This window comes from Mesoplodon bidens (assembly GCF_964165515.1).
Source record: "Mesoplodon bidens genome assembly, chromosome: 2".
NCBI classification, from domain to species: domain Eukaryota; kingdom Metazoa; phylum Chordata; class Mammalia; order Artiodactyla; family Ziphiidae; genus Mesoplodon; species Mesoplodon bidens.
This window is the reverse complement of record NC_138177.1, coordinates 156,158,718-156,277,155: the sequence shown is the minus strand read 5'-3', so window position 1 is coordinate 156,277,155 and position 118,438 is coordinate 156,158,718. Positions and strand designations below refer to the sequence as shown.

At 50.2% G+C, this 118,438-nt stretch overlaps 5 protein-coding genes across 7 annotated transcripts; 1 reads left to right on the top strand and 4 right to left on the bottom strand.

Annotated features, from left to right (window-relative positions):
- Positions 1-1,119: 1,119 nt before the first annotated feature.
- LOC308606431 (uncharacterized protein) lies at positions 1,120-5,560 on the bottom strand. Its single transcript, XM_081217283.1, has 6 exons — positions 5,537-5,560; positions 3,797-3,864; positions 3,373-3,479; positions 2,981-3,149; positions 2,128-2,192; positions 1,120-1,746 (listed from the first exon to the last, which is right to left on the bottom strand). The coding sequence occupies exons 4-6, from the start codon at positions 3,120-3,122 to the stop codon at positions 1,408-1,410; spliced, it is 546 nt and encodes a 181-aa protein (XP_081073409.1). The 5' UTR covers positions 3,123-3,149; positions 3,373-3,479; positions 3,797-3,864; positions 5,537-5,560; the 3' UTR covers positions 1,120-1,407.
- Positions 5,561-8,943: 3,383 nt separating this feature from the next.
- SF3A3 (splicing factor 3a subunit 3) lies at positions 8,944-37,482 on the bottom strand. Its single transcript, XM_081217233.1, has 17 exons — positions 37,276-37,482; positions 36,947-36,994; positions 35,591-35,643; positions 35,379-35,484; positions 31,765-31,837; positions 31,297-31,388; positions 30,141-30,223; positions 28,883-29,021; positions 27,537-27,605; positions 26,819-26,886; positions 26,554-26,661; positions 25,105-25,174; positions 22,941-23,105; positions 22,736-22,846; positions 21,507-21,597; positions 10,185-10,240; positions 8,944-9,253 (listed from the first exon to the last, which is right to left on the bottom strand). The coding sequence occupies exons 1-17, from the start codon at positions 37,369-37,371 to the stop codon at positions 9,176-9,178; spliced, it is 1,506 nt and encodes a 501-aa protein (XP_081073359.1). The 5' UTR covers positions 37,372-37,482; the 3' UTR covers positions 8,944-9,175.
- A 3,993-nt stretch (positions 37,483-41,475) lies between these two features.
- Positions 41,476-49,025, bottom strand: FHL3 (four and a half LIM domains 3). Of its 3 annotated transcripts, XM_081226643.1 has the most exons (6): positions 48,932-49,025; positions 43,994-44,167; positions 43,731-43,905; positions 42,702-42,871; positions 42,394-42,580; positions 41,478-42,267 (listed from the first exon to the last, which is right to left on the bottom strand). In XM_081226643.1, the coding sequence occupies exons 2-6, from the start codon at positions 44,147-44,149 to the stop codon at positions 42,113-42,115; spliced, it is 843 nt and encodes a 280-aa protein (XP_081082769.1). In that variant the 5' UTR covers positions 44,150-44,167; positions 48,932-49,025; the 3' UTR covers positions 41,478-42,112. The 3 variants fall into 3 exon arrangements, with proteins under 3 accessions (XP_081082767.1, XP_081082768.1, XP_081082769.1); XM_081226641.1 differs by having other exon boundaries at positions 41,476-42,580; XM_081226642.1 differs by having other exon boundaries at positions 41,476-42,580; positions 48,832-48,938.
- Positions 49,026-54,459: 5,434 nt separating this feature from the next.
- Positions 54,460-65,736, top strand: UTP11 (UTP11 small subunit processome component). The gene is made up of 8 exons (XM_081225826.1): positions 54,460-54,619; positions 59,121-59,182; positions 60,400-60,502; positions 61,010-61,123; positions 61,626-61,719; positions 61,816-61,946; positions 63,887-63,997; positions 64,723-65,736. Exons 1-8 carry the CDS (start codon positions 54,557-54,559, stop codon positions 64,804-64,806), a joined length of 762 nt encoding a protein of 253 aa, XP_081081952.1. The 5' UTR covers positions 54,460-54,556; the 3' UTR covers positions 64,807-65,736.
- A 19,043-nt stretch (positions 65,737-84,779) lies between these two features.
- Positions 84,780-86,123, bottom strand: POU3F1 (POU class 3 homeobox 1; the record flags this gene model as incomplete). Its single annotated transcript, XM_081224843.1, has 1 exon — positions 84,780-86,123. One exon carries the CDS (start codon positions 86,121-86,123, stop codon positions 84,780-84,782), a length of 1,344 nt encoding a protein of 447 aa, XP_081080969.1.
- Between the last annotated feature and the right edge of the window lie 32,315 nt (positions 86,124-118,438).

Below are 118,438 nucleotides of genomic sequence, written 5' to 3'. Positions count from 1 at the left end.
GCCTGCCTCATGGGGCTGTTTGGGGATAAAGGATGAGAATGCACATTGTAAAGGGTGTGATCCTGTTCACATGCAGTACTGTGCTGAGGCTCTATCCTCTCTCCTTCTCAGGGAGGAAAGAGTTCAGGGGAGGGGGCCACTCAGCTCTCAGGACAGCCTGAGGCTGTACTTTGTTGTTCTCCGGCCCCTTCCCCCGATTCACTGGCCACAGGCACCTGGGCAAGGTCTTCCTCCTCTGGGGCCTCGATTTCCCACCTAAGATAAGCAGGCTGCTCCAGATGGACAAAAAGGGCCAGCTCAGATCAGGGAGTCCAGGACCGGTCTCTCCCAGCCTATTGGCCATTTCACTAAGCTGTAAGCTCCCTGAGGACTGGCTGTATCTTTTCCTCATCACCCCAGGGTAGTTTCTGGCACACAGTTGACCCTCAGAACATGTTTATTGAATTAGTGAATTATCTTAATGAATACTCTTTCTCTCAAGCTTTGACACAAACTGAAGGGTAAATGCAGGGGAAGGAGTGAGCATGTGACTTCTAACCCATCCTCACTCCTTTTTCCCTAAGCTGAGAGTTGCTGCCTTAGTGACCAGTTCAAGTTTGTATACGCAAACCTCTTCCAGAAACAGACATCACCTTCTTCCCAATCTTCTTCTTTTCCTGGAAATATCCGCAGCATAAATGGAGCTCAAGTTTATTTGAATTTGGTTTCAAAGCTGTGTGGGGGATGACAAGAAAGGGGATTGATTTAGACCCTTAAAGATAAAGGGGGTGGTGGTCATTTCAGGAAAGCAGGGGAACCCCAATTCCAGCCCCCCTCTTTGTGTTAAAGTCTGGGGAGGATCTGGGAAAAGTAGATGGAACCGGGCATTTTTACAGATGAAGAAACTGTCCCTGCAGGACTTTGGGGTCCTCCTACTTGATGGGGGTCAGACAGGAGACTGTTCTGTTTTTCCAGACAAATCCCAGCCTCTCCTTGGGAATGGGGCTAAGGCCCTGCCCCCTTGGAGAGCATCATGTTCAGGCCTAGGCCCTGGGAGCCTCTAGCACAGAGTTGTGGACTTGATAAATCCCTTTTACTAAAGATACAGCTACAAAGGACTTCCCTGGTGGCACAATGGTTAAGAATCCGCCTGCCAATGCAGGGGACATGGGTTAGAGCCCTGGTCCGGGAAGATCCCACATGCCGCGGAGCAACTAAGCCCGTGCACCACAACTACTGAGCCTGCGAGCCACAACTACTGAAGCCCGCGTGCCTAGAGCCCGTGCTCCACAACAAGAGAAGCCACTGCAATGAGAAGCCCGCACACCGCAACGAAGAGTAGCCCCTGCTCGCCGCAACTAGAGAAAGCCCGTGCGCAGCAATGAAGACCCAATGCAGCCAAAAATAAATAAATTAAAATCACTAAATTTATTTTTTAAAAAAAGATACAGCTACAGGAATCAGAGCTGGGGGTGGGCCTGGGGACTTGCAGGGCCTATGGGACCTTCCTGCCTGCCGCTCCCTGACTGCTGAGCGAAGGAACAGCAGCAGAGCGCCAGCCAGGGTCCAGGGCAGGCGGCTCCTGGTGGCCCCTGGTGCGGCCCCGTTGAAGTGGAGGTTCTCATCCAGCTGGAGGCAGCTGCCTGAGGCCAAGGCTCGGCAGCACTCGTGGTAGCAGGGCTGAGCCACAGCCCTGTGACACCTGGGTGTCCCTGTCATGCAGGCCTGGCTGCGCCCTGCAGCGTAGCCTGAGCTGGACCGTTTCAGCTGCAAGAAGAGATGAGACCGTTCATCCTCCCCTTGGCTTCGTCCCCCATTCACAGAGAAAAAAAATGTTAAGTTGGGTTGTGGGCTGGGCTGAACTTCCTTGGACCCCTCTCTCCACCCCCATGAGGCCAGCCAGCCAGTCCCCAGAGAACACACAGGGTGATCAGAAACAAGGGGGCATGTCACAGAGACTTGGAAGATTCCAGCCGCTGCCCTGGATTTCAGCCTAATGTGGAGCTAAGAGGGTCGAGCAGCCTGGCCCCCAGCAGGTCAAGCTCCAGCCCGATTCGGCTGCTGACCCTTTAGTCGAGCAGGGGAGAAGAGAGGCCTGCAGTTCTGAGGGAGGGCAGCACCCAACCTTGGAGCACAGCAGGGGCCCACCTCACAGAAGTCCAAGCCCTCGGGGCACTCGGCCACAGATGTCTGCCTTGGCAGGAGATTTTCCCCTTGAAGAGAAAGCGAAGGGAAGGGTAAGGGGTGCCGAGCCCTGTGAGCTCCAGACAGAGGCGGGGCTGGAGCCCCATCCTGCCTGTCCCACTGGCCCCAGCCACCCCTCGCTGTCCATTCCTGCTTCCACTTCCCAGAGCAGGCAGATGTGGACAGACACTCATGTTTCTCTTGGGAGCTGGCAGGGTGGTGGTCACCAGTGGTGGAGTGGGAAGTGTCTTGTCCTCTGGGACGGTCAGGTGGCCTAGGCCTGGGAGCAGAGCAGGGCTGTCTGGGGAAGGGCTGTGACACATCTGCTGGGGGACAATTCCGCCGCAAAGCCCCAGGCCGCCCCCCAGGGGAGGGCATCTTGTGTGTGGACTTCACACCTGAAACTCGCCCATCTCTGCCACCTGGAGACGCACAGGAACTTGCTCCGGCTTCCTTGGAGCTTGTGGGGAGGGGAGCACTGGCCCAGCTGGGCGGGAAAGGTGGGGAGTCGGAAGGGGAAATCCAGAAGGGGTGGGGCACCGAGGAGGAGGGTAGACCTCAAAGCTAAGGGCCAGCCTGACAAGGTTTAGAGGTTGGGGTGTTGATAGAGGCTGGGGAGGTTAGGGAAAACAGCTCAGGTGTTGGGGGCCTGTCAGAGGGTGGGCAAGGCTCAGGGCTGGGGACAGGTGGGGCGGGGCTCAGAACTTATGGGGCCAGTGGGAGGAAGAGTCAGTGTGGAGGGCAACGGAGGAGGGGCTTGGAGTTGGAGGACGACGGAGGAGGGGTTCAGAGCTGCAGGCTAGGGGGACTGTCTCACCCGAGGCCGACTGGTTGAGCTCCAGGCAGAGTGCGCCGCCACTGCAGTGCTGCAGAGAGCAGGGTCCGGGGCTAGAGGCCTGCAGGTAAGGGCTGGGGCTGGTTTCATTTCTCCCCTCACAACTGAGGCTGCACCAGGCCATGTAGTGGGAAGTGTTGAGTTGGATCGGCTGGGTAAAGAGAGTGCCTGTGAGTCCAGGGCGATGGGGGGTGGCCAGCCAGTCCTGGGCCGTATCTCAACTCTCAGGGCAACCCAAACACCGACTCCTCTCTCTCCCACTTCGGCACCTCCCTCCCAGCACCTTACTGGAGGTACCTGAATGTCACACCCCTTCCCACCCTGCAGCAGCCCCTCCTGGCAGCACCCTGCCTGGTCCCCCACAGCAGCCCTACCCCTGCACTCGCAGTAGTTCTCCCCTGCGCTGCACTCTGCTGTTTGGTTGAAAGGCTCTGCTTCCCGGTTTCCACGCCTCTCCGTAGCAGTGGAAGCTGTGGCACATCTGTGGGAGGTTTTGTTTGTTTGTTTGTTTGTTTGCAGTATGCAGGCCTCTCACTGTTGTGGCCTCTCCCGTTGCGGAGCACAGGCTCCGGACGCGCAGGCTCAGCAGCCATGGCTCACGGGCCCAGCCGCTCCGCGGCATGTGGGATCTTCCCAGACTGGGGCACGAACTGGTGCCCTCTGCATCGGCAGGCGGACTCTCAACCACTGCGCCACCAGGGAAGCCCTGTGGGAGGGTTTGAACGCTGTGGCCCTCCTCCCCCGGGTGAAGGCATCCAGGAGGCTCTCTCCTCCTTCACAGACTGCTTTGCCGCTTACCTGGACAGGAGCGGGGGTCAACTGGCTTCTCACCAGGTTCTGGGCTACCAGTAGGACCTGCAGGAGGACTGGTGGGAGGAAAAGGAGAGAGGAGACCCTACTGCAGGAAGCAACCAGCTCAAGAGTCAAGGTTAAGGAAAGGTCATGCAGTGGTTAAGTAGAAGGGGCCATGACACAGGTGAAAAGAAGGGATAGCCTCAGGGCCCAGGAGTAGTCACAGGTTAGGGTTGGTCACAGGGACCAGGAAAGGCTGAGGTCCCTGGGCTTAGGACAGCTACTTCTGAGCAAAGCAGCCTGATGGCTACTATTGGTCACAGACATCTTCTGAGAGGTAGGCCAGGAGCCCGAGAGGGTGAGGGACTGGTCCTGGGCAGCCCAGGGGAGGGCTGCAAACAGAGATTCCCATTATTACACTATGCGAAGGAGTAAACTAAGGCTGGGAGCAGGGGGGTCAACTTGTATGGAATAAGGGGTCCCAGGGGCTGGGCTTTTGCTTCCTGCAAGTCATACTTTCAGAGTGACATTGAGGCCAGCACAAAGGGTCCTGCAGCCTGGTAATGGCCCCTCTGAGAGTAAATGTTGTTGTTGGCATGGCAACAGCAGCATCCCAGGCCCGAGGGGAGACAAAGCTGGAGCAGGTGCAGTGACAGGAAATAGACAGGAAATCCGGTGCCTCTGATGTGGCCTCATTTGCCTCTGACATCAGAAGGTGCTGGGGGTGGGGAGTGGCTGGTGATGGGCTTCCTCAGAACCCAGGGCAGGGAAATGCTGGGTCACAGAGGGGGTCAGAAGTCAGGGCTCCCCTTGTCCAGATCCTTCAGGGTTCAGACCCAACCCTGTTTCTAAATCAGAGCTGAGCTAAGGGCAGGAGGTACCTCTCAGACCCTGGATAGCTGGATGCCAGCTCTGGTTCCCCCAGGACAAAGGGATCAGATCTGTAAGGGTCTGCTAAGCCCAGGTTCAAGTTTTTCCATGTGAGGCAGAAAACTGCTGGAGATGGGAGAGGGGGCCCTTATTCCCATCTTCCCGCCCAACCCTGGGAGGCTGAGCACAACCCAGCCCCCAGATTTCCCAGGGCTAACAGGGCATGTTTCCTTGTTGTCAAGGGTTGGCCCTCCATCAGCACTTGGATCTCACAGGTGATGGCTGCCAGGGTGATGTGATACAGAGGAGAGCCTGGACCCTGTCTGGGCTGGGCCCCTTCTGGCCATGGTCTTTAATGCATGAGTGGGGCTGTGCTCAGAATCCTGGGTGCAGAGGTGAGGTAGGGTAGGACCCCTTGGCAATAGAGGCCACTTCTCTCTCCACCCTCACCCCTCCTTACCACCAGAAGCCTCAGCCCCTCCACTGCTCCCTCCCCTCCAACACTACACCCAAGAAGTGTTCTCATCCAGTTAACACCTCTCAAGGGGACTTCAGTCTCCAAAGGCAAATAGGTCAAGAGGGGGGCCCAAAGGTTCTCCCCAGCCCCTGTGCCCTTGTGAAAGGAAGGACCCAAGCCTCCCACACAGCCCTTTTCCCACTTCCTGGTTGGGACAGCTGAGGCTGGAGGGACAGCTCAGGAGTGTGAGGGAAGCAGACAATCAGCCAGATCAGAAAGCCGGGCGAAGCTTAGATGGTTACTTGGTAGTCTGTGTTAGTTCTGGCTCCTTGCCCATCTACTTTAGTCTGTGCATGTCTCCATAAATAGAACATTCCCAGTATTCCCTGAGCCCCACCCCATCCCAGCTGCAGACCTACCTGCGCACCTGAAGGTGTGGAGGGCAACCAGGTGTGTGCCTGAGTCAGGGAGGCTGCAAGCGCAGCCCCTGGAAGCTGGCGGCTGCCCCTCCTCCCCTCCAGTCATCTGTTAGCTCTGGCAGTTCCCTCTGCCGCTGCTGCCACCGGGGACACAGGCAAGAGAAGGAAGCACAGCTGATGTCCAGACTGAAGCCAAAGGGAGAAAGTAAAGTCAACTGGCAGATAGAAGGACCCCACTGGAACGTGTCTTATCTGTGTAGATGAGAAACCCGGCAGGTGGAGCAGGCTCTCAGAAGAGATGAGAGGGATGGGAGGCCAGGGTCCTCCCAGGGCCCACCTGCAACGGGAGAACTCTGTCTGTCTGATAGTGGAAAGGGGAGTGGGTGGGGAGAGGTCACAGGCCCATTCCTACCAAGAGAACTTAGAGACGAGGCTGCCAGCAGGCAGGATGGAAGGATGAAGGGAGAGGTAGTTATCATCCCAAGGACAAAAAAATGTAAAAACAATGCAGAGGGAGGACAAAAACCTCACCTTTGTCTGACCCTCACTTCCCAACACATGGGTTACTTTTAGGGTGCTCCCTTTGTAGAGCCTTCCAGCACAAGCTGACCCAGCGAGGGGAACAGAAGGGAAGTGGAGGAAAGGGATGACAGTTGAGGCTGGACACAGATTTATTGGCTTTCCTCTCAGAGGTAGGGAGTGAGGAGACTCTCGCTTCTGGAAGGTTCATCCCGAGATCAGCCTCTGGGTTCAGCAGGGCCAATCTGGGGGTCAAGCCCAGATTCCTGCCTGGGCTGGGAGGGGCAGGCAGAGTCCTGCAGTTGCTCTGATTGAGCAGCTTTCCTCCTTGAAAAGTGAGCTGAATCATGTTCCTGGCAGGCAGTGCCCTGGCAGAGGTTCAGACTCCAGGTCTAAAGGAGAGATTCTCATAAGACTCAGGAACCAAGGATGCACTTCTGGGGATTCATGAGCTCCTGAAATTGTGTGCAAGAATGTACACGCAGGGACTTCCCTGGCAGTCCAGTGGTTAACACTCCCCGCTTCCACTGCAGTGGTCGCAAGTTTGATACCTGGTGGGGAAACCAAGATTCCGCATGCCATGCAGCACTGCCAAAAAAAAAAAAAAAAAAGTATATGCATGCATACTTTTCTATGGAGAAAGTCCACAGTTATCTTTGTATTTCCAAAGTAAAAAAGATTTATAGGGCTTCCCTGGTGGCGCAGTGGTTGAGAGTCCGCCTGCCGATGCAGGGGACACAGGTTCGTGCCCCGGTCCGGGAAGATCCCACATGCCGCGGAGCAGCTAGGCCCGTGAGCCATGGCCGCTGAGCCTGCGTGTCCGGAGCCTGTGCTCCGCAACGGGAGAGGCCACAACAGTGAGAGGCCCGCGTACCACAAAAAAAAAAAAAAAAAAAAAAGAAAAAAAAAAGATTTATAACTACTGATCTAAACCCAGGAAAGAGCACTACTCCGCTCTCCGTAGCCTAGTCAGGGGGCTCAGCTCTAATCCTGTTCTTCTTATAGCAGACCCCTGAAGGCGAGACTTCAGGGAGTCACCTCTGGGGAGAACCACTGCTTATTTATTTATTTATTTATTTATTTATTTATTTATTTATTTAAATTATTTTGGCTGTGCCAGGTCTTAGTTGCGGCATGCGGACTTCTTAGTTGCGGCATGTGGGATCTAGTTCCCCGACCAGGGATCAAACCCGGGCCCCCTGCATTGGGAGCAGGGAGTCTTACCCACTGGACCACCAGGGAAGTCCCGAGACCCACTTCTGACTGACGCCAAGTTTGCTGGCACCTCCCGAGTAACTCTGTGCCCCTCAGGGCTCGGTGGAGCTGGCCACACGACTCTTCCAGCTGGCCCAGGTGTTACTGCACCTCCTTACCTCTGGGTCTGCTCCCACCATCTCACATCCACTTAATTCTCAAGATTTGCAAACCTAGCTGTGCCTGGCACATGGAAGGCACTAAAAAATATTTGGATGATTGTAACAAATGAACAAAAGGAGTCTCTGCCCCCCGCCCAGGGGCTTGTTTCCTCCCAGGCACCTCTGGCTCAGTTCACAGGATGACTAGTTACCTGGGCAAGGATGACGGCAGGACTCCACAGAACCTGCTCCCACCGCCCCTCCACACTGTAAAGAAAAAAAACGGGCTCTTGGAATGCTCCATTGATTGACCTTGCCGTCCCAGGTACCCGCTCCTCAAGAGGGGGCTCAGAGGAATGTGACGGTGGGAAAGCATCCGGTGTGTCCCTGGGGAGGCCTGATGCTGCTACTGCCCCAGCTGGAAGGCTGGAGAGACATCCCCTCCCATGTTTACCATTTCCCAGGCTTTAACTCTCTTCTCAAATGGCAATGTCTCCTTGCACTTTGGGCCTATTTTCAGTTATCAACGTTTTCAGTTGGCTCAATTAGGTTTTATTATCCACTCGCTCTGCTTTAGAAACTCAGGCTCTGGAGAGGTTGTCCAACTGGGGTTTTAAGCAACTGGAGAAGCCAAAAGTACAAACGAACATGTGACGACTTGCCCAAGGGATGGGCTGAACCAGTAAGGAAAATCCCAACCTGGTGGTGAAACCCTACTCATGGAGATAACCAGGGCAATAGACGAGTGTGAGGGAGAGGCCAGCTCTGGAGCTGGGATCTTTCCAAGCAGACATATAAGTAGATATATTACAAACAAACTGAAGGTCTGGGTGCTGAGGGGCAAAGGGGGCCTCTGGGGAATCCTGTTCTGGACCCGGCCCTGGCCTTCAGATGACTGTGCTGAGGGCAGATCAGGGCCCCCCGGCTCCCCTAGTCCTTTCCCTTTGGGATACCAGATTCAGATCCTGAGGCAGTTGCTCAACTCCGCCCAAATCTTGGCTATCTGGGCTTGGAGAACACAAGAATATTAGCCACTTCTTAGTCAAGTGAGGATCCCATAGAAGACAAACGTAGACCAAGGACTCTTGTTCTGAAGTAGCAAGCAGGTGAAGTCACTGCTGGCCTTAGTTTCACTGTGTGCCAGGCTGCTGAGGCTTAGAGAAGGGGCAGGCCCATTCCAAAATAGCCCAGGTCCTTCCTTTATGCAAATAAAAAGGCAACCTTGGTGCCACAACTTTGTCCTTAGCAGAGGTCCTGGCTCACCCTCCCCATCTTTCCCGAGTACAGTATGTGCACGAATGGCTGACTCAGCTAAGGGCAGGGCTTATCCTGGGGTGATGCTCATTTGGGGAAGTGGCAGCAGATGGGGGTGGGGAATGAGGCTAAGTCAGAATTACCCAGCATAATATATGTAACATAACAGGCGCTCATTAGACTTCAGTTGCTACTGAAGTTCGTGAGAAAGAGGTAGGGAGGTGTTAAGAACTAGAGGACTGAATTAGTACATAATCCTGGGCTTCAGAACAAGACACGTTCAGAACAAGGGCTGGTTTTATTTTCCAACAGGATCTTTTTTAATATAAAACAAAGATAAAACACACCTCAACCCTGCAATATGCCAGCATGCCTTGCTTCTACAAGATGCATGCTAGTCCGTAAGACTAAGTAGCAAAGAGTCTTTAGGAGCACTTGGCTGGGAGAAATAGAAAAAGCAGATCTTAGGGAAGACTGGGCTAGCCCCACAGCTGAGATACATCCCTGAACACTAGAGCAGTCCTTGTCTTTTCAGATCCTCGTATGTCTTCTTATTCACAACATTCCCACTGGAGTCTTCATACTCTTCCTAAAAGGGAAGAGGAACACCATTAGCTACACCTCCTGGGAGAAATGTTTGGAGCCAACCTCTGGATACCTGAGCTCACCCTGGCCTGATTCCATGCCATTCGTCTAAGACAGCCTTTCTCAACTGGGGTTCTGCTCTATTGCTCACAGCATCTATTAGACATCTAGGATGGTACCAATTATGACCGATCCTTGTGGATGTCTGAGAAAATAGTTCATTCAAATCACTGTGTTTAAGACAAGGAACCCTGGTTGAGAAAGGCTCACTTAAGACATGGTTTTCAAATGGTTCCCAAGAATCCTGGGTTTCCGCCTAAGAGACCACTACGGGGGATGAAAGGCCAAGAAGGCTGAGCTTCTCCACATCCAGAGCAGTTCTGCTTTTTTCTATTTTATTTATTGGAGTCCTACATTACTGTCTGAAAAAGGCTTTGCTGCTAAAAAAAGGAACACTGAAAACCACTGACCGAAAAGAGAAGCAGCAGCTACCATACCTCACGTACACATCATTCCTCATCTCTGAAATCTGCTGCTCAGGATGACTATCTCAAGACCAACAAGGATACCTCCCTGCCACATGAGAAGATCACCTCTCATCAGATGCTCTCCTCAAAGGATATCTAATGTATGACATGGAGTCTCAACTTCTTAGCTTATGAATCCTCACGGCAGGACAAGACACAGGGCACCCCTGCTTGCCACTTCAAAATTTCAGTGGGAGGATATAACCTGTCTTAAGACACAGATTTAAAGTCTGACACATTTAATTTAATATCACAAATGAATTAGGCTTACAAGTCAAGAGCCAATTATAGACATTGTCACATTACACTTGCTGCTGCAGTGAACCAGGGACCATCTCCTACCTCCCTTCTACATGGTGGGGGAGCTCTGTCTCTTGATGCTGCCCCCGGTGCCATGTGAGCACTCACCTCGGTGTCAGGCTGCCATCGTTCCGATGCCTTCTGCAGTTTCAGCTTGGCCCACACTGCAGGACGAGAAAGGATCAGCAATCAGACTCCACTGGGTACAAGGTGTTACAACACATCCCTCATTAGGATCCCCCTGAGTGCCTGCCCTTGAGACTTCTACCTGCCCCAAACTGGAATTTTGGGTCTGGATCGCCTGTGGACAAACCCCTTTCATTGCAAAATTTTACCGTAAGGTTTCTTGGCTGCAAAATAAAAGTTGGATCAAATCTAACCAAAGACCTCTTAGAATTGAGAACTGATAATCTCAAAGGAAAAAGCTAATGTGGTACAACATATAGGAATTATTGGAAAAAGTGACCTTATTGTATTAAAGTTCATAATAGAAGAGATTGAGAACACTAGACATTGTCAAATATGTCTATTTAAAGTCTGGTGCATATACTTCAAAAACTTTAGAGGAAAAAAAAAGTGAAATATCATGGCCAAAGAGTCTGAAAGATAAGATGGCTCAACAAGCACTGAAGACATTAAAACGAGAATTCTGACAGCTCAATAACTAATTATTCCAATGATCACGAAAAGGGGAAGACATCTACAGACACCACCATAGCTTCAGAGGGAGGGGATCAAACACGTACAAAGACAGGACAGATAACAAAACTAGGGAAAGAACAACTTAAACCTGTAAGAATGGTGTCAGGAAGGTGCACCCTTAGAACAAAGAGCTATGTGGAGCAGATGGGACAGGTCTGCTGCTACAGAGATAAGATGATAAAATATTAACAGATTACAGTGAAAAGGAACAATTACTTGATTCTTATATGCTTTCACATTTCCCATCAAGTAGAACAATCTCTAAACTTGACAAGATTACCACACATTTTTTTTTTTTTTTTAATTTTTTTTGCGGTACACGGGCCTCTCACTGTTGTGGCCTCTCCCGTTGCGGAGCACAGGCTCCGGACGCGCAGGCTCAGCGGCCATGGCTCACGGGCCCAGCCACTCCACGGCATGTGGGATCTTCCTGGACCGGGGCACGAACCCGTGTCCCCTGCATCGGCAGGCGGACTCTCAACCACTGCGCCACCAAGGAAGCCCAAGATTACCACACTTTAAAAAAAAATTTTTGGCCATACCGCACGGCATGCGGGATCTTAGTTCCCGGGATCGAACCCATACCCTCTGCATTGGAAGGCAGAGTCTTAACCACTGGACCACTAGGGAATTAATAAACTTGACTTGATTAGAAGGTATATCCTATAGAGGAAGTTGAAGTCTAAAATGGGTAAAGAAATAGTAAATGAGACAACATATAAGTGCTTAGCTCTGTGCCTGGTGTACAGGCACTCAACTAATCATCTTTTCCTTCCTTGCTAATTGCCTTAAATTAGCTGAAGTCTTCAGGCCCAGATAACATGCACATTACAAAGGAATGGAGAATTTACCACGTGCCAGGGCAGGGCGTTACCATATTCTTTGTCCAGGCCATTCAGGAATCCAACCCAGAGTGGTTCTAAAATACCAGATATCAGAAAGGCTGTCATGATTTTCTTTTTTTTTAGGACACAGTGTGGGCCATCTCAGAAGGTGAGAGGCCTCAAATTTTGGGGTGGTTAGTTTCATTTTTTAATAAATTTATTTATTTTATTTATTTATTTTTGGCTGTGTTGGGCCTTCGTTGCTGCGCGCAGGCTTTTTCTAGTTGTGGCAAGCGGGGGCTACTCTCCGTTGCAGTGCACAGGCTTCTCATTGCAGTGGCTTCTCTCGTTGTGGAACACGGGCTCTAGGCACGCAGGCTCAGTAGTTGTGGCTCATGGGCTCTAGAGCGCAGGCTCAGTAGTTGTGGTGCACAGGCTTAGTTGCTCCGCAGCATGTGGGATCTTCCCGGACCAGAGATCGAACCTGTGTCCTCTGCATTGGCAGGCGGATTCTCAACCACGTGCCACCAGGGAAGCCCCTGTCATGATTTTCTTAAAGAAAGAAGTGGATGTAGGAAACTGGAGCAGTGAGGGAGATGTTACTCTTCAGAGGAATCTGAAAACAATTAGAAAAAAATGGAACCACCTCTGGGCGCCAGCGTGGGTTCACTAAGAGTAAGTGAGGCAAATTAATTTGAATTTCCTATTTTTGATGGGATAGTGCCGACCCGATAAAAGGTACAGACACAGGATATCATGATTTTAGCAAAGCGATTGCTCTCATAGGCAATGTCCCTAGAGTTCATGAAAACATTGTAACTCTCATGATACTGCCATAAACAAGATGGTGTATTTGAACCTGATGCTATTAGTTTATTAGTTTAGTGGACTTATACCTAGCGAATATTGGTCATTTGTGACCAACCACCTAAATGGGGAGTCTCTGGTGGCAATTCCATAGGGCTCTTTCTTAGCTGTCTTTCGTTCACCTTTAAAAAAATCGTAAGTCTGGAACAATGGAATGATTAAAATAATAAATTTATAAGTGAAATCCTTCATTTAAGTAAAAAAAAAAAAACAATAAAAACCTACTGTAACTTAAATGACAGTACTGAATCTCTCCCTCCTGGCTAAAAGCACCAAAAGGAAAACTTCAACAGAATGATCTAAAACAAAGACAAGTACATCCAGTGTGACAGCTGTGTCAAGGGTTACTTCCTTGCCCACTCCCATCAGGGAACACATCTTCCCAAGGTGTTCTGGAAGGAGCAGTCCTGGTCTAACAAGTAGCTATTTTTGCTGCCGGCTACTGAAAAGACAGCTGACTGGACTACAGATGTCACCTGACCCAGCTGCGCCTACCTATTGTCCTTCCCAGATATTAGAAATTGGGACACTGAGAGACTGAGCTGGATGATGGCAGGCTCTGAAAACTGAAAAAGGTCATACAGGGCAAGGGCTAGAGTTGTCTTCATTGTGAGTTAAGGCTTAAAGAGAAGACACAAGGACGTGGAGAAGGCATACATATAGAGAGAAGCACAGCTGGATAAGCATATACTTGCTAACAGGATGGAGGGCATGGAGTTAGGTTTTAATGGGTTCTCTTCCTCATAAGCAAAAATCCTTAAGATGTCTAGTTTTGATGCTTTCAAAAAACCCCAAACCCAAAAACCACACACAAATTCCAGGTTTAATAAAAAATAATTATTCTACCGATAGGAAAAGAAGAAAAATTGCAGAAACTCTACAGAATAGAATTAACTTTGATTTCATAATTAATTGGCACCTACTACTAGTGAGACACCTGAGATAAAGTCTGTCATGATCTTGTGGGAGTCAAGATATATACAACCTTCTATCTGTTACTGAAAGTCCAAAAGGAAGACAGAGAGTTAATCTAAGATACTTAAAGGGAGGAATAATCCCTGGGAAAAAAAAAGGGAGGGGGAAGGTGATGATAAATTTGTAATAAACCTATAAATGATCTATTGCAGGGGGATGAAAAGAGAAAGTGATATTGAGATAGAAGTGAAACTACAAATGCTATGTAGAGAACCTACAAATATTAGAACCTACAAATATTCAAGGGAAGTCATGATGGGTGGAAATGATACAATAAATCAAAGAAGTGGTAATAATAATAATATGCATATAAGAGAAATTGATAAACCTAGACACCTGAATAAGGAAATAAATATTGAAAACAATATGGATAATGGAAAAATCATGAACCTGCCAATAATATTCTGGAAAAAAATTTAAGTTTTCTAAAAATCTTTGTATGGCTAAAGAGAAAATGCATGAAGTTTTTTTTGGAATACCCCTTAATGATCAACTCAAAAACATCTACTTGATAAGGGTGATTTTAAGAAGGCAGGATAGCACTGTGGAAAGAGAAGAGACCGCTGTAGAACAGACATGGGTTTGCTCCATGGCTTTCTTCCACTTACACGCTATGTGACTTTGAAAAACTTACCTCATTTTCCTCTTCTGGAAAATGTGAGAGACCTCCTACCTCACTGGTTGTTCTGAAGGTTAAATGAGTGTAAAAATCTCCTATTTACCTGGCATACACCAGGCACCTGGTAAATGGTAGCTAGTAATAGTAAGATTAAACTCCAAATGAAAAGATAAAGGTGACTTTGGATCTCACGCCTCAGACTCTGCAGAGGAGCCCACAAGTGAAGCTGATAATGATGGCAGCTTATGCTTCTTCACTGAATACATTCTACACTGTGGTCAGACAGGTGTAGCACTTGACCTGCATTATCTCATTTAAACTTTGAGACAACTCTCTGAAGTAGATATATCAATATTATTACCACCTACATTTGATGGATAAGGAACTAAAAGACCTAACTTGTCCTGTGTCCCATAGCCAGTAAGTAAGCGGTGGAGCCATGATTTGGACCCTAACCAGTGGCCTCTCCAGAGTCTGCACACTTAACCACCACATGAAACTATATTAGGAATGTGGTTTTGAACCAACTTTACCCTTGAAGCAGAACATATGAAAACATATAAAACTTGACAGAATCCATCAACCAAGTCCTAGGGAAAAAGATCATGACAAGACATAATGGAAGTAAAACCTACTATGCATAAAATAAATAAGCTACAAGGATATAGCACAGGGAATAGAGCCCATATTTTATAATAACTATAAATGCAGTGTGATGTTTAAAAATACTGTATCACTATACTGTACACGTGAAACATAATGTTGTAAATCAACTATACTTCAATTAAAAAAAGTGAAATAATAGAGATAATGGGAATCTGAAAGCAGAAAAAACACTTTTTATAAACAAGGTGATAAGGATATTGATAGATATGAGATTAAAGACATAATGTCTCCAGAATCATTATGAGAGTAAGAAGTATAGAATTTACACTGCTTCAGGCCATCCAGATATAATCACCTCCTATAAATAACTCAACTAATAATACACATTAATAATAATAGAAATTTGTAGTAGAAAGAAACTATTAGACGAAACATTAAAAGACTTCCCTGGTGGCACAGTGGTTAAGAATTCACCTGCCAATGCAGAGGACACAGGTTCAATCCCTGGTCTGGGAAGATCCCACATGCCGTGGAGCAACTAAGCCCATGCGCCACAACTACTGAGCCTGCACACCACAACTACTGAAGCCCGCGCACCCTAGAGCCTGTGCACCACAACTACTGAAGCCTGCACACTCTAGGGGCTGCGTGCTGCAAGTACTGAGGCCCGCACGCCTAGAGCCCATGCTCCGCAACAAGAGAAGCCACCGCACCGCAGCGAAGAGTAGCCCCTCCTCGCTGCAACTAGAGAAAGCCCGCATGCAGCAATGAAGACCCAACACAGCCCCCCAAAAAAAACATTAAAGTTAGAAATGTTAGAAAACTACCTGTCTCAAAGAAATAGATTCAAGTCTACTATATAATCTATGTAAGTGAGAAATCTAACAAGATAACCTTTCCAGCAAAGGAGTTAAATATAAATAGATCAATTAATACACTGAGTGTAAAGCACTTAATATCCCTATACAAGGATGAGCATTGATGACTGGGGTAAAAAAGAGCCCACATTCGCTGCCAAAATCTTGATAACTGGGGAAATGGTCTAAGTCTATTACAATAGAACAAACAAACTATCAGGTAATGGGAATTTCAAAAAGAATATGGGAGTGATCAATAAGGTTACAGTGCAATATTGAGTTTATATGGCTCAAATAACACAAATTAAAATATACACAAAACTGGCAGAAATGCAAGAGACAAAGCTTAATTACAACTGGAAATGTAAACATGTCTTTATCAGAATTCAAAACAAATAGATATAAGTATGAAATTGAAAACCTGAAAACTGCAGGAAAATTAAACAGCCTACAGGTGGAGAGACATACTTCCTTTCAGGTATACATAAATCTTTAACAAATCACTGACTATATACTTGGACACAAAGATAAAATACATTCTAAAGGCAGAAATTCTGTAACTTACTGCATGGACCAAGAAAAATAGAAATAAATGAAACAGAATGAAAAAAACAGTGCTTTTAAAAATAATTACTGAATTATTCTTTAAAACTCAGAAACAACCTCTTTAATAAACAAAGCTCTAAATGTAACATATCAATAATGGATATTTCCAATGGATTCCTAACAGAATGATGTCTAGTTCTAAATGCCTGTATTAGAAAGAATAAAGAACAAAAACAAGAAAGTTCTTGACTAACCAAAGCAATCTTGAGAAATAAAAATAGTGCTAGAGGTATCACACTCCCTGACTTCCAACTATACTACAAAGCTACAGTAATCAAAACAGTATGGTAGTGGCACAAAAACAGAACCCTAGATCAATGGAACAGAATAGAGAGCCCAAAACAAACCCACACACTTATGGTCAATTAACCTATGACAAAAGAGGCAAGGATACACAGTGGGGAAAAGATAGTCCCTTCAATAAGTGGTGCTGGGGGACTTCCCTGGTGGTCCACTGGCTAAGACTCCACACTCCCAATGCAGGGGGCCCGGGTTCGATACTTGGTCAGGGAACTAGATCCCACATGCTGCAATTAAGAGTTCGAATTCTGCAACTAAAGATCCCACATGCCTCAATGAAGACCTGGTGCAGCCAAATAAATAAATAAATATATTTTTTAAAAAAGTGGTGCTAGGAAAACTGGACAGCTACATGTAAAAGAATGAAATGAGAACATTTTCTCACATCACATACAAAAATAAACTCAAAATGGATTAAAGACCTAAATGTAAGACCAGAAACCATAAAACTCATAAAAGAAAACATACACAGAATACTCTATGATATAAGTTGTAGCAATATTTTTTTTGATCTGTCTCCTAAGGCAAAGGAAATAAAAGCAAAATAAATTAAACTTAAAAGCTTTTGCACAGCAAAGGAAACCATTAAAAAAATGAAAAGACAACCTACTGAATGGGAGAAAATATTTGCAAATGATATGACTGATAAGGGATTAATATTCAAAATATGTAAACAGCTCATACAACTCAACAGCAAAAAAACAAACAATCTGGTTAAAAAATGGGCAGAAGATCTGAATAGACATTTTTCCAAAGAAGACATACAGATGGCTAACAGGCACATGAAAAGATACTTAACATCACTGATCATCAGAGAAATGCAAATCAAAACCACAATGAAACATCACACCTGTCAGGATAGCTGTGATCAAAAAGACTACAGATAACAAATGTTCACAAGGATATGGAAAAAGGGAACCCTTATACTGTTAGTGGGAATGTAAATTGGTGCAGCCACTATGGAAGACAGTATGGAGGTTCCTCAAAAAAATAAAAACAGAAGTACCGCATGATCCAGCAATTCCACTCCTAGGTATATATCAGAAGAAAACAAAAATACTAATTCAAAAAGATACATGCACTCCCAACATTCATAGCAGCATTATTTACAATAGACAAGATATGGAAGCAACCTAAGTGTCCATCAACAAATGAATGAATAAAGAAGACGTGGTGTATATATACAATGGAATACTACTCAGCCATAGAAAAGAATGAAATTTTGCCATGTGCAACAACATGGATGGACCTGGAGGGCATTATGCTTAGTGAAATAAGTCAGACAGAGAAAGACAAGTACTGTATGTTATCACTTACATGTGGAATCTAAAAAATAAAACAAACAAATGAAGATACTAAAACAAACAGATTCACAGATATTGAGAACTAGTGGTTACCAGTGGGGAGAGGCAAGGGTGGGGGAGGCAAGATAAGGATAGGGAATTTGAGGTACAAACTACAATGTATAAAATAAATAAGCTACAAGGACATATTGTACAACACAGAGAATATAGCCAATATTTTATAACTTTTTTTTTTTTCACAGCTTGTGGGATCTTAGTTCCCCGAACATGGACCAAAGCCGGGCCCTCGGCAGTGAAAGCATGGAGCCCTAACCAGTGCACCACCAGGGAATTCCCCAATATTTTATAACTTTAAATGGAGGATAATCTATAAAAATTTTGAGTGACTATGTTATTCATCTGAAACTAATATCAACTATACCTCGAAAAAAAAGTAAGTTCTTGATTATAGACTTAAAAAAAAGCACAGGGGCTTCCCTGGTGGCGCAGTGGTGGAGAGTCCACCTGCCAATGCAGGGGACACGGGTTCGTGTCCCGGTCCGAGAGGATCCCACATGCTGTGGAGCAGCTGGGCCCGTGAGCCATGGCCACTGAGGCTGCGCATCCGGAGCCTGTGCTCCGCAACGGGAGGGGCCACAACAGTGAGAGGCCCGCGTACAGCAAAAAAAAAAAAAAAAAAAAAAAAAAAAGCACAAAGAAACAAGATTGAAGAAAATAATTATAAAAATGAAATAGTAATGGGGTGGTGGTGGTGGGATGAATTGGGAGATTGGGATTGACATATGTACACTAATATGTATAAAATAGATAACTAATAAGAACCTGCTGTATAAAAAAATAAATAAAATTCAAGTCAAAAAAAAGAGGAAAAAGTAAAACTCAGAATAAAAATATTGAGTTTCCTACTTTAAAAATATTGAGTTTCAAAAAAAAAATATTGAGTTTCATAATAAATCAAGGAATTGTATTGGCTATTAACTAAAGAATCTTCTCAGAGTGGTCCCCTTGTATGAAGAAGTAATCTCTATTTAAAGTTTCAAATGACAGAAGAGAATGTAGCATGTAATCCCATTGATTTTATGACAAAAATATGGCTTTGATCACTAAATCTGACAAGTGTCTGAAAGGAAAACAAAAAGCACATGTTTTATTTATGAAAGTAAAAACAAAACTTCTAAAAAGAATCCTCACAGGGTAAGTAACTGCATTAGGGACTTCCCTGGTGGTCCAGTGGTTAAGAACCCACCTTCCAATGCAGGGGACGTGGGTTTGATCCCTGGTTGGGAAACTAAGATCCCACATGCTGTGGGGCAACTAAGCCCACACACTCTAGAGCCCACACGCCACAACTATTGAGCCCGCGTGCCGCAACTAAGACCCAATGCATCTAAATAAATAAAGAAAGAATGGGCACAAGTCTAATACAAATACTTCACTAAAGAAGATGCACAGGGCCTCCCTGGTGGCACAGTGGTTGAGAATCTGCCTGCCAATGGAGGGGACATGGGTTCAAGCCCTGGTCTGGGAAGATCCCACATGCCACGGAGCAACTAGGCCCGTGAGCCACAACTACTGAGCCTGCGCGTTTGGAGCCTGTGCTCCGCAGCAAGAGAGGCCGCAATAGTGAGAGGCCCGCGCACCGCGATGAACAGTGGCACCCGCTTGCCACAACTAGAGAAAGCCCTCGCACAGAAATGAAGACCCAACACAGCCAAAAATAAATAAATAAATTAATTAATTAATTAAAAAAAAAAAAAGAAGATGAACAGATGGAGATTTCCCTGGCAATCCTGCATGGCGTGCAGTGTGGCCAAAACAAAAACAAAACAAAAAAACCTGCATTAAAAGAATATCTACCACCCAGTACGAAATAATTCAGGAATGCTGTTTTATTCAAGGCCTGATAAAAGAAAAAGTAGTAAAAATGTTGTCATCTTTCTTTTGAGGAATGTGATAATAAAATCATAAGCCAGTTTTAAAATTAGTGTAGCTGCATCACCATGGTCCTTAAAAACAGCATCCAGGGAAGGATGACTTATTGTCTGCTTCTATTTAACATAAGACTTGGGGGCAATGCTTAGGAAAAATAAATACATGGAACAAAATTAATTAAAACATCCCCTTTGTTTTTGTAGTTGGCATGACTATAAGCCTAAAATAATGTAAATAGTTCAATTTCAAGGTATCAGAAGTAATAAATTAACTCAGGCAATTTGCAGGACATAAGGAAATACACACCAGGGACCTCTTTGGTGGTCCAGTGGCTAAGACTCTGCACTCCCAATGCAGGGGGTCCAGGTTCGATTCCTGGTCAGGGAACTAGATCCTGCATGCTGCAACTAAGACCCGGCACAGCCAAATAAATAAAATAAATATTGAAAAGAAAAAAAGAGAGGAGGGGAGGGGAGGGGAGGGGAGGGGAGGGAATTCCCTGGCGGTGCAGTGGATAAGAATCCGCCTGCCAATGCAGGGGACACGGGTTTGAGCCCTGGTCCGGGAAGATCCCACATGCCGTGGAACAACTAAACCTGTGTGCCACAACTACTGAGCCTGCGCTCTAGAGCCCGCGAGCCACAACTACTGAGCCTGCGTGCTGCAACTACTGAAGCCCGTGCACCTAGGGTCTGTGCTCTGCAAAAAGAGAAGCCACCATGATGAGAAGCCTGCACACCACAACAAAGAGTAGCCCCCACTCACCGCAACTAGAGAAAGCCTGCACGCAGCAACGAAGACCCAACGCAGCCAAAAATAAATAAAATAAATAAATATAAAAATTTAAAAAAGTATTAAAACAAAACATAAAAAACAGCAAGGAGGAGTCCCCAAAGCTGACTCACACAAAAAACTCAATGAAAGAGTCCCCAGAGTCCACAGGTTAAATCAGGGATCAGGGAGCTCTTTAGAAGGTCATTTCTACTTGGCTCTGCCACGGAGGATTTGAACAACCCCAGAGCTGGGAGCCAAAGGAGTTAGCTGAACAGGCAGTGGAGTAGTGTGATATGCACACCTGAGAGGGAGTGCCTGAAATTTAACAAAGTGGAGTGGTAAAATTACTTTCTTCACGGTCTAACCCACTAACAGTGAAAATGTGACAGAAAAGAGGTAAACTAGAAAGAAAATAAGAAGCCTGTGAGAAAGATGGCAAAAGCTACCATTGCCAGGCAAACAGGAAGCCTGACTGAGGTCCCTGGGCGCTTCAACAACACACTCCTGGACACACGCTGCACTTGGCTTTTTCTCCAAGAGGTATTTTGCTGCCGTGTTGCTGGGTATCTGCCCTGTCACCTCAGAAATAAGTTTACTGAGACCATTTCTACTTTTTCCTTCATACCTGCAGTTAACATAGTAAAATCAATTCAAAAAATATACATAAACCCATTCACTCAAAATCTTGCATACACGGGAGTTCACAGACCCCAGTTAAAAGCCATTTTAGGGAATTTCCTGGCAGTACAGTGGTTAGGACTCCAAACTCTCACTGCTGAGGGCCCAGGTTCAATCCCTGGTTGGGGAACTAAAATCCCACAAGCCGCACAGCACGGCTGAGGGGGGAAAAAACAAAAACCTGTTTTATAGTCAGCACAGAGCTCTTCTCAAGGGAGAAAGAATCAGTACGGCTGGCTAATTCATCCCCTCAAAAAGCAGTGAAAGTATGTAGGACTGTAGTAGTTTGTACATATCCACAACCTGCTGCCCTTAGGCCTGGACACACCAGGGTATCGGGAAGGTGAACTGTAGGTCTGACCTCGGGAACAATAAAGCTTACTTACAGGAGACGGCATCTTCAATCTGTGTCACGTTAGCAAAGTGGGCAGTGTTTGGGATGCCCAAACACCTCATGCCATGAGCATGACGCCATTCCTGGGAAAAGCAAGAGGACAATGTGAAACGGGATGACTGAACACTGAGCACTAACTCCATTCTACTCATAAGCCCTACCCTGACCCTCTGCAAAAGGCTCCACCTAAAGGCAGCGTTCCTTTTGTGGCTCTTGTTTGTAGACAGCTGGCTGTCACTGACAAGAGCCTCTTACTTCAGAGCAGCACTGCACTGTTTGCCTCACTGGGCTGGTTTATAAAAAACCTAGATTCCAGATCCAGACAAAACCTGTGTCAAGACCACAACTCACCAGTCACCTCCCAAGCAACCCCTCTCCACCAGCATCAGTAAGCGTTACTGATGGCTGGTCAGCGTCATCTTTGGAAGTAAAGGAGAAGACTGTTTATCAGATATAGGCAAGGGTACGAAAGAGACCAGTAAGAGACGCTGATGCAATGACAGTTCTGGCTCAGGGACAGCAAATGGCATGGGCCCTGGATGCCAATTCTAATTCGCTGGAGGTGGTTGAGAAAGATTCAGAGAGTACTCAGGAGCTTAGCGGAAAAGACCCCAGGATCAATTAGTAATATGTACGTCTGAGGGAGAGAGAGAGGAGTTCATATAAATTCGCCATCCTTGGCTACATCTAGCAAGTCTTCCATTCTGTAAAATTTCCTTCCAAGTACTAAGAATTGAAGGCAGAAACAAAACAAGGGTGAATTCACTTACTGGAGTACCACCCAGATAATGCCTTCTCCCAAGAATAGCTTGATAAATGTCATCCTCTTCGTTTCTTTTTTTCAAGAGGCAAAGGCCCATTTAAGACCCAAAGAAGGAGGCGGTCAGCCCTTTCTTTGGTCCTGAGTACTAGCAACAGGATAGAGAAATGACCAAGGAGTCAGAAAGGCAAAAAGAAAAATAAAGAGCAAGCAAGAGAAAACAGAAATGAGGTTCAAACAGCAGAGTGGTGGGATGCCTCCAGAAACCATCTCAGGTACTACCCAAGGCTGGCACTGGTGCCAGAGGCCAAATGCCACATGCTGGACTTTAGATCCGCTCCTTCTCTGATTCTCTTAGGCTCTGGACACTAGTGATCCTCTCAGGCTGCTCCTATCCTCTTCTCTAAAAGACTCATGTTTCATGCTTCAACGTCCAGGAGAAATGGTTCTGAATTCCTTACAGCAAAATGCCGCTGGAAGGCCTTGGGACCTCGGTAGGTGTAGTTTCCACAGATCTCACAGTTATAGTTGATATTCAGGCCATGAAGCTTATACAACCAGTAAGGAATGGGCTAAAAGAAATCAGATAAAAAACAGTATTAGACTAGTGTCTGCATCTGCTTCCAAAATGGGATATGAGGGAAAGATGGTAGTGTTGGGACTGACTTTGCCATCCCAGCCAAGGGGCAGGTTTTTGGGGTTGTAAATGATTTCGTTCTCTTCGTCTTCACTTTCACTCTCGCTGATCTGCTCTTCCTCCTCCTCTTCTCGCTCTTCTCCGGTTCTTGCCTGCTTGCGCTGTACATTTTCATGAGTGAGATGTCGCTGTTCCTAAGTCAAGCCCATAAATGAAAAGGGAAGTCAAAGAATAGTGCAGAACAAGAAGGGAAATTTCCTATTCTGCTATAACCCTCACTGACCCCTCACTTCCAAGGATTAGGTTTTCTTCCTTGTCGAACAAAGAGAAAGTCTTGTCTTCAAATCAGAATTCCTCATCAGCAGAGGAATAATTCTTCCCTGATCTTAAAGGAAGAAGTCAAAGGTTTTATAAAGCACTTGCCTAAGTTACTCGTCTGAGGCCACGAACTATCACAGAACAAAAGAGAACAGTCTCTTCTCTTCTGTCTCTAAAATATCTCCTGAATCAGTCCTTCCTTCTCCTTCCCACTGTTATCGTCCTCACCAAGATGACAACCTTCTAACTTGACCTGAGTCTCTCCTCATTCCAGTCCAGCTTCCATGCTGTTCCCAGATTTTTCTGCTCAAAATAACCAATCTAATGGTACACTTCGCTTAAAGAACTTTTATTGGCTTTCTGCTGCTTAAAGGACAAGGTTCCAATTTACAACATAACTTTCCAAATTTCTCTGACCACTCCCTCCTTTACAAGGCACACCCATATATACTGGTTTCCTCATTATTTCCTTTCATCGTATTTTACCTTCTTGCTTGCTGTTTCCTCTACCTGGAACATTTTTATCTCCCTCTTCCTAGGTAGAGCACTCAATCTCAATGTATTTACAGCACTTGTCACATTATACTGCAGTTATTTGTAGCCCTCAGCCGCAAAGTGGGCTTTTCGAGGGCAAGAGGCTGTGTCATATTCACTACTGTATCCAAAAATCTAGCATAATGTCTGGAAACCAACAGGTACCAATAAATGGTGAAATAATGGTAAAAATAATATCAGTACATAACAAGAGCAACATCTAGAAACCATTTTGGCTGGAACTGGCTGGAATTCCAAAGACAAGAGTGCCACCTCCTGGCAGGGAAAGCAAAATGCTCTCAAAGGAGGGAGAAGTAGTGGGCACACCTGTGTCAGGGGCACAAATTTGCCTCTCAGTCTTCTTCAGAGGACTGGCAACACAGACTACTGCCCACTCTAGCACAGTGCAGGTTTACTGTGGAGAATATAAGTACCCCCAGTATCCAATGTCTGGCTAGCCTCCTCTTATCAAAAGCGGTTGTAATAGAAGGAAACAAAAAGATGAATCTTAGTTTTATAACCTATTACATAAGTGGTCCTCAAACAAGGGCAGAATGAAAATGTCCATGGCAACTGACAGAGACACGCAGACCAGCTATCTGAGCCGGACCCACCTGCTCACTCAAAGCACCACGTGAGCATTTGTAGAGGCAAAGGCTCAGAGTGGTTGAAAGCAGACAACCAGAAAGGCCGGTCCTCCGCAGGACTCCCAGAGACACTGACCACCTTCTCTGGATGAGTGGTGCCCTTTCCTCCACCTTCTCTTCCCTGAAAGAGTCATTTCCTCCCACTCGTCCCTTCTTTCTCTCTGAGATAAGCATCCTGGTCAGGTTAGGCCTTTTTCTACCCGCAACCCCCACTTCAGCTTCTTCTTGAAAGAATATTCAGAAAGGAGCAGCTCACAGCCAGCTCTGTACCACTAACCTCCTGGCCTTAAGAAGTTTCACACAATCTTGTGAACACGTAAGGAATGCCTTTTCAGAATAAGTCACATCTGAAAAGCTACTCTCATCTGATTTTTGAGTGTCTGCTTCTTGGGTCACCCCTGGGTATACACCAGAGCTCAGGCAAAGAATGTGGATACTAAGGGGAGTCTATTCTCTCTGCCTAGCCTCATGGGATTGGGCAACCTTGGGAATATCACCTAACAACAGACACCTAAGAACAGAACAGCACCTCTATGAAGGGCCAAGTACCCTAGGAGAACCCAATTTTCTGCTGAAGTAGTTTGATATGTATCTTCCCTCTTGCAATCCTAAAAAGAAAAATCCTACAAATTCATATTTCTCTTACTTCCCCATCTTGTATCATTTACAGCCCTCAGCAGAGTCAGTTACTCACCCCAAGAATCTCTACATATTCGTAGATCTGGGCTTCTAGGAAAGCAATGTCTTTGTTCCTCTCAGTGTCTCTGAAAATAAGAAATAAACTGTATCACTCAAGGGTTCTTTTACCCAATGCCCTGTTCCGTACATCTGGGAACATTTATTCCATGGGTGCATTAAAAATTACAAGCATGTGAGAAATACCACGTTGTGAAAGCAAATGCTCTGTTCAGCTTAGGACTCGCTGATAGAAGTACTGAGGTTATTTCTTAGAATGCATGGAAGCTTCCTCTTTGACCTCATTCTAGAAGGTGAAAGACATAACCAGGTATTTAAATTTCCATGATTATAACATACAAAGGAAATGTGGTACAGAAGAGCAAGCTCTGGAACCAGCAGACTTGGGCCCAAATCCTGACCTTGCTCCTTAGTAACTGTGAGATAACAGACACATCCCATAACTTTTCTAAGTCCTTATCTGCAAAAAATCAGGATAACTTTTTGGGATTGTTTTGAGAATTAGGAAAACCACATATAAGAAACAACCTATGCAGGGCTTTCCTCGTGGCGCAGTGGTTAAGAATCCACCTGCCAACATGGGGACACGGGTTCGAGCCCTGGACCGGGAAGATCCCACATGCCGTGAAGCAACTAAGCCCGTGCGCCACAACTACTGAGCCTGCGCTCTAGAGCCAGCGAGCCACAACTACTGAGCCTGCAGGCCTAGAGCCCGTGTTCTGCAACAAGGGAAGCCACCGCGATGAGAAGCGTGCGCACTGCAACGAAGAGTAGCCCCCACTCGCTGCAACTAGAGGAAGCACGCACGCAGCAACAAAGGCCCAACGCAGCCAAAAATAAATAAAAATAAAATAAATTTATTAAAAAAAAAAACCCTGGGCTTCCCTGGTGGCACAGTGGTTGAGAGTCCGCCTGCCGATGCAGGGGACACGGGTTCATGCTCCAGTCCGGGAAGATCCCACGTGCCGCGGAGCGACTGGGCCCGTGGGCCATGGCCGCTGAGCCTGCGCGTCCGGAGCCTGTGCTCCGCAATGGAAGAGGCCACAACAGTGAGAGGCCCGCCTACCGTAAACAAACAAACAAACAAAAAAAACCCCGTACAAGCATGTGGCTCAAGAACAGATTCAACCGTCGTTAGTAAAAATGTACTTAGAAAAATATTTTTGAACCTACTTAGTTTCTATAACCTACAGAGGTAACAAAAGGTACCCAGGGCACAGTTTCAACTTTACAGACATCACCCACTCTCAGTCAGCTGAGTACAGACTGTCTTTGGTTTATAATAACAATGAGAGCATGCTCTGCCATTAGCAGAGAGAGAGCTGACTGGCTCTCAATGGATCAACAGTGGTGATAAAACAGGCTTTAAAATTTCTGTTGTTGTAAGAATTCTGCATGGGAATAAAAACTTTAAAGTGTCAGCAGAGGTGCGGCCCCAGCCACTCACCGCTTGGTGCCCTTTGACTTGGGATTTTTGGCAAACAGGGAGGTGTCGAGTGACTCCAGGGACTTTCCTTTGGTGCTGAATAGCCTCTGGGCTCGCTCTTCTAGGGTCCTAAGGAGACACAAGGGGCAAAGGATTTCAGGATTACTTTATAGGCTTGCTTATCTTTGTAGTGGGGGGTGACAGAAAGAAGGGAATCAGAGCCACTTAGAAGATTGTGAAACACACAGTAAATGAGACAGTTCTGATAGAAAAACCAGCCTCTTACCCGCCGCACTTCAGGCCTAAAGCTAAGAGTGCAGATTTCAATCTGTCCAGACCCAGGGAGGCCAACTCCTGTATGAAAGAGACAAGTTACAATTTTATATAAATAGACTTGGAGAAACAACAAATGCTGAAACTTCGTCTTTGCAGGCTGGGGTGTGGGTGTTCCTAAAGCTGTGGCAAGACCACGCATTCCACAGCCAATCTCCTAGCAGTACGCCCCAACTCTCCAAAGAGGCCTTGGGGGTTAAGTTCATACATAACCATACTGGTAGTGTTCCATTACCTCCACTACAGCTTAAGATGGTTAGAATTTTTAGTTTACAGTTTTCAAAGAAGTTGGATACACTTTTTATTCTTTTTTTTTTTTTTTGCGGTACGCGGGCCTCTCACTGTTGTGGCCTCTCCCGTTGCGGAGCACAGGCTCTGGACGCGCAGGCTCAGCGGCCATGGCGCACGGGCCCAGCCGCTCTGCGGCATGTGGGATCCTCCCGGACCGGGGCACGAACCCGTGTGCCCTGCATTGGCAGGCAGATTCTTAACCACTGTGCCACCAGGGAAGCTCCACTTTTTATTCTTTTTATCTTTCTACGTTCTTTGTAGATGCTTGGCCCCAAGAACTGATGTCTTATCATAAGTTTATCACATTAAAAACAGGAGACCGAGTGATCCCTCTGAGGAGTGAACAGGCAAGACCAGCACAGTGGATAAAGAAAACATACCTCCCAGGAGGAGAATGCAGAGAGGTCAAGATGGGCTCCAGCATGGGTCAGGGCACTGCTTGTCTCTTTCTGGAAAGAACAATATGATGTTTATTAATACCCAGGTTTAGAATGAAGGCAAGGGAGTCATCTAAAGTGCAGGCACACCTCAGAGACATTGCAGGTTCAGTTCTAGACCATCACAGTAAAACGAGTATCACAATAAAGCAAGTCACACGACTTTTTTGGCTTCCCGGTGCGTATAAAAGCTATGTTTATGCTATACTGTAGTCTATTAAGTACACAATAGCATTATGTCTAAAAAAACAATGTGCATGCCTTAGTTAAAAAATACTTTATTGCCGGGGCTTCCCTGGTGGCGCAGTGGTTGAGAGCCCACCTGCCAATGCAGGGGACGTGTGTTCGAGCCCTGGTCCAGGAAGATCCCACATGCCACGGAGCAGCTGGGCCCGTGTGCCACAGCTGCTGAGCCTGCGCTCTGGAGCCTGTGAGCCACAGTGCTGAGCCCACGTGCCACAACTGTGGAAGCCTGCGTGCCTGGAGCCCGTGCTCCACAACAAGAGAGGCCACCGCAATGAGAAGCCCGCGTACCACAACGAAGAGTAGCCCCCGCTTGCTGCAAATAAAGAAAGCCCGCGAGCAGCAATGAAGACCCAGTGCAGCCAAAAATAAAATAAATAAAACAAATAAATGTATTTAAAAAAAAACTTTATTGCTAAAAAATGCTAACCGCCACCTGAGGCTTCAGTGAGTCTTGGTAGTAACAAAAATCATGGATCATAGACCACCATAACAAAATGAAAAATGGCACTAATAGATTTGCTTGACACAGGGTTGCTGCAAACCCTCCATCTGTAAAAAATGAACCATCTGAGAAGTGCAAGAAAGCAAAGTGCAGTAAGATGAGGTGTTCGTGTATCAGGTGCTGGTTGGCCCCTTATACACATGTATGAATAACAACCAAATGCCTACAAGAGCAGAGCAAAAAAAAAAACCAGATTGAAAAACTCCCAGAGATTTCAGGAAAACTCAAGTTTGTCCCCAGGAATGAAAACATAAAGATTTCTAGCATATAACTGTATCAGTTTTGGGTCAGTAGGAACCACAGAGCAGTAATGACATGGTTGGTGAAACTCCTGGGCCCAGCCAATGGCAAGTGGGCCCTGGCAAATCTCTTTCAAATTACACAGAGAAAACCCAGCATACTTGGCAGACAACATCTCATGGCCATAACTGATCTCAAGGGATCAGCACCTCATGCCCTAAAGCAGAGGCTCAAGATTACAGTAAAATGATTAGTTTACATCCCTGGCATGTCCTTCACCCACACTCCCACTGAAGCTCACCGGCCATCCAGGAAAAGTGCCATTCTCCCACTTCTTCTCAAACTCATTCTGAATTTTCCCAAAAAGTTCATTCTGATCTTGGAGAGGTTTCACTCTATCTGTGTAATCCTGAAGGTACTCAAGCAGCATCTCCAGATATCTACAGAGGAGTAAATAACACAGAGACAGCAAGGTTTCTATTTTTGATATACTGTCATGCCCTGTAAGACATACTTATAATTCCAGTGAAACTAGTTTCTTCAAGTAATAATACTACTTTAAAAAATGAGGGGCTTCCCTGGTGGCGCAGTGGTTGGGAGTCCGCCTGCCGATGCAGGGGACACAGGTTCGTGCCCTGGTCTGCGAAGATCCCACATGCCGCGGAGCGGCTAGGCCCGTGAGCCATGGTCGCTGAGCCTGCGCATCCGGAACCTGTGCTCCGCAACGGGAGAGGCCACAACAGTGAGAGGCCCGCGTACCGCACAAAAAAAAAAAAAAAAAAAAAAAAAAAAGCTTACAATTGGCTTTCTCCTAATATGTCATCTTTTTTAAAAAAAAAACATTTATTTATTTGGTTGTGTCAGGTCTTAGTTGAGGCAGGCAGTCTCCTTAGTTGTGGCTCGCCAGGTCCTTAGTTGCGGCATGCGTGTGGGATCTACTTCCCGGATCAGGGATCGAACCCGGGCCCCCTGCTTTGAGAGCACGGAGTCTTAACCACTGCGCCACAAGGGAAATCCCTCTCCTAATATGTCATCTTGATTCTGACCTTTCCTATCTTCTTTCATCCTCATGATACAATTCCAAATACTAAAGTCTTAACTCACATATAAAAGATTTTAGGTAAAAAGAAAATGAGAAAAAGAGAGGAAGGTAGAGTACAGATTACTAACCAGGGGCATAACAACACAAACAAAACTTAAATCTATACATCAGACCCAGGCACTTAACTTCCATCACAATCTGAGAAAGTCTAATTTTTTCCCATTCAACTCCAAAGACACAGAGCCACCTGGATAGGAGACTTCCTTCTACAATGAGACAACATGAAGAACAGTATGGGTCCAAGATTGTGGATGTGCCCATAGACACACATTCTTCCAGAGCCAGAGTATTATGGTTTTGAAACCATGTCATTCAAAATTCCTATCCTCCAATAATAAACCTGGAAGTCATTCATATATGCCTTTCAGGCAACGAAATTCAAAACTGCCTTCAAACCTTCTCATTAAACAATCTTCTAGTTAAATCCAGTAGAGGCCTAGAAACTAGTAATGGCTACCTCTTATACTCTGCATTCTTCCTTTCTTTAGGAATGTCAAACAACTGGTCGAAGATTGACAGGTAAGTGATATAATCCAGCTTCTGGAAAGAGAAAAGAAATGACAAGAGATTCAGTTAGGTGTCTGCACCAAGTTGCAATATAATCTCCAATAAATGAGATCAAAATTGAGTGTTGCCTAACAAAGTAACAAGGCCCAGCTCACTTTAGTCTTTCCCCTGCCCCAACATTTAATTCCTGCACTGAGTGTTAATTCCACTGGACTGAGCAGAATATCAGATACACAATTAACTCCATGAAATAAAGATCAAGTCAATAAACCATAAGTTAAAAGAAACATCTGTTGAACATTACTATTGGGTTGGCCAAAAAGTTCATTCAGTTAGCGAATATGTTTTTCAATAAAGTTCTTCGTGAAAATGAAAAATGTCTTTTATATTTACTTAAAACCAAATGAACTTTTTGGCCTACCCAATATATACAGGGCACTAGTTTAAAGACTGACACCCACTACATCCTAAAATAAGGTCCCAGAAGGTGCCATTTGTTCACTCATTTAATCACTTACTGAATATCTTTGGACCAAGTACATGGATACAGATGAGAACAAGACAGATAGAGGACTGTACTCATGGAGCTTAAAGTTTAGTCACAACTTTTGAGACATGTCCTCACAACCCCAAGAGAAATTTCATCATGTATTTCCTTGTGACCCTGAGACTGTCACATTAAACCTCAGCTCTTATGGTAAGTTATTTTCTAATATCTTTTAAAAGATATTAAATAGCCCTCCTGGCAGAGATTATGTTTTTGTATCTTTCATGTACCTACTACTCTGTATGCCTAACACAGAAGCTTGATGTGTATTTGTGAGTTTAAAAAAATTTTTTATTTTTACAAAAGCAAAATAAGCTTGTCGTAGTAATAAAATAAAATTTATTGGTAAGTAAAATATGCTTATTGTATTGACTGTAGAAACCCAACTTTCACTTTGAAAAGTGTTTCATTCCAAGAAAGCACATCACCTCTTTAATATTTACATAAGAGTTCCAGAACACAAGGAAGACACTCTAATTGTTTCAGGTCTAGTAGCCCCAGCCCAGTGTCCTGACTCACCCCTAGAATCAGAACCACTCTCCCCTCTCCTGGGTCTTACCTCAGAGGCCTTCAGGTTAATGTATTTGAGGTAACAGTCATGGAGATCAAGGTAACGACCATATCCCTCTTCATCTGTGAACTCCACTAAGTCTGAAGGAATCAGATATCAAGATTCAGATACTAAAGACCAGTTTCTTGGACTTGGCTCTTCAAGTGGACTGCATTGTTTCATAATGCAGCCCTTCACCCAAATATCCTCCCTCTAGTCACAAAGTGAACAGACCTCGCTTTTCTAGGCGAGTGAATCTGAGCTGGGCTAGCACAAAATGACTACTCTGTCCAAGGCCGATTCAGTATGACAATCTAGTCCAGACTTTCCTCTAGTCTAGCAAAGAGGAAATCAGTAAGAGAACCTGGCTATAAATTTCTCTGGGGCCATTTTCCAGGGCTCTGAGGGAAAATCTGAGCTCTGGTCATTAACCTGTACTTCTGCTAGTGCTGGATAGAAACATTAAACGCTACTTACTTTGTGCCTCTTCGCTTGGATTCTCTCGAGCCTTCAGGAGCTCCTCAAATTCCACTGACATTGGCACACAGATCTGATGGGAAAAAGAGAAAAGCTCAAGTGGATATTTCAACATAGAAGTTGCCGTATCACAGAATGGACTATACAGAAAGTTGGATTTCTAACACTTTATTTGGCCTTGATTTTTCATGAGGAGCTTTCTTCTGTTTTCTAATTACCTTGCTTTTTCCTTTTCCTTTCTGCATTGTTTAACTAAAAATTGCTAAAATAACACATGCTCACAAAAACTCAAATAACACAAAAAGACAAAATGAAAAAAAATCAAGGTACAGGGCTTCCCTGGTGGCACAGTGGTTAGGAATCCGCCTGCCAATGCAAGAGACATGGGTTCAAGCACTGGTCCGGGAAGATCCCACATGCTGTGGAACAACTAAGCCTGTGCGTCACAACTACTGAGCCTGCACTCTAGAGCCCGTTTGTCACAACTACTGAGCCCGTGCGCCACAACTTACTGAAGCCTGCGTGCCTAGAGCCCATGCTCCCAACAAGAGAAGCCACCACAATGAGAAGCCTGCACACCACAACGAAGAGTAGCCCCCGCTCGCCGCAACCAGAGAAAAGCCCACGTGCAGCAACGAAGACCCAACGCAGCCAAAAATAAAATAAATAAAACAATTTATATATATATATATATATATATAGATATATATATAGATATATATAGATATATAAAAAAAAATCAAGGTTCCCTTGGACTTCCCTGGTGGCACAGTGGATAAGACTCCGAGCTCCCAATGCAGGGGGTCTGGGTTCAATCCCCGGTCAGGGAACTAGATCCCACATGCATGCCGCAACTAAGACACCTGGTGCAACCAAATTAATAAATATTAAAAAAGAAAATCAAGGTTCCCCTTTAATAATTCTCCTGGGAATAGCTAACCACTGTCAACAGAACTTTTTTATTATTTATTTATTTTTATAAATTTATTTATTTATTCATTTATTTAATTTTTGGCTGCATTGGGTCTTCGCTGCTGCATGTGGGTTTTCTCTAGCTGCTGAGAGCGGGGGCTACTCTGCTGTGGTATGCGGGCTTCTCACTGCAGTGGCTTCTCTTGTTGCAGAGCACAGGCTCTAGGCGCACGGGCTTCAGTAGTTGTGGCTCACAGGCTTCAGCAGTTGTGGTTCATGGGCTCTAGAGCACAGACTCAGTAGTTGTGGCACAGGGGCTTAGTTGCTCCACAGCATGTGGGATCTCCCCGGACCAGGGCTCGAACCCGTGTCCCCTGCATTGGCAGGTGGTTCTTAACCACTGAGGCACCAGGGAAACCCAACAGACTTTTAAATGTCAGCCATTCCCAAACTCTGCTGCACATTAGAATCACCTGGGAGAGTGCTAAAAAATACTAACACACTTGATACCAATTTAATCAGAAGTGGTGGGGAGGTATCAGTACTTTTTAAACGCTCCCAGATTCAAATGCACAGCAAAATTTGGAAACCACTGCTCTATGTATTTAAATATATATATTTGTGTAAGGACATACAGGCAAGTGCAAGATTATTATTTTGTTTCTCACATAATTAGACTTATTTTTTTTTCCCTTAGTATATCTTAGGCATTCTTCCAATAATTTATTTAACCATTTATTCCTCATCACCTTTCTATCTGGGCTGGGATAAGGTTAACACACCAGAATGGTACTTGTGCCTTCTCTCTTGGTTACCAAAAGACTTAATACTCTACCTTCCAAAGAGGATGAGGAGACATAGGTAGGTGTGTGAGAGTACATTCATGTACCTCCACTTAACTTCAATAAATAGCCCCTCCTGTCTGGCATTTTCAGTCTCTTCATTTTTCCATCTGCTCCTTGAAGTATGTATGCCTTCCCTATTTTCCTTGTGATCCTCCTGCTTCTCCTCTCTTTTTTTCTGCCAGTCTTTCAAGTGCATGCTAAACACTCCACATTACTGTATCCTCATTATCTACTTGTGCCTCTGTGACCAGCTTTCCACTCCCACTTCTTCAACAGAGTAGCGACCCTGGCAGTTACCAATCAACAACACCTGAGGGGCTTCCCTGGTGGTGCAGTGGTTAAGAATCCGCCCGCCAATGCAGGGGACACGGGTTCGAGCCCTGGTCTGGGAAGATCCCACATGCCGCGGAGCAGCTAAGCCCGTGCACCACAACTACTGTCTCGAGCCCACGTGCCGCAACTACTGAGGCCCGTGCGCCTAGAGCCCGTGCTCCGCAGCAAGAGGCCACCCCAATGAGAGGTCGGCACACCGCAACGAGGAGTAGCCCCCGCTCACCGCAGCTAGAGAGACCCCACGCACAGCAAAGACCCAACACAGCCAAAAATAAATAAATTAAAAAAAAAGACCTATGCAGTAAAAAAAGAAATAAACAAACAGACATAAACAACAGCTGATACCAGTGACTTCCTTTGTGAAACTCATTGGCTAAGCTTCAGTAAGACATTACCTGGAGCTGCCATTTGACCTGTGATGGATGGCTTCCCAGGCTCTTTTTCAGTTAAGTACCTTATTAAGAGTGTGCCCCAAGGCACACAGAAGCTGACAGTCTCCCTTCACACTGTCTCTCCCTCCCAGAACTCTATGATCCATGGCTTCAACCATCAAGTACATGTGGTAATTCTCAAGCCCCAGTCACCTAATTTCAACTGCTCATGGGACACTTCTACCTAGATATAATGTCACCTGAAAATCTACATACATAAAAATTCATTTCCACTACAAACGGGTTGCCTCTTTCCTCGTTATTTCTATCAAGGGAACAACTTTTTAGTTACACAGTCATGAAAGCTCAGAGTAATCACTGACCTATCTCTCTCCACTTCTCCTACAGCCATGCCTCGCTCCCCCTTCCCCCAGAATTCCCTTGGTCAGCTGTGTAAGATGCTTAATGGATTCTTCAATAACTGAGATGTAATCCCTGCTCCTTATCATTTTACAATATAGTGGGGCAGACATTCATTGTCATAAAATATGACAGAATCATAAAGATAGGAAAGATTAATTGGGGGAGTAAAGTAGACTAGGAAGGAATTTTCATGAAAGAGTAGGCCTCTGGACTGAATCATGAAGGTGTAATGATCACTGGAAGCGAGTAAAGCCTTTTTGTGTTAGTTGGATCCTCTAGGTAGCAGATTTTAAGACAGAGTTAGGAGCGCAAGTGGTTTATCGGGTGGGTATTATCCATTAAAGATAAAAAGGAGAGAGGAGGATTGGGCAGGGAGAGCCCAGACCATGATGAAGATAGGACAAAATCTTGACCAACCCAATGAGGAACTCTGGAGCAAAGATTACTCACTAGAAGAGTCTCACAATGGGCAGAAGTAACCAGGCCATGGTACCTCCACTGTGCTCAGTCACTGGTTGGGGGCTGCCCAGGAAAAGAATGGCCTTAGCTTAAAGCTGAGGGAGATCCTGAAAGCACTGGAGTTGCAGGATGTCACCTAGCTTCGCTGCTTGCAGCTAACTGGCGAGTTCTTTTTTGAAGGGACACCTGAGTGGCAATCTCCATTTTCCTTACGCCTTTCCTTTGTATTCTCTTTGGACAGGTTTGGAGAAAATACTTTCTGAGGTCATACCTCATTTGGGTGCTTCCGGTGGAATTCCTTTATTTGTTTGAGTCTATTATAGAATTCAGCAAATTCATTGGGTCCTGAAATGGCATTGAGCTCCTCCTTTCGTAACCTGCAATTTCAGAAAAAAATCCTGAGAACACGGAATACAAACTCAGTCCTTTAACCATGGCTCCTCAAAAGCAATAATTCCTGGATTGGCTGGGACTGTCACTTACCCATCCTTATCATCATACAAATCCCTCAGGTTCCCACTGACTTCCATATACCTCTGAAAGGCAAACACAAACCCATCAGGATGAAGCAATCTGTACAACTTAGACCCAAGGAACCAACAAAGGCTCTCTTGTCAAAGCCCAGGGAAACCTCAAGAGATATGGTGTTAAAAGTTCCTGTTCTTTCTGGTAACTTTAACAGACAGCACTGGCTTTTAGTTACTTTTTAAAACAGGTCATTTTGAAGATTAAGTAATGTGATTTGAGGGGTGGCAGAAAGTTCATATATTTAACTTTCCCTAGAAGAGTCATAAAAGAGAGCCATTGTCACCCTTTGGTAAACAGCAGTTCCCACCTAAGACACTCAAAGATAAAAGGGCAGTCCAAGATGATTTTCACTACTTCAAAAGGCTTGACTGAGGAGTGCACAGACTAAATAAAACATCACACAGTTTCTTTTGGATTCGAACTCAGGATGGTATGGGTACGTAGTCCCTTCTCCAAAACTTTTGGGACCAGATTTGTTTCAGAATTTGGAATTTTTAAGTTCAGGAAGGTACTGCATGCAATATCCCTAGTGGAATCTGGAACACATGTTAATAGTTCTGCAGTGAAACTTATGCATTACTTATTAAATGTGATAAAGACCATAAAAAGCCTCCCATCTGTTCAGATCAAGTCAGATTTTTGCCACTAAACAATTACCAGAACAAACAAATAAAAAACCTTTTGCTTTCAGATTATTTCGGATTTGGGAATTTAGGTAAGGGATTAGGGGCTTTTAATATTAATTATCTCCCCCCAAATTAGAAACTCTGTGATTAGGTCTTTTATTTTTTTCTAAACAGATTTCAAACATGCAAGAGTAGAGTGCATGGTATAACGAACCTCCATTTACCTACCACTTAGCTTTAACGTAAAAACGTATCAGTATTTTGATTTTAATTACTTTTCTAAAAGTAAGAAATTGAACTATTACTAGGAAAATGCAGTGTGGTAGGCAAAAAATACTTCAAATGCTTCAATACAGTGTTCTGGGAGGAAAACAGTAATACACAGCATTCTCTTTTGGGGAGAAGGGAGAGTACCTCTCAGCCCGAATGGTTGACTCCTGGTAACTACTCATTGCACACCCATAGGATACAGAATGCTCTAAGGGGCATCTTTCCAAGTAATTAAGAATGAATAAGAGTTCCCCATTCACAGAAGCGAGCAAGGGTGGTTAAGCACCCTTTGGCAGGCATACAAACCCTCGACTGGCCAACCTGGTTACCTCTGTCCAGGGCTCCAGGTGGTCACCCCCGCCCCCTTCTTCCAGCCCATCGCGACCCAAAGAGAAGTGGACAGCGGGCCACTCACATCTTGCATGGCCCGTGTGCGGTGGTCAGAATTGATCTGGTCCCGGAGCTGAAGAAAGGCAAACAGTGACACAAGACACCGTTAGTCGGAGTTCTGGAGTTGGGATGGCCGCCCAAGGGCGGAGCTTATCCGCTCAGGTCTTAGCGGCCCAAGCAGAGAGGCCTCTGGGCGCTGGGCCCGGGGGAAGGTTAGCTAGGCCGGAGCTCGGGTAGGGAGCCCCGGGAAGGGGCGGGCGCGGGGCAGGTCTGAGGACCGAAGAAAACTCTCGGAGATGGAACCCGGGCATAGGGCCCAGCCTCAGGGGTAGCCCCTGCCCAGGCCCCACTCACCGTGGACTTCTTAGTGAGCATCTCTTTAGCCATGACGTCCATGAGCCGTTCCTTCTCCTCGTGATAGCGCCGCTGCTGCTCCAGAATTGTCTCCATCTTCCCTCCGCCGCCGCCGCCGCCTCAAATCAAGCTAGAACACCGACACTGCCGGAAACAACTCCTTCTGCCTTGCGCGCCCGCGTCCCTAAGAAGCGCGTCCGGTGACACCTAAGTTCCGCGGCTGCCGGAAGTTCTTCGGGGACTCGAGGAAAAGTGAGCACCACAGGAGACCCAGTCAGTGCTATGGAGACGGCTGCAGTGCCCCTGCTGGCCGGGGGTGTGTGGAGCGATGCCGAACGATTTGCAGGTGCCTCTAGGGGGCATACAGAAATCCACCAGCCTGGCAGTAAGGAATCTGACCTGGCTTCCCGGGGCTTCCTCGGCCGCGTGACCAGGCGTGTAGGGACCTGGACTGAGTAGTTGAAGAGCATGGATGGGAGCTGGGGAACCGGAACTTGTGTCTCCGGCTCTCAGTGTGACCTGTGACATCGTTTTTTCCTTCTCGGGACATCGGTGTCCTTGTCAGTAAGATGGGGATGATAGCGGGTTTCTTTTCTTTTCTTCTTCCCTCCTTCCCTCCCTCCCTCTCTTTTTTCTTTTTTGATACATGGAAACAACCGAATTGTCTATCAGCAGGGGACTGGTTAAATAAAATATGGTACATTCAAGCAGTAAAATGCTATACAGCTATAAAAAAAAATGAAGCAAGTCTATATGCCCACTTCTAGGTGGAGAAATGAAAACGTATGTCCGTGTGTTCAGACGTTCATAGCAGCGTTATTCATTACCAAGAAAAACAGGACGTAACCCCCAAAAACCATTAACTGGTAAATGTACAAACCAAATGTGGTGTATCCATACGATGGAATGTTATTCAGCAATAAAGGAATGTTACAGTATGGATGAACCATAAAAACATCATGCTAAGTGAAAGAAGCCAGACACAAAAAACGACATGTACGTTGGGATGGCAAATCTATAGAGACAGAAAGTAGCTGAGCGGTTGCCTGCTGCTGAAGGTGAGACCGGAAGTAACTGCAAAAGACGCGCAAGAAATCTTTTGGAGGTGATAGATATGTCCTAAAATTGGATTGTGGTGATAGTGGCACAAATCTATTAAATTTGCTGAAGTTAATTGAACCGTACACTCAAATTGGGTGAATTTTATGGTATGTAACTTATACCTTTATAAAACTTTAAAAAATCTGTATGAACTCAGATGGAAATATGGCCACACAGAGTGAAAAAAGCTAGAGGCACAACGGTGTATATAAAAATAAATACACAAAGAGATTATTTCTGGAAGGATATCCAAGTAACAGTAAACCATTGTTGTTTATGAGGAGACAGACTGGAAGATCTGGTATGGTAGGGACATTTTCCTTTGTATATGTCCAAAGTACAGCATGAAAATTTTTTCATAACATATACATGTATTACTTTTTTCAATTTAAGAACTTTTTCATTTATTTTTTTTATTTATTTATTTATTTTTTTTTTTTTTGCGGTAGGCGGGCCTCTCACTGTTGTGGCCTCTCCCCCTGCAGAGCACAGGCTCCGGACGCGCAGGCTCAGCAGCCATGGCTCACGGGCCTAGCCGCTCTGCGGCATGTGGGATCTTCCCAGACCGGGGCACGAACCCGTGTCCCCTGCATCGGCAGGCGGACTCTCAACCACTGCGCCACCAGGGAAGCCCAGAACTTTTTCATTTAAAACTAAAAATGAAAATACATATATGCACATGCCTGCTTAACAAAAAGGAACTAGGAGGTTATAATATAACAAGGAGTTATTAGTGATTTACCTTCCCTTTTTGGAATTCTCCAATTTTTCTACAATAAGCATGAATTGCTTTTTGTTTTTTAAAGTTTCAAAAATAACAGAGATAATGACTTTTGTCCTGCCTGCTCATGGGGTGTTGTGAGGGTCATATTTATGTCTAAAAATTTAAGCAAGACCTCAACCTTAGGGAGAGGACCCCCGGACACAACTCCTCCCCAGAAGTTTTTCCTGCACCTCTAGGAAAGAGGTAAGAAATTTCTCTTCTGGATTGCGGAGACAGCGCGTGCGTGTATCTTTTGGAGGGTAGGGTGGGTGGTGGGTAAAGGTTTGGGATCTACCGTATTTCATCGAATATGAGACGCTATTAAATGTTAACGCCACCATTATTTTACGGTCGACTAAGAAAGAAAGAACAAAAATTGTCAACTAAACTATGTCACACTTGATTAGACGCTGCGTCTGGGCTTCTGAGATGTTAAATCTGAAAAATGTTTATCCTGAAACCAGTGACACATTGTTGTACTTGCACATCCCTTTCCTCTTTGGTGGGTGGACCACCTAAGCACCATTCACCTGATGCCTTCCTTCCCCGAAAACCTTCTCCTTCCCCATTCGTTCAAACCGGTCACCAAGTCCTGTCTTTTCCATTCCTGCTGCCACCTGTCTCATTATGTCTCACCTGAACCACTGCACTAGCCTCCTAGTCAGTCTGCTCGTCTTACCCCTCCAATCCATTATTCACGCTGCAGCGGAGTGATCATCTCACACCCCTGCTTAAACATTTCCACTGGCTGCTTTACCCGCAGGGTGAGGTCTGTTTGACTTGGCATTCAGCGTTTCATGACCTGGCCGCTGCCTGACGTTTTAGTCTCTTGGCACTTCCTCCAAATGAAATTACTTGCTGCTTCCCCAAAGCACACCATATGTTTTTTCAGGCCTCCAGGCCTTTGCACTAGCTGTTTTCTATGCTTGGACTACTCTTCTTCAGCAGGTATTTATTGAACATGTAGTAAGTGCCTGAAGCTGAGAGTGGAGGGGTGAGCAAGGCAGGCGTGAGCCCAATCCTCAGAGGCTGGTGGAAGAAAGAGACAAAAAATGTCAACATAGGGCTTCCCTGGTGGCGCAGTGGTTGAGAGTCTGCCTGCCTATGCAGGGGACGCGGGTTCGTGCCCCGGTCCGGGAGGATCCCACATGCCGCGGAGCGGCTGGGCCCGTGAGCCATGGCCGCTGAGCCTGCGCGTCCGGAGCCTGTGCTCCGCAACGGGAGAGGCCACAACAGTGAGAGGCCAGCGTACCGCAAAAAAAAATAAAAAAAGTCAACATACAATCATTAATTATAAGCACACATGGTGGGCATTCGTAAAGGTTTGTAGAAAATGTCAACCACGGCTTCAGAAAGTTTAGGATTCGAATTGGGCCGGGGAGGCAGTGTGGATCTACCTATGTGACTTTGGGAAACTAACAACTGGAGTCTCCACCTCCGTGAAATGGAAAAACGCCCGCCCCATAGGATTTCTGGGAGGATTTCTTTTGAGATACATATAATCACGCGGTTCTGCCGGACCGGAGGGCCCCTCCCCTACAGGGCGCCAAGGGTCCACCCGCCCCGCGCGCGGGCCCCCACCCGGGAAGGCCGCTGGCGGTACGTGAGCGCCTCAGCCTGCGCCGCAGCCAGTGCGCACGAGTCGGGCTCCGACCGTCTGGACCGCGGAGCCCAGACCGCAGGCCGCCGAGAGCCCAGGGGCAGGGGCGTCGAACGCCGGGAGAGGGGAGCAGCGCTCCGCCCCATCTCCCCATTTTGGGGGATAGCCCCCCTCGCTCATTCCCGCCCCCGCCCTTGAATCACGGGGAGGCGGGGCCATGACCCATTCATGCCGGGAATCGGATCCAGATGTTCCCGCGGCGCGTGCAGCTGCATCCTTGCCTTTTTTGGCAAAAAACGTGCGTCCGCGAGCGGATCCCGGGCCGCCTCCGCTAATCCTCGGGAAGAGGGGGAAGGGGGCTGAGGGTCTGGGCCCAGATTGGGGATCCGCACCCGGTGCTCGGCGGGGTTTGGGGAGGGATGGTAAGGGAGGGGGGCGATTTGTACCCGACGGGGAACCCAACGCCGTCGGCCCGCCCTGCTCCCGTCCGGAACCTCCCCCAAACCCCTCCCTTCCCCGCTCGGAGGAAAAAGCCCTTTGCCAGCAGGGGGGAAGCCAGCTAAGCCTGAGAGGGACAGTAGCGGCCGCGGGGATCCCCCTTCTCGGGAGAGATTTCCCACCCCGCCTGGCAGCTTCCTCCTCTGCCCTGCATGGAGGAGGTCGAGGTCGGGAAGAGCCTCTGAGTCCCGTGGTGTGCGAAGGAATCCTCCCTGCCCCTCCACCCCCAGACAAACACACAGAGGCCTTTGCTTCCTCATACTGCTTTATTGCAGAATCTGAAAGGGGGGTGAGCCAAACCCACCCCTCTGCCCATCTCTGGGCAGAATGGAGCTGAAATGAAATGAAATGAGAAAACACTCGACAACAAGGGCTGGGCAAAACCCTGTACCCTAGGACCCCCTAACCAGTGAACCCCTGATGTGCTGCCCAGACAGCCCCATCCCTGGGAATAGCGGTGGGATGGGGGTGGGGAGTGTCAAGCTTGAGTATAGTCCACTTCTGAGGACTTCTCAGGCACCCATAGGAGACCTGAAGTCTTCAGGGGAGAAGTCTAGATTGAAGGGGGCTGGGGTCCCAGAGCCCTGATTTAGGAAGAGGGCTTCGTCTGGGAAGCCGGACCATAGGGGAGAGGACTGAGTTTTGGAGTTCAGGCTTGGGGAGGGGATTTGAATGATGGAGGCTCTGTAAGAGCCCAAGTTTGGGGGCCCTGGGTCAAGAAGTACCAGACTGGGGGTGTTGGAGTGGGGACGCTGAATCCTGGAGCCCAGGGGTAGCCCCAATTTGGGGAGGGGCTGGGTCCCAGAGGTGGTTTGGAAAAGGAGCCTTAGTCCTGGAGCCCTGGTTTGGGAGGGCCTGGGCCCAGGAGCCCTGGCTCAGGGCCCCGCCTGGCTGCAGCCCTGGCACAGCACTTGGTCTCCGTCCGGCACGAAGCCCTGGCCCACCAGGGAGGTGGAGCATCGGGCACAGGAGAAGCAGCTGTGGTGCCAGTGGCGGTCTTCAAAGGACACATACTTGCCTTCACCGAGTCCTGGAGGGAGGCTGGAGGTTAGCTCTGCGATCTGGAGGGCGGTCCTGTCCCTCGGCCTCACCCAGTACCAGGTCCCATTCCCTTGCCTACACTCTACCCACTCTGTCCTTTGACCCTCTGTCCCACCTGTGATGGGGCGCTTGCAGCTGCTGCACTTGGGTGCAAAGAGTTCTCCAAAACAGGCCACACAGTAGGGATCATCATCTCGGGAGGTGAACTGCTGCCCTGCCAGGGGCGTCTGGCAGCTGGTGCAGACCAGGCATTCCCGATGCCAGGGCTGGTCACGGTATGTCACGCCACCCTGCGTCAGTGTCTGTGGGGCAGCGTCTGTCAGCAGGGGGAGTGGGGATTCCTACCGCACGACAGAGCCTTGCTCACCCCACCCCTGTGTGCAGTGGAGTTCGGCACCCCCGCCCCGCCGGCCCAGCCCCCACCTTGCTGCAGCGGGCGCAGCGAGGAGCAAACTTGTTCTCATAGCAGGGCACGCAGTAGTGAGCACCCTTGTCGGGCACAAAGGAACGGGAGCCCAGCGGCTGCTCACAGCTGCTGCACAGGAAGCAGTGCTCATGCCACGTCTGGCCTCCGTACTCCAGCTTCCGGGATCCTGTGGGGAACAGGGGTCCCACTCAGAGGCTGAGTCCCGAGCTCCTGAGTGCCACCCTCTGCCACGCCCCCCGAGGAGGGTCCCCACTGCTCCCACAGCTTACAGGGTGGTGTCCATGCATTTGCAGCAGGATCCCCACCGCATCTATTGCACATGCTAACCACCTCCCCCCAACACTGGATATGCTGGCTAAGCACGTGCTAGGCCCCCATAAACTAGACCTGAGGGTTTGGCATAGGTGAAGTCCCCACATGTACCAGAATATGACGATCTCAGCATACGCCAGGCCTCCAGGTCACAGGCACGATGACTCAGTATATGCTAAGTGCTTATATACCAGATGTGATCGTGTGAGCACAGAGACCCCATATACGAGGCAAGCAAGTCCCTGCCCACACAGAGTTCTGCCCCGGACGTGATAGATTCAGAGAACATAATAAGCCCCGGCATATCCTAATCATGCCAATCTCCACGTGTTCTAAATCCTCACATTCTATTAGCTATGCAGGTTGCCATATGTGTTAAGCCCTTTATTTATATGTCTTTGCACACACCAAGCCCCAATGCAACAAACACTGAGTCTCAGCACACTCGTAGCTCCTATGTGTGCCAAACATGCTAAGCCCCCAGGTGTGTATCATGCGTTGTCAGTCCCTGTGCGTGCTAAGCTCCCAAGAGCAAATAAGCAAGACAGATCCTGCACACAGTAAATTTCCAGGAACGTGCTGCGTGTGCAGGTCTTTACCAAGCCTCCATGTTGTATCAGACAGGCGTGCCAGTCCCTTACAAGAACCCTACACAGATGCCAGGCATGCCAGTCCCACGCACAACGAGCCCCTGGGAGCCCCCGGGAACGTACCGGGCATGACGGTCTCCCCGCAGGCGGAGCACTGTGAGGAGAAGGCACTGCAGTAGCAGTCGTTACAGAGCAGCTCGCTGTCCTGGCAGGTGAAGGGCTCGTCGGCCAGGGAGCGCTGGCAGCGGCAGCAGCGGAAGCAACCCTCGTGGAAGTGGCGGTCTTCGTAGAACAGCTCCTGTGTGGAGCACAGCAGGGGCACTGGCACCTTTGCCCCCTCCTGCCAGCCTCCACCCACTCCCTGCCCTGTGTGGTCCAGTCCTTACCCTTGAGTCGTGCCCGATAAGCTGCTGGCACTCGGCGCACGTGTTGGCGAAGGTGTTGTCATAGCAGGGCACACAGTAGGGTCCGTTGTCTGTCTGGATGTATTTGCGCCCGTACAGGGACTCGCTGCATTTTGCACAGTCAAAGGCCTCGCTCATGGTGGCTGTGAGTGAGCCCTGTTAGGGACACAAAGTGGGGCAACGGTCACCCAGAGGGGCTGTGGCTTAGCCCATTGCATTTAAAAAAGAGCAAGAACTAGGCATAGGAAATGCCAGGTCAGAGCAGGTGGTGATGGGGAATGGGTGTTTCTGGGAACACAAAGAGTCCTGCATGTTTATTTCTGTATTTAACGTTGGGGATGAGAGGGGGTCAGGAAAAAACCAGGAAGCAGAAGTTCTTTTCTTATCTTGGCCCTGGCAGAACTGGGGGGAGGGGGCTTTTCCTGGGTCAGTGACTCATTTCCTGCCCCTGCATTTAGCCTGAGTTTAGCCTCCACTGTCCCTACTGTCCCCAAGGGGGTAAGAGCAAGGACACGGAGCCACCCCACCCTGTCCCATATGTACAGCACTCTCACCCTCTTCTGACTCCCAGGAAGGGACCCTAGGGGTATACCCAGAGCTCTGGAGTGGGGAGCTTAGGTATGAGAATGGGGCTGTTCGCACCCCACCCCCCAAACCCCAACCAGGAAACAGCGGAATGTAAGAAGGATGCTGGGCCAGTGAATGGTGGAGGTGGAGGAGGCTGATGGGAGAAATCACATTGGGCCTCCCCTCCCAGGAGAATCCAGTAACAAGGACTTCAGAGGCTCAGCCTAGGTTTAAGCAGGAAGGAAATCCTGCAAGCTGGACACAGCCAAGCTTCCCCAGCTGGACCCTCTGCCCTCACCCCCTCCACCTCCCGCTGGGTCTCTGGTCACACCAGCCTGGGCAGCCTTGGCCTGCAACATCTGCAGCAGCTGTGGCAGCACAGATGGCCAGATGTCAGGTTTTGCCAGCAACAGGGGAGGAAAAAAGGGAAATGAGATGCTTGGGGATGGAGAGGGGAACTGGAGGTTACGCAGTGTGCCTCCTGCTGTCTCCTGCCGGTCATCACTCCCGGCAGTGATGGCAAAGCCCCAGAATCTTTCCATCCCCTGGGTCATTATTTCCCTCTCCCTGCCTCTGGGAGAGACAGCCTCTCCCCAGCTTTTTTAAGGGTTTGGGGCCGGGGGAGTGAAGGGCGAGAGAGTGGGAGCCACTGAAGACATTTCCTCTCCAATCAGGCCCCCCTACGGTGGGGAGTCAGGCAAGGGGGAGCCCTGAGTGCTGTTGCTGCAGACACCCAGCCCCCCACCAAACCTCAGACACTTTCCATTTTCTCAGGAACAAAGCATGTTTGTGGGATGAGGTCATCCACACAGCTGCCTCTGCAGCAGGAGCTTGGGGAGTAGGGAGGGTTAGGAAGTGGGGTTCCCAGTCCCTTCTGCTGCCCCTGATTCGAGTCTCTAGCCCCAAATTCAGAGCTCCCCACCCCCAGACTCCTCCATCATGAAGCCTACTCTCTGAGGACTGGGATCCCGGGGTGGGTGGAGAGGAACCACTTGGACCCTAGGAAGGGGATGTTCTCACAGCTGCAGATGAGCCCCAGGAGTACAAAGGAACCCACCAACACACTCCTCCACACTCCTCCACGTTAGACCCCAGTAACTGGCAGTCCCCAGAGCCTGGCCTGGCTCAAGCTGAAGGAAAAGCCCTCCTTTTCTCAGCCACCCGCCGCAGGAAATTCTAGCCAACAAGCGTGGCTCTGGTTTGGAGTTCAGACTCCAGGCGCCAGCAGACGCCCCAAGCCTAGGGGGCCTGGCTCTTCTGAAGGGGTGGCTCATGAACCCACAGCTGCCCCTCTGTACGATGGGAGGACACTCAGTTCATACCCCAGGCCAGGGCATGAGGCCGCCAGGAGCTGGGGTCTTCAGAGCCGGGACTTCTGGGCTGGGGGCTATGCTGGAGGGTGGAGGGTATCCCTCCACCTCAGTCCTCTCCCCATCATTCAGGCCTGGGTTTCCTCTGGCCCAACATCTGAGGGTTGGTTGCCTGGGCTGTGAGCCACTGGGCAGCGGGGGCCACACAGGTGGAGTGTGGCCATGCATCCAACCACGAGTGCCCTGGGCCCTTCCTTCCTTCTTGGCTTGGCCCCCAACAGCTCCATCACCTTCCCAGGTCCAAACTAGCCCTAGGTCTGCCTACTGGGAGGCAGTCACCACTCTGAGATAGGGGCACCGCAAATAGGGTATGGGCGTGGCTTCTGTTTCTTTCCCAGAATCCTCTAGTCTGTCCAGCTGGGCTCTGGTGAGGACAGAGTGAAGGGCACTATCAAGGCCCACCTGTCTCTGCCCTTTCCCTGCCCCTCCCCCCTCTTTCCCTGGCAGGACTGGGGGACTAAAGGGAGCCAGTCCTGTATTCCTTCACGGCTGGTAGGGGGGTCGGGGGGAGAGCGCTCAGTCTGCCAGATGGCTCTCAGCCGCTGCCCCCAACACACACACCCACCTACACCTGACCCCCCCACACACATCTGACCCTTCCCCGTGAACCTCCTGCAGCTCAAAACGGCTGGATAAATGGCCGTGGCATGTGCTGTGTAGAGGCTTGAGCTGTGAAATATAAACCTGGGTGATCTTGGGCAAGTCACTTAAGCTCCCTGAGCTTGCTTCCCCATCTAATACTACCTCCTACCTCCTAGGGTTGTTGCCAGGCTTAAATGTGATGATACTTGGAAAGCACCTGGGAGATACTAAGTAGCCAGTAAATGGTAGCTCTTAGTGTTTTACTCATACGGGGTAAACATACCCCCGTCACTCATACGGGGGTCAGTCAACAGTTTCTCAGCCAGGCCTGGGTCAGGGGGCTGGCCTGGGACTTGACTTTGACATTCTCAGCGGGGGCCCAGGGAGAGAACAAAAAGGGAACCCCCTAGTTCTGCTGGGGGAGCTGAAGAGGCCCAGGCCGTGGGGCTCACTGAGACCAGTGGGGCCAGTCTGACTCCAGTGAGCATAACTCTGAAACCCCCAACACAGGTACACAGGTGTACACACCTGCATGCTGCTTTGCCTCTCACAAAGCGCTTTCCCACCCACCCACCATCTATCAGATCGCACAAAGGGCAGGCGGGATAGGGTATCATCCTCATCTTACAGCTGAGCACAGAGGCCAGGGACAGGGCAGGGGCATGCCCCAAGTCACTCAGGTATCAGAGAGCCCAGGTCCCCTGCCTCCCAGGCTGGAGCCCTTTCCCGTTTCCCTAGAAATGGTGGTGGATGGGGTGGTCAGCGTTTAAGAGCAGGGGGACAGGAGATGCTGGATGATATCACTAGTACAAGAGCCTGGCTCTTCTCCCCAGCTGCCAGCCCTGTGACTGGAAGACACCCAGAAGTCTTTCCAAGTACCCATGCCAACCGCTCAACCCCTTCGCCCCCCTCCACCCCCCACTGTCCAGGAGGACCCTGGCCAGGTCCCACAGCTGTGACTCAGGATCAGAACAGACCCCTCCCCCAGCTTCCAGGAGTTGACAGGGGACTTGAGGGGAGAAGTCAAACTCCCCCCACCCTCACCCCTGCTACTAGGCATCCACCCCAAACTCTCCACTCTCTTCCCCGCCCCCGCCATGGGGCCTGGGAGTCAGAGCGGTTTGGGAGAAGGGGGTGGGAAGCAGGATCCAGCAGCTGCTCTGGGGACAGAAGAGGAACAGTTCATTCACCCCGGGTCCCCCAGGGCTGAAGCAGCGCGTCCAAGATTTGAGTTTAAAAATAAGCTGGGGCTGTCTCGGAGAGTGCGTAGGGCTCCTTCGAGTCTTACTGTCTCATGTCTCAGGTCCTCCGCCTCACGGGGGCTCAGTTGGCCCAGTGTTTCTGTTTCCCCACATCCTCCCTTCCCAATCTTTCAGGCCTGAGTCCCGCGGGGTCTGTCTTGAAAACTGTCACTGCCCCGCCATGACATCTGTCTCTTGGCGTCTACCTCTGCTCCACTCAGCACGTCTGTGTCTGTACACTTCAGCAGCTGTCTGTATGTTTCCGTGTCTCTGTGTCTCTGACTGGCTAACTCCCCACGGCAGCCTCTATGGATTTCTACCACTGTCTGCCCAAGTCTTGGCATCTCAAGGGTCTCTACAGGGTGGAAAGTCTTGGTCCCTACCCACCGCCCTTCTCTATCTCTTAGCATCTCTGTATGCCTGAGTGTGTCTGTCTCCAGTCTCTGGATGTCTTTCTAGGCCTCTCAGAGGATGGTTTACCACAAGGCTAATGAAGCTTAAGCTTCGGGGCCCCTCATTTGCCCAAAACCCTCCAAGGCCCTGGAGAGGGCTGACAACACGTCTGGGGTCACTGCATGCTTTTTCCTAAAATGCTCCGCTCCACAAAACCTGGGTCGGACCCTGCGCCTCGGGTCTGCCTCCCGGTGACTCTACGCGCAAGTCTCTGTCCCTTTTTCGGGTATCTCCGCAGCCTCTTGTCTAAGCTCGTCGCTCCTGTCTTGTCTCGGTCTCTTGCTCCACCGGCCGTTCTGGAAGCCGGTTTCTCGAACCCTCCCGGTCTCTCTCGACTCTCGCTTTTCCATTTCAAACTTGGCCCCCTGCCCCACCTAACTGGCGTTGCAGCGCCCGGAGCGGTACGGTTCCCGGGGCGCCCCCCGAGGCTCGGCGCCCGCGCGCCACCGGCTCCTAGCGTGTTCCCTGCGCCCGCGACCGGACCCAGGCGGGGGCACGGGGCGGGGGCCGCAGCTGCCCTTAACCCCCGGCTGGCCGCCTCTCCTTTTCCGCCAGAGGGCGAGGGCCGGGAGCCGGGATGGGGAGCCGGGCTCGGCGGGGAGCTCACCTCGAAGCAGGCGGCGAGAGCGGGGCGCGGCGCTCGCGTGGGGCGGGGGTGGGGTGGGGGGTGGCGGGCAGCCGGGGCCGCGTCCCTCGGCGCCTCCTACCTGCGGGCCTGGCCGAGCTGGACCGAGCTAGCTGCCGGCGAGGCTGCCGGCGTCGCACGGACTGTGTGGGCGAGTGGGAGCGCGGCCCCAAGCCCTCCCCTAGGAAGTGAGCGCGGGGGCCCGCCCCGCCCGGACCCCGCCCCCGGCCTCCCCTGCCCGCGGGGTGCGGACCCCGCCCCCGGCCCCCGTCCCGGAGGCTGGGGGCCAGACCCCGCCCCCACCTCCCTTTTAGGCTGGATCCTGCCTCAGCCCCCTGGGCCCGCCGGGCCTAACCTGGCTCTACCAACCTTCGTGGGCGGCCAGGACCCCGCCTCTGTCCCCTCCCTGCAGCTTTTGCTGTCCTCCCTCTCTTTCCCCACTCTCCTTACCTTCCCCCACCCCAGTCCCCAGCGGCTAGCTGTATTCAGCCTCAGGCAAGGGATACAGGAGGCAGCCGACCAAGGTCCATTTGGAGACCCAGAGAGTCCTCATGCTCTTTTCGTGTCCCCGCCCCCTCGCAGTTTACCCCCAGGAATCACACTCAGCCCTAATTTGTAAAAGAGGACTTATTCCAGCCTGTTGGAGGGGGTGGTTTTGACCCTGCTGTCGCGGCCCTGTCAGTGGGAACGAAGGTGTTCTCTGGAAACAAGGAGTGAAGTTTAAGGACCCCTTCTATACGGCCTTGACTTTCAAAGGGCTTTATTCCACAACTCTGAGTGGTGAAAACAGAAGTAACCACCTCCTCACCTCCAGCTGCATCGTGGGACAGAGAACTCCTCCCTTGGTCTCCGCAGTGCCCAGGAACAGTTTAGACCTTTGAGGCCTAGGGGAGACCCTAATCCTTGGCCCCATGATTTTTTTTTTTTTTTTTTTTTGCGGTACGCGGACCTCTCACTGCTGTGGCCTCTCCCGCCGAGGAGCACAGGCTCCGGACGCGCAGGCCCAGCGGCCATGGCTCACGGGCCCAGCCACTCTGCGGCACGCGGGATCCTCCCGGACCGGGGCACGAACCCGTGTCCCCTGCATCGGCAGGCGGACTCTCAACCACTGCGCCACCAGAGAAGCCCTGGCCCCATGATTTTTGAGCTTCTCAGGAAGGGGTGTGAGGAGTGTGCAAGGATGGGGCGCTGCAGGGGCGGTGGAGGGAAGTCCTCCTCCCCGACCTCTACAGTTTCCAACCTTCTGGCTTCCTCCCTGTGCCCTGCCCCGGCGGGAGGACTGGCATCTGCCAGGGACACAAGGCCCCTCCAGGTCCTTGAGGCCACCCCCCCTGGGATCCTCAGGCTTGTCACTAGGAATAAATAGCCTCGATCTGGAAGGGTGGGGGAGGGAGGAGGAGGCTCTGCTGTGCTGTTAGCAAAACAAGAGACAGCAAACCAACCCTGGAAATAACCTCCTCAGAGTCTAGAGTAGAGATTCAGGTGCCCACAGAGGCTCTCCCATCCCACAGGCTGGGTCCAGCCAAGCTCACAGAGCAGAGACTCATTCCCTCCCAGGCTGGGGCTGCTGAGTACCCTCCTCTCCCACTTCTGAATCACACGCCTACCTTCCTGGGTCCCAAGTCACACTTGAGGCCATTAACTAATTCCTTATTATTGTTGTTCCCGATGCCTAAACTGTAAGTGCCATGAGGGCAGGGACTGCGTACTTCTGGTTCACCACTGCATTCTCAGTACCTACTCCAATGTCTGGCATGTAATAAATATCTGATGAATGAATGAATGATGGACATTGCTTCCATTTGGACTCCCACACCCCAGATTGGACCACAGGCACATGCTATCTGGAGCCCAGGGAGGGCGCAGCCAGCCCATGGGTGGGCCTTGCTCTGGAATTTGCCTTGCAGGCGTAGGAGACTCCTAGCCCAGGGGAGTGCAGGGAAGACTGCCTGGCTGGAGGAGATGGCAGAAGCGGTTTGCTCTGGGGTGAGGGGAGGGCAAAGGTGAGCATCCTTCAGAAAGGGAGGAGTTATGAGTGAGTAAGGAAGGTGCTGGATCAAAGGTAGGGTTGGGGGGGGGTCTCTCTTTTTTTTTTTTTAACTGAAGTACAGTTGATTTACAATGTTGTGTTAATTCTGCTGTACAGCAAAGTGATTTGGGGTCTCTGGTTTTACTCACGGCTTGAATCTCCGATGAGCAGCCTGAATAAGAGCCAATATTTCCTGAGTTCTTACTTTGCACCAGTCCCTGCCTAAGCACTTTACATATATTAATGCACTTGATTTCCAACAACTTTGTGAAATATGTATTTTTATCCTTGATTTAAGGATGAGAACATGGAGGCACAGAGAGAGTAAGTAACCTGCCAAGGGTGACACAGCTAACAATAGAAAAGCCTGGATTCAAATCCAGACAGTCAAATGTCAAAGTTCCTTATGCCAAAAAAAGAGCTTAATCATTAGGCTCTATCGCCTCTGTAGTCATTTAACCTCTTGAAGCCTCAGTCTGTCATCTGTTCAGAGTGGGGGACTCCCTGTGTCACAGCATTCTTGTGAGGATTGGATGAAAGCACACAGTAGGTATTCAACCTGTGGGACACTCCCTCCACTCCAACACTCTTTCCTGGTCACGTGTTAAGATTCTGCTTCTTGGACTTGGAGTCTGGAGGCCCAGAAAAGTTAGGAGACCTTTGACTTGGCCCAGCCTGAGAGAGGGAGACTGGTGTAGGGCAGGGGCTGTATCCTTTCCCTTCCCCATTTCCAGCTCCCCAGTAGGCTCACATTTCCCTGCGTGCTCTAATTTCCGTTGACCCAGGTGGACGTGCCCCAGGGAGGTCTAGGGATCAGCCTCATGGACTCCCTGTTCCTGTTCCCCATCAGTCCTCCCCCCCTCTCAGGGAACAGGTGTGTCTGACTGGGGCTGGAAGCAGAGCCTGAGCGCTGGCTGACTGGCCTTGGGTGAGTGGGATCTGGTTGTCCCTTCCCTCACCCTGGAGGCCCCCCCCCCCCTTTCCTTATCTTGTTCAGGGCCTCCCAGCTGTTCTCTCACCTTGGAAGGGTTTACAAAAGGAGGCCCTGGGTGAGTGACGACTGGCAAGACTCTGATGGTTTCCTCTGGGTGCTGAATCATTCCCTGATGCTTGTAACCACAAGCTCTCCTCCCCCCAGTGAGAAAACTCTCTTCCTTCTCTGGTGTATTGCTCACTCTTACCCGTTGGGCTGCCTACAGCCCGTGCAGGCCTCCTAGCTGAGCAGACACCCTCTTTCAGATTGCCCAGAAACACTTGCCTAGTGACCCCAAGCCTGGCAATGGGTCTGTGGGTGCAGAGGGTAAAATGAGTGACTGCTACAGAGCGTGGGGGAGAAAGAGAAGAGGGAGGACTAACCTATGCTTAAATGCCAACTACATGCAGGGCACCGTGCTAAGTGGCAGTCATTACTTCCTTCATTTCTTACAAAAGCCACGTGAGGTGGTTATTATTACTATCACTATTTTACAGAGTAGTACACGGGGGCTCAGAGAGTTTGACAAGGTGGCCCCAAATCACAAGCTGATAGGTGGTGGATGTGCAATTCAAATCTGGGGCTGACTTGAAGGCCCACCCCCACTTCCAGTGTGCAGAGCTGCCTTCTCCTGGGTATCCCTGCCACTTAGTGCCTTCTTCAGGGGAAGTGGCAGGAGCTACTAGGGCTGCCACCTGGTCACTCTGCCTGATGGCTGGGCTTCTTAATTGAGATGAGGCTGGAAAGGTGGGCATGGGCCAGATCATGAAGGGCCTTGTCTTTCAATGGTTAAGTAACAAATAAGACGGAATTTTGCTAATGCATGTGGCCTTAGTTGGGCAAGGCTCAGACTCAGAGGCAGGAAAAAACTTTTCACATAGCAGATCTCAGCTACTTTCAGCTTTTACACGCCCACTGGCCTACTGGATTCACACCTCTAGGGACTGAGGAGAGGATTTCTCCAGAGCTCCTCAGCTGGAGAGATGAGCACTGTCATGAGAAATGGGTGCAGTTACAGAACTTGCTGAAGTTTAGCTTCACGTGGTGGAAAAGAAGCCAAATGCCTCTGGAATGTTCTGCTGTGCTCAACCCTTTCTCAATCCTTACAGGTAGGTTTAGTAATACTAATAATAACAATAATAGCTCTAATTGATCGTGAACTTGCAGATAGGTGAACACAGTATTAAGGACTTTAAACATATTATTTCATTTAATCCTCACAACAATCCTGTAGGTATAGTATTATTACCTCCATTTTACACATGGGAGACTAAGGTTCAGTGAAGCTAAAACTTTGTCTTGGCTCGTAACAGTTAGGATCAAACACACCTCCATGGTTTACGGTCCTAATCATTACATTGTACTGCCTCTGACACTCATTCTGTCAGCCACACCTTGAGGGTGTGAGGGACTTAGAACTTTACAACTAATGCCATGATATAACTCCTCCGTTCAACTATGAGCCCCTTGACGGCCCTATGAGGAGAGCAGTGCATGCTGTTATTATCCTTGTTTTATGGATGAGAGAAATGATGCTCATTAAAGTCAAATAACTGCGTGCATGTGCGATTGGGGCAAATTCTGTACCAAAAGATACAAAAAGACCAAAAAAACCCCCAACTGCCACTTCTGAAGAGCCAGGAGCAAAAAACGGGGGTCGGAAGCAAAAGCAGGGTACTGCGCATGCCCCCTGCACTCAACACCACAAAGGCGTGGGCAGAACACAACTAAGCCACCCCTCTGGCCTGACCCCTGGACATACCCCTACCCTCACCCCATATAAGGAACCAGCTTGCCACGCCCACCGTTCCGGGAGCAAGCAAGGGAAACTGTTACTTGTTTTTGCTCCCTCCTGCAGCTGCAGGGGCCCCAATAAAGCCTTCACTGAATTTCTTATCTGGCCTCTAGTCAATTTCTATTGATTGGGGAAGGCCAGGAACCCGGGTCGGTATCAAAGCGACCTGTCAAAAGTCACACAGCCAGTACATGGCAGAGCCAGACATGGTTTTAAGGATGCTTGTCTCTCTCTAGAGTGCTCTTTCCGGTACACCAGAAAATTTGCAGGGCCCCTAGCCTTTTTAAAAAAATTATTATTTTTAATTGGAGTACAGTTGCTTTACAATATTGTGTTAGTTTCTGCTATACAGCAAGGTGAATTAGCTATACATATACATATATCCCCTCTTTTTTGAATTTCCTTCCCATTTAGGTCACCACAGAGCATTGAGTAGAGTTTCCTGTGCTATACAGTCAGTTCTAAAGTAGTTACCTATCTTACACCTAGCAGTGTATACAAATACACCGCATAAACACGGCAAACGGAGCAGAGCTGTAGTTGACTGCACATGCGCACACTCCAGACCCAGCTCAGCCCAAGGACAGTGCCAGCCACGGTGCTCCCAGGTGCCAACAGAGCGGATCACGAAGGCGAACTCACCGTACACGTGGACAGGCTTTGGCGAATAAGAACTGGCTGTTGTAGAGTCACGAGGCTAGACCTACAGAACTACGCTTCCCAGAAGCAGCCTGGGGTGGACGCCTTTTGCTAGATGACGCATTTCCGGAAAAGCAGGCGCTGGATAGGCTGCAGGAAGGCAGGGGGCGGTTCTAAACCTCTGGCGGCTTGGCCTATATCCGTTAGGGTCAGTGGACGAGGCGGTGCGGAACCGGCGTTGTCTACTGAGCTTTTCCAGGACTGAGCAGGCATGGCGGCGGCTTTTCGGAAAGCGGCTAAGTCGCGGCAGCGGGAACACAGAGAGCGAAGCCAGGTAGGACCGCACAGGCCCCACGAACGCTGGCCGGTGGCCCCATGTGCTATTCTCGCCCCGGCCCTGCCCCCCCACCCACCCACCCAGCTGCTAGTCCTGGCCTTTTCTGTGCGGAGATGTTGCTTGTAAATACATGCAAATATATGCTGACGACGCAGGCGTGGCTGGGGCGGACCCTCGCGGTTCGGGGAGGAGGGGGTGGTCGTTCTAGCTAGGAGAGCACAGCTGTCCCTATTCCTGGGAGATAATCAAAGCTATCTTGCAAGGTTTCATTGAAGTAGTTAAATGAGATACTGTGTGTAAAGTGCTTGATCTTCTCTGGGGAAGCTGAGGTCAAAGTTCACACAGCCAGTAAGTGTCCCGCTGGAACTGGAATCCACATCTAAAGATGCTCAGCCCTGTCAGCTGTGTATGCGGGCTGATCCCGAAGAGATTGGAGTTAATTAATGTGCTATCATCATCATGCCTGGGCTTTGAGATCCATGGAGGTCTGCCACGTACGCTTTTTGTTTATGTCTCACCATGTAATGTTGGTGTTTTCCAACCCCATTATACAGATGAGGAAACTGAGGTCCAAAGAACAGAATTGACTTGCCCAGTCACAAACACCAAATTCAGACCGAATAAACAATTGCAGGACTTCTGTGGAGGGTGTGTCTGTGTGGAGAGGTTGAGTGGAAATTCATTTAATATATGCAGAATCAATTTATTCTTCTGTTCTCAGGAATCACACAATATCTGATCCAGAAAGGCCCTTAGGGATGTCTGGTGCAATTTCATTTTACAGATGGGGAAGAGAAAGAGAAGAATGTGTCTAAAGCTGTGTCACTGATGGATGGGATGGAACTAAGGCCTCCTAACCACAGTTCAGTCTTCCTGCTTAATAGCATTTATCAGACATTTATTGTGCACTTGCTGTGTGCTCAGTGGTGTGCTGGGAGTAGTGTATCGATAATTTGCCACCTTGTTTGGACCCCTGTGTGGATCTATCTAAAAATAATAACAGCTAGAAGTGCTTGCTGTGTGCCAGAGCCAGACAAAGTGCAAAATGCTTTACCCTTATTATCTCATTTATCTCTCAAGAGTGTGTGGGAGTAGGTACTCTTATTTTCTTACATTTGCAGATGGGGAAGCTGAGGCTCAGATAGGTTAAGTAATTTGCCCAAAGACATACAGCTATAGGTGGCAATCAGCAAAGCCAGGGATCAGACCAAGTGTTTTGAATCCAGAGGCTACTAAAAGTTGAATAAAGAAGCAACTTTATAAGAGATGCATAAAAAAATGTCCAATAAGAGGGGGAAAAAAAAAAGAAAGGGGGAAAAAAAAAACCCAAATTAAAAAACAAACAAAAATGCTCAATAAGGAACATGAGTGGGAAGAGGAGAGATGATGAGAGAAAGCATCACAGTGAAACTTGTTGGACTTGGAAGGCGATGATAATAACTGTCAACTTTTAAAAAAATTATTCATTTTATTTATTTATTTTTGGCTGTGTTGGGTCTTCGTTGCTGAGTGCGGGCTTTCTCTAGTTGTGGCGAGCGGGGGCTACTCTTCATTATGTTGCGCGGGCTTCTCTTTATGGTGGCATCTCTTGTTTCGGAGCACGGGCTCTAGGCGCACGGGCTTCAGTAGTTGTGGCTCGCGGGCTCTAGAGCGCAGGCTCAGTAGTTGTGACGCACAGGCTTAGTTGCTCCACGGCATGTGGGATCTTCCCGGACCAGGGCTCGAACCCATGTCCCTTGCATTGGTAGGTGGATTCTTAACCACTGTGCCACAAGGCAAGTCCCATAACTGTCACTTTTTGAGAACTGACCTTATGCTAGGTACAGCCCAACCTGCTGTACAAGGATTATCTTGTGTAATCCTACAGCATTCCTGTGAGGCAGAGGTTATCCTCATTTGTATCAATACAAATGAACCTGATGCTTAAAGAGGTTGAATAGTGTGTCCAAAGGCACAGTTGTGGGTAGTTGATTTGGATTCGTAGAGAAGACAGAGGCAAAGAGCATGACATGGCCATATCTGAGTGGGAATAGAGGGGTCTTTGTGGGAGAGGTGAGGAGGAGGCCATGCTGGAAAGGTTGGTAAACACATTGACGAGAGCACTCCCTATTTGGGTAAAGTTTGGACTTTATCTTATAGGTCTTCACTGAGGCATTGGGGGAGCTCTGGAAAATACTTGGTATGGAGGGGATAATTACGTGAACTATTCAGATTCAATGCCAGGCTTCCTCCTGGCCGGTGTACATTCAAGTGGATGTGACAAATTTCAAGATTTCTGCCTCACTTTGTTGCTCTTTTGACCCTTGAGTTTTCTTTCTTTATTCTCTGTCAACTTCTCTTTGTCTGCTATAATTAAAATAATAATGATCAAGAGAGGGCTTGGGTATTATTTTAAATATTGAGTTATTTCTTGCATCACTTCAAGGATAGAGGATGAGAGTAGACTGTTAAAAATCCCACCCAAGGACTTCCCTGGTGGTGCAGTGGTTAAGAAGCCGCCTGCCAAGGCAGGGGATATGGGTTCGCGCCCTGGTCCAGGAAGATCCCACATGCCATGGAGCAACTAAGCCCGTGTGCCACAACTACTGAAGCCTGCACTCTAGAGCCCACGAGCCACAACTACTGAGCCTGCGTGCCACAGCTACTGAAGCCCGCGCACCTAGAGCCCATGCTCCACAACTAGAGAAGCCACTGCAATGAGAAGCCCACGCGCCACAACGAAGAGTAGCCCCCACTCACCACAACTAGAGAAAGCCTGCGTGCAGCGACGAAGACCTAATGCATCCAACAAATAAATAAATAAAAAATTTCCACTCAAGTTATTATACAAGTTTAAACAGTAGAGAAGTTTATGTACTGCCTCAACCATCGAGAATATTCAAAGTGGAAGAGGATGCAGTGTAGGAGGCTGGGGAAGATCAGACTGTGGCCCCAGATAGAATAGGTCTCGTTCTAGCTTTGCCACTTACTAGTTCTGTCTATGTTCTTGGGCAAGTTGTTCTCTAAACCTCATTCCCTTTTTGGAAAATTGGGATAACAGTAGTGCCTGCTTTATCCACTTTCCATGATTGTTTGGGGATAAATGACATTGTGTGTAATGAGCATAGCAGATTGCTTTGTAACAGTATTTCTTTTTTTTTTTTTTCACGTTGATAAAAATTTTATTTACTCATGTTACATACTTATCCTAACAAGAGAACAGGAATTTTTTTTTACCTTCTGGGAATGTCAAAACTCCTAGATTTTACAAAGCAAAGTAAAAGTACATACAAATTCTTTTATTTTAATTTAAAAAAATATTTGGAAGTGTAGGGTCTTCATTGCTGCACGCAGGCTTTCTCTAGTTGCAGTGAGTGAGGGCTACTCTTAGTTGCGATGCGGGGGCTTCTCATTGTGGTGCATTCTCTTGTTGCGGAGCATGGGCTCTAGGCACATGGGCTCAGTAGTTGTGGCTCGCGGGCTCTAGAGCGCAGGCTCAGTAGTTGTGGCGCATGGGCTTAGTTGCTCTGCAGCATGTGGGATCTTCCCGGACCAGGGATCGAACGCGTGTCCCCTGCATTGGCAGGCCGATTCTTAACCACTGCACCACCAGGAAGTCCCCATACAAATTCTTTATAGTGATTTTCTTTTCTTTCTTTTAATTTTATATTTTCAAATTTTCCCAAAATTTAACGGTAATTCTTAATAAATGTGGCCTATTATGATGATGTAGGCAAAAGCATCTAGCACTGACCTTGCCGTAGGTTAAGTGCTCAAGTAGTGATAGCTTGTAGAAAGATAATACCAAGATTTATCCTTGTACCTTCATGCTATCCAAGTTCTGTATCAGAGAAAGTATTTTCTGTCGTACTTGGTTTTCTCTCATGCTTAGTACCGAAATTAGAATAATAACAGTACACATATGCTGGACACCTGCTATGTGCCAGGCTGTGTGCGGGCAACTACCACTTACAGAGGCTCATTAAATCCTCAGGATAGTCATGAGAAGTAGGTCTTATTGTTGTTATTTTATAGCTAGGAAACAGGAGCTCAGAGATGTTAAGTGAAGTGCCCAGAGTCACAGATTGTTAAGAGGTAAAGCTTGGATTTGAACCCAGTTCTTCAGACTCTAAATTTAGCTCTCTTAACCACAGTTGCTTCCCTGTTACTATGTTTTCCCTTCATAGTATTTTATAAACCCTTGGATTAAGTCTGTAGTAATTTTAGTATAACTGGCAACTGCTTTCTTAGTGCCGAGTCATTGTTGCCTTTCTCTGTCCTTAATAGGCCAAGAAGCCTACTATGGCAGTACTTGTGACCTCTCTGGCGCCTGCATTGGCCTCTCATCCTTGGGCAGTGCCCAGTTGGGGGAGGGGAGGGAACAGGATAGCACATTGGCTGCCAGGACATGGATTTACTGAATGCTCCAGAGATTCTTGTTCCTGTCAGGTGTCCTGTTGATTCGGATATGTGTTTGCTGAGGAAACTAAGCACTTTTTTTTTTCCTTTTGTCTTCTAGCCCAGCTTTCGAAAACATCTGGGCCTGCTGGAGAAAAAGAAAGATTACAAACTTCGTGCAGAGTGAGTACAGTCTTTCTGGGAGCGGTGCTGCCAGAAAAGCTTACAGCCTCCCTGTACTACAGCTGAATTGCCTGAGTGTCCAGCAGGGGATGATTTCCTGCCATTGATAGAATGGCCAAAGCTCTGGCAGCCTGTCAGATACTTTTCTGCGACCCTAAACTTCTCTCTTTGTTTAGGCAGAGCGTTATTTATTTAACTATAGTTGCATTGAGAATTTTTTTAATTATGTTGTTCCAGATCATTTTCTCAGAGTGGCTTTGGTTGCTTCTGCCTTGGTGTTTGAGCTAAACGCTGAATCTTTTTTCTCTCCCTTTTCTTGAAGTTCAAGATAGAATCTAACATTCCAGTTGTTGAGTCTCTTACATCACCATGTGTGGTGTGGAATGAAGACATGTGAAAGATGGATTCATGGGCCTGAGTGTGGGTGATAATGAACTTCGAAAACATTTTATAAAACAATGATCCCTATTCTTCTTCTTTAGCACTTTATTTACAAAACATTTTATAATTATTTGTTAGCCATGCATGTCAGCTGAGGTCCTTTTTATGCCCCCCGAGCAGCTGGTGATGGATTAAGTGGATTGCTCTGGGTCCCAGAGTTTTTCAGGCAAATAATAATAACTGAGTGCTGTTATTAGGCCAGGCAGTGTTCTAAGAGAGTTACCATTTTTACATGCATTTGTTCCAGCAATCTTTGGGGATACTATTATTATCACACCCATTTCACAGATTAAATTGGGATGCAGAGTGGTTAACTAACTTATCCAAGATTACTCAGCCAGAAGTGGTGGAGCCAAGATTTGAACCCAGACAGTCTGGCTCCAGAGTCCACGATTCTAGTCACTATGCTATACTACAACGTGTAGTTTCTGAATCTTATTTGGTCACTTGGTGCCCAAGCTTGCATCAGAACCCCGTCTGAGGAGTTGTAATCTGTGTTTTGTTGGGTCTCTCCCTGTAATGATGTAGATGGCAGTAAAACTAATGTGAAATGGGGACTGTTAATTTCAGGTAGAACAGGGATAGGAGAGGACCCACAAAGAGATGAGCTCAACATCTGACACTGGAGTGTGACATTGGAGTGTGAGTCGAATGTAGTCACTCCTTTGGCTTTTTTGAGTTTCCTTTTGTATGTATCATTAGATGCTTGTAAAGTTTGCTTGTTGTGTTTTTTTTTTTTCTTTTTTGCCATGAACCTTGTTTAACCTGCTTTTCAGTGACTACCGGAAAAAGCAAAAATACCTTAGAGCTCTCCGGAAGAAGGCTCTTGAAAAAAATCCAGATGAATTCTACTATAAAATGACTCGAGTTAAACTCCAGGTGGGTGCCTAATGGATCAGTTGTTGTTTTTTTTTTTTCCCTGCAATGCCGTATGGCATGTGGGATCTTAGTACCCTAACCAGGGATTGAACCCATGCCCCCTGCAGTGGAAGCACAGAGTCTTAACCACTGGAATGCCAGGGCAGTCCCTCAGTTGGTGTTTTGAGCTCCAACTCAACAAGGAAAATAAGGATGAGGGAGGAGATGGATAGCTAGGACCCTGGGCTTTTATTTAGCTCTTCTCCAGTTGGTCAGGTGCTCCTGGTCATTATGCAAGGCAAAGCTGCCCCTTCATGAGCAGCATGCGTTTGGAGTAGTCTGATGCCTGGAGCTATTCTGAGAGGGTGATTGGAGGTGCTGAATTGAATGTGTGTCTTGGGGGCTTGGTGCATTGTGTTGCTGTTGTATGTAGCCTTTGGTTGTCTTTGTTCCAGCCATGAACTATGCCAACAACTTATTAATGATTTTAATCTAATAGGAAACGTATCTTTTAAATTTGGATTTTAGGATGGAGTTCATGTTATTAAGGAGACTGAGGAAGAAGTAACTCCAGAACAGCTGAAACTGATGAGAACTCAGGATGTCAAATATATAGAAATGAAAAGGGTTGCAGAAGCTAAGGTAACAACTAAAACTCTTTATTCTGATATGTTTTTGTGGGTGAAGAAGAGAAATAGAAATCCATTGATCTCGAGTTGTAAGTTGATTTCTTCTGGCATTTCCAGTCTTAAAGTACACTTAATTATGATAATGGTTTAAAAGTATAGTCAGCATGGTGGAGTGGAAAGAGGTCAAGTTTGAGACAGACTTAGGTTTAAACTCTGGCTCTGCCATTCATTAGCCCCATGATTATGGACAAATTAACTTCCCTGGGGCTGTTTCCACATTTCTATCTCATAGGATTGTTGTAAGGATTAAATGAGTTTTGTGTAGTGCCTAGCTAGCCCCCTACCTGACATGTGGTTGGTGCTTGATAAATGTTAGTGGTCCTTTCTTTTAAACGAATGAAGCAAATTCTTTGCTGGCTGGTGATAATGATGTGGAATGGTCTAAACTTGTGCAAATTCATTTCTGATACCCTAGAAGAACCCAATATAAAATGAGACCATATTCTGTATCCTAGAAAATTGAAAGACTAAAATCAGAGCTCCATCTGCTGGATTTCCAGGGGAAGCAACAGAAGAAGCATGTGTTTTTTTTTGACACCAAAAAGGAAGGTATGAAATGTTTGAAAGTTTCTGGGACAGTCCAGCATATTGGTCTGTGTTGTTTGGTGTTAGAGACAGCGCCTTAAGGATTGTCTTGACTTTTAGTCGAACAGTTTGATATTGCAACTCACCTGCGAACAGCCCCAGAACTAGTCGACAGAGTCTTTAACAGACCTACGATAGAGACCTTGCAGAAGGAGAAAGTGAAAGGAGTTAACAGTCAGACTCGACTTAAGGTAATTTTCTCCATTTTTCTTCAGGTCTGAGTTTATGGGAATCTAGGTTCTTTTTTTTTTTTTTCCCTACTGCATTTAAGATGATTATTTTTGGAAAACTTACTAAGTTCTCTTAGAGAAGTGGAAGGAGGATTTGGTGATGGGAATGGAAGTGGAGGAGGGTTCCTTAGTTTCTAAGATTAGAGGACGTGTAGCATAGTGGTCAGGAGCTTACTTTCTGGCCTTTAGGTCTGCATTTGTTTTTTTGGCCATGCTGCGAGGCTTACGGGATCTTAGTTTCCTGACCACGGATTGAACCCGGGCCCCGGCAAAACACCGAGTCCTAACCACTGGACCGCCAGGGAATTCCCTAGGTCTGCATTTGAATCCTACCTCTGACCCTGGACTTTGTGCTTTCAATGCTTGTAACAGGTGCCAACAGTTTTAAAAGGCAGAGAAAGGAGGGGACACTGAAGATGAAGGGATTTGGTATACTTTGATATTAAACCTTTAACAGTGAATATGCACATCAAAAGGTCTTTCATGTTCTGCATTTGTACCCCAAATTTTGTATTGACTTGTCCTTACGGTGCTTTCCACCACTGTAACTGGGTTTGTGCAGAAGACATGCTTTTTCTCCAAGTCTTCTGGAGTTGAACTCTCACTTCTGACTGATTCATTTAAAAAAATGCTGTCAATGTGTTTCAGGCAGACAGCTGTTCTGTTTTGATTTGAATCATTTACACTGCATCAGCTTTGTTTAATTTCACAGCAGCTTCTCTAGCTCAGAGGCAGCTAAACTTGCTTTAGTAATATAAATACCCGTAATTAGTTTGATTATATTGGGTAATCCCATAAATCAACAGTCTGTGCAATAAAGTGAAAACAAAAGCTGTCTGAAACCACTGCTGTGAGACTATGCTAGAATTGGTGAATTGTTTAAATCTGAGGCCCAGTAATATTCCCCTCTGTGTAGATAACACTTCCAGCCGAGGAGCCAGCTGACTGGTGTTCCAGTGATAACCCTCTTTGTCATGTAGTTGTATTTTCAATTAGCTGTGTTGCTGACACTTCTCAAGTATTGCAGTAGTCCCTAAAGAGATTGGTGTTCAAAGTCCTGTGTAGAATAGTTCACCATCTTACCTTTTGAAAAGTTGGGAAGGTTTGGATTGCCCTTTTTGTCTAGTGGTGTTGTTTCTTTTGACTCTCTTGTTTAAAGCAAAATTATTTTTATTAAGAGACTGCTGCTGGGTGGCTTGCCAGGGGATTTTTAGTCTGTACCTTGGAGGGGGTGGACAATCCACGAATGAGCTTTAGGAAGTCTATGAACACCTTCTTCCCACCTTGAAATTTTGTGTGACTGGGTATATACGTTTGTATGAATTTGTAGAAATACATATATACACTTATGTCAAGAAAGAATCCAAAGCTTTCATCAGTTTCTCAGAGGTCTGTGATCCCCCCACACTGAAGGACCATTGGTCTTTGAGGGGCCATCAGCAGTGAGAATTTTCAGGTCAGCTTCCACTGACAGAGTCCTTCTGCTCTCTGAGTTCCGCGGTTCTGACACCAGCACACTGCCCGGTGGCCCTTCTCTGCTTCTCTACTCATTGTGTAGGGTTTCTAGCACTGGTTCATTCCTGCACGTTAGGTAACCGGGATGCTCAGACAGCTCAGTGTAGTAGTGGAAAGCTTCCTGGGATCTGTGAGACTCGAGGCACAGTCCTGATTCCGCTCCAGGTGAACCTGCGTCCATGGGCAAGTCTCCAAGATTCCATGGAGCTCTGGAATGTGCTGTTCCTAAAATGGCCAACTTCAGAGTCACTTGTTAGGTTGATTCTGGGGTAAGGAGGGAATTGATGAAATCATTTATGCGTTTGGCCCAAGTGGATTAAGAAACAGTTTCTTACTCATTTTTATCCTGTTAATTGTTTTACTGAAAATGTGTGTTTCTTCTGCAGCAAATAGCGAAAGAGAGGCAAAAGCAGTATAACTGCCTGACACAGCGGATTGAGCGTGAGAAGAAATTGTTTGTTATTGCACAGAAAATTCAGACTCGCAAAGATCTTCTGGTGAGGAGAGAGAGCCTTAGGCCTTCATTTTATTTTATTTTTTTCCTTGTAAAGTTCTAAACTGAGACTGGATTTCAGCTGTGTGTAAACCAACCCCAGTGAAAATGTCTGCTCCTCAGGGGCAGTGGTTTGAGCCAGTGTCTGTTACTCTGACAGTGTTGAAATGTTCCTTGATTAAGAAAGTAATAAGAGGCTTGCTTATTAGTCAGTGCTTTGGAACAGCAAAGGGTAGGATCGGGTGGCATATGAACTTTATAGCTTATGAGCAGCTATCTGTAACATTTAAACAGGTTAATAAAACAATGCGTGTCACTCACTGGTGTTTAAAAATAGGCAACATTGTGTAGTTAAATAGCAGAGCTAAGGAATATAAGATGCCCCTTTCATATTATCATTCCTCTAAATGTCAAGTTTTTCAGCTTTGCAGATCATTTTGGTCTGCCTTTCTCAACTGGGGTTCCATAAGAGAAGAAGCCCTACAAAATAATGACTTGAGTACCTTTCTTCTCAATTTTCACAAAAACTTCTGCACAGCCAGCCTCATTATAGATGCCCAGGGGAGAACTTGACTCATCGCGTCAGGGATGCCTTAGGACAAAGGGCTTTGTCTCTCTTGAACATTGAGACGGGCTGAATTAGGGGCTTTCTAATAGGTAGTTTATTAAACTTTCTGTTTTACACAGACCTCTCCTACTATTTACTGGTAACTTTTTACTCTTTTGTAGGATAAAACTCAGAAGGTGAAGGTGAAGAAAGAAACAGTCAACTCTCCAGCTATTTACAAATTTGAGAGTCGTCGAAAACGTTGAAGTGTTATAGATAAGCCTGTCATTCCACGTGGAAGAGTTTATGGTTTTTTTTTTCCAGTAACTTCAGATTCCACTGGTCTAAGTGACTTGGTTTTCCTGTTTATAACCATAATTTATTATAGATCTGACATTTGATGTGAACAGTGTTAAAGCCCCTTCCCCCGTCTAAATTGTTTGTGGGTTGTTGAATTGTTGAAATCAGTCTTTTTTTTTTGGCCGCTGCGCGAAGCCTGCAGGATCCCAGGTCCCCGACCAGGGATCAAACCCAGGCCCAAGGCAGTGAAAGCGCCAAGTCCCAGTCACTGGACCACCAAGGAATTCCCTGAAATCAGTCTTATTTTTATATACTTTCATTTTTTTTCATTATAAACGTTACATAATCTTTTTTTTTTTTTTTTTTTTTTTTGCGGTATGCGGGCCTCTCACTGCTGCGGCCTCTCCCGTTGCGGAGCACAGGCTCCGGATGCGCAGGCCCAGCGGCCATGGCTCACGGGCCCAGCCGCTCCGCGGCATATGGGATCCTCCCAGACCGGGGCACGAACCCGTATCCCCTGCATCGGCAGGCGGACTCTCAACCACTGCGCCACCAGGGAGGCCCTACATAATCTTTTATATAGCAGATTTGGAAAACAAGTGAGTTCATCTCTAATCCCAGTACTTACGCAAGAACGACAGATAACTGTTGCATACTTAACTATGCTAGGAGGTTAGGGAAATGGAGGTGAACGACTATCAAGTGCATTCTGGTTGATTTCCTCCATTTTGTAGAGGTTGGCACTGGTTTTTGTGTTTTGTAGTTGTAATTAAACACCTTTATGGCCTACTTTTTCCACTTACTATTAAATCATTAGCTCTTTTCCATGTTGTTACATCATTAAATTTTTAAAAGTCATATATGCTCATAGTAAAAATTAAAGTAAATATTTCTAATGTTTGCATAATGTTTTAACCAGTGGATAGACTGATTTTACCCCCATTCATTCTTAATTTATTGGATATTCAGGTGGCTGCATAAGTTAGCCAGGAAGGACTTTTTTTCTTTTACACTTTACAGCTGCAGATAGAAACCCTTGGAATTAGGAACTCACAGGGGCACCTCTTCTTTATTGACGAAGCTCAGATCAGAACTGACCTGGCTCTCTGTTCCTGCCCTCCTGGCCAGCTCTTGATTCCAAGGCTATAAATAGCTTGGTACAGGCCTTCACCCTGGAAATAGATACCCCAGCGTGTGTGCGGGAGACACATAGACCTGCCAGAGTCTCACCCTTCCCTTACCTGCACACACAGGGATGGTAGGCCGAGGCCAGTCAGGACAGGGCTGTGCGTGCTTAGAGCAGGTGTTTGAGGAGCAGGATTCTGGGAGGCTTGCGTACACCTCACCCCCTGGAGGGGGAAGAGCAGTGTCCCTCTGCGGGCATTTAAAAAGAAAAGTTATTAACACTTAATACATTCCTATGACTATTATGTTCTTATACAAAGCCTGAAATGAAAGCCTGTTTCCTAAGGGTGTACTCAGTGGGATTCAGATCTGGGAGCCCTGGCAAGCAGGAAGAAGGGCCAGGGGACTAGAAGCTATTGCAGCTTTTGCCTTCAGGAACGTAGTGCTTCCCAGTCTGGGGAGGTGCTGTGCTAAGTAAATGTTGATAGTCTTATGACAGAGGCATCTGGAGACTTGAGACCTGAGTCAGGAAAGGGACTCATCCCATGGGCGTCGGACAGAGGATCAAACAGATCAAGCAGCAGTCTGTTCCTGGGACAGAACAGCTTGCTTGATGCTGCTGCTGTGGCTGCCTTGCCCCCGCTGGGGAGGAAGGTGGGAGGAGGGTGGAGGTATACCTAAAGGCCTTCTGGTGAAGCGCACGCCCACACAAAGGTGCACACACTTTCTAGGCTCTCAGGGTAGTAGATGCACAAGGCTTCATAAACACAGGTGTGTGCACGAACACACCACTAGGGTTTCATGCACGCAGATTACACACCCACAAGTCATCAAATGCTATGTAGGTGCACAGGCCAAATGGAGCAGGAAGGTCCATCTTCTCTGAGTACGAAGTCCCAGGGTAGAAGTCAGAGCACTCACTGTAAGGGAATAAAGCTAGGGGTCCTGAGCTGCTCTTAAACTGAAGGCTGTCTCTGAGGCCCGAGGATTCTAAGGGAAGAGAGATTGGCTGCCCCTGTGTTTAACCTAAGAGGCTCCAGCCTCATGGGTCCTGAAAATAGGCCAAGGGCTTTGACGTTTTACTGCCCATTGGAACCTCAGACTTCTGGCTCCTTGCTTGGGAAAGAGACTGTTGTTTGTTTTGGATCCACCCCTCCAGGTCCAGGGGTGCTTTGGGCTCTTGGTGGCACCCTGCTGTGGCTGTGCGGGGGGGAATGTGGCAGCTTGCAGAGGTGGAGAACATTTTTCTTGGCAGGACACGTGTCGTTCAGGTTTGTACAATCCAAGTCTCCAAAGCAGCAGCTACACAGGTGACATGGAAGCCTCAGGACTCTCCAGCAGAGAACCAACCAGCCTGGCTTAGTCACAGTTCACTGCCACCTGTTAGGGCCCTTCTGATTGAAGCAGGAGAGTGTTAGGCCTTACTGTATTTTTTTAAAAATTAATTTTATTTATTTATTTTTGGCTGCGTTGGGTCTTTGTTGCCGAGCATGGGCTTTCTCTAGTTGCAGTGAGCGGGGGCTACTCTTCGTTGTGGTGTGCGGGCTTCTCGTTGCGGTGGCTTCTCTTGTTGCGGAGCACGGGCTCTAGGCGTGTGGGCTCAGTAGTTGTGGCTCGCTGGCTCTAGAGCGCAGGCTCAGTAGTTGGTGGCTCGTGGGCTTAGCTGCTCCGCGGCATGTGGGGTCTTCCCGGACCAGGGCTTGAACCTGTGTCCCCTGCATTGGCAGGCAGATTCTTAGCCACTGTGGCTCCAGGGAAGTCCTGTATTTTTGAATAAAATCTTGTACTGAACTGATTCCTGGCGACAGGGTGGGAAAGGGCCCAGTAGGTGGCGCTGCTGCCCCTTCACTGGGCTTAGCTCTCAGGGTGCTGCTGTTGAAATGCCCAGTACTCCATAGGTGCTTAGTATGCATTTGTTTATTGGATTTAATGCCACATGGTAGAGCTCTTGTGCAAAAAGATTTTCTCCATCCCTGCTCCCCTAGCATGAGATAAGTGTGGCCCCCAAAGGACTGGGCAGGAAAGGGCTTTCCCTTCACGTTTCTAGTGAGGACCATGGAGGAAGCCTGTGTTGGAGTCCCAAGTCGTCCAGAGGGTGGTTCCACTGAGACATGGTGGGGTCTCCCCACGTGCAGTTCTGAGTGTCTGTTTACGGCTTGCTCTCTCCCCACGCTGCTGGCTGTGGGGCATCGAACAATTAAGAGCTGCACAGCCTCCAGCAGGGGAGGTAGCCAGCAGATGCAGACTCGCCCTGCCTACCTGTGGAGGCCGGTGAGGCTGGGGCCTGTTGGGACTTGAGACGGAGAGGCGAGTGGGTGAATGGTGCCGGCCTCCCCTCCTCCTCAAGCTCTCCCAGCATCGGTTCACAGAGCCGCCTCATGCACGGGGTGTTGGGGAAGGGTGGGCCGCAGCCCCAGGAGAGCAGAGGAGATGGGGGACCTGAGATACCGTCCTGGGGCTGTGTCAGCAGGTTTCTTGTGCAGCTGCTTCCTGGGGTCAGAGGGTGCGCTCTCTTTTGCCAGCCAGGTCATGGGGCCTCCCTGCTGGCAGGGCTCCCACTCAGCTCCCTTGGGTCTGTCTCAGCAGAAAGTTTAGGGAAGGAGCCCAGAGCAGCTACGCAACGCCGAGAGGCAGAGCCTCCTTTCCCAAGTCCAGCGAGTAGAGTTAGGAGGTTCAGGAGGCGGCCCAGTTCATGCTTCTGCTTGCCTTCCTTTCCTAACTTCTCCAGTCGGGGGGAAAAAATCTCTCCTGCTTCTTCAGACTCCCTATAAGGAATCTCCCTGTTCCTTATTCCCGAATCCATCATTCCTTTGGGGAAGTGCTGTCTAATCTGTATCTCTCCTAACTGGAGTTGGTATCTAGTTCTCCCTACCCAGTCTTGGCTGCGTCCCTCGATGGCCCTGGTAATGGCCATGGCCATTTCCTTTCTTGTGTGAGGGGAGCAGCCTGGCTGGTGTCGGGGCAGCGGTGCTGCGAGGGTGGTAGTAGAGGCTGGTGCAAGACAGAGCCAAGGACCTAGCTGTTTCTCTGCAAGAGGAGTTTATCTGAGGACTGCTGTGTTTGGGGTTGAGGGTGGGAAGGAAGTCCTTTCCTCTCCTCCTGTCGTCTGTCACCTGACGGTCAAGCCTAGACCATAAGTGTTAATGAAACTCTGGTGCCCCGGAGGCAGCTGGGCAGCCCCCCCTGCCCTGAGTCAGCCTGACTCATTTACAGCTCTCTCCTAGTTCCCCCAAAGTCTTCTCTCTGCGGTGGCAAAATGTCGGGGGGTTGGTTTCAGGTTTCATGTTTTCACATTACTGGGTGGAAAAAAAAAACCTTTCCAAGCCAAAAAACCAGCTTCTACAGCAGAAACAGCATGTCCCGAGAGCGCTGAAAATTTCCCCATCTTCTCTCCTCAGCTGCTCAGCCACACTGAGGCCAGTGACGGAGGGGTTGAGAGGAGGGGGTTGGAGCCAGGCTGAGCAGAGCGCTGGGGACAGTCCCTTTGGAGGTGGCAGCACTTCCCTTCCCTCGTAAAGACGGGAGGAGCTTTGCAGGGCCCTCTCTAGCTCTGGAGCCTGTGGACCCCCCCGTGGCCAGCTGTGGATTGCCAGGGGACTGGGACAGCCATCTCAGGACGGGCAGGGGCTAGGGAATGAGGGACCGTCTCGCATCTCTAGCTAATTTGATCCCAGGGGGTCGGAGGGCAAGTGTCCCTCCCTCAGAGAGGGCTCTTGAGGTGGAGTGGTAGGTGGGGAGATGCAGGGTCCATCTGGCACGTGGAGACTGAGGGGTGCCACCACCTCCTGCTACTGCCTGGTAGTTATAGACCACGCCCACCCCGACGGGCAGATGGCCTCCATGGCAGATGGAGACTAGGCCAGCAGTGGCTGGATGAGCCCTGTAGTCTCAGTCTGGTGGTGTGGGGGTGGTGTGGGGTGGTGTGTGTGTGTGTGTGTGTGTGTGTGTGTGTGTGTGTGTGTGTGTGTGTGTGTGTGTGTGTGTGTGTGTGTGTGTGTGTGTGTGTGTGTGTGTGTGTGTGTGTGTGTGTGTGTGTGTGTGTGTGTGTGTGTGTGTGTGTGTGTGTGTGTGTGTGTGTGTGTGTGTGTGTGTGTGTGTGTGTGAGATGGGGTCCTGGCCTGGTCGGGCCATGCTGGGGAAGAGGGAAAGTGGAAACCCCAGATGGAGCCCGTGAAGCTTGGGGGCACACCTAAGTTTGCCGTGTAAGGGTGGCAGGTGCTCAGAGCCCCGACCCTGCCCACCTGCCTGGGCTCCAGAAGCTGCCCCGGTTAGTTCTATAGTGAAGGCGAAGGTCTCCCGGGGCGGGAGTCTCTGCTGCAGCTGGAGCCCGGTGGGCTGGAGGCAGACCACCCCACCCCACCCCACCCCACCCCGGCCAGGTCCCCAGAGCTCAGGGCCTGGGCAGCAGCTCCTCCCACAGGGTGCGCCTGTTTATTATGCGCTTGGGCTCCCTCGCCACGCAGGCAGGCAGCGGCCTTCATTAGCAGAGGAGCTGGGGTCTGTTTTGGCTGCCTCATCAGCATCAGTGAACTGCGTCCCTGCGAGATTTGATACAATTTAATTAACCTAATTAAAAGCTCTGATTGCAGAGATGATTGGGGTAGCGCCAGCAGCGACTGCATATTTATAATGAGCTGCAAGGTGTGGGACCGCAGCCAAACGCCACGCATCCTAATGAGCGGGAGCCGGGAGCCAGGGAGCGGGAGAGCGAACGTTTATTTTTGGCAACAATGCCCAGTTCCTCCCTGCCAGGGAGTCAGAGACCTAGGGAGCAGAGACGGACCTGCCCGCCAGAGCTCCTCGGCAGAAGGTGGGAGCAGGAACTGTGCCCCACGTGTCCTGGTGCCTTCGGACGCCCACACGAGCGCACAGTGACTGTGTTTTCTGCTGCACAGTGGGGGGATGGGACTCCAGCAATGCACTTTTCCTGCCTCTCTCCATCTTTGGACCATGAGCCCTGGTATGAGGAAACGGCCCGTCAGAACCACCTTGATGTCAAGACTTCTGGATCCCTGGGTTATTCTCTTCCAACTTGTTGAGAAAGATCAGAGGCTGAAAACCTGGGTGGGCATCCGAAAAGGGGTCTGAACGTCCAAGAGACCCAGATGAGGATCCTGGGCCTGGAACAAACAGGAGAAACAGGAGAGATGACCCTCCAGCTCATCCCGGCCCCCCATCTCCTCACGTTCTTCCGAAAACCCTGCCTCAAGAGGGCCACCTCCCCTGGACTCTCCTCTCCCACTGCCTCTGCCTGGGGAGTCTTGGTTTGTCTGACTCAGCGTTTCCGCTGTAAATCACATCTAATAATAACGAGAGTGAGAGCTGTGGCAGAGATGCCGTGGGTGAAGGGGGCACCTATGAGAAGGGATGCGCTGCCTAAGTACAGGGGGGTGTGGAGTGGGGGCCGAGCTCCGGGCCGGCAGGGGTGAGAGCTGGGCTCTGGAAGTCACCATCAGAGGCCTGGGGGTGGGGGAAGAAGGTGGGAGCAGCCCTCCCCCACCCCAACCTCTGCCGGGTGAGCATGTGTAGGTCACGAGCTCAGCCAGGCTGGCCCAGCCCCCCTAGAGTGCCGCCAGGACAAGATGAGATTTGTCCCCAGCCCACCTTGCAGAGCTGCAGCTGTTTAGCTCTCTTATCAATCTTCTCTGTGGGTTTAATCATCTCTCTGTCATCCTGCTGGGGCAGCCCTCCCCTTACAGGAGACCAGCTTTCCTGTGATCCCCCTCCCGCAGACACAACCATCCTTCTCCACCTGACTTCCCTTGTAGGAGACAGAGGGTGGGCCAGGGTGGATTCGCCCTAGGTTTAGTCTCAGTGTTGGGGCAGAGGTCCCTGTTTTTGCAAGGAGTCAGCAGGGATTAGGGGTGGGTAGAGGAGGCACTGGGGATCTTTGACTCCACTCCGGGCTGGGTAGGGCAGGGCCTAGGGGTTGGCCATGAGGGCCATTAGCCTGGATCGAGGAGATTCTGGGTAGGTGCAGTGTCCATCCCTGCCGTCTCCCTCTCTCCTGCCAGCCCCTTGGCAGCTGCCTCCACCCACACCGTCCAGCCAGCCAGCTCTGGCCTCTTTTCCTGGGTGAGTCCTGTGGGGCTAGGCCCCATGGAGCCTTGTGGGACTCAGGGCCCGTGGGCCGGAACCACGAGCCCACAGCTTTGCGTGCATCTTGGGAAAGAGGGTGCCCAGGAGTCAATGGAGCCTGTGTTGTGGTCCAGGCTAGAAGCCAGGGCGCAAGGGGCTCTGGGGCCCATCCCTGTGCTGACGTGCAAGATGACCTTCAGGGCAACTCTTGGGCCCTCTCTGCTTTACTCTCTCTCCCCTCCACAGTGTGTGGGGAATGGGCGGGGAGGGGGGGTGGCATGGGGTGGTATATGCACCCCTCGGAGGGCACATGAGAAAGAGGACCTTTCCTCCCCCTGCTCACTCACTACTCCCACCCCAGGCACTCTCAGTGCAAGTGGAAAGCTGATTCCTTCCCATTTCTCAGAAGGGGACGGAAGGCCCCAAAGAGGATAGCATTAGCCTGAGCATCAGGCAGCTGTCCTTAAGGTGGGGGCTGAGAGAGTCCCCTCAGGAGGGGACCACAGGTTCTGGAGGGGCACTGACTGCTCTTGGGCTGGAGGGGGCTTGCTCCCTCCAGCACAAGGCTGGGCTCTGGAGGACAATGGCGTGTTGATGAGGCTTTGGTCCTGGTCTCACATGACCCGATGGGGGTGGGTGGACCGCACGTGGCCGAGCTGCCTGGGCTGACCTTTGGTCGCTGGCTGGGGAAGAGAGGAAGCCACGAAGCTTCCCTCCCACTCAGTGCACCCCGGGCACCCTGCCGCCCCCATCCCAGGAGCTGCCCTCTGGGCACATGCACTGTCTTCACCTACCTTCTTCTTTTGGCCTTTCTCTTCCCTTCCTCTTCGCACTGCCCTGTGTGTGCGTATATGGCGTGTGAGCACGTATGTCTACGTGAGTGTGAGCAAGGAAGCTCCCAGAGGACGAAGGACAGTGAGACAAGAAACCCCCTTCATGGGTTCTTTCTAATAATGGATGAAGTTTCTTCCATGGCGGGGATAACACCAGGGTAGGACCAAAGTGTATGCGTGTGTGTGTGTGTGTATTTACCCACATGTGTTCATGGGCACAGGTGGCGCATGAGTGTGCACACAGAAGGCAACGCCTCCTACTCTGCCTTGTCTTATGACATAGGCCCTCCTCTGGTGGGAGCTGGGGATGTCGAGGTCAGCATCTTCCAGTTGGGGCTGGAGACACCCGCCGCCCCCCCGCCCCCTCTCCCCGGCACAGGGCCGGAGCGTTACTTTCAAAAGGGAAAAGGAAGAATTTGGGGGGCGTTGTGTAATTATTGTAATCGATTGAATTAACTAAAAAATACCATTCAGTGAGGAGGCACACACAAAATGAGAGTTATACGCAGTCATGTGAACACAGATGGAAAGTCAAGATACAGAGAGATGGGGGATAGGGTTATACTTGCACTTATGACTGTTTTTTTTGTTTTTGTTTTTTTTGAGAAGCTAGGAAACGTCCTAAAGCATTTTCTTTTCTAAAAAAATTGCAAATTTTATTTTGGAGTATAGTTGATTTACAATGTTGTGTTAGTTTCAGGTGTGCAACAAAGTGATTTAGTTATACATATATTCATATATCTATTCTTTTTCAGATTCTTTTCCCATATAGGTTATTACAGATTATTGAGTATAGTTCCCTGTGCTATACAGTAGGTCCTTGTTGATTATCTATTTTATGTACAGTAGTGTGTATATGTTAATCCCAACCTCCTAATTGATCCCTCCGTCGCTCCTGTGATTCTTGGAGGGGGTTATCTGTCCTGCCTCTTCTCATCAAGGTGGATATAGCCAAGCAGGTTATCTCAAGAGAATCTTTTCCTGAAGTCCCCAGAGGGTTGAGCGTGGGGCGGGGGCCTCTGAGATGGGGCAAGCAGTACAAATAACTTGATATAGCACTTTGAAAGGGATCTCATGGTCTGACTTTGTCACACAATATTACAAATATCACATGAAAATATTTTAGCATGGTCTCCTTTGTTGGGAGCCTCATCCAAGTTTCACTCTAGGGCTAGTCCACCCTAATACCCCAGCGGTGGCCCTGGGAGTATATAGAAGGAAGTTAAATTCCCAGATCTGGGATAAGGTTGGGGTGGGGTGCCCCGATGCTGGCTTGGGGAGGCCTGTGGGTGAGAAGGGGACAGCATGGGTGCCCTCAGCCTTTTTCTCCAGGCTTCTCTCAAATTAACACTTTTGATGGTTTGGTTGATGGGTATTTCTGGGTGCTCCTCCCTCCTTCCCTCCTTCTTTGCCCCTCCCCCCCATATAGTCCTACTGACCCCACTGGATGCTGGGGAGCTAGTATGGGAATGGTCCTTAGCACTGAAGCAGAAAGGAGAGAGTCTGGAGGGGCTGGAATGGAGGCTGGGGCTGAGGTGGGCGTGGGGCACAGAGGCTGAGACAGAGGCTGAGGCAGAGGCTGGAGTTGGGATGAGTTGAAACTGAGTTGAGCCTGGACCCCAGTGGGGTTGTTGGAGATTGGATTGGCAGGGCATCTCTCTCAGTCTTGACAGGATTCTGAGAAGCCTATTTTTGGAGTTCAAGGCAGATGTTCTCCCCCAATGAAGAGCATGTTTGGTGTCTGCTTTCCCCTCGGAGGGGCGGGAATGTCCCCTCCCCCTGCTCCCCTCAGCTGAGCAGAGTCATACATCACCAAGGGGCCGGGCTCCCTAGATGTATTGCCCTAATACGTCGCTATAGCAACCCCACTCTAATCCTGCATTATTCTAATGTGGTCCCCCTCCCCACTGTGATGTATAGCTTGGGTCTTGGAGCTGCGAGGCCCCTTCTCTGAGTCTGCTCCAAGTACCCTAGGGATGGGTGGGTCCGAGGACGGCTTGGCTTCCTTGGGTCCTGTCTCGCTTCTCCTCACCCTGTGCATGGGATCCTTTGTGAGCTGGGGTGTGGAGGTGGGCTCTGGCCCGGTGGCCCACCCGCTCGCCTGCCCAAAGAGGGGATTCAGCACACGAGTGCCTGATGCACCGACCCACGCCAGCCTGCCTGGCCTGGGGACCTGAGGCCTTGGGGTTGGGGGCCAGGGCAGGACAATGGCTGCATTCCGGCTGCCAGCCACAGGCCTCCATTGTTCCTGTGGACACTGCCTGCTTGAGGGCCGCAATTCTGGCCCTCACCCCGCATGGGGCGTAGGATGCTCCCTGGACCACTCCCCCGGGGACCATAGAGGGGTGATTCATGGGGTGACCAGGGCATAGCAAGCCCCAGCTATGCCCAGATTCTGGGGGGTGGGAGGGGGAGGTGACTGAGGGTTGTTTGTGTCAGGAGAGGGCGGGGTTGAATAGCAAGAGGACTCAGGGCTGTGGACACCAGCCACGTCATCTTGTACTCCTCCTCATGTGTGGGCTGGTCAGAGAGGCCCCATTGTCAGAGGGGCAGGCCCACCCAGGCTGGAAGAGAAGTGAGGATGGAGAGGGACCACCTCAGAGCTGGGAGGACCCGTAGACCACCCCCCATACTGCACTGGTGAGGAAATTGGGGTCCAGAGAATAGCAGGGACTTACTCAAGGTCACACAGCTAGGTGGGGGCAGGCCTGGGTCCAGAACATTTCCCCATATCTCTCTGGTGCTGAGATACTGCTGCCATTTCTGGTAGAAAAACTGAGCTCCAGTGGTGATCTTCAGCCTTGGCAGAAGTTATATCCACAAGCTCCTTTCTCTCCCTCACTTGCTTTGAAATTTCTCTAGTTTAGGTCAATACCTGGCATCCCTGGAATGAGAATTTAGAGCTAAGGGGAGTCCTTGGGCCATGCAGAGGCTATACTGACTACATCTTCTGTAGGGCCCTGAAGAAACGAGTGGGGCATGGAGGTTCCCAGTGCTCTGACACAAAAGATTCATAGATGTAACAGTAGATTTCATTGTTCCCTCCCAAACAATGATCTCCCTTGGGCTCTCACATGCCTACTCTATATGACTGAGAGGTAGGAAAGGGAAGAGGCTAACCCAGGAGCGTTTTAAAGACAGGGGGACTGGTCTGTTCCTGCTTCTCAACACAGGGCCTGTTGAATTGTATGATTGGATGAGTGGATGGATTGTGAGTGGTTGGGTAATTGCATGGGTGGGTGGTTGAAGAGGTACATGGATGAATGGATGAGAGGATGGGTGGGTAGACGGGTGAATGGATGGTTGCATGGGTGCATGGGTGGTTGGTGAATAGACGAATGGATGGATGTAGGATGGATGTAGGTAAACAAGGGAATGCCCATTTCATATATTGAGGTCCAGAGATGACAAATGACCCAACTTGGGTCATACTAAAGATAAACAGTAGAGTGAGACCTGGAGCCATGTACCTGGCCCCTGCCTTTTAGGCTGGGATGCCCTGTGGCATGGTTTGGTGGTCAGCTTCTGGGCAGGGTTGCAGTAGAAGCAGGAGTTGGGACGTGAAGGAATCTATAGTTAGATTAGTGTCATGGTGGGTGGCTTCACGGGGTCTAGGGGCCTTGACCCTGAGTTGAATCTTCTGTGTTGGGATCAAAGGGTGTGTGTGGAAGGGTCCTGAGCAGGGCAGCAAGAGGCATGAAGGCTCAGGAAGGGGGAACTAGTGGGGTCTGAGGGCACTGGGGCTGAGTGGTTTTATCTCCTTGGGGTCAGGCCCTGAGCTAGGAGGCCCAGAGGCAACCCCTCACGCATCCTTCATGACCTAGCTTAATGGTACCATTGTCTGTGGGGCCTTCCCTGACCCTCTGGGTGCTGCCTCCCCAGAACCCAGCACAGAGCCTTAGTACTTAGAAGAGGCTCAGAGCACATTACTGGGGGCATGGGGTTGCCACAAAGAGTCAGATGTGGGGAGCAGGCTAGGAGATTGCACCTGCCTAATTTTCTGGGTCATTTGGGGCAAGTCCCTCAAAATCCTTGGGCCTCCGTTTCCTCATCTGTGGACTGGGAATGGAGAGCTTGAACTTTTCTTCCCAGAATGGTTTTGAGCATGAAGAAAAATAATTCTGGGGGTAGAAAAAGCACTAGGCATTATTTTTCTACACTGCTTCAGCCCCAGCAATTATACAATAATATATATTGTACATATAAAGTTGATTTTATAGCTAATATTTAATGCACACTTACACTATGCCAGGCTCTCTTCTAAGTGTTTATGTGTATCATCTCTCATCTAATCCTCACAGCAATCTTACCAGGCAGGTACTGTCATTGTCTTCTTTTGACAGATGAGGAAACTGAGGTATGGAAAGCATAAGTAGCTTGCCCAAGGTCCCATGGGTAGGAGGTGGTGAGGCCAGGATGGAAGCCTGGGCAGATGCCAGGGTCCGCATTCTTAGCCACTATATGTAGCTTCTCAGTGCACAGTGCTCTGAATCGACACATCAGGAAGGCTTCCTGACCTTGGTGATTCATCCAACTTCCCTGAGCCTCATGGGATTTACCTGATTGCATGGTGGTGGAGAAGGGGGCAGATCTAATTAGCTCTAATACCCTTGGTCCCTATTTCTCTCCCTGGCCCAGTCCTGAGTTCTAGAACCCCCTCCGCTTTGGGCACATGCCCCAAGCACTGGACACTGCTGTTCACCCCAGCAGGGAGTATAAAAATAACATGGACCTGTGTGTCAGATAAAATGGGTTTTATTCCAGGCTTTATAATTAACTAGCCTTGCTGCCTTGGTTAGGTCACTCAAACTCTCTGGGCAGCAGTTTCCTCATCTGCAAAATAGGAATAGTTAATGTGAGATAAAGAAAATAAAGTACAAAGTCAGTGCACGGATAAGTATTATGTCAGAGTGCCCTGGGAGGAGTGGGATCCGTGTAAAAGTTCATTACATTTTGGTTTTCTTCCCTGTTCCCTTGCTTTTGTACAATGCCCTACCCAGGCCCCACAGTAAAACAGCTTTCATCCATCCATCACCTACTTATGCTGAGCACTCTGTGTACCTCATGTCCCTTAATCCTCAAAATAGCTCTATGATGTAGGGACTGCCATTGTCACCGTATCAGAAAACTGAGGCACAGAAAGGGTAAGGAGCTGGCCTAAAGTCACACAGCTGATAAGAGATGGAGCCAGGATTTGTACCCAGATCTTTCTGGTCCCATAGCCCCTGTGCTTCACTATTCTGCTCTCTGCCTCTCCTGAGACATGGAGAGCATCCCCAGGGCTTTTGATGACAATGGGAAAAGGCAGGTAACCCACAGTGGTAGGAAGGGGCTTTGGCAGAGGGCCAGGTCTGTCCATGAGCTGCTGAGGTCAACTCTAGCAGCTTCTGCATGGAGGGAGCACTTCCTCCTCTCCAGGCTGGCCAGCCCTGGGGAAAGGCAAGGATGGTGACAATTTCCAACCGTAAGCAGGGAGGGCAGTCGCAGTGCAGGGTCACAGTCTGCTCCTGCTAAGAGCTGAATAATCCGGAGCCTTTGAAGAAGGATTTCTGAAAAGCCATCAGGAGTGAATCATTGACTTAGGGAGGCAATGAATCAAAGGGGAGTTCATAAAACGGCAAATGAATCGGGTGTGCGGACGACAAGCCACTGCTATTCCCCAGAACCCTCCGGGGACAAGAGAGCCGAGAGAAAAGAAATAAAAATAACACGGGGCCTCACGCCTGCTCCAAACCCGAGTCAGCCCCTCCTTCCCTGTGGAAAGACAGAGAGGACAGAGGGATGAGACCCACTCGTGGGGCCAGAGGGAGGCTCCCGGGGCACGTTCGGCTCCCTGGTCCAGGCTGCAGGTGCAATTAGCAAACGCCCTTTCCCCTTCCTTTCAGGAGCCCTCACAAGAAAGAACACTGATTTTGACGAACACCCAAAATAATGTGAGATCAGGCACCATGCATTATGCATGAGGTCTGATTTAACATGAACATTATTTCTTGTGTACGAGACCATATGCCTCCGCGCTGTCTCTGCAGCCTAATAATACCCAGACCCACCCTGGTCAGGCTCAGCCAGAGACATGTCCACTGGGGGTGTGCGCGTGGGGAGCCGTTGAGGCAGTCTTCCTGGTACTTGGTTCTGAGGGGAGCCCATTCAGATGCCCTGGAGGTGGGTGGGAGGTAGGTCATGCCCCTGGAGAAACACCAGGGAGGGAGCTGGGGGTGGGTGTGTGAACGTGTCAGTGTGTGTGTGTATATGTGTGTGTGTGTGTGTGTGTGTGTGTGTGTGTGTGTGAGAGAGAGAGAGAGAGAGAGAGAGATCAGGAGCCCATGACTACATGATGCTGGGTTCATGGTGTGGCGATGTGGGGACATGTTTTTAGCACAGGAGGGACGATGGCAGGAATGGATAGTTCTAATTGCTGTGTGTGTTTGTATATATACACGCATATGTATGTGTGGGGGTGTGTGTTTAAAAAATAAGATCACACATACATACAAACACACAGCCTAACTTTAATTATCTGAAGGGAGCAGGCGAGATCTGGGAGGAGCTGGGAACAATGATGGGTAGGGAAGTGGTTGGAAAGTGGGGTGAGTGCTTGAAAATCCTGAGAGGAGGGGACCCCGCCAAGGGATGGAAAGGATGCTGCGTGTGGCACATCAAATAGCACAGGTGCAGGTACCCAGAGGCTCTGGAGAGCTCGGTGTCAAAGGCCGCGAAGCTGGCCAGACGGTGGCACGGGTGTGCCCGAGAGCGTCAGCACGTGTGAGCGAGCAACCTGGCAGAGTGTGCATCAGGGTTTTAGCTGGTTGAGGGGAGGAGTGGAAGCGATAGGTGTGAGTGGGGCAGAGACAGAGGAGGTCGCTGTGATGGAGAATTTCTGAGAATGGCTGTGGAAACAGGCGGGGTAGTAGATGGGGAAGGAAGGGTCATGGGCAAGCCTGTGCGTGTGAAACAGGACCGCTTCCACTGGAGGCGAAAGTTGCCTCTGCTCTACCAGGCACCCTCTGTAGAGTAGCCAGCTCGATGCTGATTTTGGGGTATGCTCAGCTGTGAGGTGGCCCTGGTGACTGCTGCCATGTCCCAGCTCAGGGACCAATAGAGGGCAGTCCTCCCACACGGAGGCCTCCCAAGTGGCAAGGGGAGCCCAGAATGGAGGGCCAAACGCTAACTCCAAGGCCTTCACATATGTGGAGCGGGGACAGGATTGATGGCTCCTCTGGCTTCGGTCACTAAGCCAGAGGCCCCGGGTGAATCCCCTTCCCTAAGCTCGGGGGCAGCCGCCAGACCAAGTAACCAGCCTCCTCTCGTTCCTCCCCCTGCTCAGGTGGGTCTCTTTTCTGGAGCTCCAGCCCTGCTGGGGAAAGCCTGGGCCTGGGTGTGTCACTAGGGGCTTGACCTTCCCTGATGTCGGCCCAGAGCCTCTCCAGAGGAGGCTCAATTCTAAAGAGCCCTAAGTGGGCAGTTGTGGTGGGGGTCAGCTAGTCCTGTGGACACCCAGTTGAGTCTTGGTGTCAAGGCATGATTGCACAGATCCTAAGCTATGCAACATTGATGCCAGTGCAACTTCCCGGGGCATGTGGTGGTGGGGAATACAGGCATCCTTGAAGTTCAGGGCCGGGCACCATCCAGGTGTGCCTTGATGATCACAGGCGACCACAGTGGCCACCTTCCTTCTTCCCATTTTAGCCACCCCCCACCCTGCAAATGTTGTCCCAGCTCAAAGCATCGGCAATGTAGCGTGGACTTTCTTTCCCCCCTCCTATGTCTGGGAGCAGCTATGGATTTGCAGGCACAGTGACACATGCACACGTTTGTACACCAACACAGAGGGGCTCACATGGGGAGAGGGCTGCTTTCTCTAGCTACCAGAATCTGTGGTTGCATGATCTTAGAAAATAATTTCGTTCCAGTGAGAAGGGGAGGGAGATGGGATGAGAAAATCCCAAATCTGTTAGGGAAAGCTTGGGCTTCGTGGGAGGTCAATGCTAGGGACAGCTGGCTCTCTTGAACGAAAGGAAGTTTCAAGCTCTCAGGAGTGAGCAGGTAGATCCACGTACACATGGGATGGAAAAACCCGCGGTCAAGCTCACAGCCGACTGCCATTCCTAAACTCTATTTTATCCAGGGAGTAAGACTCCAGGGAAAGATATTTCTCCATATTTCCTATGGTTTCTTTCTTATACGGTAAGATGTGTTGTGGTTCTTACCATCATCCCAGGCTGGTGACTAGGGGAAGGAGCCCCCTGGGGCCTTCTGTGACCAAGGGTTGGGTTACCGGGTAGCTGTCCCAGGCTGGTGTCTCATTAAGCAAAATACTCGCCAAGTGGAAGATTTTCTTCTGTCCCCTTTCCCACTTTTTTTCCCATCTTTTTGTTCTACTCCTCAGCTGCTGCTAGATCTTGGGGGCCACATTGTTTTGCTGTTTTTGAGTTGACTTGCTTAAATAATAAATCCACCCTCTTGGACGGGGTTAGGCAGACAATTAGGAAATCAATCAATCAATGGGTGTCAGCTGCAGGCAGAGGCCAGGGAAGGGCCCCCGTCTTCCTGGCCGCCCTTTCCAACCTCCAATCCTGCTGTGGCTTAGGCGACAGGGAGCTCTGAGCTACATTCGCTTCCATTTCAGGGCCCTGAGGCTAGGACGAATCCAGGAAGGACGAAACAAGGAGGGAATGTGGGGAGGTGTGGGACTACTTCGAAGTTCCGTAGTTAGTGGAGCAGGAAATGAGAGGCCTAGGTGGGGTGACCAGTGGCTCCCGGTCAGTCGTGGTGTCACCCAACTGGCAGGTAAAGTTTCCAGCCTCCTTTGTAAGAAGCCTGGGGAGGCTCCCTGGCCTGCCGGTTTGGGGAATGGAATGGCTGGGACACGGGTGCCAACTGCAGGGCTAATCACTTACTAGGCTGGACTTAAGGAGGGAGGGAAAAAAAAAAAAAAAAAAGGAGCAGCGAGAGGCCGAGCCTTTGAAAACCACGGCGGCCTCTGGTTGGTGGCCTCTGCAGAGACAACTCTCTCCTGAGATTGAGGGGCAGAGCCCAGGGTGTCACCTGGAACCCTCAGCATCGAACAAGTCATCCTGAGGCCCCAGCCCGCCTGAGACAGCCAACTTGGGGGTCTGGGAGCATCTCTCTGGGCATCCAAGATATTGTCGGCTGGAGCCAAGGCCTCTCACAGGCCTGGGCTTGGACAACTTCCCTCGTGGGAGGGGGCCACACACATACCCTCACTAGGGACACAACTTTCTCCCCAGCTTGTGCCTTCAAGCTTTGTCTCCATGAAGAGTGACAGAAACCTCATGTGGTTTCTCCTGAGAAGGGAAAAGAACTGCATCTACGGAGGAAACAGGAAGAGCCGTTTGATTAGTATTTTTAAGAGGAGTTGTTCTAAAGGAGAAAGAGCTTGACTGGGACACAGATAGTCTGTGGCTTTGGCCCTGAAACCCGGAGCTGCCTCCACCATCCTGACTCTGGGGAGTGTTTAAGGCTTGACAGGGGGATGTCTGAGAATGTCTGCTTCCCTCCCCAGGTCATGATTGCGCAGCCCGGGAGTCCTCCTATAGGCAGAAGCATCACTCCCTGGGGAGCGGGGGTTCCCTTGGGGACCCATTCCTGAAGAGGCAATGCCAGGGCTTTCTGGTGGCACAGCTCTTCTTGCCCCCACTCCTCCCCAAGAGAAGTTGGGGCAGGTTATTTCTTTGCATAGAAGCAGGACCAGCTTTGCCCACGCAAACTGGCGGGGGTTCCTGCCCCGGCCACTCAACTCCCCCAGGACCCGTCTAAGCTGTTAGAACTCCCAGTGGATCCAGGCAGGTTTGGGTACCGTTTGTTTGCAGGTGGAAAGCCAGCTGGGGTGGGCTGGTGGGGCCTGAATCGGCTTCCAACTGCCCCAAGACCCAGAATGATGAAGTTGGCCTGGATCCCACCCGGGGAGTGCAAAGTCACGGGTGGGGAATACAAAGATGCCCGGCTGGTGGTCCAGGTCGAGAGAGGCAGGCTTCTTCCTTGGCCCAGAAGAGCAGTTGAGTTGTGCCTGAGGAATGGCCGATCCAAATTCGGTGTGGTGTCTGCAGTGTCTTAGGCCCTGGTCTGGTCCCAGGGTAGTCTGTTTATGGGGGTGGGGGTGGGGGACATGAGGTAGCTTCATCTTCCCTAACCTCACTCATCTGAGGCAGGGGCCCAACCGTTGTCCAAGTAACAAGCAGCACCGATACTGGCCTGGAAGAAGGTCTGTGTGGTCACCTTCCTCCAAGAGAGTGAGGCCAGAACTTTGGGGGAGGTGAGTCGGGGTATCCCATCCCATCACCCACAAACCAACCCAGCCCTAGTAGTAAAGAGGACAGGACACAGCCCTGGGGTACATGTTTATGTGAGTAATAAAATATTTACTATAACATAAATATAAAGGGAACTTCCCAGTCTACATTATTATTATTTTTTTGCAATAAAGATACAAAGAGAATGCACCAAAACATTGTTCCAAAAAATAATAAAAATAAAATAACAAAATTTAAATTCAAACGGTAACAAACAGAACAAGAAATGGAGAAGGGGGAAGCTCCAAACACATCCAGAAAATAAATAGAGATGGATCAGAAATCTGGAAATCATATTAAAATATCTTTTTCGGATTAGTGGGTGTACAAAATCCTTTAGTATGGGGAGGGAGGGCAACCCGGAAAACCAAAAATAAAAACCAAGCACAAAATGTTTCTTTCTCCCCGCCAGTGTGTACATATCTCACATATTTACATGGTTCCCACCTCACCCCAAATTTGGGGAATTTCTCTGCAGGCCTCCTCCAGCATCCCGCATCCCAGGGGGCTGAAAGGGAGCGAGCGGACGGAAGCTGCAGGGACTCAGGCAGAAGGTTCTCAGGGAACGGCTTATTTCTACAGCTGGTTAAAAAATATCTCCAACTTTTCCAAGTTTCGTTTGTTTGTGGCCGGGAGGTCAGGGCCCCGCGGGGAGTGGGGGCCTTGCTGTGCGGTGGTCGGTCTACAGCCGGGCAGAAGCCCCTTCCCATCTGCGTGTGCGTGAGAGCGCAGACCCCTCCAGCGTGGCCGGGAACCGAGCCGGAGCTCGGATAAAACGAAACGAAAAATGAACACTCGAATTTTTTTTTGTTGTTAGTTTTTCTTTTTTGTTTGTTTTTTGTTTTATTTTGCTTTTTGGGGGTAGGGTAGGGGAAGGTAAGGGGAAAAAATAAATTAGGCTAGATTAAAGCTTTGGCTATTTCCTGCTTTTATACACAGACGCGGCTCTCGCGGCCTCCCCTCCGGGGCCCCGATAAATACAGTATACAGCGATTTAAATTAAGGGCGCGGGCGGAGTTAGAAGGACCCCAGGAGCCGAGAGGCTCCGTGAATAAATAAAAACTGTAAAAAACCAAGCCCGGAGGAAAGGTAAGGGGGATGGGGCGCATCCTTATGAGAGAGAAGAGGCGTGGAGCGAATAAAGTGACAGTCCCCCACCCTCGACCCTCAGGCTCGGGAATCCGCGCCGGGGAGAGGGATGGGGAACTCTCCTCTCTCCGTCCTCTCTCCCGGGTAATCCCTAACCCCGTACCGCGTTACCTGTCGCTGTGGGGAGGCCGCTGCCGGGATCCGGCCCCGAACAGCCCGGGGGGGGGCAGGGGCGGGGGTCGTCGAGGGGTTGGGGGCAGGGAGCAGGCGGCGGGCAGGATGCCCGGGGTGAGTTGGCGCGTTCCGGATCTTCGCTCCTCTCTCTCGGGGCTCGGGCGACGCAGCCTATCGGCCGTCTTCGCCGCTCGCAGAAGAGGGTCGTCCGGGTGTTTGGTTTTATTCGAAAGTTTCTGGGCTTTTTGTAAAATCCAAAGCAACCGAACAAAAAGAGTTCAGGCCGCGCGGCGCCTCGCCGCGCACCGGCGGGGGGCCCGGCCCGCGGGGTCACTGCACGGAGCCGGGCAGTGTGTGGTGGTGGTGGTGCAGCGCGGCCGGCGGGGGCGCCGAGGGCGGCGACGCACCGCCCCCGCCCGGCCCCAGCTCGCCGGGTGCGTACACGTCGTCCATGGGCGGGTGGCCGGCGCCGGCCGCCGGGGTCATGCGCTTCTCCTTCTGCCGCCGGTTGCAGAACCAGACGCGCACCACCTCCTTCTCCAGCTGCAGGCTGTCGGCCAAGCCTGTGATCTCGTGCGCCGAGGGCTTGGGGCACTTGAGAAAGTGGCTCTCGAGCGCGCCTTTGACCCCCACCTCGATGGACGTGCGCTTCTTGCGCTTGCGGCCCTGCGCCGCGATCTTGTCCATGTTGGTGGGGCTGCCGCTGGACGAGTCGGTCTCCTCCAGCCACTTGTTGAGCAGCGGCTTGAGCTTGCACATGTTCTTGAAGCTCAGCTGCAGGGCCTCGAAGCGGCAGATGGTGGTCTGCGAGAACACGTTACCGTACAGCGTGCCCAGCGCCAGCCCCACGTCGGCCTGCGTGAAGCCCAGCTTGATGCGCCGCTGCTTGAACTGCTTGGCGAACTGCTCCAGGTCGTCCGAGCTGGGCGCGTCCTCGTCCGAGTGCTCGCCCACCGACGAGCCACCGCCGCCCGCGCCCGGGTGCAGGTGCGCCGCTGCCGCGTGCAGGCCGCTGGCGTGTGCATGTCCGTGTGCGTGTCCGTGGGCGCCCAGGTGCGGCGGAGGCGACGGCTCCAGCTGAGCCTCGTGGCCGTCCTCGTGCAGCGCGTGGTGCAGGCCCGGCCCCGCGCCGCCGCCGCCCGCCGCCAGCATTCCGGCCAGGCCGCTGCCGCCGCCCCCCGGGTAGGCCGCCTGCGCGTACAGCCCGAGCGGTTGGGGCTGGTGGCCCCCGCCGGCCCCCGGCGACGGCGACATGGCCGGGCCCAAGTGGTGTGCCGTGCCGCCCTGCGCCCATGCCGCGCCCGCGTGGGCCGCCCCCTGGTGCACCAGGCGCGCGTGGAAACCGCCGCCGCCGCCACCGTCGTCGGCTCGGCCGGCGCTGCCGCCGCCCGCCTTGCCGTGTTCCAGGTGCGGGCCGCCGGCCCAGTCGCCGCCGCCGCCTCCTCCCGTGGGTAGCCACTGCGGGTGCGCTAGGCCCACGGGGTGGCCCGCGCCCGCGCCCAGCCACTCGTGGTGCATCAGCTTCTGCACTTCGCGGTACGCGGCCCCCGCGTGCAGCCGCTCGGCTGCCGCCGCCGCTGCCGCTGCCGCCGCGGCATCCGGATGCATAAGCGGTCCCGTGCCCCCGGCTCCGCCGCCGGGGCCCCGGGGCAAGTACTGCGCGGTGGTGGCCATGCCGCCCCGCGCCCCGCGCCCCGCGCCGCGCCGCCGCCGCCGCCGCTCCGCTCCGTCTGCGGGCCCCGCCGCCGCGCTCCGCCGGCTTAAAGCCCGACCAGCTCAGCGCTCTGGAGCCCCACCCCACCCGCCACCCATTGGCTGCCAGCGGAGCCGCCTCCCGCCCCCCGGCCCCGGCCCCCGCCCCCCCTGCCCGCCTGCCGTTCGGCCCGGCCGCCCAGGGCTCGCCATTGGGCCTCACTCCTGGGGTCCCGCGCGCCGACCATGCTGATTGGCCGCTGGGGCTTCATTCACAGCCCCCCCTACCTTCCGCGTATACGCTCACGCCCCGGGGGCGCGGCCGCCACGTGGGGAGTGGCGCGGGGGTGGCACTGGGACCGCACCCCCTCTCGTCCTGGCTGCGTGGGCCCCACTTTCCCCCGGCGCTGGAGACTCCGAGCCCGGCGGGTCCCACGCTCCAAGCGAGCAGAATTCCCGCCGGTCACCCGCCCGGGTGGCCAGAGGCGGTGGCGAGGATGGCGGGCTCCGGGAGGCGCTCGGGTTCCGAGAAGCAGCTCAGCCCCGCGCTCCTCCTTCCGCCGTGCCGCTGCCGGCGGGCCGGGATTCCCGCGGGTCTCGGCGGCTGCGAGCGGCAGGCGGCGCGGGTCCCCGGCTCGGTTGCGGCGCGGCTGCTCACCTCGCCCGCCTCGCCTCCCGCGACTTCCAGCGGGCACGGAGCTCTCCTCTGCGCTCCTACCCGGCCCGTCTCGTTTTCCCTCTGAGTCACCCTCTAGACCACCCAGCGCAACTCCGTCGACCTCCGCCGCCCTGAGAGAGCGTCGGGCGCGGGCAGAGTCGGACTGGCCCCGACTTCACGCCTCTCACGGGCTCTCCTTCTCCCGGGCGCCGCGGCCCAGGTGAGTACCTCGCGGGTGGCTCGGGGCCGGAACAGCCGGCGGCAGCGATGCTGTGGGGAGACGGGAGCTCCTGTAACCAGGCCGATTCCGAGGTTCCTGAGTGAGAGGATCTCGAGGTGGAGACCGTGGCTCCGGGAAAGCACCGCCGACAGGAATGGTGGACACACTGGGCCCACGGGTATCTGACCCACGCCGCCGCCTCGCTCCTTCTCCTTCCTGCCTGCCCGGCTCATTGGCCTGGGTCATGGCGGGGTCACGCCCCGGGGAAGCTTGCTCTAGGTGAGGAGTGGCGTGGACATGGGGAAGGGCGCTGGTGCCTCAGAAATCCGGCGTGCAGGCTGGGAGCTGTCCAGCCTTGCAGGGAGCCCTGGGCTGGAGTTTAACCCACTTGCCTGGGGCTGCTGAAAAGGGAACTGGGACTGAAGAGGTCTTGTTGGAAAGGTGCGGCATGCGATTGGCTTACCTACTCATCCCCCAGGCCTTTGAGGACTCCCTGAAGGAACCTGAGTGGACTTGGACCCCAGCATCAGCTCTTCTGTGCCATGCTGGCTGGAGGATGAGTGGAATGAGCTGTAGCCTCCACGTCTTCCCCACGCTGAGGCTTGGCTCTCGGGGAGTCTTCCAGCTGCCAGTTCACCTCTTTTCTATCCCTGATCTTGCCTCCAATGGATTCATAGATTCCAGGGCCCTGGGGGTCCCAGATTGGAGGACCGAGCTGGGGGCCCAGCTAGGGCCCTACTGGCAAGTCAGGACTGTGGAATAAAGCCTCAGTGTGTGAAGAAGGGTGATGGGGGGCTCAGGGGGCAGCCGCAGTGGGGGTGACTGGGGCAAAGTCGACAGTGACAAGGGTCATCCTTGGGCACAGACTGTGCTCATCCAGGCCCTAAACGCCCTAGGACCAGCCTCTGGCTAGCCCCCAAGGGATGGGGTGGCCACTGGCCACTGTCCTGAGCAGAGTCCTTAGGTACCACTCCCACTGCAAGAACTGTGATGGAGCCCTGTGTCTGAACCTAGCTAGGGATGCTGGGCTTTCCTGGACTCTGGCCCAGGAAGTGGTCACCTTGAGGCAGCCCAGGACTTCCTGGTCCACTCGCCTTCCTGGCCTCTCTCCCAGGCTCAGGAGGTAGGACCAAGGCTGGGAATCCTGTAGTGAAGTCCCCTCTCACGCCAGCCCTAACCAGACCTGCATGACACTGAAGCTTGGGCTTCCAACCTGGACCTGCCACTGTCTTCCTGGGCAAGAATAACTCTGGCCCAGTCTTCTAGGGCTTGGTTCTTCTACCTGTAAATTGGGAATAACAGTACCATAAGCAGCACACCTGTCTCACTAAGGTAAGTCAGAGGGTGGTACAAGACAACGTGAGTGAAAAGGGCTCAGAAAGGACTTTCACTCTCGTTGTTTCTATTGTTAGTGCCCAGTGAATGAACAGGTTACTCCCCCTCTCTAACTAAATCTCAGCTTGCTCCTCTGCAGAGTGGGGTTCTGGAGGTTTGGGCCAGGTGACCTCTCTGGTAAACTCCCTTCCAGCTCTGATGGTCTGTGAGTCTATGAACCTGTCTCAGTTTCTGTCAGAGGAAGGGAAATGTCTGGACAGTGGACAGGTGTTGTTTGGAACGGTCACCATGAGCAATGGGTGCTTTACCAAATGCTTTTCATTCATCACGTTACCTGCCGCTCTCAGCCCCGAGAGTGAGCGCTGGGATTGTTCTCCCATTGCACAGCTGAAGGAACTGAGGCTTGTCCGAGGGCAAAGAATGCGTGGAGGTCCCACTCCCCATCATCCTCCCTGTGGCTGTGGGATGAGAAGGGTGTGGAGGCAGCGGCTTTGGCCGTCACAGCAGAGAGAGCTCACAGAGAGAGCTCTCTGGTCAGCTGGCACTCTTTTTTTTTTTTTTTTAAATTTTTATTTATTTATTTATTTATGGCTGTGTTGGCTCTTCGTTTCTGTGCGAGGGCTTTCTCTAGTTGCGGCAAGTGGGGGCCACTCCTCATCGCGGTGCACGGGCCTCTCACTATCGCGGCCTCTCGTTGCGGAGCACAGGCTCCAGACGCACAGGCTCAGTATTTGTGGCTCACGGGGCTAGTTGCTCCGCGGCATGTGGGATCTTCCCAGACCAGGGCTCGAACCCCTGTCCCCTGCATTGGCAGGCAGATTCTCAACCACTGCGCCACCAGGGAAGCCCCAGTTGGCACTCTTGAAGCTGAGTTCCCCAGGTCTGTGCTGAATTGAGGGGTGGCTGCGGCAAAGCCAGGCTTCTAGGTTGCCAGCTTGTAAGCTAGCAAATCTCAGTCCCAATCCCATTACCCCCCTTCAGTACCCCTGCCCTTTGCTTTGCCTGTCGGAGCCTCAGTTTCTTTATCTTAAAATGAGGACAGTAATGCCTGCTTCTCAGGTTTGCTCTGAAGCTGCAAGGATGAAACAAAGCATGTAATTTAGATGCCCCCTCTTAATATGAGTTGCTGCTCTGGGGTGAACAACAGTGTGAACTAGGAAAGGATAACATTCCTTTCTCTGCTTTGGAAGTTTTACATCTCCTACAATAATATGGGTTTGGTCTTGAGTCACAATTTTCTTATATTTGAGAGTTAAGTTTTCCCTAGGAAGTCTCGACATCCCCTTTGCTCTTGCCCCTAGAGATTCTGGGTGGGACACTGGGGGCTATGACATGGCCATTGGCAGAGACACCTGTTACAGAGCATCTCCTTTCTCCAGGAGCCCTACCCTCATAGACCACAGAGAAAACCCAGAACACGGAAGTCAGACAGCCAGCTGACCAATGCAGACACAGAATGGTTTAGGCATATGAACAGATGTGCATTCACACACACACGCACAAATGTATAGCCCGCAGATACACACATGAAATTTAGCCTGGAGACAAACATTCAGAGTCATAATAGGAACACATGGACTCCCATCATTAGGTTGGATATTCAGAGTCACACAAATCAACACACAATGATAAATACAGGCATGTGTCTCAACAGGAACATTCGCAGAACCCATGCAGAGGCTGAAGTCGGCTCAAGTAGGCATTCCTTCAGCAACGTAGACATAGAGGGGACCTGCAGGCCCTTCGGGTGACAAGCATGGAGGCTGTCAGCTGGCACGCCAATTCACACAGATGGGCACACCCTCGTGTGTTCACAAACATGAGCACACACTCTCCCACCCAGTGCACAGATACAAAGAGGCCCACCCCACGCATCACACAGACACCTACATCCTGTAGGAACTAACCCATCTGCACAGCGGATCAGAAAGCAGAGGAAGGGGCTGTACCCAGCCCTGAGTTTAGTCCATGCGAGTCAGTGGCCCCACTCATTCGAAGGAAGCAGGAAAGCCCTTTCTTTTCATATATTTTTTTTCACTCTCCTTGTCTGCGGAGGACAGCTCCCAGCCAGGCCGCCGCCAGTCTCAGAGGCTCCCCAGCCTCCCTCCCCAGCAGGGGCCCCCGCCCAGCCTGCCCCCAGGCCAGGAGCTGCCCGGGCGGGCTTTCCCAGAGTGGTGAGACCTCCTCCAGGCTCTGGAGTGTGACCGAGCGCCTGCTCATTTGACACAGGTCACCGAGCCTCCGGCAGATGGGGCCCTCGCTGTGGGGGATCTCTGAGCTGGAGGGGCTGCAGGGGGAGGCTCTGTGGGGCTGAACTGCAGCTACACAAGCCCCACATTCTCTGTGCAGTCTCAAGTCACAGACACAAACCCCTGCCACCTACATTCACACTCCCGCCTGAGAAGTTCAGACACAGCCTCTAGAGTCTGACCACACTCGCCATCAGCTGCACTGCAGCCACACATGCACTGTAATATTCCAGACGCACATCCCAGACAGGCGAGCCTACGCAGTGGCGCACTGAACGAGATTTGGGAGGAAGAGGAGGCAGCTGGTTCCGGCTGCTTTCCCGCTTTGGACTCTGGGCCCCTGCCGCTGTGTCTTGTGTGTGGGGGCAGTGGGTCCTCGGAGTCCAGGGCAGCACTGAGAGGAGATGCAGCCGCAGACCCAAGGCTTTTTCAGTGTTGCGGGAAGACCGGCTCCAAGACACTCCACCTGGATTCCTCACAAGTCAGGAATGCTGAGCGGAGCTAAAGAGAGGAGAGATCGGGCCCGTGGGGAGGGCTGCTAGAGGAGCTCGTGTCCTAGGATGCCCTCCTGTGTGCGTGGGCTTGAAGTCTTTGTCTGAGGCAGGCTGGGCTGGAAGGGGGGCGGGATGCGGGCAGCACTCAGCCCACTTCCTTTCCCTTCTGCCAGTCTTCTTATGACCCAGATCCTGTATTTTCAGAGTGTCAAGGGTCCTGGGTTCCATCTTGACTCAGACCCAGGCCTGCTGGATGACACTGGGCCAGTCTCAACCTCCTGACCTCTGTGAGCCTCAGCGTCCTCATCTGTAAGCTGGGCAGGATGGTCTCTGCTGGGTTCTTGTGAAGGCGGGATGAGATCACTGCCCCGACTGAAACTCGGAAAGGGGAAGCATGGCTTGGTTTTCCTCCCTGGCTGCTAGGGGTGAGTAAGAGGCTGTGTGAGCAGGAACAGAACCTGCCTGTTCCCCCAACCAGTTCTTGCTGAGCGGTGTCAGGAGTGACCACGCCCATAACCTGCTTGTTCTGGGCTGGAACATGTTTTTGACTGGAAGAGTCTGTCAGGGTCCTGGCTGCTGCAGATTCCAGCCTGGGTAAGCACATCCACTCCCTCTGTGCAGGTTGGTGCCAGCCAGCCAGATTCATAGCGCTCACCACCATCCAGAGAGCTCTCCCACGAGGGATGTGATCACTGTTCTGAGCTCTCAATCCCCCACCTCTCTCCCTCTAAACTCAGCCCTTCTAGGTGTCCTACCTCTTTTGTCCTTCCAGTGCTCAAAAGAGCCTAGCATAGAAGAGCAGAGAGGTAGGAGAGGCATGGCTGCCTTTGGCCGAGGAGAAAGAAGCAGTCTCATTTAATTTAAGGTTCCCTATCTCTCAGACTTGGGGAAGGGAAGGAAGGATGAAAGGTGGAATATCTCTCAGGGATGAACCTTTCCTTGTATTTTTGCGCCTGCCTCGGCCCCCTAGGTCTGTGTGTGGTGTGGGGATCCTCCCAGTGCATCAGTAGAATATTCAGATTAGGGGTGGTCAATTGCTCTTGAAATTTACTCTCATTTTTAGCAGAATGGCAGCCTCTGAGCTGGCGCTAATGCCCACAATCCGGTTATGCAGAACACGCTCTCTGCAAATCGGTAAATCATTAGCGGGGATTAATCACTCTGAAAGGCTGGGGCTGGGTTTGAGTTTCTCTCTCTCTTTTTTTTTTAAACACACTTTTTATCTGGAAGCCTGCAAAATTCAACACCACAGGGTGGGGTGGGAGCAGCAGTGATGATTTAAGTTCTTGTCACCATTGTTAGACAAGGGAGGTGCCTTCCTGGGCCTGGTGTTGACTCTGGCCCGAGGGGTGGGGGGTGGACAGCTCAGGTAGGGGGGAAGGGAGGGAGGGGAGTTCCCTTGTGTTTGTGTGCATCAGTGTTTATGATAGTGTGTTGGGGGCTTGGTGTGCTTGTATCGGTGGGTGACTGTAGGTTAGCTCGCTTGCGTGAATTACTGTTTGTACCTTACAGATGCCCAGAAGTATTTCAGCGCTTGTGTTTGGGTGCTTGTGCTTGGTTTGTATTAATATGTGTGCATTAGTGTTTGTAATCGTATCAGACAGTGCTTCCCTTTAAGAGTGGTTTTAAAGACCACACCTCACCTTCCTCAGCCTCCAGGAAGCTCTTGAGGGGGAGTAGGTAGAGCTGGAGGGAGGTCCCAACTTCACCTGTGGGAGGGGGCATGGCTCATGGATTATTTACATATTCATGAGCTGCTGTCTCTTGGAACTCCCCTCTGGAAGAGACTAGCATGAGGCCCCTTATGGCAGATGGGGAGATGGGACCGTAACGCCTCTCACTCTGCCACCCCAGGTCTAGTGGCTGTGCCTCCTCCGCCCATGGACTGGGAGAACCCAGGGTTCTGAAACCCAACTTCTGCAAAGCTGCAGTACACACAACTCCAGTTCCTGATGGGAGCTGTGTGGCGGTGATGGGAAAGCTCTTTTTCCTTCCTGGTCCATGACGCCCCTATGGCGGCTCTTGGGGAAAGAAGGTCATTCTTCCAGCCAGAACCAAGCTGATGAATGGGATTCACTCCCACTCAATGTCCACACCAGGCCAGCCTCCTAATCCCTGTCTTTCTCCCTAGTTTAGTGCAGCCCAGCTTTGGAGCAATAATTATTTTCAAATGACCCAGTAATGACATTCCTAGGGTATTGGTCAAGGTACATGAGTAAGCAGATGAGGTCACAGGACTTCTCCCCTCCAGTTCCAGAGTGTGGGGTTTGAGGTAAGACTAAGTGGGCCTGGTCTTTGCATCGCCTCTGATCCCCCCAGTCCCCTTTCTCCATACAGAGTCAGCTTGGGTAGCCTGGACACCACTACCTACCACGCCACAGATGGCGCAGGTGCCCTGTACTTCTGTTCATGTACCTCATTCATCCCCCAACTGTATGTGCCTTCCCCTCCCCTCCGTGCAGCAGCCTAGCCTGGAGTCGAGGGAAAGACAGAATGATATAGCTCTTTGGCTGTTACAAGTTGGGAGGGTCAGGAGAGAGTTGGCTGGGCCCAATGCTGGCATTCCTCGGCTTTCTTGAGAGTAGCAGGTGGAGGGCGGAAGTGGCAAAGGAGGATTTAGGAATTATATTTTCCCAGGGACCTCTTAGCATCTTTATATATCTCTGGTGTCAGACATCTGTCTGAGCTTAGGGTAGCATCTGCCTGGGCTGGAGACAACATCTGTTTGAGGCTGGGACACCTGGCTGAGCCCAGAACATTATCTGGCCCCAGGACAGCTTTTGTCTGGGCCCAGGACATGTGTCTGAACCTGGCATGGCATCTGTCTGGGCCTGGTGCAACATCTTCCTGGCCTGGGGGCAATGTCTGTTTGAGCTCTGGACATCTGTCTGACCTGGGGTTGTCTGCTGAGCCCAGAACAATACCTGTTTGAGCCTGGGGGTGGACTTGTCATGGCAGATAAAATCACCCTCGAGTCTCAACTTTGGTTTGTGGCTGAGAACAGAGTATATGCCAGACTCATGTCCCTGCTCTCATTTCTACCAGGGAAGGGCTCTTCTATAGAGTGCCTCAGTTTACCTCCTTCTGTAGGCCCATTGGCCTGCTTGCTCTGGACACCTCAAGGGACAGCCAAAGCCTACACCTCAGGAACTCCAAGAAAGCGAAGTTAAAAGAATAAGGGAGTGGATAGGTTATAAAATCTAGGACTGGTCTAGGACCGTTCTTCCTTCCTCCAGTCCCTTCGCTGAATCAAATCAGAGTGCTCCCCCAAGACACAACTCGGACATGTCACTTGCCTCCTGAGACGCCTGCCTTTGCTCCCAATTGTATATATTATCAGGCCCAAAGCCCCCTCTGGTCCTGCCCCTGCCTCTGCTCTGAACCAGCAGCACGGAGCTTCTTTCCCACAAACACACCAGGACCTAATGATTCCCTACCTTTGTGCACTCAGCTCCCTCTCCTTGGAATGTCTTTCTCCCCCGCACCGCCCCCCCCCCCCCCATCCTCCCATCACATCCTTCAAGTCCTAGTTCAAGGGTCACCACTCTGGGAATTTTTTTCACTCCTTCTCTAGACTAAGCCACGACCTCTGCCCTGCTTCCACAATGTACTGTGAAGACCACCTCCGTGTTAGCATTTGTGGGCCTGCACTGTCATTGCCCTTTGTGTATCTGTCTCTCCCATGGGACTGTGAGCTCCTGGGGGTAGCTGCGTCTCCCCAGCACCCAGCCCAGTTCCTGGTCTATGGTGGTACCAGTAAGAAAGGCCTGTTGGATGATCACATGGTGGTACCTCTGTCATCTCATTTCCATCTCATTTCATTCTCTATCTGCGACCAGGATGAAGACATGTAGGATCCAAAGATTTGGTACATGTGCTCCTGACGAGCAGGAAAGAGAAGTGATGCTCGGGGAACAGTAACGAATCCAGACCTAATGGCCTCTCTGTGGGCTCCGGGGATGGGACCACATCTAAGGAAGAAGACCTTTACCTGGGTCCAGGCCCATTCCCTGAGGGCAGGTGGGAGAATGGAGACCTGGCCTAGCTTGTTGGAGAAGTTTCAGAGTTCCTGGGCTTACTGGTCCTGCCAGAGAGGAAAAGTCACATAAGGTGTTGTTAATATAAACACCTGCCCGGAGCAAACTGCTCTGCCTGGCCAGGTTCTGAGGAGAGCATCTGGGGACAGAGGCTGAGTGGGGAGGGGTGCAGAACGGTGAGGAGGTGGCTGAGAAGTGGAGGCTCCCAGGACATGGACTCTGCCTTGGTGGCTTCTATTCCACCAAATAGAAACAGCTTTCTTGTTCTTGCTGCTGATGAAAGCCATACAAGCTCATTTGTCAAATTCTTTGCCTCAGAAATATCTGAAACAGAAAGTGGAAGTCCCCTGTTCATCTCTCTTCCTCCCCTCTCTTAACTGCTCCTATTGGCTATATCTTTCCAGAACTTGTTTGCATGGGCACACACTATTTAATAAAATTGCTAAGATTTATTGAGTGCTTACTATGTGCAGGAATTGTGCTAAGTGCTTCTACCTGGGTTTCCACATTGCATCTTCACCAAAACACTATGAATTAGGTGCAACTCTTACTCTCATTTTACAAATGAAGAAACTGAGAGATATTAATGGTAATAGCCATTATGCTATTGCTTGCTAGGTAGGTGCCAGGTACCATTCTAAGTACTTTGCGTGTCATCTCATTGAATGCCCGTAGTATGTATAATGCCTGGCATGTACTAGGCAATCAATAAACGGGGGTTGATGCTTCCAGCTTGAAGGTTCGAGAATCTCAGATGAGACATCTAGGATCATTCAGTGGACCCCTAGAGGGGAGGGCTCTTGTCCCAAACCTCCTGAGCTGCAGGCAGCATCCCTGGTGCCTGGAGATGCTGACTCAGCAGTGAAAGATGTAAATTCCTACCTTGGTTTGCATATGATTTACACATATTTATTTATGAATGTCTTTGATTAATGTCAAAGTGCCTCGGCGATTTTTCTGCCAGGCTTCAGGGCCCTGCAGAGGGCACGGTTAGTGTGGACCGGCTGCAGGCTCTGAGTGTGCGTGCGTGGGGGGCTGCTGGATGCGGTGACAGTGACAGCTGTGGAGAGGTGGATGGCAGCTGGGGGGTCGAGTGGGCAGACTGGAGCTTGGGATTCTGGAATGGGTGATTTGGGCAGCTGGTATGAGTGGAGGCTGTTTGTCCGCATAAGGCAGGGTCCAGCTAAGGGGCTGGGGCAGGGTCAGAGCGCCAGGCACTGGGGTGCGTGACTCGTGGGTCTCTAGGTGGCCATGGTCCTAGAAAAGCCAGGGTGCCAGTCAGGCTTTCTAGGTAGGAACTCAGACCCTAGGAGCCCAAGGACAGGATCTGGGGATCAGATTAGGACACCGGGTCTAGCCTGGTGAGGGCTTCTAAAACAAGGAGGAAGCTCGGAGGCAGGAAGGGCCCTCCCTCTGGCCCTCCCCCTTTGATCCTATATGTCCCTCCCCCTGGTGCTGCCCAGGGCGGGGATCCCCTGCTTGGATGCTCTGGGACAGGGAGTGCTCTCTGCAATCAAGGCCTTGGGAGAATCTGCTAATTAGTAGGAATAGTCTGTGTGTGCCAGCTGTGCCCAGCCCTGTGCCTGGCACCATGGGGAAGACCAGTCCCAGCCTGCAAACCTTGGAGGGAAGCCGGTTAGATAAGGCAGGAAGGGCAGGGCCCCGACCTTGATTGAAGGTTGCAGGCACTTTTATCCGTTATCTCCTTTGATTGTCAGCAGGATCAAAGGCAGTGGCTGTCTTATCTCCTCATTACAGAGGAGGAAGCAGAGACTCAGAGAGCTGCAGTGACTTGCCCAAGGTCACACTGTGAGTGGAGGAGCTCAGATTTGAACCCAGCTCTGTTTCATTTTACAGCCTGAGCACTTAGCCAGTTTATTCTGCTTCAGCCAGGTATAAAATAAGGATCACACCTACCTTGCTTAATTGTTGTGAGGGTTAGATGAGCTCAAGTGTGTAGGGAGGGTAGCACAGTGGCTGGCACACAGTAAGTGCTCAATAAAAAAAAAAATTTTTTTTCCTTAAGTGATAGAGCTAGGATCTTAAGTTGTGGTCCAGTAGACTCTACTGTTTGCATGGTACCGTGGTTCTTGCCAAGGTTGGTTGGGAGGGGGGTGGTTGGGGACAGAGCATGACCTCCTCTGTGGGTTGGGTGAGCCCTTGTCATGCATGGGCACTAATGGCCATCAGCCTATGGGAGGGGCCACCTGCCAGGCCAGAGCCCCTGTCTACTCTAGGCCTAACCCTGGGTAGGGTGGGGACACTGAAGTTGTCTAGTTAGAATTGCCTGGATTTGTGTGTGTGTGTCTGTACGTACTTGGTGAGGGTCCTTGACTGGGAAAGGAGAGACAACTTTGGGAGCTCTATTAGCAGGCAGTGGTCAGGGCCCTTTCTCATTTTCAGTGGCAGAGATGAATCAAGTGAGGGAGGGAACCCTCATGTGAGGATATGAGGGAAATCACTCCTGGCAGGGGGAATAGCAAGTGCAAAGGCCCTCGGGTTAGAATGGGCTTAATGTGTACATCTTCCTCAGTAGCTACGGAGACAGAATTAACTTGTATCTTCTGGTGTTTGAGGTGGAGGAGCTAAGTGGGGGCAGGATTCATTCATTCATTCGTACATTAATTCAACAACTATTTAGTGCCCACTTTGTGTAAGGCACTATCCTAAGTGCTGATGGCTAACGCTTAGTGAGCGCCTACTATATTTCTAAGTACTTTAATATATTATTTCATTTAATTTTTACAACAACACAAGGAATCCTTGGGAGACAGTTGGGCTTCCTCTTATTCCTTCAGCTTCTTCCCATCTCCCAGTCACCACAGTCACGAGTGTCTGCCACTCAGAAAGGGCGGGATCCCCACAATGGGTGAGGCAGGGTGGTCCTGAGAAAATCTCGGCTCTGGAGTCTTACATGTCCTGCCTGGGCCCTGCCCAGGATCAGGCCCTGAGCCTCCTGGAAGCCACCCAGTAGAGGGTGGGGTGCCCACGTTAATCCCATTCAACTAGGCCTGCCTCAGAACTTTCTCTCTCCGGGGCTCCCAGTCACGTCTTCTCTGTATCCCCTCCACCGCTTAGCTCCTGGCCTCCCAGCAGCTCCCTGCATAGCTAAGCTCTGGCTTCTGGGCTCTGCTCAGGGAGCCAAGGTGCGGCTCAGAGCCGAGGCTCTTGGCAGGGAGAAGAGAAAGTTCCGTACTTGTTTTCTTTTTTTCCCCTAAAGATATATCTTTATTTATTTATTGAAATATAGTTGATTTACAATGTTGTGTTAATTTCTGGTGTCGGCAAAATGACTCAGTTATACACATATATACATTCTTTTTTCTATTCTTTTCCATTATGGTTTCCCAGGATATTGAATATAGTTCCCTGTGCTATACAGTAGGACCTTGTTGTTTATCCATTCTATATGTAATAGTTTGCATCTACTAATCCCAAACTCCCAGTTCATCTCTCCTCCACCCACCCCCGCCGCCCCCTTGGTAACCACAAGTGTGTGCTCTATGTCTGTGAGTTTGTCTCTGTTTCGTAGATAGGTTCATTTGTGCCATGTTTTAGATTCCACATCTAAGTGATATCATATGGTATTTGTCTTTCCCTTTTTTTTTCTTTACTACAAACTTTTACTATGCTAATATGTGTTGTGAATGATCATAAGATACATTTAACATATAGCGTTTCCCATACTTAGTTTTCCCCAGGGCTCTTCCTTTGGGAAGCATCTCCTGGAAGTATGGTTGCTCATAACACTCTTTTGTAAAAGCGAAATTAATCTCGCTGTCAGGGCAGGTGTTTCAACTGATTGTTCTTCCCCAAATGAAAGCTGTAGACCTTCCCCTTCCATACTTGTTTTCTGATGGGACTGTCCTGAAACACTCCCTGTGCTTAACTGACTCTGATGGAGGGCGGTGCTCACCTGGCCTGGCCTGGCTCCCTCAATCCTTTCCTTAAGATGGTGACCACACAGGCCTCAGCCAGGGTGGGTTTCTCGGTTCCTGACCACCCATCTGTGCCTGTGACCTGGGCTCCTCAACCTCTCCTGCAGGAAAAGTTATGGAGAAGAGGGAATAGAAAAGTTGCTCAAAATGCAGAGGCCAAGGGAGGAGTCTGGTGCTTCAGTCTTTGGTGAATAAAGAAACCTGGTAAAGAAGGTTTTCTGGATGGGACAAAGGAAAAGGAAGATCTTGTTCTGATGGGCTATGCTAACCTGGAAATCATGACTCCGTCTGTTTTCCCATCCACCCATCCATCTATCCATCCATCCACCTACCCATCCATCCACCTATCCATCCACCCCCGCCCCATCCATCCATCACCCATCCATTCAGCCACCCACTTTATCCATCCATCCATCCATCCATCCATCCATCCAGCCAGCCAGCCAGCCAGCCAGCCAACCACTGACTGAATGCCTAACACAGCCACTAGTTCAGTTATGCTTACTGAGTGCATATGTTGGAGAGCTGGTCAGTGTTTATATTTTTGTGACCCTTCTGTTTATGTATTTCCTCTCCCTACTGGGTTCTTAGAGAAGTTCCTTGAGAACTCGGGGCCCCGATCCCCCTATAGAGACAAGAGGAAAGGCTCTGTCTTGGCTGTGGGGTTGTCAGCAGCTGCCTGGCTTGAGCACCCTGGGGGACCAGGGTCGTGGGGAATCTTGCATGCTTCTCCCACCCCTGCTGGGCTGGGCCTGTGACCCTCACTGTGACCCAGCCTGGAGGATGCCATGCTGCTACAGGGGAAGGGACTCACCTCCTGGCAGCCTGCCTGTGCTGCTGCAGGGGCTGATGGCCCCTTGCCAGCACCAAGCTTCTGGAGCGGTAAAGTTGTGTGGCTACGGAGCCTCTCCACGCTGCTGTAATAAACAAGCAGGCTGGGACCCGAGGCGGGAACCGGGTCAGGGGCTGGCTGCCATGCTGGCAAGTGGAAGAGCCCCGTGAGGGCTCAGAGGAGTGGGTGGGAGAGCACTGAACTGAGCTGCTGCTTTGGGTCCTGAGAGTTCAGGCCACTCTCCCTGCCCTCCCATCCTGCCCTCCTCCCTGCCCAGGCCAGACCTGTGGGGCAGCTCTGAGCTGCCCTGGTAGGAGGTGAAACTGCAGGAGGAGGGGCCATAGACAAAGACCCAAATCAAGACAAAGACACGGAGAGGCAGAGGGTTATAGAGATGGGGCTTCAGAGAGGGAGAGAGGGAGAGAGAGACTGAGACTCAGAAAGACAGAATCGGGTGAGAGAAGAAAGATTCAAAGGCCCTGAAGAAGAGGGTGGGGGGAGGGAGTCCAGGGCAAGAGGAGAAAGCGGTGGGCCCAGGGGGATTAGCTCTTCCAGAGGCAGGAAGTGTGGAGCTTAATAACAACCCCCTCCTATGTGGCTAGCACCCCACAGTGAACAAAACTTTTCCACTTGCTTAAGCTCATTCAAGCCTCACAATAGCCTGGCTGAGATGGGCTTGGAGTCCTCCGAAGGATGGGGGCAGGGATGTGCCCCGTTGTGGGGAGCAGCAGGGGGAGGGGGAGCCGCAAAGCTGGAACTGGAACCTGAGGACTGGCTGTGAGATGGGTCCCACAGAGTGAGGGGCTTGGAGACGGAGCCCCCAGCTGGGCCTGAGTCTCTCCAGTGACTGAGGCTTCCCCAGCTCTGCTCAGAGGCTCTCGATGGATGTGGCTGGCCAGTGCCGGACCCTCCTGCTACTGTGCATTACTGGTCCTCTTCCCGGGAGGAAGAAGTGGTCCCAGGAGGCCTCCCTCTTGGTCCCCTTTCTCCTGTCCCCCGGCTGCCTGGCTGTGGTGTAGGAGTGTGGGCTGTTGATGGCTTCCAGATGAATCCACTTCCGGGAACTGCCTTTGGTGGAAGGGGGGCACCTTGCCCAAAGTTAGCCCCCTCCCTGGGGGCAGCCTGCCTCTGATGGCTGATCAGTTGGTGGGGGTGGGCAAAGGCCAGGTCCCCTTGCTGCAACTTGGGACCTTTGGAAGGGCCGTTCCAGCTCCCGTGTTCCGTGTGAGACTGGCTGTGACTGCATTGCACATCCGTTTCCCCCTTTGCCCAGTGCCGCTTCCTTCTCTTGCTGTTGTCCTAAGAGTCTTCTCCCATAAACCTCCTTTATGCAGATCTCATAGTCTCAGAGCATTTCCAGGGAATCTGACCTGTGACGCTAACTCCAACCATTGGGCACCACCTGGGCTCAGCTCAACTCCCCTCCCCGACATCCGTGTTTTCTTCCTCTTCCTCATCTCCACCCACTCTCGGTCCTGCTGTTCGGCACCTGGCAATGCCTCTTACCTGCTTGCTGTTTTCACACCTGCCCCGCTACAGCGGGGCTGCCCAATGCCGTACCCACATGCAGCTAGTGGGCGCTTAAAATGCGACTTGTCTGAATTGAAGTGAGCTGCAAGTGTAAAGTACACACTGCATTTTGAAGACTTGGTATGAAAAAGAGAATGTAAAACATCTCTAATAAATTTTCAACATAGATGTCATATTGATAATATATTGGATGAAATAAAAGGTGTTATTAAAATTAATTTCACCTGTTTCTTTACTTTTTATGTGGCCATTAGAAATGTTAAAATTTTATATGTGCCTTCCATCATATTTCCATTGGACAATGCTGCTGCACAGTCCATTCTTCCACAGCAGCCAGAGGGATCTTTTAAAATCTTCACTGGATCATGTCCCTCCTCTGCTCACAACCCTTTAAATGCTCCCATCTCACACAGGCTGAAAGCCTTATGATGGCTTTCAAGGCCCTGCATGACCTACCCTCTTGCTTTCTTGCAGATCTTCCCTCCTGCCATCCTCTCCCTTGTTCCCTTGTTCCAGCCGCACTGGCCGTACCAGCCACCCTGTAATCCCTTAAACTTGTTAAGCTCATTCCTACCTCAGGACCTTTGCACTTGCTGTTCCCTCTGCTAGGAGTGATTTCCCCACCTCTTCAGATGCTCACTCCCTCGTTTGATTTAGATTTCTTCTCAAACTTCTCCTCCCAGAGTGGCCTTTTCTGTCTACCCTGGCTAAAACATCTTCCTCCCAGTTCTTCTCTAATGTCTTCGGCAGAGCATTTATCCTTGTGCAGCGTTATAGTACCTATTTCATTGTTTACATTTTGATTGTTTCTCCAGTTTGAATGTAAGCTTCGTAAAGCTTGGTCTGACTTGGTCTGACAGACTTGCTCTGTCTGTCTTACCAAAACATTCCTGTGCTTAGAACGGGGCCTGGAATAGACTAGATGGTCAATGAATATTGGTCGAGTGATTGAAATTTACAGCTGACAAAACTGAGATCCAGAAAGACGAAATTGTGCTCAAGGCCACACAGCTAGGCAGGGACAGAGCAGGGAATAGCTCAGGGCTGAGGCCCACGCTCTGCCCACTGCAGGTACTGTCTGCAGCCTCTTCCTTTTGGTCCCATCACAAGGGAAACACAGGCGTCACCTTGGGGAGAGGGGATCTGGCTGTGGAGAGGCAGCAGACTTTGTTCTTCTGGCATCTCTGATTTTCCGAGTCCTGGAGACTTCCATGCACAGGCACTCAGCTGCCAGTTGGTCCTTCCCCCGTTCACCCAGACTCCCCAGTCCAAGGAAGGCCCTCGGATGGAGGTGGAGGGGAACAGGGTAACTATAGGGTAGTAGGAGTGTGGTCTTCCCAGGGCTCGGGCAGAGACACTCTCTGCCTAACACAGCCTTATAGAACTTACGTTTGAGAAGACAGCAGAAGGGAAAGAGAAGAACCCTGGAAACTGTAGGGCTCAGAGGAGGTGGAAGTGGAACAGTCAGAGGGACCAGATCAGGGAGGGCCTGGGCAGGTGGTGAGTTGGGCTTGGGCCTGGTTGAATTTGAGGTGCCTGTGAGGCTTCAACATGGAGACGCCCTGGGGGCAGTTGGATCCATGGCTCTGGAGCTCAAGGGCAGTTCACTCCAGGGAAGGAGGTTTGGGCTTACTGGCATAGAGACAGATAAATCTGTGGGAATGGGAGAAGGCCCAGGGGAGTGTGTGGCATGAGAGGGGGAAAGTACCGAGAACAGAACTGGGGACCCTTCATTTAGAGGGCTGGTTGGGGAAAAGGAGCTGGTAAAGGAACCTCACACGGAGAAACAGGAGGCAGAAGGGGAACCAGACAGAGGGCTGCTACCAAAGTCTCGAGGGGGCTCCATAAGTATTTGTGGAATGAATGAATGAATGAATGAATGCATAAGTGAGGTAGAAAGGATTGGAGAGCCCCTGGGCTCTGGGCCTGTCGTGATTCTCCGTTGATGACCCAGAGTCAAGGCTCCTTCTCCCTCCCTGGGCCACTCTTGCTCTTTCCTCTCTCCTCCTGGACCTGCGCTCTGCTGACCCCTTCCTCAGGGAGCCACCATGGGATTATGTCCCTACATCAAAACTAGGGGAACTGAGGCAGAGAGGACCAAACCGCACAGGCACCCCGCATCTTAGTGCGTGTGCATTCTGGGGGCAGGACAGCATTTCCAGGCAGGGGACTCCCCGTGGGGTAGGGTGTCTTGTGGGCTTCTGAGAGCCCATCTGTAGTCTAGGATTTCTCACCCTGTAGTCATGGATATCCCACTGGCACTTGGAAGGCTCTTCAAGATCACCTGGTTCAACACCCTTATTTTATAGATGGCAAGACTGAGGCCCAGGGAAGGAAGAAGCTTGCCCAAGTTCAGACTCACAGAAGTGATAATACCCAACTACCATTTATTGAACAACTGCTGTATGCCAGGGGTTTCACATCTATTCTTTTGTTATTCCCTCTCTTTCCTTTGTAGTCTCTGATTTTGCAGATGAAGAATCAGAGGTTCAGAGAGGTAAAGTGATTTGTCTGAAGTCACACAGTAGGTGGGCCTGGGCTGGGATTCAGACCCACAGCTGTTTGATCACCAAAGATTGGGTTGTTCGTTGGCCCTCTATGGCCAGGTCTCCTGCATCCCAGGCTAGAAGATTTTCTGTGTTGGTTGCTGCTTCTGCCAGACCTAGGCAGCAGCTAAGGAGGGAAATGACATTCAGCAAAATAGAGGGAGCACCAGCACCTGGCCTTGAGTGTTGGCCGTGCACAACACAAATGGGAGAAGGAAGGGAGGGCCCCCCTCCACTCCTGCCCGCCACTCAGCCAGGTAGGCCCCCAGCAGCCTGGCTTTCTCCCTCCCTGGGGCTGGAGCTGCCTCTGTGCTTCTGCCTGCCTGATCAGGGCAGAGCAGCTTCATGTATTATTAATAGCACTGCCAGCCTTCCTGTTTTCACGCTGATAACCTGCTGGGGAGGGCGGGTGGGAGGGAGGGAGCAAGGTGGCAAACCCTGGAGCTTTGAGGGCCCCTCCCCACCAGTAGAGCCGATCTGCGGGGGCTGGCCCAGCCCCAAGTCTCTGAAGTTGGTTTCTAGAACTTCCCCCCATCTGAACTGGCAGGAGGGGACCAGGGCCTCTGAAGGGAATTCATGTGGGAGGTTGGAACATGTGCCTCTGGGAAGGGCCCCGTCCCTCATTTCACCTAGGATACCAAGGGCTCAAATCACCTTGGCCTCCCTAGAGGCAGAGGTACCTATACCTAAGTGGCCCCAGGGCTCAGGGCTGAGAATTCAGTGGTGTGTAAATGTGTGCGTGTGTGTGTGCGCGTGTGTGCGTGTGTGTGTGGGGGGGTTTGTGAGACATTGGCTCCCAAGATTCCCAGGGACGAGGATCTCTGAGGTCTGGCCACACATGGACCTCAGGCCACGTCCTAGCAGGTCTCTCCCTGCCCCCCACCCCATGCCTAACCTTTTCCCTTCTAGAGCCCAACTTGAGGGCCAAGGACAGGGGACAGACAGAGCCAGCCCTGTCAAGGATCGGGGTAGGTAGAAGCCATATCCTCTGAGCCAACCTGCAGGCTGGAGATCACGCATATGGGCCTGCAGGTGCCAACTGTGCTTCTCTTTCAACTTCTCATTCAGTGACGTCACATAGGTAGTTTGAAATGAGGTGGGAGTATTTACCCCACAGAAATTGGCAAATGCTGCAAATCAGGGTTCCCCACCCCCAGAGCCAGTTGTTAGACATTTACTAAGCACAGCTCTGAGATGGGTATGGAAGGCTCTGCTCTAACCTTGAACATGCCTGTACTTCTGCCTTTAACCACTGCCCAGCCTGCTCCTTGGAATTCTTTTCTCTTCCCCTTTGCCTGTTAATTTTCAATAACAATAAATAAAAGCAGTAATAATAATGGCTAACATTTACTGTGTGCTTATTAATTATGTTCTCTGTCTGTGTGAAGAGCTTTGCAAGTTCAATTCATTTCATCTTCACAGCTATCCAGTGAGTAGGCACTATATATTTTTTTTCTTTTTTTAATTTATTGAAGTATAGTTGATGTATAATATTATATAAGTTGTAGGTGTACAATATAGTGATTCACAATTTTTAAAAGTTATGCTCCATTTATAGTTATTATAAAATATTGGCTGTATTCCCTGTGTTGTACAATATGTCCTTGTAGCTTATTTTATACATAATAGTTTGTACCTCTTAATCCCCTACCCCTGTATTGCCCTGTCCCCCTTCCCTCTCCCCACTGGTTTGTTCTCTATATCTGTGAGTCTGCTTCTTTTTTGTTGTATTCACTAGTTTGTTGTATTTTTTAGATTCCACATACAAGTGATATCATACAGTATTTGTCTTTCTCTGTCTGACTTATTTCACTCAGCATAATACCCTCCAAGTCCATCCATGTTGCTGAAAATGGCAAAATTTCATTCATTTTTTATGGCTGAGTAGGGAGGGTGGGTATTCTGTATTTATATTCTGTAGATATGAATTTTGATGGTGCTTTTTATTTTATTTTTAAAAATTTATTTTTAAATTTATTTATTTTTTTATTTTTGGCTGTGTTGGGTCTTTGTTGCTGTGCACGGGTTTTCTCTAGTTGTGGTGAGCAGGGGCTACTCTTTGTTGCAGTGCGCGGGCTTCTCATTGTGGCTTCTCTTGTTGTGGAGCATGGCCTCTAGGCGCACGGGCTTCAGTAGTTGTGGCATGTGGGCTCAGTAGCTGTGGCCCGTGGGCTCCAGATCGCAGGCTCAGTAGTTGTGGCGCACGGGCTTAGTTGCTCTGCTGCGTGTGGGATCTTCTTGGGCCAGCACTCGAACCTGTGTCCCCTGCATTGACAGGCGGATTCTTAATCACTGTGCCACCAGGGAAGCCCTATTTATTTTTTTAAAATAAATAAATTTGGCTGCGTTGGGTCTTCGTTGCTACGTGCAGGCTTTCTCTAGTTGTGGCGAGCGCAGGCTACTCTTTGTTGTGGTGTGAGGGCTTCTCACTGTGATGGCTTCTCTTGTTGCAGAGCATGGGCTACAGGTGTGCGGGATGCAGTAGATGTGGCACGTGGGCTCAGTAGTTGTGGCTCGTGGGCTCTAGAGTGCAGGCTCAGTAGTTGTGGTGCACGGGCTTAGTTGTTCCCGCGGCATGTGGGATCTTCCCGGATCAGGGCTCGAACCCGTGTCCCTTGCATTGGCAGGCAGATTCTTAACCACTGCGCCACCAGGGAAGCCCTGATGATGCTGTTTAAATTGAGAGTAGGCACTATGTTATTTCCATTTTACGGATGAGGTAAATAACTGAGGCACAGAGAGGCTGAGGAACATCTGAGGTGGGTACATGACAAAGCTGGAACCCACACCTGGCCCCGTGGCCTGTGCTGCTGGTTCCTATGTTACCTCTGCGTGGCTGTGAGGGCCGCTTGTGGGGTGCCCCCTGCTGGAGTCTTTCTGGCTGCCCTGGCACTCCAGGCTTCCCTGGCTGACTTCCTTTTCATCGTCTCCCAGGGCCTGTGCATTGAACACACAAAACTGCTCTTCCCGACTCTGGGTCTTTCCTGCCCCCCAGACTGGGAGCTACTGGAGTGCAGAGCCTGGGTCTGATTCATCTGGTGCCCCAGTACCTGGCACAGAAGCAAGTACTGAGGTCATTTGCTGAATGAGCCCCTCACGGAGGTGATCACAGGAGCCTTTGGCACAGTGCCTGGCACATGGTACATACTGCTATGTATGCTGCTCCCTAAGGGGCAGTGTGGTTATTTGAGACCAGGCTCAATCAGCCAGCAAAGTTTGTTCTAGTGCCTTCCATCTGTCAGACCCTGTGCACGGAGCTGTGGGTTACAGTGGCGAGCAAAACAGAAAAACAAAACAAAACAAAACCTTTGTTCTCTTGGAGCTTATGTTCTAGTGGGGGAGACATACAATAAACAAGATAAGGAAATAAAATATAAAGTATTTAGTGATGCATGCTAAGGAGAAAAAATAAAGCAGAGAAGGGGGATAGGAAGAGTCCAGGGGGAGGTTGACATTTTGATGGGTCAGGAACCTGTCTGACTTTTCTGAGAAGGTGACTTTTAAGGAAGTGAGGGAGCAAGCCATGCTGTTCACTGGGGGTAGAGCATTCCAGGCAGTGCAAAGGTCCTGAGGCAGGAACTTGCTGGGCAATGTTTGAGCAACAACAAAGAAGTCAATGTGTTTGGAATGAGGTGACTGAAGGAAAATATAGGTCAAAGAGTTATTGGAGCCAAAAGAAGTAGGTGGAGGAAAGAAGGGGCAAGTGAGAGTGATGGGGGAGGAGGCATGCGGAGCGCAGTGAGGGCCAGTAGCCGATCCCTATGCCCTGGGAGAGGGACAGCTATGCGGGGAGAGAGCAGGAGGGGGCTCCACTTTCTGTAGCTACAAACAGTCTTGCAGCCCTTGTCTAGGTCCTTGGCTTCTTGTAGACCCTGGTGCAGCACAGAATTGCCTGGATTTTCCTTCCAGGCTCCTACCAGCAGCTCCCTTGTTCTGACCACAAGAAGGTCCTGCCTTAAGGGCACTGCTGTTCTGGAATGGCACCATCCTTCTCTTGGGTTTCTGCTGCCTTTTCTGCCTCAGGGAACACTTATTCCAAGGTCAGGTTCATTAGATGCTAACCACTGGACTGGCCATTCCTGACGCTCCTGCTTTCCAGCCACTGCCCTCTGTGTTCCTGAGGTCCAGCCTCCAGGCAAAGCCTGCCCAAGGGCAATACAGCTGTCTTCCCAAAGATAGTGAGAAATGCAGGGTCTGGAGAGGCTGGCAATACAGGGATGAGGTGACGAAGAAGGCAAAGCCTGACGGGGGGTGGTGTTGTGAGTTCAGTGGGCACAGGAGATGCTGCAGGGGTCTCCTACCTATCCAGAGTCTAGGATGACTGAGTGGAGGTAGTGCCAGGGCAGGTGATATCTGGGTTGGGAGTGTGTGGACTGAATTTATTTGTCCAATGCCACACCCCACCCCATAGCCCTAAGTGCTCAGCATCGTAAATAAAACCCACCTAATAAATCTCCCCTGTAAATTTTCTGCGTAGAATTTCATTACTCGTCTCGTTTCCAGTCATTAGGTTTTAGTCCAATTTGGAGTTGTCCCGATGGCTGTGTAAATCATGCCTCCATTCTGGGGAGTGTGAACTCCAGGGAAAAATCATGCCTGGGCCTGCAGGGGTGACAGCTTGATCCTGAAGATCTGGACCCCAAGTGGTTGCCTGCGGGGTGTCGGCTACTTGCGGCAACCTCCTGCTCTTCCCCTTGCCCTGGAAAAGGGAGAGGCGCTGACATGAATTGAGCACTTCATGTATGCCAGGATCTTTACACACCTCATCTTTTTTTTTTTTGCGGTACGCAGGCCTCTCACTGTTGTGGCCTCTCCTGTTGCGGAGCACAGGCTCCGGACGCGCAGCCTCAGCGGCCATGGCTCACGGACCTAGCCGCTCTGCGGCATGTGGGATCCTCCCGGACCGGGGCACGAACCCGTGTCCCCTGCATCGGCAGGCGGACTCTCAACCACTGCGCCATCAGGGAAGCGCACACACACCTCATCTTGAATCCTCACATAAGCCCCACAAAGTAGGAATTGCTATCTCCATTTTAAAGAATGGGATGGAGGCTCAGAGAGGGTAAGTTACTTGCGCAAGGTACACAGCTAAGCTGGTGTCTACCTTGATAGTCTGGTTAGGGCCCAGTCAGATTTATCTGACTCCAAATCCATTGCACCCACTGCCTCCCAGCTTCATGGGTGGAGGAGACTATGGAGAACTTAGCACAGTGCCACCACTTCTAGGAAGCATTCCTTGGTTTCTAGCTGGAGTCAATCCCTCTGTTATCTGTTTCCCCCGTATGAACTTTGAACCCCTTTGGGAGCCTTCGTCACATCCAGTGGCCCTCCATGACCCTTCATCTGCTGTGCTATCACATGGCTCCCTGGGCCTTTCATTCACAGCCCTTTGCACTCCTATAACTAGGCTTTCAGTTCTGTGACTGGTGGGTTATTGTCTTGCCTCCCTTTTAAAACATAAGCTCGATGGAGGTAGCCACATCTGCTTGGCTTACAGTGCATTTCCAGCATTGGGTACAGTATTCAGCATATAATAGGTGAGCGATAAATTTGTTACTGAATGGATGAATGAAATAATAAATGAACAGATAAAGTAGTCACCCCAGGGAGGCAAAGGAGGAGATGTCGCTATGTCAACACCTCCACTGGGCAGGTTAGTTAGATTCCTAAAGCCCAGTGGGGTCTGCACGGGCAGGGAGGATTCTAGAACCTCACGCCCAAACCCCAACTCAGGGCAGACTCAGCTTCCACCCGGCTTCCGCCTTCAGCCCCAGACCCAACTCAGAGTCCAAGCCCGGCCTCAACCTCTAACCCATCTCCAACGCCAACCTCAACCCCAAGCACAACCCCCTCCGCAGCTCTGACCTCAGCCTCAACTCCAGCCCATCGTAGCCTCAACCGCATGATGCAGTCTTAACTTCAGCCCTACATCCACCTTGAAATCAGCTTCAATCTCAGCCCCAACTCAAACACAGATCCAACCTGACCTCAGCCTCAATACCAGACCTCAACCCCAGCTTTACCACCAAGCCCCGCCTGAGCCCCCATCCTAAATCCAGCCCCAGCCCGAATTTCAATCACTGCCTCATTCCCATTTTCAGCCCAGTTCCTGCTCCAACCTCAATGTTAATATCACTTGGGATATTGATGTCCTTGGGAAAGAAGTGGCTCCTCCTTGTCCGTGGGGCAGGGAGCAGCCCTGGACACTAGATGTTGGCTGTCCTGTAGGCCTGCCATCCTTTCCCCAACGTGCCTTGCAGCTTAGAGGGGGCAGGAGCCCTGGAGGCTCCTGTGGGAACTCAGTAATAATTTCTCACCCCTATGTCATGGTTATAGTTTACAGACCACATCCGCATCCCTCAACCCACCAGACCCTCTAACAGCTTGGGAAGAAGTGTGAGTTTCTTTATGTTATATGGGGGGAAATAGAGGTTATCAAATTCTTTAGCTTGTTTGTGGCAAAAGGGTGCTATAACCCGGCTCTTCTGATGCTGAGTTCCAACCTGTCCCGAGTTCTCCGCGACCTGTGAGGAAGATGAGAGGGGCTGTTGGTTCTGTGTGTGTGTGTGTGTGTGTGTGTGTGTGTGTGTGTGTGTGTGTGTAACAGCAGGTACCCCTCCCCCACCCCCAGCACCCTGGGGTGGTCTCCACTAAGGAAAGTGACAGAAGCAATCTCAGTGTTTCCCCCGCTGTGTTCAGGAGAACTTGTAGGAGAGAGAAGGTGAGAGATACCAAGAATGCCAAAGAGCATCCTCTTTGTTTGGGTGGGTTGAGGAGTGTTTGGTTAGGGTCCTGGCAGGGCACAGAATTCACCTCAGATGCTTTCCACACAGAGACTGCAATGGACAGGCTGCGTGCAAGGCATGGCTGGGGTTTAGGAAGCGACAGGAGATGCTGAGGCCCTTGAGGCTGGCAGTAGTCTGAAGCCCTTACCTCCTCTAGGGCTGACGAGGCAAGGGGAGGAGGTGGTGATGCTGCAGGGCAGCAAGGACTGGTGCCGTGGAGGACCGGATGCCTGGTGCACGCTGTAGGGACGGAGAAACACTGCCTCTGCGAAAGATGCTGTCCAGGAGAGAGGCAGTGGGGAGGGAATCCCTGACCGCCCGCCCCTCCCTCCGGGCAATCTCTCCCCGTGCCTCCCTCCCGCTGGCTGAACCCAACCAGGGGCCCAGCCTCTCGGGGCACAGAGCAGGGCTAAGAAGGGCAGCGAATGAATCTGAGGCAGGGGATCAGATGGAGAAGGAACAGCCCAAGGAGAAAAGGAGGCCGAGGGGCAGGCCGTCATGGAGAGACAGACAGACAAAGAGAAACCAAGCGAGGTGCAGAGTGTATAAGCGAGGGACTGAGAACGGGCTCAGCCTGCTTGCCTGGGCGGGTCATCTGAACCCAGCTCCGGCTCAACTGCGTCTCCTCGAATAAACTGGGCAGTGAATGCCCGAAGCCGGCACAGCACAGCAGAGTCAGCGAATATGTGTGTGGTGAATCCCATGCCTTCTGTTCCCAGCTCCTGGGAAGAGCAGCAGGGCCTGGATGTCCTCCTCCTCTGCATCCCATCCCCTGCCTTGCTGCTCCCATCCTGGGGAATGGCCTCCACCATGGGCGTAGGGACACAAGGAGGGAACCCTCTCACCCAGTAGGCCTGAGTCCAGGACAATGCAAGTCACGCCGCTGGTCTCTGAGGTTTACACCAGCCTTCACACGCACGATTTGACGGTGCCCTCCCAACACCGCCAAGAGGCATGCTGGCCGTGATAACTGTTCTGTTTTATAGGCGAGGAAACTGAGGCTCATAGAGAAGGGCCTTTCACACAAGGCCATGTTATGTGTTGGCAGGAGAGCTTTGATTAGGCTCAGACTGAGCCTGAACTCTGACCTCACAGGCAGCCCCAGCCCAGGCCCAGATGGTCCAATACTACCCCCTGAACAGGGCCTCAGACTGAGCCTCACACTGTCTGGGATGGGAGGTCTGAGGGGCCCAGGATACCCTTGAGTACTTTCATACTAATTCTGCTATGGACAGACTTCTGGGATGCCCTTGAGGCCTGGAATTTTTCCAAAAGAAACTTTTACTGAAGGAAGATCACTGCTATTTATGAAACACTTATTCTGTACCGGGCACCGTGTGAAGCACTTGCATGAGTTGTCTCATTTAATCCCCTCAACTATTTATAAGTGTGGTACTATCATTATGCTCATTTTATAAAGGAAGAAACGGGGGCTCTGAGAGGTTAAATAGCTTTTTCAGTGTCTCATGGCTAGGACGTGGTGGAGCTGGGATTCAAACCCACGTGTCTATGATTGTAGGTTTTCACTGTCAAGCTACACTGCCTAACAGAGACCAGAAATTGTAGTTCGTCACTCTTCTTTTAAAAACAAACACCGTACAGATCTCTAATGAGGAGGGCTCACAGGTCAGCTTGCTGGGCCCAGCGTCAGTCTTCAGCCCAAGAGTGGCCTGTGATAGAGGAGACTGGAGAGAATTGCCTTCCTCAACTCCCAGGGGAAGGGGAGGGGACCAGCGGGTCATGAAAGGAACATCCTCAGTCTTGCACAAGACAAAATATCTGTAGTCATTGCATACCTGGGCACAGTCCACAAGGTATGGGTGTGTTTATTGGTCAGGGTTCTCCAGAAAAACAGGACAATAGGATAGATACAGATATATCTCTATCTATGTCTATGTCTATATCTATATCTATATCTATGTCTATATCTATATCTATATCTGTATATACAGAGAGAGAGAGAGGGAGGGAGAGAGCTTTATTATGAGTGATTGGCCCACATGGCTATGGAGGTTGAGAAGTTCCGCCATCTGCCATCTGCAAGCTGGAGGCCCAGGAAAGCCAGTGGTGTAGTTCTAGTTCAAACCTGGAGGCCTGAGAACTGGGGGAGCCATTGGTGTTAAGTCGCAGGCCAAGTCTGAAGGCCTGGGAAGCAGAAGCACTGATGTCTGAGGGCAAGAGAAGATGGATGTCTCAGCTTAAGCGGGGAAAGAATTCACCCTTCCTCTGCCTTTCTGTTCTATCCAGGATTGGGAGTTGCCTACCCACATTGATGAGGGTGATCTTCTTTACTTTGTCTACCGATTCAGATGCTAATCTCTTCTGGAAACGCCCTCGGAGACATACCTAGAAATAATGTTTTTCCAGCTGTCTGGGCACCCCTTAGCCCAGTCAAGTTGACACAGGAAATTAGCCATCATATCATGCTACACACTTGTGAGAGATATATATGTCTGCCTGCCAAGAGAAGGTGCTGGATGTGTGTAGGGAACCTCTCCCCACCCTCCTACTGCTGTGCACGGTGCTAGGCATGTGAATGATTGATTCAAGCCCCAGCTCAGAACTGTGGGGAGGAGAGATAGCAAAGGACACTTTCCAGGAACTCTGGACTAGGGCTGAACCCCCAGGGAGAGCCCAGGTCTCCTGCAGCCATCTATTCCTCCAGGCAGCCTCTTCCTGAGGTCTCCCTGTACACCAGTAACTCTCCTCTTGTGTCTTGAACACCCTAGGGGTTCCCAGGAAGGAGAAGGGGACCCAGAATCCCGACCTCCTGTGGGACAGCATGAGATACGGAGATGATGAGCTTGTAGACCCAGCGTCTTTGTGATTCTGGTGAAGTCCTTTGCCCTCTCTGGCGTGTTTCCTCCTATGCAAAGGGAAGCAGTGGGCTTCATTCGTCCTCAGGATCCCTTCACACTGATTTCCACACTTAACCCCCAACTCTGAGCCCAGCAGCATCTCCTCTTCCCAATCCTCTTCTCCCATCTTCAGCCTCTGGGCAGAGACTCTGGCCATGGTGCTGAAGGAGGCGTGGCCTCTACAGGGGCTTGAAGGCAAGCAAAGTAGCCATCTAAGGATTTGCAAGGGCAGAAGAAACTACCCAAATTGAGCACCTACTATATACCAGTCTCTCTGCTGTTCACTTTACACGCTTTGTCACATTGACTGATCACAGTATCCCTTGGAGGAAGAGATCATCAGGGGGAAACTGAGTTTCAGGAGCTGTGGGTCCTCTACCTTCCAGGAAGCAGAAAGCTGCTCTCGTGACTTTGGATTTCAAGTAACCATGGTTCTCAGAGATAGTCCTGGGACAGTTAAGGGCAGCTGAGAAAACAGTGACATGCAGAAATATTTGATAAAGCTGTGAAGGAGTGTCTGTTGGCACTGGTTCTGAGCCTGCGGCCAGAGATGAATGATTGAAACACCAGACTTGTTAAAGCGAGAGCACGTTTGATTTCTCTCCCCTGCACTGCATGCGATTTCGCTGGAGGGAAGTTAGCAATCAGCTAATTGACATTGAATTAACCATGAAACTCAGCCCGTGCCTTCTCTCTGAAGCGCTCTCCAGCAAGGCTTTATCAAGGCTTTGAATTATTGATTATTACTTATAGCTCTGATGCGGTGATTTCCTTTTATTTGTTTTCGCGTTGGGTGTCCTTCATAAGTGTCCCTGAGAGTGGGAGGCACCCAGACGGCAGAGCTTCTTACCGGAGAAGCAGTGGGGAGAAGGAGCCCAGGGAGGACAGGTCTGGACAGTCCATCCTGCCCCAGAGAAATAAACCTGTATTTGTTAAACCATGAAACTTTTGCTTTTTGTTGTTGTTACTGTGGCGAAGCCTAGCCTAACCTGACTAATAGGGGCTCTAAGGGCTGGCCTCCTTCCTGATGCCTCATGACACCAAGCTCAGAGTCTGAATGAGCTGTGTTCTCTACCTCTGCTGTCTGGACTCCTATTGTATGTTTATTTCAACTCCTTCAAATACCTGAATTCTTCCACAGCCTCCAAACCAAATAGCTTTCTGGACTCTGCTTGCATATTTCTGCAACAGGGAATTCACTCTCCCCTGTGGCAGTCTTTTTAAAAGTGCTCCGCTCTGACTGTCCCACTTGGAAATGTCTATGTAACTGCCGTTGGTCTGGGCTTTGCATCAAGGAGCTCCACAGAGCAGTTTCATTCTTTTGGTCCCATGACAGTCCTTAAGGAATCTGAGATTAGAAATCAGAGGCCTAACCTCTTCCAGGCCAAACATCTTTTCAACTCTTACTCACAGAGTAGACTTCAAATCCCCTTTTCAACTTGGTCTCTTCTCTTACTGGGAATCCCACGTGTCTGGGAGGCTCTGAAAATACAATGCCTAAAATTGGAGAATAGCACTGTAGTTACAGTTCGAGAGTGGTATTGCTGAATAGAACCATCAGCTTCTTCAGGTGGGATATTAGACCTTTAATGATACAGCCCAGCTGGATGAATAACTTCATTCTATGGCAGAGGCATTTACTTCTTACTGAATTCATGTGCTTCCCATATTTCCCCACTTCCTTGTGTCCGTGCAGGGCCACGTGACCAATCTGGTCAGTGGTCTGTGAGTTGAAGTTATATGTGACACTCTGGAATGAAACATTTAAGAGCCAGTGAGTGACATTTCTTTTTCCTGGCCATGGTGACTTGGAAGCCATGTGTTGCAGATGGTATTGGACACAGGAAGCCTGGATCCTTGAGTCACCACTGGAGAGGGAGCGGACGTGAAGAGATGCTGGGCCCACAGTGGACTTTGCATGAGCCGAAATAAACTTGCATGTGTTAAGTCACTGACGTTTCTGCTGTAGTGGTTGCTGTTACTGTGGCACAGCCTAGCAAACCCCACTAACAGGCCCGTGGTGCTGCATACTCACGTTGGGCTCCAAGCCCATTCCATTACCGACGTAGTGACTAATACCTTTTGTGAAGCCCATCCCTCCTCAGTCAGACCTTGCAGTCATTCTGGTTTATTAACTTTGAGTTCCTTAAGGTTACTGAGCATGTTTTCTTCTTTATATCTTGCCCAGGGCCCAGTCTACCACACAGAGGGCATTAACCTTTGCAAAAGGAAGGGAGTGAGAAAAGGAACTTCTGAACCCATCAAGATGGAGGTGGAAAATATCCTCTGTGGAATGACGCAATGTGGACTCAAATCTCTAGCTCCCTTGCTGACCAGCTGTGTGTCCCCTTGGTTGGTTACTTAACCTCTATGGATTTTAGTCAAATAGAGATAGAAGTCCCAGTCTCTCAGAATGGGGCTTGTGATAATTGAGGATGTGATAATATATCTTATAAAGTCTGGCACATTGTATTATAAATGGATGCCAGATGTCATCATCATCATCATTACTGTCGTCATCCTCATCAGCAGGATCAGGAGATATTGTTGCCCCATCCGTCCAGGTGGGGAGCAGAGAGGAGGATCATCCAGGAAGGGGCTCAGCCCAAGGTGGTCACAGGGGGAGGGAGGATTTCGTAGATGCAGGATCAAGTATGCCCTCCTGGGTTCAGGGCCAGACATCCTGGACCCAGCCATACGGTAGCATCCCTCCAAGGATGCTCATACCCCCAGGCATCCCTCCCCTTTCTCACTGGTATTCACTCAACAGATATGTTCGGTCTGAGGTGCAGCTTGTTACATCTATCTGGGTGGTTCCTCCAGTACAACTCTGCTTGATTCCAGCAGAAACCTGGGCAAGGAGATGGGAGAGTGAGGAACCATGTTACTCTGCTGGCAGGTGTTCAGTGTGCGGGGGTGGGGGGACGGTGTGTGGCCTCTAAACAGATGCCACATTAGAGATGGACAGTACATGTAGGCAGATGTCCTCCAAAGATCACCCCAGACAGATGTCACTGTGCAGACGCACACCACTTTGTGTTTTAATTTTTCTTTTTTATTGAAGTATAGTTGATTTACAATGTTATGTTAATTTCTGCTGTACAGCAAAGTGACTCAGTTATACACATATATACATTCTTTTTTATATTCTTTTCCATTACGGCTTATCCCAGGACACTGAATATGTTTCTCTGTGCTGTATAGTAGGACCTTGTTGTTTATCCATTCTATATGTAGTAGTTTGCATCTGCTAACCCCAAACTCCCAGTCCATCCCTCCCCTTGCCCCCTTGGCAACCATAGGTCAGTTCTCTATGTCAGTGAGTCTGTTTCTGTTTTGTAGATAAGTTCATTTGTGTCGTATTTTAGATTCCACATATAAGTGATATCATATGGTATTTGTCTTTCTCTTTCTGACTTACTTCACTTAGTATGATGATCTCTAGTTGCATCCATGTTGTTGCAAATGGCATTATTTAGTTCTCTTTTGTGGCTGAGTAGTATTCCACTGTATATATGTACCACATCTTCTTTATCCATTCCTCTGTTAATGGACGTTTAGGTTGTTTCCATGTCTTGGCTATTGTGAATAGTAGATGCACACCACTTTGAATGCCTAATGTCCTTGGGAGGAAGAAAAGAGAGGAAGCTTACATTTTTCGAGCACCTACTATGTCCAAGCTATAATTGATATCTCATTTAATCCTCACAATTCCATGAGATAAGGATTGTTATTCCCATTTGACAGATGAGGAAACTGAGGCCTAGAGAGTATTTGAGCTGGGGACTTGAGTCCAGGTTTGCTTGACTTCAAAGCCCAACCTCGTTGTTGTTGTTGTTTTTTTTTTTTGTGGTACGCGGGCCTCTCACTGTTGTGGCCTCTCCCGTTGTGGAGCACAGGCTCCGGACGCACAGGCTCAGCAGCTGTGGCTCACGGGCCCAGCCGCTCCGCGGCATGTGGGATCTTCCCGGACCGGGGCACGAACCCGTGTCCCCTGCATCGGCAGGCGGACTCTCAGCCACTGCCCCACCAGGGAAGCCCCAAGCCCAACCTCTTTTTAATCACTGCCTGCCTCCTAAGACTTGTCCTCTGCTCACTGCCCTCCACATTAACAAATGTACAATTTCCTTTCCTCCCTAAAATATTTCAGAATCACCAGGCACTGTAATATGTTCTGAGCCTCAGTTTCTTCTCCTGAATATGGGTATAATAATAGCACCTACCTCTCAGTGTTGTCATGAGATTAATTGAGCTCATATAAAACATTTAACACAGAGTTAACATTATTTAAGTGTTAGTCATTAATATGATCATAGGTAACATGTATGGAATGCTGTTTACCATGTCCCAGGCATGGTGCTAAGTCTTTATATGGTTCATTTTATTTAATCCTCAAAACAACCCTTGGGGCAGGCATTAGTACGCTCATTTTCAGCTGGGAAAATTGAGGCTTAAAAGAAGTTAAGTGAATTATTCAGGTTCACACACTAAGGAAGAGGTAGTGCAGGAGTCTGAGTCCTGGTCATCTGAGGCTGTGTTATATGAGGTGAGAGCCAAGGAATAATAATAGTATAGGAATAAAATGTATTAAGTGGTTATTATGTGCCAGGCATAGTGCTAATATATATACATTGTCTCAATTTTCAAAAGTATCCTCTGTGAGGCAAGTCCTATAATGAGATGATTTTTTTTACAGATACGAGTAAGCAAGATTAGGTAACTTACTCAAGATCTCCCAGCTAGGTGTGGGGGCCTGAACCCAGGTAGTTGACAGCTCTTGCACTTACCCATGTAATCACCTTAGCAGCAGGGATG

Excerpts from the sequence above, each read along its gene's own strand:
- LOC308606431 (XM_081217283.1), bottom strand. The coding sequence starts at position 3,122 with ATGGCCTGGTGCAGCCTCAGTTGTGAGGGGAGAAATGAAACCAGCCCC. Across the intron at positions 2,193-2,980 it reads GCTCAACCAGTCGGCCTCGG|GGGAAAATCTCCTGCCAAGG; the intron begins GTGAGACAGTCC and ends TTTCTCTTCAAG. Across the intron at positions 1,747-2,127 it reads AGGGCTTGGACTTCTGTGAG|CTGAAACGGTCCAGCTCAGG; the intron begins GTGGGCCCCTGC and ends CTCTTCTTGCAG.
- SF3A3 (XM_081217233.1), bottom strand. The coding sequence starts at position 37,371 with ATGGAGACAATTCTGGAGCAGCAGCGGCGCTATCACGAGGAGAAGGAA. Across the intron at positions 35,644-36,946 it reads GCACACGGGCCATGCAAGAT|AGGTATATGGAAGTCAGTGG; the intron begins GTGAGTGGCCCG and ends TTTGCCTTTCAG. Across the intron at positions 23,106-25,104 it reads AATATGTAGAGATTCTTGGG|GAACAGCGACATCTCACTCA; the intron begins GTGAGTAACTGA and ends GGCTTGACTTAG.
- FHL3 (XM_081226641.1), bottom strand. The coding sequence starts at position 44,149 with ATGAGCGAGGCCTTTGACTGTGCAAAATGCAGCGAGTCCCTGTACGGG. Across the intron at positions 43,906-43,993 it reads TTATCGGGCACGACTCAAGG|GAGCTGTTCTACGAAGACCG; the intron begins GTAAGGACTGGA and ends TGCTCCACACAG. Across the intron at positions 42,872-43,730 it reads CGGGGAGACCGTCATGCCCG|GATCCCGGAAGCTGGAGTAC; the intron begins GTACGTTCCCGG and ends TGTTCCCCACAG.
- UTP11 (XM_081225826.1), top strand. The coding sequence starts at position 54,557 with ATGGCGGCGGCTTTTCGGAAAGCGGCTAAGTCGCGGCAGCGGGAACAC. Across the intron at positions 60,503-61,009 it reads TGACTCGAGTTAAACTCCAG|GATGGAGTTCATGTTATTAA; the intron begins GTGGGTGCCTAA and ends TTTGGATTTTAG. Across the intron at positions 61,947-63,886 it reads ACAGTCAGACTCGACTTAAG|CAAATAGCGAAAGAGAGGCA; the intron begins GTAATTTTCTCC and ends TTTCTTCTGCAG.